The following is a 144,179-nucleotide window of genomic DNA, read 5'->3' as shown; positions in this document are numbered from 1 at the left end:
TGAATTCAGCCATACTTACAATACTAAGCATGGAATCCTTCCTATGGAGCAGCTCTGAAATCCAGTTAAGAGAATGATTAATTACCACCATAAACACTCTCAACACTAGTGTAACTGTGGACATTTTGCTTGGCAAGATCCATTGCTTTAAAATCTCATTGACATTTTGGCTTCCCCAAAGTCTATATAGCACTATGAAAGCTAGACAACAGTAAAAATTTCCTGCTCAGTTCAAGGTAGATTTCTTTATGTCATACAACCAAAGTGTCTGGAGTCTTCTGCAATAGGTCTTACCACTTACTTATGGCGGGCAACCAAGAATAATACTAATATCCTGTCTTATTTGTGGCACTTCTAGGAAGTTTTTATTCAATAACCATTCAATAGGTAACTTCTGTCTACATGAGATTTTAATTTAATAACTCATGTCTTCCAGAATTACCATTGTTTTGGAATGTGTGATTCATTGGGACAAACTTCTGCTTTATGGGAAAATATATTTTTTATAAGCTTACAGTTTTTTAAGGTTTCTTTATACATCTTAAGCATTATTTAGCCCATGTCTTACTTCTCCTTTCCCCCAGCCTCTTTTACATATACATCTTTAGTTCCCAGTATTCTACTCCTGTTCTTTCATCCATGAAATATGACTGTCTAAACAAGACCATCACAATGATAACACCAGCTGACATGTCATAACAAATGAGAAATAGCTTATAAGACCCAATATCCAGATATAGGATTACAGGTATTAATGGTTGCTTGAAGTATCATTCTTCTACAGGATTACCAATTTTATGTGGTTAACCCTAAGCACATATATATGTTCCAACACACACACACACACACACACACACTGAATTTCTGGAGCCAAAATTTTGGTGTACATATAATGCTTTAATGTTTCATATTCCCTTTGCTAATATAATATTGACCTTTTCATTGTCTTATTTCTACTCTAAGAAGCTTACTTTTTGAACATCTTTACCTCGTGGGATTTTATTATTGGCTTTATATTGCTGTGTCACTGAATGGACAGGAGAAATATGGAGTCATGTGAAAGTTGAAGACATTGGCTACATATCAAGCTCCACAGAGTTTTATGTCAGTTGTTGGTAGAAGGATTATTCCTAGGTCAGGGAAAGGACATTTTATTGTTCCAATACACGAATACAGCAATACCCTTACAATCCTCTGTTCTTCACACTCAGGAATGGTAATAGCTTTCCATTGATACTGATCTGTGAACACTTCAATGCCTTTTGATGGTAACCATTTAAGAAAAGATTTCTCAAACCTTGAGTATAATATAATTTTTATTTTCTGTAATACAAATTTACAGAGCTTTACATAGGCATTTTTGTTTAAAAAATGAACATCTGATATTGAGACCCTTCATCAATTGTACAATGTATTTAAATGTAGTAGGAGCTAACATTGAATGGTCACATTCACTTAGAAGGAACTCGCCTCCTGCCCATTCCAGATGGCCATCCAGAATTTTTCTCCTGTACCTCTTAAAGCCGTTGACTTCAGCTGGGATTTTAGGTAACTGCTGGGAAGTATGAAAACTCATTATTTGTTTGACCAGAATAGTTGCCCTCTGTCATTTTCCAATAATGCTCCCTGAACAGTTCCCTTAATACTTTTTAAAGATGTGTGGTACTGCTGTAGAGTATAATGTAAGACAGGAATTATAGTTATCGTCTCAGATGAGGTGTGTTGAAAGAGGTCATGATGACGCAGTTGGCAGCTTTTAGAACTTGCCTCCTCATTATTACCATCTGTGTCAACTTGGAACCTCCATTACTTAGAGGAGAAAAAAAATGAGCCTGTGCCTGTGTTGGGGGAGCTCACCTTCATTATGACTGACCCTGGTATGAACACTAACTAGATGAATAAAACTGAAAGATTGGTCCAACGTTTTATTAGATAAACACTTTTGATAGCTAAGTTTTAAATTAGTATTTAAATCCCCATTCTTGTGATAATTGTCTTATATAGGTCTTTGAGAGAAGCTGTAATGATAAGGTTCTTAACAGAACATGGTAAAATTTGTAATATTACCTTTATATTCAGCATATTCTTACCAGCCAAAGAAAATCTGCGGTTCATTTTTTATGACAAAGTGCATTGGCAGTAGTCAGGGATATGAACACGTCCTCCTCAGCAGCCTATATGGAGTGCCGAGGATGTCAAACTATCTGGAAAGAACCTGACTTATTTCAGGGAAATTATGTAGGTCACAGTCAACCACAAAATGAAGAAAGTAAAAATACTCATAGTCAAATTTTAGGTTCCTCTTATTAGATTTATAAGAAAATGACATCATATAAAGACTTTATAAAACATCATGAAAAACATGAAATAGTCATGTATATCATAGGGAAACTACAATTAATTGAGTAGTTTCTTCTTAAAAAATATACACTTTCACTAACCCAAATTGGAAGATTTTGTTCAAGCACTAGACTATAGGAATGCAAACATCACATGTGAGAAAGGTTTGGAATTTAATACTAGATACCCAACATGGTATCTGAATGTTGCTTAGTGGTACCTATGTATCTCATATCAGGGAGAACTTTTTTTCCAACAATGGCACTTTTGAGGTGAGCTCACCACATGATAGCTGAACGTGTTATTAGTGGGTGAATGGCAAAGAAGAAGGAGGTTGGTAAAGATAATGCCTTTGTTAAGCTTATCTAGCCTCAAGAGCAATTCTATTCTTCTCTCTCTTTTCAGGCTATGGTGAGGAGGGCAGCTTCTACAACATGCTTTAGATTAAACAATAAGATGTCTTGCTTGTGGCTAGTAGCTGCAATAAACCTTTCTTCCTCCTCTCCTTTGTCAGATGGGAAGAAGTTACTAACCATGAAAAACTATCAAGACTAGGAATATCATTGTGACCTAACATAACTTGGGACACCAGTGAATCATATGAAGGTCACTTGTCTGATTACTTCCTTTATCTTGTGGCTCGATGGGCATGTTTGGCCATGGGCATGTTCAAGTTAGTTGTCTTATTTCAGTTTGCAAAAATTCCTTTGGCATAAAGATATTGTGCTGGTTAAATTTTTTTCATTTAAGTCCCAAGTTATGTTAGGTCACAGTGATGATATTAAAAACTCTTTATTAAAATGTTTGCAAATTTCACATCATGCACCTCCACCCAACTCATCTTCCCATCCCTTTATAGCCACCCTCTGCCCTTTTAACCTCCCCTACAAAAGAAAATAAAAAATAGCCGTTCGTGGTGGTGCACGCCTTTAATCCCAGCACTCGGAAGGCAGAGGCAGGCGGATTTCTGAGTTCGAGGCCAGCCTGGTCTACAAAGTGAGTTCCAGGACAGCCAGAGCTATACAGAGAAACCCTGTCTCAAAAAAACCAAAAAAAAAAAAAAAAAAAGAAAATAAAAAATAAAAATAGAAAAAAAAGACAGACAGACACACACACACACATACACACACACCACCTCACAAATCTCACCATAGAATCTCTGGGGCACCCCACAGTATACCCCTTGGCTCAAACAGCTTTACTGGAAAATTTTCATTACAGTGAAATTTCGTTGGACTGGTTCGAGGCCTCTGGTTTCTGATACACTATCAGTACTGGATCCTCACCAGAGCTTCACTCTAATATATTGTTGTTGCCCTCTGTTATGGTGGTCCTGCAGGTTCCAAGCTGCCTCTTCATGAACTGCAGCAGTTCATAGATGGGGTGAATATTGACATGGTTCAACTCAGAGCCCTGGATCTGGGCCTGGGTGGAAGCTGAGTTGGTCAGCCTATTAGCGCTTCTGGCCCATGCCACCAGGGCCAGAACAACTGTGCTGTCCAGGCAAAGTATAGGGCAGTTCTACAGAGTGCTTTAGTCAGAGGCGGGTGGAACCAGTTCTCCAGCTCTTAGGATCTCAGGACTGGTTCATGTGCCTGCCCTGCTGGGGGAAGGGGTACATCTCTCACCACAGCAGAACAGACAGTGGTAAATATAGCTCTACCAAGTTCATGCCCTTGGGGCTGGCTCACCTGTGCCCCTGCCAAAAAGGCCAGCTCTACTGTGCTGCCCAGGGGAAGTAGGATCAGGTTTTCCTAATACAACAGCCAGTGAGGGTTGGGGCCAGGTCTCCCACACTCACTCAACTCGGGCCAGCTCTCCTTCACCAACTCCACCAGAGTTATCTCTTCGTTGCTGCTCAGGCAAGATACATGACCAGCTTTTCTGAGTATGGTAGCTGGTGAGAGGCAGGGGCAGCTTAGAAATCTGCTTGAACAGTAACAGAACCTCAGGCTCCATCCCAGAGCAGGGACATCCACATGTTCTTCAGAGGCAATACCAACCACAGACATTAGCACAGACCCCAGTTATGGTAGGGCTAGGGACCCAGGCATGGGTCTTGGCAGCATCCTTGGCCAAGAGCTAGCCATGGTTGCATAGGATCCTCACGTCTACTTTTTCCTTGCCACCACTGAGTTTCCAGTTCTATCTCTCTCCATTGTGCATGAATTTCTCAGCTTCACTTTCTCCCTCATCTCTCCACCAAGTAATTTCTCTTTTGCATTTCTCCATCACATTATGTGCTTATTGTATGGCACCTGCCACAGAGCCCAAAGCTTGGGTTTGGATGTCTCTCTTTGGAATGGCTGTCCAGGGCCACAAGGACCCCTTATGTGACATTTCTGATTAAACTTTTGTGGAGTGGTCGTCTGGAGCTAAAACACCATCTCTCATTAACAAGAGACAGGCAATAAAACCTGTCTCTCCATTATCTCCATTTCAGTTCCTGCCTTAAGGTTTCTTCTTGAGTTCCAGCATCAATTTCTCTTAATAATGGACTGTGAGACATGTAAGCCATGCTTCTGGTCATGACATTTATCACAACAATCTAAGACAGCTATGAGTAATCTCTGTATGCTCTCTAGATAAATGCCAAGTAGCAAATGAAAACAGCAAATGCACAATGGTCATTCCTCTTTCCCTCCCACTCAGCTCACAGAATTCCTAAAAAAAAATTTACTTTAGCATACACCAATATTTAGAAGGTCCTTTCTTTATGAAGCCTACTCATGGACCTTATATACTAAATAATTATGAAGAAATAAAATTGGAGCAACAGTTTAGAGAGACACTCAGTTGATCGTTCATCAGTCATGTATTTAATCTTAGTACTGTGAGAAATAGAGGTAGCCTAGTTACAGGCTCTGATGAAGGAAGAATATGGCATGAACTCACAGTTTACAGGAAGTAAATTTAAATGCTTATATACACATACATGCATTAAGACAATACGTATGTGCATATGCAGGCAAATATACAAATGAAAATATGTCTTTTTGAGAGTCAAGCCTGAGTATCTAGCTTTGAAAAATGAGGAATGCTTTGTTTTTACCTCAAGGTAATTCTCTTTTGCCCACCTGGTTCTGGGATCAGGTGCTGAGAGTGCAGGAAATCAGTTGCCTATTTCTGGCTTTAGACACTCTTCTGGTGACCTGAACACCTGCATTCATGCTGAGACAAGAGAATTCGAATGTGCATGTTTGAATAATCGCCAGAGATAATAACTAAACACTATCTGGATAAATATGAAGTATATTGAAAATTTCTCCACAGTGTCAGAGTTTGCCTCTTTGACTTTATTTTAACTGATTTTCATTTACTGAATTCTCATTTTTACACATAGCTACTCTCTGTATTGGATGTCATCATCTCTGTAACTTTTATCTCTGCTTCATTTCCTCTGACTTACGCTGGATTTTTACATCCTAGGCTCTTTCAATTATTGTGTTTTTGGTTTAAATCTCTATTTATTGCTTTATTTCTTAGAGCTCTGGATAAAATCCATTTCTATCATTTTGTTGGATACAATTTGATTTGCTGTTATTGTATGACCACAGTGTAACTCCTTTCTCATCTTTTAGTACAGAAATAGAAATATTAATTAACTTGCCTGTACATATGACCCCTAAGTCATGTGAGGCTTCATAAATCTTAATAAATGCATTGCATTGCAAATTTAATAAATTGAAAACAAATATAGCATGCCTATGTTGGGAAATGCTTTTGTGCATGGTGTATTCAAGTACTGTTATCTCTTTCCAGAGCTCTGGTGCAGCCTTGATATTGTTATTGTCATTATTATGAAACAATTCTTGACTCCAAATATTTTGTAAAACATTGCTCTCCACCAGCTTCTAATTGGTAAATAAATAACTGATCAGTCCACTAGCTGGGCAGGAGAGATAAAACAGGACTTCCACGCCTTGGAAGAGAAAGAGAGGAACTCAAGGGGAAGAGGAATTGCCATGATGACAGAGATGAAGAAGAAGGTGCCAGAGCGAGACCAAGATGGTAAGTAATGCCACACAGCTAGGAAGTAGCTGGGAAATAGTCCATGCCAGCTTTGTAAGGTTAGAATAGCCCAGAATCTGTCCAGCTTAGGAACAAAAGCTTGTAAGAAATATACCAGCTCTTCATGTCATTTATGAGGGAAATAAAAGGGGCAATAGAAAAGCACCTGAATTATATACCTAATCAATAGAGAGGTCAGATCTGTTTTACTTTAGATGTGCTCTGGATACTTAGGTTAACTTCCTGTTTTGAGAGACTTCTTTCTTTTCTTATTGCTTCCAAGAAGCCTATAGGAATATATATATATATATATATATATATATATATATATATATCTTTAATTACTAGAACTTGGAAAAATGTTTTTATATAAATTGCCTAGCTAACACTCTTTTTTTCCACAGCAAATACTGTTGTCTACAGCTAATGAGAGATGGTTTTTACTTCTTATCAAGACATTTTGTTTAGCTGAGTACAATGCAGATGTACCCAAACTTGCTAGGGAAAAGAAAATACCAATCACAAATATATCAAAGAATTGATTAACCCCAGAAGATCAGAGTTAGGGGAACGGAGGCATAAGAAGATAAGATATGGAACATGTTATGAAGGTGGCACATACCTTAGGTATGTACACATGGGGAAGACAGGAAAAGACTAAAAATATTTACCGAAAGTGCTTTTGTGGGCTGTAGAAATAATTTCATCACAGATATTCCATAAAGTCTTTAAAATTATTAATCTTTCCAATAGGGAGTGTCTGGAGCCATGGAAGCATATGTGTATATATGTGTATATACGTATATATGTGTGTATGCCTGAACATATGGATGGGCTATGTGACAAATTTTATAAGATAGTTTATTTATTTATTTATTTATTTATTTTTATTAGATATTTTCTTTATTTACATTTCAAATGCTATCCCGAAAGTTCCCTATACCCTCCCTCCGCCCTGCTTCCCTACCCACCCACTCCCACTTCTTGGCCCTGGCATTCACCTGTACTGGGGCATATAAAGTTTGCAATACCAAGAAGCCTTTCTTCCCTGTGATGGACAACTAGGCCATCTTCTGCTACATATGCAGCTAGAGAAACAAACTCTGGGGGTACTGGTTAGTTTATATTGTTGTTCCACCTATAGGGTTGCAGACACCTTCAGCTCCTTGGGTGCTTTCTCAAGCTTCTCCATTGGGGGCCCTGTGTTCCATCTTACAGCTGATTGTGAGCATCCACATCTGTATTTGCTAGGCACTGGCATAGCCTCATATGAGACAGCTATAACAGGGTCCCTATAGCAAAATCTTTCTGGCATTGTGCAATAGTGTCTAGGTTTGATGGCTGATTATGAGATGGATCTCCATGTGGGGTAGTCTCTGGATAGTCCATCCTTTCATGTTAGCTCCAAACTTTGTCTCTGTAACTCCTTTCATGGGTATTTTGTTCCCTATTCTAAGGGGGAATGAAGTATCCACCCACTGGTCTTCCCTCTTCTTGATTTTCTTGTGTTTTGCAAATTGTAGTTTTAAAGAGAAAAATTAAATAATATTTTGAAGAACTACAGAACATTCAAACATTTCTCAGGAATTATTGACAGTGGGACATATAATAATAAGAGGAAATATTTTATATAATCATGACTAAGTCCCTTCCAAAATTAATAGCAGCAAACACACTGAAGACCAAATTAACCCAGAATACTGTGAAGGGTACACTTTACAAAACAAACATAAATATGCTTTTAGGAATATTATCCTCAGAAGGCAAAAAGTAAATTAAGGCAAAAAGTAAATTACCATAAACAACATGGGAGTTTGCTCAAAGAAGATAGAGAAGGGCTGAATAATAAATGTTATTCTAATATAACATAAAATAAAATTGCGTTGCAATTTTGCCACACACCCCAAATACCCAAGAAAATTAACCGAAAAGGAAAAGGTTTATTTGGACTCAGTTTGCAAACTTTATTGTTTATGAGGCTGTGGTGAGGTAGACTAGTAGTACATTAAATTTACCCAACATGATGGAAGGATTTCAAATCTACCATATATGTCCTGCTTCTATAAGTTTATTTATTTAAGATATTTCGTATTAGTAGGATCACTTAGGTCTGGCTCACATCACTTTGGATAAGGTTTTCACATAGCATGCACATTAGTTTCACCTTTTCATAAGAATAATGGAGATAAATAGTCATATTTATCTCCATTATTCTTAGGGCTAAAATTTAGTGTGCTACCAGAACTTGGCTATTATGAATAATGGAAACAGCGATTCAGGTCTGTACTTGATCCCGCAGTGTTAATTATGCATTAATCTAGGAGAGGGGTTCTAGGACATGAAGAACATGTGGTAATTCTATATTTAACATTTGTGATAATTATAAGCTGCTTGCTATTGTACCTTTACCATTTTACATTTTTACCTCTGTGTCAGGTGTTACATTTTGAACACTTATGGTGCTTTATTCTCACTAACACCATTTCCCTTGTTCACCCCAATTCTTGTCATCATGGAAGGACTGAGGTAGCATATCATTTAGCTTTGATTTGTTTTTTTAATGACTAATTATGAAGAATGTATTTCATACTTAATAATAATTAGTATGTTTTTGAGAAAATCCCACTCAGTTCTGTTATCAGTGTTTTAATGACATTATTTGCGTTGAGCTGTAGATATTGTTCAAATATTTGGATTATAGAAATTCTATCACATATGTGAATATATTATTTATACTTATGTGGGTATTTTATTATCTCAATAATGTATTTGATGGAAAAAGTGTGTCAACACTGATAAACTTCACTTTGACTTTTTTTTAATTTTTAATATTTTTTATTACATATTTTCCTCAATTACATTTCCAATGCTATCCCAAAAGTCCCCCATAGCGCCCCCCACTTCCCTACCCACCCATTCCCATTCTTTTGGCCCTGGCATTCCCCTATATTGGGGCATATAAAGTTTGCAAGTCCAATGGGCCTCTCTTTCCATTGATGGCCGACTAGGCCATCTTTCGATACATATGCAGCTAGAGACAAGAGCTCCGGGGTACTGGTTAGTTCATCATGTTGTTCCAACTATAGGGTTGCAGAACCCTTTAGCTCCTTGGGTACTTTCTCTAGCTTCTCCATTGGGAGCCCTGTGATACATCCAATAGCTGACTGTGAGCATCCACTCCGGTGTTTGCTAGGCCCCGGCATCGTCTCACAAGAGACAGCTATATTTGGGTCCTTTCAGCAAAATCTTGCTAGTGTATGCAATGGTGTCAGCGTTTAGAAGCTGATTATGGGATGGATCCCTGGATACCGCAGTCTCTAAATGGTCCATCCTTTCATCACAGCTCCAAACTTTGTCTCTGTAACTCCTTCCATGGGTGTTTTGTTCCCAATTCTAAGAAGGGGCACAGTGTCCACACTTTGGTCTTCATTCTTCTTGAGTTTCATGCGTTTATCAAATTGTATCTTATATCTTGGGTATCCTAAGTTTTGGGCTAATATCCACTTATCAGTGAATACATATTGTGTGAGTTCTACAAAAAACCTAGGATAGCAAAAACTCTTCTCAAGGATAAAAGAACCTCTGGTGGAATCACCATGCCGGACCTAAAGCTTTACTACAGAGCAATTGTGATAAAAACTGCATGGTACTGGTATAGTGACAGACAAATAGACCAATGGAATAGAATTGAAGACCCAGAAATGAACCCACACACCTACGGTCACTTGATCTTCGACAAGGGAGCTAAAACCATCCAGTGGAAGAAAGACAGCATTTTCAACAAATGGTGCTGGCACAACTGGTTGTTAACATGTAGAAGAATGCGAATCGATCCATTCCTATCTCCTTGTACTAAGGTCAAGTCTAAGTGGATCAAGGAACTTCACATAAAACCAGAGACACTGAAACTTATAGAGGAGAAAGTGGGGAAAAGCTTTGAAGATATGGGCACAGGGGAAAAATTCTTGAATAGAACAGCAATGGCTTGTGATGTAAGATCAAGAATTGACAAGTGGAACCTCATGAAACTGCAAAGCTTCTGCAAGGCAAAAGACACCATCAATAAGACAAAAAAAACCACCAACAGATTGGGAAAGGATCTTCACCTATCCTAAATCAGATAAGGGACTAATATCCAATATATATAAAGAACTCAAGAAGGTGGACTCCAGAAAGTCAAATAACCCCATTAAAAAATGGGGCTCAGAACTGAACAAAGAATTCTCACCTGAGGAATACCGAATGGCAGAGAAACACCTGAAAAAATGTTCAACATACTTAATCATCAGGGAAATGCAAATCAAAACAACCCTGAGATTCCACCTCACACCAGTCAGAATGGCTAAGATCAAAAATTCAGGTGACAGCAGATGCTGACGAGGATGTGGAGAAAGAGGAACACTCCTCCATTGTTGGTGGGATTGCAAGCTTGTACAACCACTCTGGAAATCAGTCTGGCGGTTCCTCAGAAAATTGGACATAGTACTACCGGAGGATCCCGCAATACCTCTCCTGGGCATTCATCCAGAAGATGTCCCAACCGGTAAAAAGGACACATGCTCCACTATGTTCATAGCAGCCCTATTTATAATAGCCAGAAGCTGGAAAGAACCCAGATGTCCCTCAACAGAGGAATGGATACAGAAATTATGGTACATTTACACAATGGAGTACGACTCAGCTATTAAAAAGAATGAATTTATGAAATTCCTAGCCAAATGGATGGACCTGGAGGGCATCATCTTGAGTGAGGTAACACAATGACTTTTTTTTTTTACTGTTATCCTCTGTCATATATCTAAGATACTTATGTCATATTTAAGATGTTTGTATTTAAGGTATTCACTCAGTTTCAGGTAATGTGTTGCACTGCTAAAAGCAATTGCTTGTGGAAATTCACTGTGTTTTCTCCATTGCTGAAGAACTGTTCCTTCTCCCAGACAGACTTCTTGCTGCCTTTGTCCAGTGTGAATTATTAAGGTGTATATCACTCTTTTTCCTAGACTCCCACGTTTATTTCAGTGGTTTGGTTTTCTTTCACTAACATAACTCATTGGTTATTATTATCTTTATTAAGAAGACCAAAATCTTCCTCAATATTCTGTCTTTGTGCCAGAATTAGTTTTGATTGAGTCACTTTGCAAAAATTGAGAAGAGTTCTTTTTTGAGCTTAATTTACCTGTTTTGTGTACTTTTCAATTCTATAGGAATGTAAGTATTACCTTTGTGCTAAAACACTGATGAAATATTTAGTGATTATTTTATTTAACCAGTAAACCTTTGATTATTAATGTAGTCATAACAATTCTGTCTTTCTGATTTATTTACTTAGGTCTTTATTTTCTAATTATTTCAGCAATGCTTTATGGTATTCGGTGATTTTTATTATTTCTTTGGAATAAATTTATTCAGATATAGCATTCTTTTAGATGGTATTCTAAAATAAGTATAGTTTTACCTTTATATACATAAATAATATAGTATAGTTCAGTCATTTTAAATTCTTATTATTGATTATTTTACACATCTATACAATGAGTTTTTATTAAATCAATCCCTGATCCCTCCCTAGCTTGTAGTTCTTTCTCTCCTCTCCCAAAATAATTTATTTTTAGTTTTTTTTTTTTAACTTAATGAATCCACTCAATGCTGTTAATTTGTTCCTAGAAGTATGACTACATATTAAACACATATAGCCTCTTTGGGATCATATTCTTGAAGAAGATTGATTCTAGATCCTCTTGGAGTCACAGGTTACAGACAGAATCTTACCTAAGGGAGGGACTTCATGTGAAGGTCCTTATGCCTCCCATACTGGAATGTTATCTTTTTTGCTTGTGTGCATGTCCTGAACATTTAGAGAAAGCCACTTTGAGTTCATGTCTGCAGCAACACAGAAAATATTGTTTCAGTGCCTAAGTCTAGTAATTATGCCTCTCACGTTCCTTCATCCCACTTCCATGGTGAACCAGGAGTCTTGTGGAAAGGTTGTGATATAGATCCTCCATTTCGAGCAGAGCCCTCTGACTTTTGTTGTTCTCTGTATGTTGACCAGTCATGCTTCACTGTTTTAGTTACCATCTACAGCAAATAGAAAATTTTCTGCATCAGGGTTGAAAGATACCCTAAGAACTTACAATTTTATTCTCTGTGTCTGCATCTAGTTTGGGTGTAAGAAAAACACTGTCCTCACATTTGTATCTGTGATGAATGCTCTCCTATTTTTTTGGAAGCCACTGAAAACAACAAGTACTAATTCTTTTTTGAAATATATAAAAAATTCTATTGTGAAGACATCTATTTCTAAAGTTTTCTTTAGGCAAGGATTTGTTTTACTCATTGAAATAACTGAGATAAAGGATAAATAAGGTGTTTATGACGTCTTCAATCATAGTGTGTCTTTCATATGTTCTTGGAATCTGTACATTGTATCTAGAATATTTAATTGTTCAAAGTAATTCACACTATTTTCTTTAAAAAAAAGGTTAAGCAAATGAAATGTAAACTTTCAACGTTGTATTTTGAATAGAAAATAGTATTCTACTTACTCTTTATCCAGTTTGTTTTAATTGAACATCTTCCTATTTTTATGTCCTAATAGCCAAGTGCCATATGCAATACTGAATTCCATAATGCATGTTTTAGAAATCATTGTAAAAATTATGACCACTTGGAGACATGTGAAAGTTTTATTTCTGGGAAATGAAAAACATAGTCTCACATTTCCTGTTTATATAGTTCACATCCATAAACTGTATACTATCTGGTGCCAATTTCTTGGTGGTCAAAGGGAAATCTACAGCTGAAGGCAGTTTATAACTGTCATATACTATTTACTAAATCACGAAGATTATACTTGATCTGGGATTAACCTATTGAATAAATTCCCCATTTGACTGTATGCTACACCTTCTTTATACACATTAACACAGTAAGGGTTCCAGTGTTGCATCATGTTGCACAACTCTCATTTGGAAGACCTACAATGAATTTCAATAAGTAATACATCAAAACTGTGACTGTAGGTTATGTTATTTAATTGTAGAAAACAAATCATAATGTCTTTTTCATGATGCTAAAACAGCTACTTGTCTGAGAAACGGCAAAGCCACTCAATGTAGCTTTAAAATAGTGGCAAAACTTATAATGAAGTGTGTAGATCTGTGCATGTGCTTCCTCAGAAATCACCTGCCATGAGGGTGTCGGCATTTAGATATTAAACTTTCTGAAATAATGACCCTTGCCCAATTGGAGGTTGTTTTTAAATCCTTAAAGTTGTTACGAGTACAAAACTGTGACTCTCTGGGCTGTTCAAATTCAAGGGCACCGGCAAGTTTTCCACTCACTGACAATCACTGAACTCAAGTGAGGGCTCAGATTTGCTTCCCATCTCATGTTTCTCTTATTTAAAGCAAGTCTAGGTGTCTGGAGTTGGGAGCTCAGATTGTAGTTCTTTGTTACTGGAAATCCCCTCTTCGGAGCCCTTAGAACAAACCATTCAAACCCTGTACCGAGGAGCACACTTCACAGAAAAGTATGACTTCATCCTGGCATGCTTCGTCTTCAAATCAGGTCAGTGGTTTAGCTGTGAATGCCTGGATTGTTCTTGGGCACTGGATCAAATTAGACTTCATTTATTTTAGGAAATTCATTACACCAATTATGATAGCCACAAAGGGATGCCTCATGACCGGGAAGTTAGAATTATAAAGACAGTGATAGTCATTGTTCACTGTTCCATGAAAATTCATGTTCCGGTTGCTCATTAAAATATGATTATTTTTAATAAAAGAATTAGTATAGTGTAGATTGCAGATAAAAATAAGTATACCAAAACATAATCATAGACTATATACCTTCCTTATAGTTTAACATTAGTTATTAACTGAAGTCAAATCAGTGTATAGAAAAGGAAAATTCCTGTGTCCTCTTGCTGTTATGTTTCTGCTTGCAAAGCCATACTCATTGTGCTTCAGTAATGTCAAATAGGGATTACAAATCTTGACTTTTTATTCCAGTTTAGAAAATTCATATTAATACACTGTATATCTGAGTTTGGGAGAAAAGGCATCAGATTTAGATTTTTAAATGCTTATGTCTGACTCTCCTACTTTTAAACTCTGACCAACTTTCTAAGTTCCTGAAAAGATTTACTCATAGACGAGTATGTAATATAGCCACCAATGCAATTATTGTATGCATTCATTCTCCACAGCTAATTTTATGAGTCATCACGGTCAAGAAAAGATGGTGGATAATGTATAAGTAATTATGTCACACTTTTGGTCATGTAGGCAACAAAGGGTGTGGCTTTTTTTAAAGCTTCTTTCCCTTTGTTTTTATTCATTATTTCCTGATCATTTACCAGACTGCATCTGAAAATGACACAGAAAGTTAAACAGTTTTCACTGAATGTTGGCACTAGTGTCCTCCATGTTCATAGCTTCTTATAACTGGAGTGTTACTTTTAGAGAGAAAGTTTAGTTATTTTGGGAAACAAAATCAAACAGAACCCTACCCACTAGTGAATTCACAGCATTGAAGAAGGTAGTTGGTGGCTAAAGATAGTACTTCCTCTTGTTTTAAAAAAGTATTTAATTAGCAATTTGAGGGATTTTGTGCTCAACACATCAGTAACAGATCACAAGGAAGAAGAGTTAGTCTGCTATGACTATTATATAAGATTACAGAGACCTTTGATACTTGACTAGCAAAGTATTTAAGCAAGAGAGATTTATATGGAGATATAGATTTTTCTATTTGATTTCAGTGAAGATGGCTAAGTTGATTTCACTTACAGTAGGAAAACAGTAATTCTATCAGACAAAGATAGGAAAAGTTGTTGTCTTAGAAATATACAATTAAAACTCTGGGATCCCGTTCCTTTCATTGTGAAGCCTATATTAAAATCATCTTATTAAGGTCTATATAAGTCTTTAATAATGTTGCAAATGCAGCCATTAAATATATTAATAGTATGTAAGGACAACCAGCCTTTATTTTCTGAAATAAAAGAAAGTTAGACTTTTACTGAAGACAATAACATTGACAATGACATAATCATCAGACCGTAGACAGTAGGTAAAGGGAAAAGCATTGAATGTTTCTCTTCTGGCTAAAGATGACGTGTAAGCTTCCTCATTTGTAATGTGTAATTATAAGTGAGTCACTTAGAATAGTCACTGAGATTTCCAAGGCTTTTCCTATGACAAAGAATCTGTAGTTTCTATGGATTGCATCTTCAAGTGATACTGGAAATACAGAAATTTGTTAAAACATATGGTATGATTATCCCAGAAAGTAACTGGCAGTCACATTCACATGCCAATATTCTACTAGAGTAACTTTTTTTTTAATTGAAAAGCAGATTCTTCTCTCATACAATACATCTCAACCACAGTCCCCCCTCCCTGCCCCTCCTCTACTCCTCCCAGCTCTGGACTGCTTTTACATTCTCCTGGATTCACTCTGGACTCCATCTCCCTTCAGAGAGGAGTAGACCTCTAAAATACATCAACCCAAACACAATAAAACAAAAAATACCAAGGCAAAGCAACAACCACCACATATAAGTTGGATGAGGCAGCCCTACAGGAGGGAAAGTGTCCGCAGAGCAGGCAAAACTTGTTAAGAGTGTACAAAGAGACTAGTTTCATTTCTTTTTAAAATAGCGAATGAATGTTAACATTATACAAGCAAGTTTAGTGTCTCTATTGTATTTCAGCCCATTTCTCTCTATAGCAAAGAAAGGCAGAGTGGGAAGGGAAAAATGATTATAATCACTCTATATACACAGCACAGGGTGCCTTGCAGTGATGGGCATTTTCTGTTAACCAATGTGTGCCTATGTTTGCAGAGTGTATATTCCAGAGAATCAATCAGGAAATCTTAAGACAGAATTTAAAATAGTCTAAAAAGAGGTAGATTTTGCCTGGAATAAAAAGCCACAGAAAGAAAGTAATCTATTCACAAATGTCAGTTGACTAATGATCTAACCAAGAATGGAAAATGTCTTTGGTAAACGCAGCAGTCACAAAAGACACAGGCTAAAGATAATAAGCTCAGGTCAATGTCACAATTGTGATATCATATATTATATGCTAGGTCTTTGTTGATGAAAAAGATTTAAAACTTCCTACAATTCAAATACATTTGTAAGATATCTAACACAATGGATTGTTTACAAACAAAATGTCAATGTCTGTGATGGTTAATACTTTCAAGTTGGCAAAATATAGAATCACCTGGGAGAAAAATCTCTGGGCATTCCTCTAATGGAGTATCGTTATTAGGGATGAAGATCTACCTTAATTGTGGGCAGCATCATTTTGTAAGTTGGGGTGCTGAACTTAATAAAAAGAAGTAAGCTCAGCAGTATTAATCATTTTCTTTATTTCCTGATTATAAATACAATGTGACCAGCTACCTCCTGCTGCCACCATGCTGTACTCATTATAATTGGCTATGTATCTAAAGCCTACAAGCCAGAACATATAACTTCCTTCCTCATGACAGCAACAAGTAATTAATGTAGAAATGCAGCCATAATACTGTATTTATCAAATCTAGGGAGTATATCAAATTCCACCAATGAACCACCATGTTAAGGTTTTTGATTCAGCTGTTTAGACTAAGTATTACTAGTGTTCTCTATTCTTTTCATGAGTTAGATGAATACTAACTAGGCTATTATGGTCAGCATTATTATACATTGGATTTTGGTCTAGTGAAAATAAGAGTCAGGATTATTAAGATTCCTCATGCTTATTTTGTTCTGTGACCTGACCACCTCCCTTTGTGTCCAGTGTCATTCCCCATGCCAATCTTGTTATTAGAGAGACATAGAAATGAGAAATAACCACAGCCCATGCTCTGGGAAGACTTGGTCCAACATATTTTATCCTTAGCAGGTCTCCATTGAATATTTGTTTAATTTTCTCTGTTTCCTATCAGAGTGACAGGGAACTGATACCACCACTAATGTTCAAGAAGTAACTTTAACATCACATCTGTAGCACAGTTGTGGCAAGACTAAAAATACAAGCAAAATGTCAAGACTACAGAGAAGGCTTTATCTCTCAGAAAAAAAAAAATAATAGCAAGGGACAAGCAGTCACAGCAGTTAGAGACAAGTAAAAATAGAGTTGATGCTGGCCTTGCTTGAATAGTTGTGTAGATAATCCAAAATTATCACAGAAATCCTATATTGGTATTGCTCGCGCTTTTGTTCCCCCTGGTAAGAACACGCTCAGGGCAACTGGAATCTTCTGTGGCACAAGCTTTATTGCTTACCCCTTCAGGAGCCAGTGGAGAAGAGAGCCAGAGAGAGAGAGAGAGATAGAGAGATCCCTAGAATGGCGGAAACCGTCCCTTTTATGGAGGACTGTCCTCTGCCTCGGATGTGTCGCTCCCTGATTGGCTGCAGCCCATCGGCCGGAGTTGTCGTCATGGGGAAGGCAGAGCACATGGGGTGGGAAGCTACCCTGGCACATGCGCAGCTTGCTTGTTTACTACTTAGAACACAGGTGCCAGTGCCATCAGCGCCATCTTGTAATGGCCAATGTGAGGGCGGCTCCTTACATATTGGTATTTCATTTCAATGCTTGTCAGAAGACACACCATAATGAGCATGTCTTGAAATGGCTGTTTGATTCAGTTATCAATCATATTTGTCTAATTTTTTTTCTTCGTGAGTGATTATCAATTGGAGATAACTTTTGGGTTAAGAATGGAGGCTTTGCCTTCCTCTCCTCTTAGTGTTGAGACTTCAATCTGGCTATGAAATTTTCAGGACCTATAGATACTGCCACAGTCTCTGTGCATCCATATATGCCTCAGTCCTGTTGTTTACTGAAGGAATTTATTTTCTTGGTGTTTTCCATCCCCACTGGTTCTTTTTACTTCCTCTTCTGCAGAGTTTCCTGCATAAGATGTCTCCACCACATCTATTCCCTCAGAGAAAAGTTGAATAGTTTGGACCATGATTCAAATGTGCAACAGTTGGCTGAGAAAAGAAACTTGTAAACGCTTTCTCTCTACATTTCCAGCATCTTCTACTCTGCCTGAAAACTCTAATGCAACTTCAAGCAAATAGATTATACTTATAAGATGAAGGATGTGTGATAATGTTTCTCAAATCACTGTACACACTAAATATCATATCTAAAAGCATATGGCATTGTATGATGTTCCAATAATGTAAATGTTAATGCTACAGTTTGCCTCTCACAGAGCTGGCTCAACACTAGCTCTGAAAACTAGCCTTTTTCTGGTGTGAAGTCCGTCATTAGGAAATTTAATATCTAATTGGATTAATCCTTAAGAGAGGCACCAATACCCTGTCTCCACCCCAGGTGTAGATTCCATTCTTTTGCTTAGGTGATTTTTTTTCCATTTTTTTATTAGATATTTTCTTTGTTTACATTTCAAATGTTATCCACTTTCCTAGTTTTCCCTCTGAAAATCCCCTATACCCTCCCCCCTCCACCTGCTTCCCAACCCACCCACTCCCATTCCTGGTCCTAGCATTCCCTTATATTGTGCCATAGAGCTTTCACAGGTCCAAGGGACTCTCCTCCCATTGATGACCAACTAGGCCAGCCTCGGCTACATATATAGCTAGAGCCACAAGTTCCACCATGTGTTTTATTTGATTGGTGGTATAGTTCCAAGGAGCTCTGAGGGTACTGGTTAGTTCATATTGATGTTCCTCCTACAGGGCTTCAGACCCCTTCATCTCCCTGGGTACTTTCTCTGGCTCCTTCAATGGGGACCTTGTACTCCTTCCAAAGGACAACAGTGAACATCCAGTTCTGTATTTCTAGGCACTGACAGAGCCTCACAGGAGACAGCTATATCAGACTCCTATCAGCAGGCTCTTGTTGGCATCTGCTTAGTGTCTGTGTTTGGTGGTTGTTTATGGGATGGATCCCCAAGTGGGGCAGCCTTTTGATGGTCATTCCTTCAGGATCTGCTCCAAACTTTGTCTCTGTAACTCCTTCCATGGGTATTTTGTTCACCATTCTATGAAGGAACGAAGTAGCCACACTTTGGTCTTCCTTCTTCTTGAGTTTCATGTGTTTTGCAAATTGTATCTTGGGTAGTCTAAGTTTCTGGGCTAATATCCACTTATCAGTGAGTGCATACCATGTGTGTTCTTTTGCAATTTGGTTACCTCACTCAGGATGATAACCTCCAGATATATCCATTTGCCTAAGAATTTCATAAAGTCATTGTTTTTAACAGCTGAGTAGTACTCCATGATCAGTATAATCAACCACCTCTCCATAGCTTCACCAACTTAGGCCCAAATATTCAATAAGGAAACCTATTTGAAATTGGCACTTCTAATCCAAACCATAAAAATATAGACTCATGTTATAGAATTACTTTCATCTTGCATACTAAACACGTGACTGTTTTTAATCAGGCCACTACATATTCTTCTGGCCTCTTTTATACTTACTTATAACATGTATCTTTCAGTAAGGAATCCTATTGAGTCAACCTAGCCAAAATCTTTCTTTTTCAGTTGGTCATAATTCTTGATATCTGAGCAGAATTTCTACCATCAATTTTCTCTATCTGATAATCTTGACTTCCTTCAGTAAGTCTCTTGCTAGATACATTTAGATAGAAACCTCATTAATCTAATGTTTCCTTATCTATTTCCTGAATCCAAACTTTTTTTTCTGGGGATAAATCCTAATTGTTTTCATATAATCCAATATCTCCTACTGAAAATCATACTGTATTAAAACCCAGTATTAATACGTTTACATTAAAGGATAGTATCAGAAATTTATGAATGTAAGTGAAAACATACCAGAGAGAATTTTCTTGTATTGCGACTAAATGTCTCTACTTTAGAAATCCTTTTAATATTTAGGGTTAGAGGCATCTTTCCAGAGCAAAAAAAAAAAAAAAAGTTTTTATTTCTTTACAAAACCCAAGAATCTGCATGTGATAAATTGCTTTACTAATCAAACCAGTTTCTACTGCTTTATATGTATTAGGCCAAAGGTTCATATGATTTAATAATATGTATTATTCTCTACAAAAGACTGAAGCTACTAATACATATACAGAGGGGATAATTCTCTTTGTATATATTTTATGAAGTTTTTCTTTATTAACATGAGCTTATATGAAAATATATGTTAATTCACCTTTTATTCCATGGCCTTCATAACTATATTCCTGGAAAGATGTCATAAGTCATTTTATTTTATTTTCAAAATATATTTTAAAGCATGATCATTCTTCAAATCTTTAACCAACAAAAAATTAGAAAAGTAGAGCATAATATTAACACAAGGTCAGTGTGAATTAAGGCACAAAAATAAGAGTAATGTAAATTTTCTTCAGACTTAATTATAAGTCTGCAAGATAATTTTAAATACATCTTTCAAGTTTGTAAAATGATATCATTAATTTATACACCATTTTTTTATGGTTTTGGTCACTATAAGAAAACTGGGAAAGACTACAGAAGCAGCCAGTAATACTTCTGGCAAGCATAGTTAACGAGTAATTATATTTGGCTCTGTTAGAAGTTTACTACTTGTTTGTTTGATCAGAGAAAGTTTAAAAAATATGTACTTGGCAATAACTAGTATTTAGTTGGATTTGTTAGTGTTTCCATGGAAGTAGACTCAGTTATATACAGTCCCATTATATGACAATTCTGTTTTTCTACACATACACACACACACATGAGGGAGAGGGGCATTCAAACATGTAACATGTTCAAGAAAAAGGGGGTCTTATAGATTACCTATGACAGATAGTTTTATAACAACTTTACATGAGTAGACCCTTTACCAAAAAAATTAACCCCATCATATTGATCTGTGTGTTTTATTTTTATTTTTATTAATGATTGATGTTGAGAGTGGACATAGTTCACTGTGGTTAGTGCCACCACTGAGTTTGTGGTCTGGGTGCTATAAAAAAGTAAGCTGAGCAAGCCATGAGGAGAAAACCAGTAAGCAGTATTTCTCCATCCATATTTCTGCCTTGGGTTCCTACCATGATTACCTTTGTTGATGGATTATAAACTGGCATAAATTCTTACCTATTGAAGTGGCTTTTAGTGAGAGTGTTTTATCACAATAGAAATCATAGCAAAGACATTGGCTAATGTGGTTATGGAGGCATTTGCAAGCCAGAAATCCATGAATGATGGTATGGTTCCAGTCCAACTCCATTGTGAAAGAGTCAGGAATCCAGAATTTTAACTCAAAGTCCAAATTTACGTGAATGCTGATGTATGAGGACAGGATGAAATGATGTCATGATTCAACATAGAAATAAAATGTGCCAATGTACTCTCATTACATCTTGTGATGCTCAGACCATTACTTAAAGACAGCTTTATTCAGCCTATTCATTTCATTGCTAATCTCTTGTAGAGACACATTAAAAGTTATACCACCCAGCATAATGTCTGGCCAACTATCTCAGGATCTTTAGCCCAACCAAGTTGACATATAAAATTAACAATCATGGCACAAATGCATATGCCCCAAGTATCAAAGAGACAAGTCTCCTTAACTGATGTCATGTAATGTTAATTTGAGAGCACTGTGTCTTCTACTACTACTTTTATATTAAGGCCCTGTTTGTCTCTATACAGTTTTAGAAGAATATTTAGCAAACAATATGTCAAGAGTAAAAACTGGTTTAAGTAGTCATCTGATGAAGTTTCAGGTAAAACTCTCTTTCCTATCACTCCCACTTGAGCTTTTTAAAAAAACTAGACAGAGACTAGTTAGGAAAGAATCAATTTTCTATTTTGAATTTGAGGATCAGGAGGTGTAGAGGAATTTTAATCCAGCAACATGGCTGCTCTGGCATGGTATCACATCCAAAGAACTTATCGGTCTGTGTGAGAAGGCTGGAATGACACAACTTTAATCCCTCTGGCTGAAATGCAAATATGTCCTTAGTATACATCATTAATAATAAACTGTATAGGTAAAGTTAATTTACAAAAGGAAGCAGTCATGTTTGAAAGTAATGTGTAATTAAGGGATAGACAAAGTGCCAACTTAGTGGAGGATTTGACAGATGAATCAGAGATAGACTCCACCAAACTCTTAGGAGAACAGTCAGGAAAGAGAGGGCTACTTTAAAGAACAGCATAGCGAGAGTTCAGAAAGAACAAGAGAGGAAGAGCAGTTCCATGGCTGCGGTTCAGTGAGTTCAGGCAAGTAGTGGGTTTTCACTGGGTTCAGGGGAGTTCAATTGAATGGAGTTGAGGTTTTGCAGTTTAGTTCACTTATGTTTTATTTGTGCATTCAGATCAGTCAGTGCAGTTCAGTTCAAGGAATTCAGAGGTAGTTTTTCCAAGCAGAGCAATTCAGTGAGAAGCCAAAAGAACTAGTTCAAATCAGTCAGCTTGGAGAAGAGTTTTGAGACAGAACAGCTGAGTTGTAGGAGCGAGCCACACAGCATCTAGAAAGAACTAAAATTGGTGAGCTTATTCAGAAGTAAATTGCTACGACAACAATTACATTTGGTGAATCAAAGTTACTCTTACAAGGAGTTTTTAATATTGTGTAAATAAGCACATATCTTCTGAATCTGCCAAGTTCTCCATCTATTTCTCTCCTCATAACAGAATACTCTAGCCCACTACTTATATTCGTTCTTGCAATAAAGCTATCATCATCCTTCAACATCCTGTGGTATTTTATGTGACAAGACACTCTCATGACCTACTGTTGTCATTTTTCTAAACTAGTTTTATTTGCTCTTTGAGAATTTTGTACAGGTTTGATCTTAATCATTCTTTCTCCCCCAGCTTTTCACATATCCACATTGATTCCCTTTCCACCCAACATTATTTTCTTTTTAATTATTTCAAAGCCAATTTTAACTATCCAATTTTTCTTGGTTGTGTGGCCTTTGATGATACTTTGGTCTGTTTATCAAGGATTACATTCCTAGATTAGTCTGCTTCCAGAAGCTAACATTTTCTAATAGCTTCTTAGTTGGGGCAGACATTCACATCCAAGTCCCTTCTCCAAGCAATTTTTTTGTTTACCTGGGCTTTGATCATGTCTCATATATATGGTCACAACTGGTTGTGAGTTTGTATGTCCCCCTATGTCCATATGATTCTGTGTCTATGTAGTCATCCACTTTCTGTGTCCCTTATATTTTTTATTCTCCTGCTTTCAAATGATCCTTGAGTCTTAGAAGATCAGGTATAAAATGTTGGCATATGTGTTGTATTTAGGGCTGAAAATTCTATATTCTCTTATTTTTCTATACCTTGTCAAGCTATGGGATTTTCTGTTGATCATTACCTGCTGAAATACAAATTTATCTGATGAAAGTTGGGAGGTGAATTCATCTATGAGTATAAGTCATTAGGACTTAATTCAGTTGTATATCTGTTAAGCAAATAAGAGTAGTAGGTTCTTATGTGGATTCTATGATCTGTTTAGCCATAGATTCTTGGTGTAATAAATATTCAAGTTGAACTAATTCCTTCTTTAAGGAAGTATTTAGTATCTATTTTTAATAATATGGAGCACTTTGAATGGATACATTCAAAATAATGGAGTTTTTACATGTAGTATATTATAATGTTTACTATACAGTATGGAGAAGATGATAACATTTATTGAATTGTATATATAAGGACAAGATGTATAATACATGTTTATAATTAGGTCTTATTTATATAGCCAGTATTCTTAGGCAAAGTATATTCATTAATATTCTTAGGATAATAAATTCTTGGTTTTCCTTAATAGTAATATAAATTTTATATAGACAACAGTGCCTCACCATGGGGTTAGTTTTGTGTCAACTTGAGAAAAATTGAAACTATCTGGGATGAGAAAACATAAATTGGGAAAAAATGCCCTCATCAGATTGGCCTATAGATAATTCTGTGAGACATTTTCTTAATTGATGTGGGAGGGCCCAGGCAATAGTGGGTGGTACTAGCATGGGATAAGTAGCCCTAGGTTTGTTTTTTTTTTTTTTTCAAACAATCTTAGGGTCTGGAGAGATGGCTCAGCTGTTAAGAGCACTGATAGCTCTTCCAAAGGTCCGGAGTTCAAATCACAGCAACCACATGGTGGCTCACAACCACCTGTAATGAGATCTGACACCCTCTTCTGGTGTGTCTGAAGAGAGCTACAGTGTACTTACATATAATAATAAATAAATCTTTAAAAAAATATCTTAGCAAACTATAGTATGTAAGCTAGTAAGCATTCCCTGATTCATTCAGGGTCTCTTCTTCAGTTTCTGCATCTAGTTTTCTACCTTGAGTTTTTGCCATGGCTTCCCTGATTACAGACTATAATATATATCAAATTAAACCTTTCTCCTTAAGTTGATTTTGAACATTGTGCTTTATAAGAACAATAAAATGTAACAGAGATACTTGTATATAAAGGAAATTTATCATGGTAGACATGCTATACTGTCTTCTGTGAAGAACTTCATATTACATGTACTATGTACCTCCAGAATAAAGTTCTCAGTTCTCAACTCTCTCTAAAAATTTTTTGAATCATTAATGCTGTCTTGCATAGCTTACTTCTTCTTTTGGGAAGTCCTGCACATAATAAGTTGGGTGATGCCATTCAGACACCCTTGTTTCCAATGGAAGAACTCCAAAAGCCCACTCTATTATCATTAATTTCTGTAGAATTTGTTGGGGATCATGTGTTCTTCACTCTACCCAGTGCTGTTTGCTTGTATCTTTCTTCCTGGAACGGAGATCAGTGAAATTTTCCAAGTAAGTGTTCTAAAAGCAAAGTTTTGTTAGTGTCCATTTTGTCCTGAAAGGTCGATATGAGACAGTGATGATATAATTTATTCTCTAAATTAAGACCTTTTTCTGCAGATGAAAATATTCGCTACCAAGATTGTATACAAGACCCAATGAATGGATTATGTGACCTGCATTTACAACCACTGTGGATCTGTACTGTGAATTTAACATTCCATTCAAACTTTTAAAATATTTTGTTGATTATTAATCATGAGTAATCTCACTCTTCTTATGTATAAACAAAGGTAGTAGTACCTGGTTACTGGAGAATTAAAAGATTAGATTGGAATAGTGTCTGCTAAACATTGGTTACTTCTCTGTGACTTAATACAAGATATATCTTATCATCTGTATTCTCAGTTTACCAGGGATGATATCAAGTTCAATTTATTCAGTCCTCACAGTAATACATCTCATCAAGAGAAAGAGATAGAATTTGACTCTGCCTCCTCATTCTAGGAGTCCCCATGACACAAAGTTTTCTAGGATATATTTTTATACATATTTTTTTCAGACCAATATATTCATTTAAACTTATAAATCTACTCCTGGAGTTGAGAGAAAAGTGCAACCTGTTTCCTACAGTGCACTGGCTGATGCTCACTTTATTACTTAGACAGATCTTTACTCAGTCTATTCATTTCAATGCCAATATCTTCTGGAGACATTTTAATATGGGCATTAGGTACAATTATTATTGAAATTCACAAACATACCTAAGTATACACAATTTGTAAAGTTTAATCAGCAAAACAGTTTACTTACTCATATAAGAGAAAAGTTCAATTTGAGTTGTATTTTTAAGCTGGAATGCTCCTGTGTCCTGGGAAAGAGATATGCAGGAGGAGGTCCTTGTATTAAGGAGGTCGGTATTAAGATGCTGAATTCTGAGCCTTGAGATCTAGTTACTGTCCAGCCACATGCATCATCATGAATATTTAAGAATCTCTTGTATGAATTTGGTGTAAAGAATGCTCCACAATTATCTCTGATTGGTTACTAAAAGGCTGAGAAGCAAATGACTGGTTGGAAGAAATAGAAATGAAGGAACTCTGATCCCAGTCACTGGTTCAAGGGAGAATATCCAGGAGAAGGAGTTGGTCAAGAGGCAGGGAAAGGTACAGGAGAAGAGGGGTAGGTGGAAGAAGAGTGAGGAGAAGGAGGAAGAGGTTGCCATGAGGTCAGGCATTAGGAGATGTTGCTGAGGGAGTTCACCATGAGTACACACATGGAGCACACCAAGCCAATGAGAGACAAAATACAAGTGACTCAGCCATACAGCTGTATAGAAGCTTGGTTGCATAGGAGTTTGGGTAAAGCTGCTCAGTTATTGTGATTAAAAGTTTGTTGAATAAATGTATAGGTCTGTTCCCAATTGTTTGGGTGAATAATGGCTGTAACAACTCAAGTAATATAGAGCATGCAATATAAACATTAAAAATCACACACCCTTTTCTTTTCTATGCTCCAGACATAATTGTTTTCTCTCATTATATGTGGATATGAAAGTTGTTTTTATGTACCATTTCTCCTAGACTTCTAATACCTGTCTTTCCTTTCTCATCTAATAGTCATATTTTTCATTTTATTGACAAAAGCAAATTAACAAAAGCAAAGTTTTCCAATGGCCCCGTGACTAAATGCTCTAGCATTCCTACATCTGGAAGCACATTCATTGCTTTTCCTCTTTGTTCTATCACAGACCAAACTGTATCTCTACTCATGGCTGAAAAGATTTTCCTTAAAATTGAGCTTCTCCTTTGTAATTTATTTGCAAATTGAACCATACCCATTATCAGTAGTCATAAAAAAGAAACCATGATTCAAGTATCTGTTTTAGCAAACATTGGGAGTATAAAGTTTAATTTACCCTTTAATATTGTTACAGAAGTTAAATGGATTTGTACTTCTGTCATCATTGAATTCATTGAAATATCATCTTCAAAATGTTGCATTGTTTTTCATTGTTTAACATTCTTCTTGTCAGGAAACATAACCTTTATGGTACCATATTTTTTTATCCCCTAAGAATGTAGCTTTCAATGTAACTATGATTGAACAGCAATGACAAACAATTGCCTGAAAATGAACATTTGAGGTTTTGCTGCAGCCTTTACTAATTTATGCTTGAGGTTCATCTACTTTAAATTTTTTTAAACGTTTTTATTAGATATTTTCTTTATTTACATTTCATTTGCTATCCCGAAAGTCTCCTCTACCCTCCCCTCGCCCTGCTCCCCAACCAACCCACTCCCACTTTTTGGCCCTGGCGTTCCCCTGAACTGGGGAAAATAAAGTTTGCAAGACCAACGGGCCTCTCTTCCCAATGATGGCCAACTACGTCATCTTCTGCTACATATGAAGCTAGAGACACAAGCTCTGAGGATACTGGTTAGTTCATATTGTTGTTCCATCTCTAGGATTTCAGACCTCTTCAGCTCCTTGGGTACTTTCTCTAGCTCCTCCATTGGGGGCCTTTGTTCTATCCAATAGATGTCTGTGAACATCCACTTCTGTATTAGCCAGGCACTGGCATAGCCTCACACAAGACAGCTATATCAGGGTCCTTTCAGCGAAATCTTGCTGGCATATGCAATAGTGTCTGGGTTTGGTGGCTGATTATGGGATGGATCCCTGGATGGTATAGTCTCTGGATGGTCCATCCTTTAGTCTTCGCTCTAAACTTTGTCTCTGTAACTCCTTCCATGGGTATTTTCTTCCCTATTCTAAGGAGGAATGAAGTATCCACATGTTGGTCTTCGTTCTTCTTGAGTTTCATGTGTTTTGCAAATTTTATCTTGGTATTCTAAGTGTCTGGGCTAATATCCACTTATCAGAGAGTGCATATCAAGCAACTTTTGTGATTGGGTTACCTCACTCAGGATGATATTCTCCAGATACATCCATTTGCCCAAGAGTTTCATAAATTCATTGTTTTTAATATCAGAGTAATACTCCATTGTGCAAATGTACCACAATTTCTGTATCCATTCCTCTGATTGGTGTAAGGTTGATCTCAGTGTCATTTTAATTTGCATTTCCCTGATGAATAAGGATGTTGAACATTTCTTTAGGTGCCTCTAAGCCATTCAAGATTCCTTTGTTGTGCATTCTCAGTTAAGTTCTATACCCTTTTTTGATTGAGTTGTTTGGCTTTTTGGTGATTAACTTCTTGAATTCTTTACATATTTTAGATATTAGCCATCTATTGGATGTGGGGTTAGTAAAGATTTTTTTTTTTTTTTACCAATGAGTAGCTTTTAAATTTGTTTTATTGACTATGTCCTTTGCCTTACTGATGCTTTCCAATTTCATGAGGTCACATTTATCAACTCTTTTTTTAATTAGGTATTTATTTCATTTACATTTTCAATACTATCCCAAAAGTCCCCCAAACCCTCCCCCACCCACTCCCCCACCCACCCACTCCCACTTCTTGGCCCTGGTATTCCCCTATACTGAGGCATATAAAGTTTGCATGACCAATGGGCCTCTCTTTCCACTGATGGCCGACTAGGCCATCTTCTGATACATATGCAGCTAGAGACATGAGCTACAGGGGGTACTGGTTAGTTCATGTTGTTGTTCCACCTATAGGGTTGCAGATCCCCCCAGCTCCTTGGGTACTCTTTCTCTAGCTCCTCCATTGGGGGCCCTGTGATCCATCCAATAGCTGACTGTGAGCATCCACTTCGGTGTTTGTTAGGCCCTGACATAGTCTCACAAGAGACTGCTATATCAGGGCCCTTTCAGCAAAATCTTGCTAGTGTATGCAATGGTGTCAGTGTTTGGAGGCTGATTATGGAATGGATTCCTGGGTATGGCAGTCTCTAGATGGTCTAAAAATTTTGATGTGAAAAGAACCTCAAGGAAAGATTATTGAGAAGATAATTAGTCTCATCTGGACAGTCTTTGAGGCAATGTTGTTCAGGGAAATCTTGTCACCCTAATTTTAACAGACCTGAGTCATATTTATGGAAATAAACTGGGGGGTGATTTCCAGAGTAGGCCATTTTAGAAATAATTTAGATAACTTTCCCTCATGTAACAATGAAACAAAATGTTGATAGAGATAGGATTCTCTTGAGAGATAATCTATCTACCTCTTTCTATACATTTATGCATATGTATGTGAATCAATAAGTATAACAATTTAATTAAATACTCACAAGAAGGACTTAATAGACACAGCCAGTTCATATGAACATAAATCAATGAGATCATATAATCTGAGAAAGATAAAGAGAATGGAGTGAAGAAACATAAACATAGACTAAAAGTTATCATAGGATGTACCAAAATATGAAATATGTATATTGGAAGTTTCTAAAGAAGATGAGAGAAATAAAGGAGGAAGGGAAGGAGCTAGGGATGTAGGGACACAGCAGGGAGAGTGGAAGAGAGAGAGAGAGAGAGAGAGAGAGAGAGAGAGAGAGAGAGAGAGAGAGAGAGAGAGAGAGAGAGAGAGAGAGAGATTATTTGGAGAAACAATAGTTGAAAAACAGCTGAAAGCATCCAAAATTTGATTAAGACTATTAGTGAATATAAACAAGAAGCTAAATATTCAATCAAAAAAGAGATTGTTTACCCTTGTAACTTGTGTTCCACTGTTGCATTCAATGGTTATATCTTACAGATGTCACAGTTCACATTGCTTACAGTTGTGCAGGACTATAGATTTTTGTTTTCCCAATTGCAGTCTATGCAGCATTTCCAAGTACTCTGAAAGTTAGCTGGTGGGAAGCTTACTTATGGGTACCAAGTTGATTTCTCTACTTTTTCTTTTCTTTTCTTTTCTTTTCTTTTCTTTTCTTTTCTTTTCTTTTCTTTTCTTTTCTTTTCTCTTCTCTTCTCTTCTCTTCTCTTCTCTTCTCTTCTTTTCTTTTTTCTTTTCTTTTTTTCTTTCTTTTCTTTTCCTTTTAGAGGCTTTTTAAAAATTTTTATGAGATATTTTATTTACATTTCAAATGTTATCCTATTTCCTGGTTTCCCCCCTGAAAACTCCCTATCCTGTTCCCCTCCCCCTGCTCATCAACTCACCTGCTCCCACTCTGACCCTGGCAATCTCCTACACTGGGGCATAGAGCCTTAATGGGACCAAGGACCTCTCCTCCCACACATAACCAACAAGGCCACCCACTGCTACACATGCAGCTGGAGCCATGAATCCCACCAAGTGCACTCCAATATCTATCTATATTATCTATATCTATATCTATCTATCTATGTATCATATATATCTATATCTATATCTATATCTATATCTATATCTATATCTATATCTATATCTATATCTATATCTATATCTATCTATCTATCTATCTATCTATCTATCTATCTATCTATCTAGTAGGTATGTGATGTCTTTGACAATAGTGACTTGTCATCAGGTGTTAGTGGGCAAGCAAGAGCAACAGAAATGGCCTGCATTGTCTTGAGATCTCTGGAACACTCTGAACAGAAGTATCCCTGGAAGCTCACTTATCATCTCATTTGTCTTAGAAGAAGCTAATAAACATCCTTAATGTTAATTACCCTCCTCACCTCACCCTCCTCCCTACCCTCCCATCCTTATTTCTTCTTAATCCTCATTCTATCACTCATTTACCATTTTTATCATTGTGCTCTATTCACTCTTTTCGTAATATTTCTTCCTTTTTCCATCCATACAAGGGATAATAATACTTTATAGTTTCCTGGAATCTGTAGTCCACATTTGGTTTTCACTCTAATGTATATTTTATGTGATTAGGGTATTGATTGTAGCACAAACCTGAGAATAGACTAAAAATTCATAAAAGCTTATGGTATATAAATTATGTCATAGTAAAATATAAAGCAATGACATAGTAATAATTTGTTCAATGCACAATTTAAAAGGACCATAATTAAGCAAGATGTGACCAACAAGTGATATAGAGATTGTTCAATGATTTTGTTTCCACTAGGTTTTATAAGGATTTATAACTTCATCATTCTGAATTAACATCTGATTTCTCAACATAACTATGGGCATCCTAATGGAATAGTGAAAATAAAAATAAGATGAAGGTGACAGCAACAGAAGGAATTCAGGATTTCATGAGTCAAACAACACTTAGAATTATTCAAAGCTTTAAGAGAAAAGAGAAGATAATTTAAAAAAAAACAACTTGATTTTAGAGATTCTGATCTTTACAATTTTTAGAGAATGTTTGGTTTTAAAATAAAATTATTGATATGTATATATGCACATATATATTCATTGTACATAATTGTGATGCTGATAAAGAGATGTTCTGTAAGTATTACTAGTTATTTAACTATATTTGTCCCACCTCCCTCTTTCTCTCATCATTTCTATTAATTTTTCCAGACAATCTTCAAGTGGACGGAATGGGTCATAGAGGACCCATTGTGAATGAATTCCCTATCTGCTCCACTTTTGCAGACTTAAGAGGAGCCACTCCTACATTTTCAAAGGATGCCAATCCTCCATCTAGGGTATCGCTCCCAGAATGACTCTACTCTTTAAGTATTCATTCATCTTTTTCTACATTAAGCATAAATTGATCTGAATCATGTTTTCCATCATCTACCTGATCTGCTGTATGAAGAATACCACTCCAAATATGAAAAACTGTTTTGTATGCATACATAAATTCCCTCTCATGAAAGATAGCAAGGGTGTTATTACATCTTTCCCTTGTGATGTTGGGAAATTATTTAAAAATCCTAGCCCTACAGTGGTGGCATTTAATCCCAGCACTTGGGAGGCAGAGGCAGGCAGATTTTTGAGTTCCAGGCCAGCCTGGTCTACAGAGTGAGTTCCAGGACAGCCAGGACTACACAGAGAAATGCTGTCTCAATAAAAATCCAAAATAATAATAATAATAATGTCTTGAAGAAACAAAAAACAAAAATCAAGAAAACAAACTAAGAAAGATTTAAAAATCCTATGCTGGGCATTTAGGCCAAAGAATAAAGCCATGTGGATTTGAACATCCTCTGCCAAGGTAGCTATCATGACTTTTATGTATAAGATCTAGAGGAAACTAAAAGGGACAAGACCAATATAGAAAGAAATATACTCAATGAGATCTTCATAAAATCTTCTAAGGAAACTTCTTGAAAGAACAAATAAATATCACTACCTTCAAGAAAGCAATAGAATTTTTTTTTCATGTTTTACTCCTAATAAGAGGGGATATAGGAATTTCTCATAGGTAGCCCCATGGTAAACATTCTAAAGAGAGCAGTACAAAAATTACCCTGTACCAGAAAATTAGCTGCAACTGCTCCAGTGAAGACCACATGAACTGAAGAAGTAGTTCTGAACCTTGCTCATCGTCTGGTTTTCTGCTTTCATGCCAAAGTACACAGCTGTCTTGGTAATCTGCCCTTTGCTACCAAGAGGTCCTGGCACCTGCATGCACTGGACGTCTTTCCCCTTCTTGTATACATAAACCTGCATGAAAGGAGATTCTGTATATTCTGTAGAATGAAAGGCTATGGCCTTACCATTAAATTCCATGATGACAGTCATCATTTGCTTCATAATAACAAACAACATTCAACAATATGGATTAAAAGATAACAGACTCTGGCACAAGGAGAGGTGTGGATTGACATAGCACAGTCATCATGGCCATGTTGCCATGGAAGTTATACAGAAATGAAAGAAAAAAATAAACTAAATATTCGAACTGAGAGGAATGGCCTGAAATTATTTAATTCTGGTAACAGTATCAAAGGGATTTTAAGACAAGAATCTCGAACGTATAAAGATGTGAAAAAGAAGAGTTAAGTTACATGACTGAGTTAGGACTACAAACCCATCATTAAGTGGATTGGCATCTTCCCCAGTCTCCTGATGATATTTCTTGGCACAGAGTTTTGTCTCAAGATCTGGAAACTCACTTGGAATCCTCATGACTAAGCAAATTTCACTGGGTCAGTGGAAGGATGTTTTCTAATGTTTTATAGCAAAGATTTTGCTGAAGCACAGCTTCTAGGGTTTAATCTCTTATCCTAATTAGAATCATACACTACATAATTTTCTGGTATCCACACAAATTCAGTGGGCAGATGTGAACAAAGTTTGGCCAGATGCACTAATAATCAGAATTTTCTCCAAAGCTTAATGAAGGAATGATTGATGGCTCCATCATTTACCAGCAAAAGGAGGCCTGCTATCAACCCTAGTTATGAATTTAATGGATTCCAGAAGGGAAGAGACTAACAGCCATGTGAAAAAACTCCTTTGACTGTGGCATGAACATTAATCAGATTACTGGAGCCATTATCCTGCATAAGACCTCTGAACAGGGGAGAAAAGATCAATAATACCACAGAGAAACTGAGCACCCAACTCAGGCAAAATCTCACATTGTGATATCTGTTAGCTTCTTACCTGCCATGGATTTGTCCCTTTTTTGAGGGTTAGAAGAGTATTAGTTGTCTTAATCTCCATTGTGGGACAATATTTCTTAATCAATAATAACATTAATGTTATTTTAGCTTATCATGTAAATTAAAGTAGTATAAAATTATAATTTTATTGTACTTATTTTTGTGCCATTCTCAAGAATAAACAAGTTGAGTCTTTTAGTTTTGTTAGCTCCCAAGTTCCAGATCATCCAATTATTGTTTTTTTGTTGTGACAAGTTTTCAAAGGTAGTGAGAGAGTTTTTATAACTTTAGAGATAGCAATTAGGTTTGAATTTAAGAGTTACTCTTCATATCTGGAAACATTCATCTTCCTATCTACATGATGATGGACCATCATCAAAATTTTACTCATTATAAATGCAGGTAGTTGAGAACATTTTAAAATTTCAGAACCTCAAACAGGAGCTTTACAGTAGAAACAGTAGGAGGCTGCTTGCCTTGTATAAAAATGGCCCCGGTTTCCATCCCCCCAAAAAACAAACAAACAAAAAACATTAGAAGCTAAAACAGAATGTAAATAAGAGAGTGCACATTTCACAGCTAAGAGAATGGGATTTTATGTAAGTCTGCATCAAACTTTTGAGGAATTCATGGGTGTTTTGAGTTCCTTCTCATCTAGGAATGCTCCAAGATGACCTGTGGTAACAGGGTAGAAAACATAAGAAAGAACAGCTGTCAGATTACAACACCAAGCAAAGTGATGTGGAATGCATAAACTCCCAAGGTGGACCTAAATCTACATTCACTTCCTCTTATTAAAACAATGTATTTCAATGTTGCTTATTCTGTAACTTAGAAGTGATACAGAAGGTATGTATGTGGTTAGTGTGTTGAAGCTTCTAGAAATTTCCTATAAAATTTAGAAATCCTTTTTTCCATTTCAACATGTACAATGACAAATGAGTTACTTAGTAATTGACATTCCAATGTCTCTCTATCATTACTGCAATGATTTCATTTATACAATTCACTGTAAATATTGTTTAATAATTAATTAATTAATGTCCCAGTTTACTTTAGTGTACAACTTTGGGGAAATCTATGTATGTATGCATCCACCTTTATTTATTTATTTATTTATTTATTTATTTATTTATTTATCTGTCTATGTATATCTTTTTATAATTAAATGCATCAAAAATACTTGCATATACATTGGTCCTTTGCTTCTGGCTTCCTTATATGTACTCATTGCAATAACACTAAGAACAGAAACATATCTGTCATAAAATTATATACATGCATGATATTTGGAACATTTGTTCATGTGAAAAGAAACTATGCCAAAATTTACTCTCTGTTTCATCTCAGAATACCCTTGTGTATACTACCATTTATTAAAATGACATTCTGCTAATTTCAGTGTAAGTGAATTGATGGGATTGTTTTAGTATATAAAGGGCCACATACAGAGTTCACTGTTTCTGTAAAAATAAGTCTTTTAAGATTATTTAATGAGTGGGGTCAGTTCCTCAGTTAAAGAATCCTTACATAATAATTGTCATAACATTAGCTGGTATGACAAAGGGTATGAAAGTTGATGATGACAAAGATGATGATGATTGATGATGAATAGTAGTTAGATACATAATAGATAGATCAATAGAAATATAGATAGATAGTAGTTATATATATGACATATGATAGAATATAATAGATAGGTTATATTGCTTACTCTTCAATATAAGAAATTAGAAGTTCTTAGTAACATTAGTCTAGGCTCTGAAAAACCTAATGCTCAACTAGTGACTGAACTGTTTCTGTTCTGGTTTGGATAGAGGCCTTCTACCACAAAATAATAATAATAATAAAATACAAAGAAAAAACACAAAGTTGTAGAGTCCATATTAAGGCTTTGAAATGTAAATAATTTTAAATTTTGAGTCCTTTCATTGAGTTTAATATCCTCTAATAAAAAGTAGATTTAACAAAATTCAAAGTAACGATGCTCAAATCATCATACGATGGCAGGGAACTCTATTCTCAGAAAAGACCGACTTTTAGAACTCAATCAGGCCATGCAAAACATCTAAGCACCACGTTGATTTTTACTCACCAAAGTAGGCAACATTCATAAGAAACAAAATGGATGTACTGAACATGAAATTTTGATGAAGTGTTACTGAAGTTGTAGTGTATCAAATCCCATGTTAAAACAGAAGGAGCTCATGAAAACCACCGGATACTTACCACAGAAAGATAATGCTGCATTTGATGTTCTGCCATCAATTGCAGGGTAGACTATTTGCTGGATTAATTTTTTTTGTAATATGTCATTAATATTACTCAACGTTTAGGTCTACATCCTCACCCTGAAACTTCCTGAGACTCAGAATTACCACAAAAGCTTCTTTGTTGTACCATAGCCTCAGAACAGCAAATTTACAACTAATACCAAGTATGCAGTCATCTTACGGAAATCAGTCCTTCCTCTCTGCCCCTTCATCCTTCCTTCTTTCATTCCTTTTTCCCCCTTCTTTCTCTGATTGGCTTCCTTTCTCTTTCTTTCTTTCTTTCTTTCTTTCTTTCTTTCTTTCTTTCTTTCTTTCTTTCTTTCTTTCTTTCTTTTTTTCTTTCTTTCTTTCTTTCTTTCCTTCTTTCCTTCACTATGCTTATATGCTCCAGGGATCAAAACTAGGATTTGATGCATGCAGGGTAAGAACTTAACCACTAAATACATCCTCTGTCAAAAGTTTCCTGTTTTTCTCCTTTTATCTCATCCTGTTTATAAAAACTTAAGCCAGAGTCATATCTCCACCACCTCACTGTTTATGGTACTGATATCATGAGATTATCAGAAGTTCTTATCAAGACTTTATAGAGCCTTCATTAACTGTGTTATTAAGAACACAAAGCCAATGCATGATTATAAGGACTATGAATTTAAACATTCACTTTCTTGTTATATAATTTTGGTATTTATCTTCTTTATTCTGACTCCCATGACAACTGGACTTCATTGGGGGTGAGGCATATCTTTTAACTTGTTAATCCTTTTAAAATTTTACTTAAGATCTTTGTGTAGGTTACACAGGCAAAGGTTTAAATAATAGATGGAATCATGTTTTGCGTATCAGGTATGTGGCTTTAAATTATTGATGGGTAGGAATCTCCCCCCTTTTTTTTAATTTGCTTTTTTGTTAAGAGTGTGTTTTTATGTGTTGGTTCTGGGTGCAGGGTTTCTAACATGTTGATGGAGGACAATAAGACCCCAGAATCTGCTTTACTAAAGGACATCCAAGGTGTAGTACTCAGCTGAGTCAAATGTGAATGTTGTTCTTTTCATTACTTTGGAAGACCATTTGAGGAACTTACCATTTCATAAAAGTGGTCCTGTTCTTGCTTATCATTTACAGGTGATTTGTGAATAAAATGTGTCCCGTTTATCTCCAGGCATCATTTCTGTCTTTTTTTCCCTTTTTTGCTCCCTCCTTTGTCTAGCTTTGTTAACCTGTGCTTTTTCTCATAACTTCGAAAGCACCAACCATTATCATCAATAATTGAAATATGTACTTTGCAAGATGTTTTACAAATGCTGTCTTTTGATATTCATGGCTGGGGTAATGAGCCTGGTACCATTCTGACACATCTTATTTTAGAACACTCATGCTCTTTGGATTATGGTTCTTGAAAGAGTTACTTATTTCATCTTCTCTTTCTAGCTATTACAGTATCTTGTCTCCATAAAATCACATATTGCAATCTAGAACTGAGTGGGACAGTATTAAGAGTTTATACAAAGAGATTAGTGTTCAGCTTTCAATGAGGACAGGACTCCAATGTAGTCCCAGAGAGCTTGTCTGCTCTTTCTTCTGCATGAGTTTGTAAATGAAAGTGCATGTACAGAGGGGATTCTCCTGGAAACTGAGACAGCTAGAAGGCTGATCTCCAGAACTGAGCCTCCACAGTGTGAAAAACATAGTTTTGTTATTTGTAAACAACAAACAATGCAGTGTTTTACTACACCAATCCAAGAAGAGACAACTCTTCTAGATAAAGCAATAAAAAGAAATATGGATGCATGTACACAAAAGGTATAAGGTTTCAGCATGAGTTTTGAAATAATTTTTAATTTAAAACTATATATATTAATAAGTATAGTATAGAGTCAAACCACCAAATTTCAAACAGAGGAGGAAATACTATTGGAAAAATGCTCATTTACTTTGCCAAATTTAAAACTAAACTTTTAGTGTTAAGCAAATTGGAAACCTCAGATTTAAAAAACATTAGTTATCCTAGAAAAGGGGTTTTATGGCACTTATTTAAAAATTTCATTCTGACTGATTTATTTCCATGACTTTAGGCCTTGAGCTGGAGTTTGATTGGAAGATAGAAAAATAGGAATAGAAACATCGCCAAATGACTTTTAAATTGTATTTGTACAGAACATTTGTATTACACTGTCCTATAGTCATAGAACAAGGACTGAGAGTGAGTCACATGCACTAAGAATTACCTCTTCCACTTAAAAACATCTTAGTGGGATTTTTTTTCCTCATCTGTTAGCTTTCACTGATGAGAAAAAAAAAGAAAGTAAGGAAGCTTATAAAGTTTGCAAGACCAATGGGCCTCTCTTTCCAATGATGGCCTACTGGGCCATCTTCTAATACATATACATCTAGAGACATGAGGTACCATGTACTCCGGGGGGTACTGGTTAGTTCATATTATTGTTCCACCTATAGGGTTGCAGATCCCTTTAGCTCCTTAGGTACTTTCCCTAGCTCCTCCATTGGGGGCCCTGTGATCCATCCAATAGCTGACTGTGAGCATCCACTTCTGTGTTTGCTAGGCCCCAGCTTAGCCTCACAAGATACAGCTATATCTGGGTCCTTTCAGCAAAACCTTGCTAGTATATGCAATGATGTCAGCGTTTGGAGGCTGATTATGGGATGGATCCCCGGGTATGGCAGTCTCTAGGTGGCCCATCCTTCAGGGGAATGCCAGGGCCAAGAAGTGGGAGTGGATGGGTAGGGGAGTGGGGGGGAGGCTATGGGGGACTTTTGGGATAGCATTGAAAATGTAAATGAAGAAAATACCTAATTAAAAAAATAAAACATTTTCATGCAAAAATAAATAAATAAATAAGAAAAAAGAAAGAAAGTAAGGAAGATAGAGAAGATAAACATTGTTACAGAAACAAGCAGGACCTTAATCTAAAAACCATCAAGCAAAGTCCCAAGTCTTGTGACATCTGAACTAAAACATGAGGGCCAACATCTTCTTACATATACTGACCATGTTCATAAAGGTCATTCTGGGAAGCAATATGGTCTATGTTTGAAGAAATATACATTGAAAATCTTTTCTCTTAAAAGTATAGATACTTATGACATAAGCTATCTATGGATAAGGAGGAAATAGTTACTCAAGGTTGTCTCACCATTAAATGCAAGGAATTTAATGTTCAAAGCTAACTCAAGCTGTTGTGTCCTATTTATCTCTCATGCTCTGGTATCCAAGCAATAGGAACTGCACAGTTGAGGACCAATAATGGGCTGAGGAGTTCATAGCAGAGCCTATAGCTCTAGAAACAAAATCCTGAGTCACATCACCTCTAGACACCTCAATGCTAACAGAAGGCCACATAGACATGATAATTACAGGAATAGGAAAGTCAGTGAGCAGTGTTCCCTGAGGCCTACCTAAAACAAGAACACAAAATGCACACCAAAGCAACACTTCTCTGCTCAGCCTTTAGTTGAAATAAATCTATCATTATCCTGAAAGGAATGCTGAGAAGAACTTTGCATAGAATTCATGTATGTGTCCTAGTTTCTAAATGTGAGAAAAGAAAGAAAACAGACCAACTACACTTGCTATAACTAATTAGAAGTAGAAAAACAAAGGGACTGGTAATATTACTCTGTGTTTGAGTATTGATTATCATGGGCAAAGATATGAATTCATCACCCATCCCAACCCAAAGTAGAATTTTTAAGGCAATCAGAGAATATACTGAAGAAAATAAAACAACGTAATGGAATTTTTGGGTGAAAAAAAACCTTAGCGAATAATTTAAAATAGTTATAAAAATAAAGTCATAGAAAATATACCACTAGAAAAGAATAGATCTGCGAAGATATGAATCAAATAGGAATAAGAACTCACTTGTTCAAATGACACATATCAAAAAATAAGAGTCCTTCCTGTAATGTGGGTACAAAATGAAGCTTGATAAGAAATACTTAACATCTGCTTAGCTGATAATTTGCAGAATAGAAATAAACATTTATAAATGGAAGCATAGGCAAATATATCTTCACTTAAGTGTAGGTATTAGATGACATTTACAGTATTAGGTCTTATGTAGGGTCCAGAAAGTTTAATTTGGGAAGTGTTGGTTAACTCTGTAATGGTAGAAACTGTGTATTTTAAAGTGACACTAAAAATGTCATCTAGAAACACGTCAGTGAAAATTGCTCTAATGATGGCATGCATCCTACCAGAGGAGAATGATGATCATTGCTAATAACCAGTTGTGAGTCCTGTGAGTTACAATAAAGACTGGCCTCACAAACCAGGCCTGCTTTTACAATAGTGCCACAAAGACTATGGGAATAAGCAACCACTTTTTTTTTTTATTGGAGTTTAATATTCCTCCACAAGATGGAATCCATATATAACACTGTTATCAGGTCCTAGAGTGATCATAGTTGCCAGGGGAAAGCCATATATTACACTACTAAAATAGACAGTCCTAAGCTGACTCCTAATGATTTATTCTTGTATCTATAGACTAATGCCTCTCTCAACCTAATCAGAGAAGCTTTTATTTGCAGTATGTTTACAATTGTCACAAAGACTCACAATTATTCAAATGTCTTCCTCTCAAGGTTTAGGGATTATTGTGGGAGATAGAACCCCAGAAGTCCTGAGTTAAGAAAGGACCATTATATGACATCATCCTCTTACCGACAATGGCCATGTGTAAAGACTTGCCCAACAGCCAAGCAAGTGGATGATGAGAGCCAAGGTTTTTACTGGGATCTACCCTTTTTGGGTCCCCATTGTTCTGCCTCATCTACTCCATATTTATCCTTGCTGGGGTCTAACAGAGGACAAATTATTACAGCATGCCACACACCTATGCCTAGATATTGGTGTCATAGCAAACATGTGTGAGCATTATAGATCTGTGTGATCTACACTAAAATTTCATACATACTAAGACCTTGAAAGTCAGAATAGCTCTAGAAGCTATAGGTTATCACCCCCAGAAACTGATCAAAATCTAATTCTGAAGATCCTCTAGGCCTACAGAATCAGCTCTTCATTGAATAGCCTCTAGGAGTAAACAGCTGATTATGGATAATTGTTTTTTCTCATCATGGTTTGGGCTTTCAACAGCTGTGGGTTTTAGCTCACTGGTCGCATTCAGAAATACTTGATGTAAAAAGCCCAGTTTTATTTATTTGTCTGTAGTAATTTAGTGATATAAAAACATAAATTAGGCATGTCAATCTTATTTAGGTAATGTTTAAATGCCCCATACAGTTTTGAATTTTCATTTAATATTGTATATATATCAGCATATATGCTATAGATATGCATACATGTGTTATATAAACATCTGCATACATGTGCACACAAACTCACATATATGCATTAAACATGAGTTGATGTAAATTTAACATTTAGAGAATGTGGAGGAACAAAATTATAATTCCATCTAGTATGATGCTGACGAAGAAGCTTGGCAGAATTTCAAGCCAGCTTCAGCTACATAAATGAGCTTCAGGCCAACATGAGCTACAAAGCATGACTTTGTCTAAGCAACAATAAAAACCACAACAGTAACAGCAACAACTCCCTCAAAACTAAACAACACCAAAAAATTGAATTAAATATCAACTTCCAATTGGTAATGTGAGTCACAAATGAATAAAAATCAAGTATACGGGTATAAAGAAACAGTCAAACTAAAAATTATAGCTATCTTGACTAAGAAAATAATCTCACAAAATACCCTAAGCATATTTATAATTGAGTAATATATATTCATGAAAGAGAGAAAGTTTTTCTTGAAAACTTAGAGAATTACCCAAAGCAAAGCCATTCAATATTAGTGTTTTTAAGTGCAGAAATTTTAATAGTGTTTATTCTCTTGTTATTTTTTATTGCAAAAATGTTTACATAAATTAACATTTATAAAAGTTGAATTAGAAACTTGGGTTTGGTTTGACAGAAAAATAGGTTAAATCACTAATATAGTATGTTTGCTTATTATAACACATAGCCTGAAGTGGGCAGAGACTGACCCCACAAAAGCCAATATTCTGCCTGCATTGGCTTGGAAGTTTATTGTAAAATATTTTTGAGCCAAGGACATTTAGAGGAGCTTATCCAAGTAACTATGAAGGTGCCAGTGTGGCATAATCTTTAAAAGATGGATGCTCCATTGCTGAATTAACTGTCAGTACAATTCATGTCATGTCAAATTAACTGAAGACATTTGCTTCCAGGACATAGAAGCAGATCTGTCTATTAATTTCTAAGTAGAACTATTCAGCATGCACTCACTCTATTAGTTTTAATAAATATGCTATAAAAGCTGCTTTCTCTGCTGCTTTTTATGAAGCCAAGTTTCAGTCTGTGCCATTTTTGGTCATTACATCAGCTTTGAAGTACAGGTAGAGAAGAAGAAAGGTACAGAGAGAAAATCCTAACCACTATTGGGATTAGATCATCTCTCAAAAGACTTCCTTCTATACTGTAGCATCTACCTGGAACTGTTCTACTAGCCAAGAGCTACGAATAGTCTTTACTATTCTGTTTCAATAGCTGAGTGCTTCTGAAGGGCTTGGTACTATAGGATTTTAATAAATGCTTATTTAACATCTATCAGTCAAATTTCAATTTCAAGACTTTTATGAAAGTAAATATAATGTCTTAAGTGGTAATGACAATTTCTTAAATCAACAACCCATTAAGTAAAATAAATAAATAAATAAAAGTTTATTTATATAGAAAGGATGGCTTGTCAAAAGAAACAAATTTATTGTCAGAAGGTAGATAAATAGTAGAGATGTGCCACCTAATATAATATCTAGATGCAGAGTACAAAGAACTTCTAGTTAAACTAGCCAACCAATACCCAATAGACAGCCCTGAAAACACAAATACAAAACTGAGAAGGTTATATTTATACACACAGAGACACAGACACAGACACAGACACACACACACACACACACACACACACACTCAAAACAATTAATGAAAAAAAGAGACCAATAATTTGCAAGATAGAAAGGAGGAAAGTGAGAAGAAATGTCACAATTATAATCTCAGAAAATAAGTCAAGTTTTCAAAGCATGCTCACAGTGCTGGTTTCTTTGACTAGTTGTTTATCATTAAATCTGATCCACTCTGAGACAGACTCTTTCATTTCATGCTCATATTTCAGTGGGTTCTCAAACCTGAGGAGTAAGTAGTGATGAGGAGACATAATGTCCCACCCTGAAAACAAATTACAGCACTTACCTAGGAACTTCTGAGTATCCCCCAGGGCTCATATAAATTCTGATTTTAATGAGCCATAGGGAAAGTCTATAGTAATTCTTTTGACCATAAAGCCAATGCTTACAATATACTCAATACTATAAGCTCACAACTTATCTTACTGAACTTTGTGTCTGGTATCAGTTTAACTTTCAAATCGTTTCAAATTCGGTGTATGTGTGGCATCCATGTATGTCTAATTTCTTTGGTGTATGCCAATCTTACTTCTGAGAGCATTGTTGGTCCTCCATGGATCCACATTCAAAGAGATGATTTTCAAGTTTATGCTAAGTATAGAAGTATAAAAGTAGTGTGGACCATTCTTTTCCTCTACATAGGGCTTTTAGAATCCAATATTTTAGTTAAATAGAGTCATTATAATGTCTCAAGAATTAAGTGATCATAATCTATTTATTGACTATTTGGATTTTACTTATTTGTCAGTAATATAGTATTTTTCCAAGTAGATCTACAATAGAGCATGAAATAACTCTGAAAACTCCAAATTTTCTTAAGCAAAGGTTTGCTGGACATTGATTGAATGATCTTAAATACAAAATTATTTTTATTTTTCTAGCTCTAAATTATGTGTAGGAAAATTGTTCCAAAAGTTAATATTTAGTGTTAGGTGACTGGGAACTCTCCTGTATATTTACGCATCAACAGTTAAATACTGGTTTGTGCATTAAATTTAGTTTGTTGAATTGAAGAGTGACCTCAGATTTTGAAAAAAAAAAATTGAGAGAGAGAACCCTTCCAAATGCTTGTGCAAACTTTTGCTATGAGGCCAAAGACAACTAACTGGACAAAGCATGATTTCTACATTCAATAACTTTCACCAATTTCTAAGCCAAAATAAGCTTTTATAGTCAATGCATACTTGAGTTTTAAGCTTAAAATTGAACTGAAGTATTTAAATTAATTTCAGTCACCTATTTCCAATATTATTTATTAATTGAAATTTTTCATAAAGATTTTGAATTTTTTTTCAACACTGAAAATACCTGCTTACTTATAGCAAGGAAGCACCTTTCTAATATTTCCTCATGGTCCCTCCAACATCCTTGAGAAAGAACACAATTAAATAATTTTAGTAGTATATGGTGTCACATGAAAAAACTTCAGGAAAATAAAACAACCTTAAGAGTAAAAATACTCTTGAGTTTAGGTCTACTTTGTTACTGATGAGTCATTAATTTTAATGTGAAAATATTTAGAAAACAGAGTTTTATTTTCAACCTGTGACCATAATTGTTCAATAATCTCCCCAAGTCTCTCAGCAGGCAACCCACATCTCCAGGACAGGAACAAGAAGGGACACCTTTAAAACAAGCTGTTACTGCATGAGTGTCAGAAAAACAATACAGGGGCCAAGGTAACATGAATTACTTAGCACAGAGGCTCTCCACCTGTGGTTGTGACTCCCACAGACTTTTGGAAAACACAGATGTTTATATTACTATTTGTGACAGTCGCAAAATTACAGCTATGAAGTGGCAACAAAAATAATTTTATGGTTGGAGGTTACCACAACATGAGAAACTTTATTAAAGGGTTACAGCCGTAAGAAGGTTGAGAAGCACTGGCTTAGCAGTAATGGCGTTAGCCACCAGGTCTAATAACCAGAGTTATATTCCCAAGAACACTGCAGTGGAAACAGTTAAGTTATTCTCTGGCCTCCACACATTAGCCATGATACATGTGTGCATATGTATATACAGCATATTCACATACACATATCACAGAATAAATAAATGTAGTTAGAAATTTTAAGCAAAAATCAAAAAATAAATATTGAATGCTTCTTTCTGATGTTATTTTCTCAGTAGCAGAAATTTATTTAGTATTTATATTCATTAGAACAATCTACAGAAACAAATGAAAATAATTTTGAGTTTCTTCTCCATGGAAAATGAAAATTATTGTACTGCATCATTAAATATGCTATGGCATCTGCAGATATAGGTATGAAAATACATGAGTCTACTGATATATTATATAAATATATTTTGAGTTTTAAAATAAGTTGCAAATTATGACAGTTGTTGCTAACATTTTATTAGATTTAAAACTTTTTTGCTAATACTATACTCAAAATATTAAAATCAGTCTTCTAAACTAGAAAGAAAAATATACCTTTGGAGAATTTAACAAATAAAATGAAAACACTTAAAATTTCTTAAAACATTGACTATCTAGGGATCCACATATTTTTATATTTTATTTATGAGATTACAATTTAGTTACATTTATTCCTTCATTTTTCCCTAAACCCTCCCATATATCCCTCCCTGCTCTTCTTGAAATTGTGAGTATATATATATATATATATATATATATATATATATATATATATAAATGTAACTTTTTTAGTCCATTCCATATAATGTTACCTTTATATATGTTTTCAGGTCTGATACTTGGGCACTGAAGTTCTAAGTCATGTGCTTCTCCCTGGGGAAAGCCATATCTCATGTTTACTATTCCCAGCTTTCTACACATTTATTTTTCCACGTACTTATTCTGAGAAAAAAAAATGTTTGGGACAGCCTGGAAAGAAATCTATCTTATTTCTATATAATAAAATATTCTATGCTTGGAGAATAACATATAATAGTTGGTCACTGTCCGTTGGAATAAACTTTCATTCAAACAAAGTGTTTTACTTCAGCTGAAGGTCAGCCTTGGATTAAGAAGAGTAAATTCTGGTATCATTTCTTGTGAAAACACCCACTAAATAATCCATGTATATCTTTCTTTAATTCACAAAACTCATTGGCTCAGGGCCTGAGTGAAGACCAATGTCAAGGTTTTACTGCTCCAAATTGTTTTCATTAAATGACCAGTGTCATCATTTTTTTCTGTAATTTTTAATACATTGTTGCACACTGAAACAACTACAAAATCCTGAAATTGTATTACTGACAAATTATATCAATTTGTTTATCTAACCTATAAATATTATTTGGCCTTCCTTTAATAACTTTTGTATTTGGTAATGGAAGATGAGAAGTTTGGGTATGTTGTTTTGATGTTTTCTTCACAGCATAGTGATTATTATTTTATTACATTATATGACCAAGTATCCAATTTACCCAAACTTATTTCCTTTGATGTTAGAGTTTTTATGAGTCTGTATAAATGTACAAGCTAAAACAAAAAGCATTCTGATTCATTTTACTTATATTCATGAGTAGAAATAATACAGCAAATATCATTAATTTACATGATTAAAATGTTTTAAAAAATAATATGCTTCAAACACTATGCACTAAGTCCTTTGCTTCAGTCAGGAACCAGTTCTTCCTCCAGGGTCCCTTCTGTAGGAACCGGCGACTCTATAAATAAATGTAATTTCTAAGCTAGATTATAGTTCATAGCTTAGGACAAGTTCTCTTAGCCCACTAGAGTCTATGATGTTTCACTGGCAATCTGTATGTAATGTTATAAGTTCTTCCCCTATATAAAATCATGCTGATGTTAAGGTGTTTTTGCCTCCAACTGTTCTGTTGGTGTTGTCTGAAGTATCAGAAACTGAATCTACAACTGCTTAAGTAAAGGGTTTTACAACTGAGCAATAGATCTAGGTCTGTTGATGCTTCTCTTTCTGTTTTTTTTTTATTCCATAACTAATGAAATTAAATACCTGAGCCATTCCTTCTACCGATTCTAGAGATTTCAAATTAAGATAATGGGTCCCATGTCCTTTGTAACTATATGACTAGAAAATGTACCTCAGAGTGACACATATGTGATAATTGAAAACTCACTGTTCTGCAACTAAATTTAGAGAAGCTTTGATTAGTATCTCCTGTGCCAGTTGTCACCAGTATTATGAAATGCTAACCATTGGCTTAATTTCTGTAAATCTCTATATGTGTCTAAAAATAACATGTTATTTATACAAAGTTCACCTCCACAAAAGTTCTTCATGTTCCATAGATGCCGTACACATTCGGGATGTAGTAATCATCTGTGAAATGGTTTCAGCAAGATGGCATTGTTAAGGTAAACTGTCCTTGTGTGGACAACAATAATTAGGAAAGCTATCAGAGAACCTACAGGCAATGAAAGCAGGATGATGATCTTAAAGACATAGAAAACCAAAGGAGGTATGTGGGGAATTGGAAGGAGTGGACAGAAAGGAAGATGGGGCTGGGATATATTGGAATCTTTAGGCAAAATGGTCAACCAGTTGTTTTCTGTATCACCACACAGCTTTGTTCTAACATTGTATTTCAGGTGTGTTGAGAAAAGGGTTTAGAGTAGCACAGGTTGGACTCTGATTCTGTCTTGTATGCATCAACTTGTACTCATGATCCTCCTCTATTCACCAAGTCCTGGGACTATAGCTGAATACATTATTTAAATCTCTCCATTAATATGTTTTCAAAACAGGAAGATATTTAAAATACCTGTCCCACATGATTGTAACTCCCTTTCTGATCAAATACTAGTGTTAACTGGTAACACATTTTGATTTTCCACAACCTAGGAACTATACTTCTTCACGTGTTCTGAAAAGAATGCATGGAATTCTGTTCAAATTCCTAAATCTTATAAGTAATCAATCAAATTAACAGTTTTAATTTATAAATGTTTTTCTTTCACATATATTTGAGGCAGTTTATCACTAAAATAAGACTTGCATAAAATGAAAATATAAATAAGATACTAAAACAAAAATATACATTTTTGTCATCATAAATTACTCATATGCAGCTGAATAAAAGCAGTCAACATCTTACTATAAATTGGCTTTTCAGCATCGTCTGTCAGGAATTCAGTCGTGAGATAGACACTAGACCCACAGCATCAACTTGACCTAATTACTCTGAGTAAGAAGACAGTGTGACATTCAAGAAACTGGAACATTTATGTTTATTCCCAAAGTGGCTCAGATCATGTGACCATGTAAACATCTTTCATGACCCACTTTTTTGCTTCACTTTACTTTTTCTTGCCACATCAATGATGCATACTTTGTGAAAACATTTCAGTTAATGTGCTAGTTTTATGAAAACTGCTGCTATTAATGCTGTGAATAAATGCTAATTTGTTAACCATTCTTTCATTATCATGACAAACAACTAAGGAAAACAACAAAGGGAAAGATTTATTTTTGCCACCTGGTTTAAGACTGTTGTCTATTGGCTATGATATTTTTGGATCTGTAGTGAAACCAAACATCATGGTCGGGTGTATACAGAAGAATAATACTGTGCAACATGTTGTATCTAGAAATTGAAAATCACAAAGGGCTAAGATCCTTTGTAAGGGTACAATTCTACGGACTCCACTTCATTCTATTAGGTATCACCTTCCAAAGATGCTACCAGCTTTCAGTTGTACCATGAACTAGCACCCAGTCCTTGAGGATAGGACCTTTCTGAGAATCTAAGACCTGAGCCATAATTGTGTTACATATGTTTTAGTATTGAATGCATTAAACCATCTAAATGTTGTATTTTAACAATATCTTTCTAATGTACAAAATATGCGAAGATAAAATTAAAATCATTGATCTAGTATATTGTTTCATTTCAGTTTTTAAATTACTGCTGCTTTTTACATACAAGGAAATAGACATGGGCATTGTGATGGAAGAATAAACAGAAATGCAATGATGATTCATTACTGACTAATCTAGAAACGTCAATATTTGTCATGAGGCAGTAGAAATACTTACATATAAAGAACTGCAAGATACAGGACTCAGCTAGGTTTCTTGGTGTTTTCTATAATCCCAGCATTTTGGGATCTCAGGAAAAAAGAGCATGAGCTCAAGATCAGCCTGGGCTACAGAGTAAATTCAAGTCAAGTCTGAGAAGCATTAGTGAAACTAATTTTATAATAAGAAAGAAAAAAGCTAGAATTTGTAGTACAGCACTAGGTACGTATTTTTAATTCTCAGCACACATAACAAAACAAAACTGAAGTTACTTCAAGAATTATTGCCAATATACATTGTAAGCCTCTAATGTCAGTAGTACTTGGCTTAAATATTGAGTGCTTGCCATCTGAGGCTCCAGGAACACTTGGCAGGTGGAAGATCAAATAAGAGTTAGGACTTGGAAGAATTAAGGTAAAGGCAAGAAGTTGTTTTTTCTTGCAATTTGGCAGTGACTGAAGAAGATGGAAGAGTTGGGGTGTTGGTATCGGTTAATGAAGTGTATTTAATTTCAGGTTCAGAGTTAGTAGAATATGTTGACATAAAGGAGTATAAAAACCAGTGAAGATAAAATAGTCTGCACATGGTAGAATCAGAGAGAGTAGAGTTTAACCAACAGCAGAGGACGCAATGCTTACCTAGTCCTAGAGATGGGGTATTGGTCAGGTGTCCCTAGAGAAACAGAACTTATTGAATGAATGAAAAGGGGATTTACTAGTGTGCCTCATGGGTCTGGCTCATCCAACAATTTATATCTCTTGATGAATAGTCAAAATTTTAAGAGTTCTTCAGTCCATAAGTCTGAATATCTCAGCTGGTCTCCAGTTGAAGTCCTAACAACGTAGATTCTAGATAGTAAAGGACTGCCTTAGCAAAACCATAAAAGGACTTACCAGGAGAGTGAGGGCAACAAACCAAAAGTAGATGCTTCCCTTTCACATGTCCCTTTATGGAGGCTTCCAGCTAAGGGTGTTGGCCAGAATTAGGCTGTTTCTTCCAACTTCAAATGATCCAACCAAGAAATCCCTCCCAGAACTACCCAGATGCTTGGGTTTAGTTGAGTCCAGATGTAGTTAAGTTGACAACCATCACTAGTGACCAGGAGACAAAGGTGTTGACATTGTAAATAATAAACTTAGGAAGGAAATTGTTGGAAAAAAGCAGCATTTATCCTTTAGCAGTTCAATGTTGAAATTTTGTGACAGGGAAGAAAGGTGAATTTTCATTTTAAATGTTAAGGGATTGATTTTCAATAGAGATAAAAATCAAAATACCTTTTAATATATTATTTTACTAGTTATTAAATAGAACAAATTTCTGCTCATTCCAATATTCACTCTTTGTATGTACCACCATTCTGGATGCTTATTTTATCTAACTATTGAGTTAGAACACTGGCAGAAGGGCAGATGAAGAAAACAACTACTAAGTCTTTAACCTGTAGCTGGATAGCTGGTTTTGTGGTTATCAGAACTAGCTGCTCTTGTAGAGGTCTCAGATATGGTTTCTAGCATCTACAAAGACTGGCTCACAATTATGTGTAACACATGCTCATGGATCACACACTCTTAACTGGGTTCTATAGTTACCCCAATATATATGGTGCACATATAGACAGACAACAGGCATACACTTTCATAATCTGAAATAAATGACAATTTAAAAAGCATTTTAAAAAAAAATGGGTCTTTGCCTGTGAGTTAGAAAATTGGTCTCCATCATTTCAGTTAAGCCTTTTTAACTCTGTGATAAATTGATATCTACTGAAGTTTCTGAAGTCAACATCTTCCTGTCTGCCAAATTGGAATGATCTATGACTACTACTGACCCCAACAATGATTCCAGTAAACAATTCCCAACTCCTGTCCTGCCAGAGATGCAGCTGTAATAGCCCATTCCTTCCTTACATGTGGACTTTCTAGAAAGTGTCTCTAAGTGGACAATTTAATCATTATTTACAGGGCAATATACAAAACATAGTTTTCAAGCTTTCAACTCTTTGTGATACTGAGAAAACAGGAAGGCTATATTGTGACTTTGACTTTATGACAATGGATTTGAAGGAGAAGAGCTGAAATTGTAAAAGCATGTATGGGCAATTTCAGCTATATAAAACCTACTAGGAGAAAATAGAGAAAACTGGCTACCTGCTGCCTGTGTTGTAAGATACAAATGTTTATTTCCCCATTGTTTATCTTTCTTTTTCTTTTCATGTATTGAGCATGTGGACATTGTGTGTGTGTGTGTGTGCCTGCAGAATTTTAATCCAGCAACATGGCTGCTCTGATCACATTTAAAGACCTTCTGATCTCTGATCTGAAAGGAAGGCAGACACTGCCAAACAATGACATCTAATTGACAAAGTTACAATCAGAGAAAGATTTGACAGAGTGAGTCACAGTTATCATAGGCCCAACCCCCAGAACAGGCATTTAAGAACAGATCAGGAAGAGCGAGAAGTCATAAGTTGGAAGTTGAGTCAGTTGGGGGTCAGTGCAGTGAGTGCAGTGCAGTGGAGTTGAGTTTGTTCCTGAGTTCCTGCAGCTCAGCACAGGTCAGCAGAGGCCGTTGTAGCCAGGGCATAAGAAGGAGTCAAAAGATTAGGACACATTGCCAGAGGTTAGTTTGTGGCCAAGCAGAGCAATTCAGTGAGAAGCTAAGAAAAGCCAGATTGAACCAGTTAGCTTTGAGAGGAGTTTGAGGTAGTACAGCTGAGTAGAACCAGCCAGCCATAGTTTAAAAGGAAATAGAACAAGGGAGCTTATTCAATATAAGCCTCCTAGATGATAATTATAACAGGCAAATAAAAGATACTTTTACATGTGTGTGTGTGTGTGTGTGTGTGTGTGTGTGTGTGTGTATGTGTGTGTGCATATAAATGCCTGATGTTGCTTCTCTGGATCTCTTTTATTTATTTTTTTGCACTCCAGATTTTACTCCCCCCTCCTAGTCCCACCTCCTTCCCGCCCCCCTTTCTCCACGAAGATGTCCCCACTCCCCAACCACCACCCATTCAGACCTCTAAACTCCCTGAGGCCTCTAGTCCCTTGAGGCATCTTCTCTGACTGAACCCAGACCCAGCAGTCCTCTGCTATATATGTGTTGGGTGCCTCATATCAGCTGGTGTATGTTGCCTGGTTGGCGGTTCAGTGTTTGAGAGATCTCTGGGGTCCAGGTTAATTGAGATTGCTGGTCTGCCTACAGGGTCTCCCTCCTCTTCAGGTTCTTCCAGCCTTTCCCTAATTCAACCACTGGGGTCAGCAGCTTCTGTCCATCAATTGGGTGCAAAAATCTGCATCTGACTCTTTCAGCTGCTTGTTGAGTATTACAGAGTGCTGCCATTGTTATGACAGGTCCCTTTTTGTGAGCATTTCATAGCATCAGTAATAGTGTCAGGCCTTGGAATCTCCCTTCGAGATGGATCTGACTCAGGGCCTGTCACTGGATCTTCTTTTCCGCAGGCTCTTCTCCATTTACGTCCATGCAGTTCTTTCAGACAGGAACAACTATGGGTCAGAAATGTGACTATGGAATGGTCACTCTGCCCCTCACTGGATGCTCTGTCTTCCTGCTGGACATGGGATCTATAAGTTCCCTCTCCCTACTGTCAGGTATTTCACCTAAGGTCCCTAACTTTGAGTCCTGAGATTCTCTCACCTCCCAGGTCTCTGGTACATTCTGGAAGGTCCCCTCAATCTCCTACCTCCTGAAGTTGCCTGTTTGCATTCTTTTTTGCTGGCCACTAGGGGTTCAGTCCTTTTCCCTCACCCAACACCACCAGGTTCCCCTGTCCTTGACCCACCTATCCAGCTCCCTCTCTTCCCCCCCCCACACTTGTGATTGCTTTCTTCTCTCTCCCAAGTGGGACTGAGGCTTCCTCACATGGAGACTTCAGGTTGTTGACCTTTTTTAGTTCTATGGACTGTATCTTGTGTATTCTCTACTTTTCTTTCTTTCTTTTTCTTTTTTCTTTCTTTCTTTTTCTTTTTTTTCTAATATATACTTATTAGTGAGTACATATCATGCATGTCCTTTGGGGTCTGAGTTACCTCTCTCAGGATGATATTTTCTAGTTCCATCCATTGGCCTGCCAAACTCAGGATGTCCTCAACCTTAATAGCTGAGTAGTATCCCATTGTGTAAATGAACCACAGTTTCTGTATCTATTCTTCTGTCATGGGACATCTGGGTTCTTTCCAGCTTCTGCCTATCACAAATAAGGCCGCTGTGAACTTAGTGGAACACGTGTCTCTGTAGCATGGTAAGGCATCTTTTGGGTATATTACCAAGAGTGGTTTTGCTGGGTCTTCAAAGAGATCTATTTCCCTGTGGAATTGGAACCCATCACACAATAAAACCCCACCCCCTGAATACCAGTCTCATTCCACCCTGTCTGCCCAGTCCTTTCTGCTGAGGCAGACTCCTAGTTGATCTGCTCCTATGAACACAACATATCCTGACCCATCGTAGAGGATCTGCTGCACTCAGAGTAGTGAATCTTCCTTAGTTGTTCAGTTACCTCATTCTTTTGAGGAAAGATCATACAATCAAGTCCACAGTTAGCCAGCTTCTGAGAGAGAAAAGGACAGAAAGAGGGAGGGGGAGGGGGAGGGGGCGGGGAGAGGGGGAGGGGGAGGGGGAGGGGGAGAGGGGGGAGGGAGAGGGAGGGGGAGAGGGAGAGGGGGAGGAGGAGGGGGAGGGGGAGGGAGAGGGAGAGGGAGAGGGAGAGGGAGAGAGAGAATGGGTATGGAGCCAGGAGGGAAAGGCATTTGGAATGTAATACATGGGAGAAGAATAAATAAAATAAAAATGTACATTCTTCATAGGGTTATAGTTTAAATATGGCAACTCATAGAATAGTTCCAGAAAAAACTACAAGTCACTTATTATGTGACAAGATCTTATGAATGACAAATCAATTTTAATATCAGCCTACCTTTGCTGGGGAACTGATTTTACCATTGCAGCAGTTCTAAGGAATTTATGTGTAGCATTTTACAGTGGGCTTTTTGGTAATTGCAGAGCAGTTCTTTTGGTCTCTGTGTGACCCAGGAAATAATAAAGAATTAAATGACAGCAGAAAACAAGAGTATATTTCTAAGCAACTTCCTCAATGACGTAATTCATAAGTGCTACATTAATCAAGATAATAATATGTTCATAGTATTCTAAGGAAAATATTTGTCAAATGCTTTCATAGCTTTTCTATAGTAAGAATTTCATGGGTTGAACTGAGACAAGCCTTACCTAGAATTAACATTCCTTCAACCCACGTGAAAATAAATTTCAGTTGTTCTCAAATGAATATCACCTTCTACTTAAATATACTTATGCTTGTGTTAAAGCACATATAATATGGAAATGTGTGTAGGTGTCAAAAGACAAATAATTGACTGGGCAGATTTTCTGGCGTGCTCAGGAGTGGTTGGAAACATTCAAAATGCTTTTAGGAGGGTAATGATGTCATGTTTCATAGCAAACCAATATAGATTTTCTAAACTTAGAAAAATAAATGTTTTTTGTGTACATTAGGCTGTGCTGAAGTCATGACATCATGCTTCCCAGAGAACCACCAGAGTAAATCATACCCCAGCTCCCCTTCAGAAGTCATGCCATCCTCTGTACGTTCTCCCTTTTGACCTTTGGATGCAAACCAGATCCTTTATGGCAATATCAAGTTGCATCTAGTTGGTTGATTTAATATTTCCTGGCAATTTAGGCAATCATCAAGTTAGGTTCCCTGAGATAATTCAACCAAATAGTGGTCATCACTTATATTTTTTTCAGGTTATAATGTTGAGGCAATTGGATCAGTCCCAATTTCTAATGTGTCAGGTTTTGCTTGCCTATTATTATTATTATTTTTAATAACAACTCTCCATGTCATCCACATTTCACAGGAAAATTTTGTGGATCTTTGTTTCTTTTTTTTTTTAAGATAAGAAACTTAAATTAACATATTCTCTTTATGCCATGACAAAGAAAGTGACTGAAGTCTACAAAGTATATAAAATGAAAAGTTGAGGGAAGTATTATCATTCATTAATGCAGTACAGATTTATATAGTTAGCTAAATATTTTGTGTTTCTTAGAAAATAACATAACATAGTCACAGATATAAGAAAAATGTATTAAATGCCAACCAAACATTTTCTAAATCTGAAAAAAAAATCTACTCTGATTTTAGATATCATGGAAATGAAATTCTTTTTTTTATTACGTATTTTCCTCAATTACATTTCCAATGCTATCCCAAAAGTCCCCCATAACCCCCCCCACTTCCCTCTTTGTTTCTTATGATGTGGGAATAATAAAAACAAAAGCTAAAGCCACTACTTGAACTTAGGAGACGGGCAATGCCAATGAAAGTTGGTTAAGAATGAAGATGATAGCTTCGTTAGTAGAAGTTGGCAGAAGAGAATAGTTAAGCTTGAGAAGCAATGTTCAATGCAGATCTTTCAAGATGAAGAAGAATATAGGGTGGGAACTGTGGATGTGGGCATTAAGAGAACGCTCTGGGAAACATTCCAGCATGCCTGTGTGTGAGAGAGGATTTAAAATTAGTGAGCTTGGAACTATTAAATATCAAATTTCTCCTTCTGTTGGTAAAATGTAGCTGGTGTTTGGTTTTTCTGTTATAGGAGAGAGAAGGTGACATGTTAGATGTAAAACCTTAGAATGAGTCATTTTGTTGGAGAGTTTTAGACTTTGGAGAAAGAACTTCTTCCTTCCAAGGCAGGTCTGAGGGGTTTTTCATCCATCCAAAGGCCAAGACATATTAGCATTAATATCTGCACTATTTTAGGTATTACCCTAGGGAAGCTCACATCTGCTTTTCCTCTTTTATCTGCATGATGACTCTGAGTTAGGAAAGATAAAGATTACACTCCTTATAGATGAATATTTGGAATGCTATCAAGTCAAGTGAGATGACAAAAGAGAAACAAGATTAAAACCCAGAGCTCATAAAGACTCATCTAGAATTCACCTCACCCACACTGCTACCCCACACTTAAAAATTTAGCAGCAAATTTGAATGCAAGTACAAGCTGGATTTTCCTCCTTCGGATAACTTGTCTTTATTCACTTGATTTTTCTGACCTGGAACCTCTGTGAGGACTCAAACCTTAGTGTATGCACAAGTGATTTTTCCTATGAGGTAACCACTGTCCTTTACTTCACCCACCAAGCAGCTGGGAAAAGTCACTTTGGAGGAATGCTTCATGCCAAAGACTCGGGCAAAAGAAGCTTGGGTGAAGAAAAATCAATTTATTATAACAAATCCAGGCTTTTCCTCATCATTTGTACTTTTAAGAGTCCCTTGGTTAAACATTAAGGTGTTCCTAGAACAGAAATAAATAATAATTTTATGTGTTTGGATATATAGTGTAAAAGTAAAAGATATTATGCTCTCTGAAAAATGGGACTGTTTACAAAGCAGTAGAATGTGTACTTTCAAAAAGCTTAGAAACCAAACACACGAAGCACAAACAACAGGGTTTTGACATACTAAAGTACTAGACTTCAACAGAGCAAGTTATTGGGGCTATTACATAACCACACAGTACTTTTTCCACTTAATGACTAATTTGGTTGGGAATCTCTGTAAAATAATTCATGGAGATGGATTTATTTATTCCATATGTTCATTTAAAAGAGAGATCGTTAGAGAAAGAAAGATAAATACTCATCAAGCAAAGATTAAGGTCTAGCATTGTTTGCCTCTGGCCTAGAACTTGGCTCACTTTGCTTCATATGAGATGAGACTCATGTGACATTCACCCCCTGCAATAGAATCTGTCAGCATTCACAGTAGTGGGTTCTGAAAGATCTGTTACTTTCAACTGTCTGCTCCCTTTTTAGGCTCACCATGAAATGACAGTGGCGCTTGTGTTTCACTCTGGGCAGATAAACATCAACATCTGAATTGATAAACTAGGTTTTCTTAGATGTTTCCCCAAGGAGGTTTCAATACAGGGAGAACTGAAACCTTCCAAGGGTAGGATTATGCTGATGCTACAAAGGAGGTCTGAGAAAACAACACCAGTTCCTTAATTTATCAGAGGCTGGCGGGAGCTTGTAACAATTTTACAAATATAACACGACTCCAGCCCCAGACTGCCTATTAGACTATTCTAGAGTAAGCTTTTGGAAAGCTAGGTTAGCATCGTGCATAAACCAACTTGCCTAAAGTAAAGATGGCCCATGAGAGGAGACTGTAGGCAGTAATCTAGATGGTGGTCAGTGCTGTGTTGACTTATGTGTTTAGTTTGTCTTACTTGACAAATACTTGCTTTAAAAAATGTATACACTTCTCTCATATATTACATCCCAACCATAGTTTCCTCTCCCTTCTCTCCTCCCCGTCCCTCCTCCACCATCTTCCTTCCTCGTCCACTTCATCTCCCTTTCTCTTTAGAAAAGGACAGGCCTCTCATAGATACCAACCTAACATTGTACAGAAAGTTACAGGAAAACGAAGCTTTCTCCCCACCTCTGAATATTATAACTGGAAGAGACAAATGAGTAAGAGGAACGGGGTTCTGAAAACTTTTTTCTTATTTATTGGAAATAAATATGAAAATGAATTGAAACACAGTTATCTTGCTCGTTTTTAATAGAGAAAAGTTAATGGTGACTTAAAAAAAAATCTATACATAAAAGTGTGACTGGAGACACGTGCCACCAAGACAGGCAAATCAAAACAGCCTGCTCAATGTGTTGAGCATAAGTTTCTATTAAACAAAAGACTGCTGAGTGATCATAAGCACTTCCTGATCTTCTAGGTTTCCTGAGTTCAGTTCTCAGAACCCATGTTAGTCAGTTCACAAACAATTGCAACTTTGGATTCAGGTTTCCATCATCTTCTTCAGGCCTCTGTAGGCATCCATATACATTACACACAGGCACATGATAGATAGATAGATAGATAGATAGATAGATAGATAGATAGATAGATAGATAGATAGATAGATAGATGCAAATATTGAAAAAAATACCTGTGTAGGGGAATGACTCAATGGATAAAGTGCTAGTTACAGGAAGTCCAGGTTTTGGATTTCCACCACCTATGTAAAAATTGTACCACTGTGGTGACCACAGCCTTCAGGATGCAGAGAGCAGGGAGTACTTGGCAAGCTTGGTAGGTAGACTAACAGGACCTATGTTGCTATGGGTTCAGTAAGAGACCATGCTCAATGAGTAAGATGGAGTGATATAGAAAGACAGCCAATATCAGTGTTAGGCCTACATATCCATGTGCATGCACACATACATACACATGCATGTGCCCCTCTATATACATGTGTGTCCACATACATTAAAAAAAAAAACCCATACTCTCAATGATGCAGAAAAAAATGCTGAGTACAGAATACTCAGAATTCACAATGAATAAATACCTATGTTTTCACGGCAAATGCACATTCAATATTTTGTTTTATATATTATTAGTAATTATACTTATATCAAATTATATTTTCTTGTTATGTAATAAGAAAAGTAAATTATTATATTAAAATTCATTTAAATAATTGTGTTCCTTCCCAGGCTTCCCAGGAGCTCCACCTTGGCACTGTCAAACATCTCCATAGGTTAAGGCCACCTTTCCCAGTGATTGCTCATCTTTAATTTTCAGGCATTTATTTTGTCTCTTTTATGTTGTAGTGAGATGGCAGATTTAGGGTACTGAGGGACGCAAACACCAGTCTGAACATCCTATTGAGATGACAGACCACAGAGGCACAGCAAGTCTCCCATGTCAGGTTCTGTCGGATGCTTTAGAGATACTAACACTAACACTTTACCGTGGTTGTGTTTACACAAGACAGTCTTGACAGAGGAAAATGTATCTACCTAGCAGATGGCAGCATTGCTGTCCATTCCCTAATACCCCAGATCTATAAAGTGTGTTTGCATTCCATCTTGCATCCCTAGATAACATGGGCCAGTATGGCCTGTGGAGTTTACTGCCTCAAGCTTATGCCATCCTATGTCCACTGCCTCTCAAACCCTGTCTTCCCAATTGGGACTTTTAATACCAACCAACTCTCCCATCTACTTGAAATCTCTTGACACTCTATTTTGTGAAGTAGTCGCCATATGTCAGGCTTTTCTTCTCTACAAATACAAAACAAAAGAGAAAGCTTTACCTTCAGTAAATGAGACTCTGGATGCAGGAGAGAAAGGGCTGGAATAAATACTCTCACCTAGAATGAGTAACGTCAGGAACAAATGTGTATCTGAATCATCAAAGTGAGTGAGAGATGCTTATACAGCTTTAATGGAGGACAAGCCATGTAAAATTTCAGATATATTATTTTATTAAAATACCTTAAATGGATTAGAAAGTATCATATTTTTATTAGATATTTTCTTCATTTACATTTCAAATGCTATCCCCTTTCCTAATTTCCTCTCTGAAAGTCCCCTATAACCTCCCTCCACCCTGCTCCCTAACCCACCCACTCATGCTTCCTGGCCCTGACATTCCCCTGTACTGGGGCACATAATCTTTGCAAGACCAAGGGCCTCTCCACTTATTGATGGCCTACTAGGCTATCCTCTGCAACTAGAGTCACAAGCTCTGGGGGGGGGGGGTGAGGCCCTGGTTAGTTCATATTGTTGTTCCTCCTATAGGGTTGCAGACCCCTCTAGCTCCTTGGGTACTTTCTCTAGGTCCTTTATTGGGGGCCCTGTGTTCCATCCAATAGATGACAGTGAGCATCCACTTCTGTATTTGCCAGGCACTAGCAGAGCCTCACAAGAGATAGAATGAATCATATTTAATAGTGGTTTTCAGGGTAAAAGGAATCAGCTTAATTTCATTCAAACTACTAATGAAGGGTGATGATGGATGTTGGTGATATAAACGAAAACACATTTATTCAGAATCATCTGAACAAAATAGAATGCTGTGTTTCCCATGCTTAGGGTGCAGCTATGAAATCCATCATGTTAGATACAATGGTGGATTTTATGAGATCTCTTTTAAAAGCTGGAAAGCCCTGTGTTCATGGGAAAGAAAGACCCTCTCGAAATGCCTGTAACAAAGGCACTATTTGCTCGAGTGTCTCTCTTGATCTGCAATAAGTAAGTAAATAACAAAATAAATATGCCTCCAGTCACATTGGCATAAAGGGTCAAATGTATTCAGAGGTTTTTTTTTCAAAAAAGAAACAAGGAATATTTCATGATATTTTTGACAACTCTACTTTTAAGTTAATATTTAGATTTTCAGGTTAAAAAGACTACATATTTGCGTTTGGGTGTATATAGTCATGTAGTGCTTTCCTCATAGCCCTTTTCTGATCCACAGTTTCTACACCTGTGAAATTCAGAAATGCAAGAAACACAGAGATTTCTGTCTAACACACACACACACACACACACACACACACACACACACACACACACACACTTGTATCCACCCTGCATACATACTCCTAACCACTCTCACCCCCCACACATATGTAGACACACACACATACACACACACACACTTATACCCTCATACTACACCCACGCATACATCAACCCCAAATACCAAAACTGCTGATAAACATCTATATTTATAGATTTTCAGCATTCAAATTATATTATTCTGCAGAATCTGCACTAACAATACAGGTTCATAATGGTTCACTGTTTTAAATTGTTAAATGACTAGACAGAAAGTAAACTGCATTTATTGAAATTGAAATATTAATGTATTTTGAATACTAGTACTCAGGAATCTGGATGAATGGAATTTTCATGCATTTCATTTCTTTCTTTTCTTTCTTTTCTTTTCTTTTTTCTTTTCTTTTCTTAGATATTTTCTTTATTTATATTTCAAATGTTATCCCAAAAGTTCCCTATACCCTGACGCCGCCCTACTCCCCTACCCACTCACTCCCACTTCTTGGCCCTGGCATTCCCCTGTACTGGGGCATATAAAGTTTGCAAGACCTAAAGGCCTCTCTTCCCAGTGATGGCTGACTAGGCCATCTTCTGCTACATATGCAGCTAGAGACACGAGCTCTGGGGGTACTGGTTAGTTCATATTGTTGTTCCACCTGTAGGGTTGCACACCCCTTCAGCTCCTTGGGTGCTTTCTCTAGCTTCTCCATTGGGGGCCCTGTGTTCCATCTTATAGATGACTGTGAGCATCCACTTCTGTATTTGCCAGACACTGGCATAGCCTCATATGAGACAGCTATATCAGGGTCCATTCAGCAAAATCTTGCTGGCATATGCAATAGTGTCTGGGTTTGGTGGCTGATTATGGGATGGATCCCTGGGTAGGGTAGTCTCTGGATAGTCCATCCTTTCATCTTAGCTCCAAACTTTGTCTCTGTAACGCCTTTCATGGGTATTTTGTTCCCTATTCTAAGGAGAAATGAAGTATTCACACATTGGTCTTCCATCTTCTTGATTTTCTTGTGTTTTGCAAGTTGTATCTTGGGTATTCTAAGTTTCTGGGCTAATATCCACTTTTCAGTGAGTACATATCTAGTGACTTCTTTTGTGATTTTAGTTTCTGCTCCAGAGTCAATCTAGGATAGAGGGCATTTTGTCTTGCCTTATTCTGAGGGTAGTAGGTTGTAGTTTAGTATTCAGGTTCTGTTCCCTCCCAGTTGTGCTTTCCTCTAATGATTGTTTTAACAGTCTCAAGGAACATGGTAGACTTTGCCTCAAGTGCACATAAGTTGATATGAAATATAAATGAGAAGATATTCATACCATCTGCTCATGTTCATCCTGCTGAACCTGTAAGGATTCAACAGTACAAGGTCAATGGAATTATTGTAATTTGTGAATATTTTTAGACTTTGTTTTATACAGTCTTCCCTCTCCCTCCCTCTCCCTCTCCCTTTCTCTCTCTCTGTCTCTGTCTCTCTCTCTCTCTCTCTCTCTGTCTCTCTCTCTCTGTCTCTGTCTCTCTCTCTCTCTCCCTCTCTCCCTGTGTATTCCTCATGGTCTCTCATTTGCTTTTGAGGTAAGGTCCTCATGAGATTCATCTCATTATGCTAAGCTGACTGGCCAGAGAGGCCAAGGTGGGCAAGGCAGTCATTTGCCTTATCCTTTCTAGTGCTAAAGTTTTAAACATGCCTCCTCTGGCTCAGAGTTCTTACAAGTATTCAGGTGATGGGACTCAGTTCCTCAGGTTAGTTATAAGCACTCCGCCGAAGGAACACATCCCCCAATCCTGCCATTGCCAGTTTCTTTGAACATTTGCTTCCTGAATTTTCATGAACATATTTCTTCAGGAGTCATTATCGTCTTTTTGGGATAACTGTTGTCTATGAAAATGTTTGAGGGATTTTTTTAAACCCTTGAATGAAGAAACACATCAAGAATCTACTTTCTTAAATCTTATTCAATGTTGAGGAAATATTCACCCTAAAAAGTGAGGAAAAAAATCTGTGATTCTTTTTTTTTTTTTTTTTTTAAATCTGTTTTCTCAACCAAATCGAGCATGTGGTAAAATGCTTGTGGCACACACACAGGTCTTTTCTTTCTGTGGAAAAAGGCTCTGCTGTTTTACCATGGCCTGGAGGCCACTGGGTGCTGGCTGCCAGGGACAGCTGCTGAGATGATGTCAGTGGTCAGGAGGAGCCTGCAAGAAAGGGGCGGATCTTTCTCTTCCATCTGTGCTCTCAATGATTAGAAGCTGAAGCTGAGGCTGCAGGCTGCCCTCTTTTATTTTTTTCTCCAAATTTTTATTGGTATTTTCTTCATTTACATTTCAAATGCTATTCCGAAAGTCCCCTATACCCTCCAGCCCACCCCTGCTCCCCTACCCACCCAACCCCACTTCTTGGCCCTGTTGTTCCCCGGTACTGGGGCATATAAAGTTTGCAAGATCAAGGGGCCTCTCTTCTCAATGATGGCCAACTAGGCCATCTTCTGCTACATATGCAGCTAGAGACATGAGCCCCCAGGCTGCCATCATAATGCCTTCTTTAACTGTCATCCCTCTGATATCCTGCAGTGCCCTTTAGTAGGAATTGATCCAAGTTGATGGTGGTTTTCCCACTGTAGATTTCTTGTGCTATCAGAAGAGTTGAAATAAATGGGGGAGGTGTGATTCATAGTTCATGCTTTATTGGATTCCAAAGTGCAGGTTCTTAGGATGTGTACAGAACCCCTACTACCCGCTATCACTGTATAATTTCCTATCAAATATCAGTGAAATGAGGTAGTGAAAAACTCCTTGGTCTCTGAAACCCATTCTGGCTCTCTTACACAAAGTTTCTAGGGGTTGGAGATTTAGCTCAGTGGTAGAGCACTTGTTTAGCAAGCACAAGGCCCTGGGTTTGGTCCCCAGCTCTGGAGAAAAAAAAAGTTTGACAAGTACTACCAGAGACATATGAATGGTCTATTGACAGCCAAATCATCCATTAGTGCTTCAAGTGCCTCAATATGCAGAGAAATGCTTGCTTGACACTTGGTGTGTTCAAGTATAGTTGACAAATTGCCCATCTACATATGTAGTCTTGTGTATTTTGCTAAAGCATGCATAAATACTGTTAAGGAAATTATTGAATTGAACGTTTTGTTAATAAGATTTTGACATCAGATACTAGCAATTACTCACAGGATGCTGTTCAAAATAATGGCCTGGAAACACACTTTGAATATCAAATAAATGTTCTAATCAGCAATAGATTCTAATTTCTGAGATTGAAAATAAACAAGCAGAGTTGAAATGCTATGAAAAATTACGGATACGTTTTTTGGAGATTTAAGAATCTTATTTCTTACCAAATATTAATAAATAATACCTTTGATTATTTTACCTCTAAATTCAAGCTGACTTAAAATATCCATTAGCCCTCCAAACATTAGAAAAGTCCTTAGTATTTTTCCATGGTGAAATGAAGTTATTTAACAAGGGTATTTATTTTATGTATAAGTTAATATTATAAATTAGTCACAAGATATTTTAATTTGTATCATGAGTATTTTTCAATTGCTCTCATAATCTAAAAAATGGTAGAAATATGTTGAGTGCCCATGTAACCTGCCTCCCTTCTGAATTCTTATTTTCTGTGTACCAGAGCCTGAAAATTTCAGGTGTAGAAACCGTGGTATAGAAACTTTTTTTTTCCCCAGAGCTGGGGACCAAACCCAGGGCCCTGTGCTTGCTAAGCAAGTGCTCTACCACTGAGCTAAATCTCCAACCCCTAGAAACTTTTTGTAAGAGTGAAGGATGAACGTGCACATGCTTTGATACTGTTTTTGGATTCAGTTGTGGCATCTTTTCATTTATAAGTGGAAGAGTCATGATGATTTCCCAAAAGATATCAGCAAAGCATTTTAAAAGAAAAAGTATAAAAAAGGCTTATCTCTACTAAATCTTTGATTTACGTATACGATAAGAACAGTGTTCTAAATTAGGTAAACTCATTGATTGCTTATTTTTACAAATGAAGCCTTATGCAAACACAACCATATTTGTTTTAGTCAGGGTTTCTATTCCTGCACAAACATCATGACCAAGAAGCAAGTTGGGGAGGAAAGAATGTATTCAGCTTACACTTCCACATTGCTGCTCATCACCAAAGGAAGTCAGGACTGGAACTCAAGCAGGTCAGAAAGCAGGAGCTGATGCAGAAGCCATGGAGGGATGTTCTTTACTGGCTTGCTTCCCCTGGCTTTCTCAGCTTGCTCTCTTATAGATCTCAAGACTACCAGCCCCAGTATGGCACCACCCAAAATGCCTTCCCGCTTCATCACTAATTGAGAAAATGCCTTACAGCTGGATCTCATGGAGGCATTTCCTCAACTGAAGCTCCTTTCTCTGTGATAACTCCAGCTTGACACACAAAACCAGCCAGTACAATGTGCTCTTGCTTACATTCTCCCTGGTCAGTTTCCTGTGATATGGAAAAGTTGAGTAGTTTCAACACAGAGAGCATGACCCAACAGTGTAGTAAAGGTTTTCTCTATATATCTTCACATAAATGAGAGGCACTGCTGAGCCCTAGTCACAAAGAAGCATTGGTATTTATCCCATGACAAATATTTATAAAACCTCATATTACGCTTAGGAGCTGAAATGGAAGTTAGGAATTGTTTGTCTATTATCTGAGGCAGGCATTTTAAAAGAGACACTCCTATAGTAATGTGTTAAATTATCTATTGCAAAGTGATTATGCCAAGATTTACTGTATCAACAAAATTTTATCATATATCCTGTACTCAGGTTCTTAGAGTCAGGACTATAGAAGACACAAGTTTGATACCTGGGTATCTTTCTTCTTTGGCTCTGGTTTCATCAATGAAAAATTTAAACATGTCTTTTTGGATATACATCATCATCATCATCATTATTATTATTATTAATTTGGATTTTTATTGAGACAGCATTTCTCTGTGTAGTCCTGGCTGTCCTGGAACTCACTCTGTAGACCAGGCTGGCCTTGAACTCAGAAATCTGCCTGATTCTGCCTCCCGAGTGCGGGAATTAAAGGCATGTACCACCACTGCCAGGCTGTATACATTCTTTTTAAACCATGCTGTTTTACTGATTTTTTTTCTTAGATATTTTCACACTTGGACTCAACAAGTACTGGTCACACACACTGCCACCCTTGTAGCCCCCCTCACACACACACACACACACACACACACACAAATCTCTTTCAAGCTGTTACATAAATGAAAACAGAGAATATTCCACATTAGAGGGCATGTTACTGAGGATCAAACGTAGGATATCTTGAGTATGCTAAGCATGAGCAAGTCACAGAATTTTATCGCATACCTGAATGTAACTTTTTACATGTGACTGATCATTTAGGGTAATTGCCTCAATAATTACTGCATTCTGAGTAGCTTGGGTTTGGAAACATGACTGGAGCAGTAAGGGAATGCAGGAAAGATAAACCCACAGACAAGCATACAGCAAAACTAGGGTTATGGGGGAGGTATACACTTTGCTGGAGTGGTACCAACCATACAAAACAAAGGAACCCAGCATGCTTGCTATATCCAGTACAGGAAAGGATTTGCTGATCTTGCTAGGAGGTACATGTAGGTGGTCATTCTCAGCTGACAACATCCTGGAGGAAGAAGATGCAGCTGCAAGTTATTGCACACACTGTTCAGTCCTTAGTGAATATATGTATGCTTTCCCATCCTGATCACAGCCCTGTGGAAAAGTTTTTCCAGTCTCTCATGGACTTGAGGCATTGGAGTCTTGACATAACTGTTCTCATATCAATGACATATATGTACTCAGGAATTCTTGTAATATTTACACATTCATTCAATTATTCCTCCACTCCCCTCAGATAACTACATATATTACTATATGAATGGTTTATTTTTTTTGTTACTGATCAATGTCAGTAATTGTATACAAACTCCATCTTATTTATAATGGCAGAACATTAATTGCAATGCAGGTGTCAATACTTGCAAGGAGTCACTGAGCCTACCTCATTTTCTGGTTTTCTTTTCTGTCTTTACTCTGTAAGATATATCTTTACATATCTTCGTCCCTCTGTTCGGCTTCAGGATACTGAACCTAGGCTAACGTGATCCTCCTTCCAGTCTTAATATGCTCACTGTTCAGGTTTCCCATTAGTGAGTCACAAGGTAGAACTAGAGAGCAAAGATCTGAGAAGCATAGTTTTATTTTTTTTCCCCTTTTTGTTGTCTGTACATCCTTTTACTTCCCCTTTCTACTAGAATAGGATATGCTTACTCAGTGCTCAAAGACACCATTTTTTTTTTCTTCAAGGAAACATGCAAAAGCCAACTGTAGTCCTTTCTTCAGAGAGCTATGTTCCATCTCTCTAGAGCTGCTTCCTGATGTTCTGTGGTTTAAAATTTTCTTTTTTTTTAAAATTGTGTATTTATTTCATTTGCATTTCCAATGCTATCCCAAAAGTCCCTCACACACTTTTCAAGGGCTTCTCTGTGGCTCCTCAGCCCTAGAAGTCAACTTTGTTCTCCAAATGCCGTCTATTTAATGCATTTAAGCTCTCTGCTGCCCAAGTTATATAATATCTATTGAGTAATCTATATTTATTTATTTATTTATTATTTATTTATGGAATAGAGAATTTAGTTTAGCTAACAGTTTAAGAAGTAGTAGCTTATTTTATGGTTGGGAGAGCATAGCAGTAGGACCACTAGGTAACAAGTCACATTGTGTCTGTAGGCAGGAAGCAGAAAGTCATGAATGCTTAAATGTATTCCCACTGTGTATATGTATATTTAATATGGTAAACATGATTTATTGGCATGCATATGCACATTTTAGAGATGATTATAGTCAATGAAATTAATATGGTCATTACTTTCTAATATTCTCCAATATGTAGATATGTGGTAAGGGCAAGCTAAATTACACTCTTAGCCCTTTATAGTAACATTGCTGTGTTTAAATAACTGATTAATGGATGCATATTTTCTCAAAGAGTACACATTGACTCCTAGATTTGGTTATGCTTCTTTATTGTTTAAAATTTTATACTCCTATTGCTCAGTATTTTGTGTGGTTTCCCCAGCTTCATGGTTAGTTTTATTTTCAATTTGATCCACTTGGGAAAAGGGACCTTATTTGAGGAATTGTCTAGATCACTTTGTCGTTTTGAACATGTCTGAGGATTCTTTTGATTGCTAGCTGATGTTTGACAGCTGGCCCACTGTGTCTATACTACTTCTGGGTAGTTGGCCCTTGGGTATGTAAGAAAACCACCTTTGCAGGAGTCCAGAGAGAGAATAAGCAATCAAGATGGCAAGCATCATTCCTTTATGGCGTTTGCTTCAAGTTTCTGCCTTGAGCTACTCTCTTGGATTCCCTGGATAATAGGGGATAACCTAAAGTCAAATAACTCCTTCCTTTGCTAAGTTTTTTTGGCCACAGTGTTTATAACCACAAAAGAAGGCAAACTGGATCATTACAAAGGATATATTCTGGCACTCTTGTGGAAAATCAGAAAATGTTGGATTCTGAGAAATATCAGATTATAGTGAACCTTAACTGAAGCTGAGTAAATCCATCTTTATATTACTTCTTAGAATGATCTTATTTGAAGCTTCATGGGGTATAAACCAGGAAATGTTGCATTTTGAGACAATATAGCTCCATGTTGAAAGTTTCAGAAAAATATTCACTGAAGAGGAAAAGTAAACACATTTGTTAGTTTGCACACAAAGACAGGTAACATTGAGTAATTATGGTTAAGTATATATCAGAGTTTAAGTTGGTATTATTGACGCAATATTTTTCTTTACTCTGGACATTTCTGAATTGGTTTTGATTTTAATTGTCCATCTGGGTAACACATTTTATATAACACCGGATCACACAGCTTGCTAATTCCCTTCTGGAACCTGATACTTCAATTGCACTTCTGCCTTATGATGGATTGCTGCTAAGGCATGAAGCCTTCTGAGGTATTTATATTGATAAGGCACAGCTCTTAAAGGAAACACTGATTGTCTAGCACCGTATAATCCATAGCCATTTGATCTATATAGATCCCAGTATAGCAGCAAAAAATAGTCTTCAAATACTGCACATATTTCTACTGCACAGGGACTTCTTAAATACACTCTAGAATGATATACACAGCTAAGTCCTATGGCAAATGACAGATCATCAGAGATGCTTTTTCAAGACTCAAATTTTTGCATTTTCTATTTTAATCCATTCATTCTTACTGGTCTGGCATTACTTTCTATAAAATGTTTAATTGATTTTAATTAATTTTCTCATGAGCATCTATCCTGCTATACCTCTATAGCATAGTGGTGCAAATTCTATGATTTCACTTTTCTTTACAATTGAATTGAAATCCATTGTGAATATATTTTCAATATCCATTAGTTAATTGGTCTCCATCTAGGTTGATGTCAATCCTCAGCCATTGTGAGTAAAGCAATCAATCAATAATAGGGAATATACAAGTATCTCTGCAGTAAGAGATCACATCCTTGGGTTATATGCCTAGGAGTGGTATAGCTGAGTGATATGTTTAATTCTGTTTCTTGTCCCTTGAGAAACATTCAAACTGATTTCCAACATGTTTGCACTCCTATCCATAGTGTATAAACATTCTTTTCACCAATTTCAACCACTTTTTCACTTCCCAAACATAGAGTGATTATCAGCCTATTATATCCAGCCATGATAAACAAAAAAAAGGTTTTTTTGAACAATCAGTTTCTTTAACCACATCTTTGAAATATGCAAGAATTAGTTAAATAAAGAATAATGCTTTTAGAGTGTTTGTGTTTGCCACTAATGAGTTAGTGATCTAGGTTTATGTATGTTTAGGTGTGTATATTGAGTCTATATATGTGTGGTGGAGGCATATGTATATGTTTAGATGCACAAACATCACTCTGAATGCATAGATAACAATAGAAGGTGGTCAGTGTTTTATACCACCTTCCACATTATCCCCTTGAGAAAACATCTGTCACTAAACATGGCTCTAGGCTGGCAGACATCAAGACCCAGCAACTCTAGTCTCTGCCATTCATACCACCTGGGGACAGAGGCATATGAACTATCTTGTGCTGGGTTTTGGAGGTTACAGGAATGTGATAACAAATATTCTTATATACTTAGCCATCTTCAAATTCCTGTTAATTTGTTATTATTACCATATGAGTCTTAGATGGAATTCAGATATAAAAGCCTCCCATCCAAAAATATTTCTCTTGAGAGTATACAGTGGTAATGTTTAGAATCTATGAATAAATACAGTGGCATTTAAAAATGAATAACTGACTATGAACAGATGTCTTGAATGGAGATTTAATAGTGTTCACTGATAGCATGCATGTATGTGTTTCCCCCTTGTATTTTATGCTGCCGAATTCTACATGTCTGGTCTCTATAAATACATATGAATTAGCATGAATGGATGACTGAAAAAACAAGACTAGGGATAAAAAATGGACCAATGGATGAATGTCACTGGCTCTCTGGAAAATCACCTCTGATTCAAGGGTAAGGCCCTCAAATGTGGCTTCACTTCAGAACCACTCTGGATGTCCAGGCAGGAGCATACTCTCTGCTGAATCATTGGTTTATTTTTCACTGTTAATAAAATAAACGAAGCGAGAGCTTGCCCACAGCCTGTAGCTGCATTACCTAGGCAAGAGGCTCCTGAAAAGAATTCAGTGACTTAATTTTTCTCCTTAACAATAAAAGGAGGGTAATATCCATAGTCTGGGATTCTAATCTGCTGAACTCGTTTTGAACTTTAAATTAAAATAACCACAAAATGAAAACCCTCACCAAGTTTCCCTACCTTAGTGGCCTCCCCATTCTTGGAGCTAAATTATTTTTTCACACATATGACTAAATTCCACAGTAATTGAATTACTAGGGGGAGTATTAGTTTTATAATATTTTTTTCAGGTTCACACATGCAGTTTTGACAAGAACTGATAATATAGCTTACAAAAAGGCATCTGTTAAGCAAAAAAATTCAAGAGTGGTAATTTGGATAGGATTTGAAACAGAATTAAATCACAGCAGGTTTAGGGGAAGTGAGCCAAATAATATGAGATTTACTGGAATTTGGCTGGGGAGTTGCTTAGAAGCATGTCTGATGTATTTCCAGTTATAAAAAAGGATTTTTTTTTTTTGTGCATTGCTCTTTCATGGAGACTTAACTTCAAAGAGATTATTAGCAACTAGCACTGGGAAGGTGTGGGCAAGACCTTTGTTCACACCCTGGGATTCAAGAACATGAACCCTCTCGCCATTTTGTAACAATCAATTAGACGGTTGGAACAGGAACTTGGCCTCTGTTAGAGTATTTTAAACATAAAACATTCTTCAGCCCTGCAGTTATACCTCCAAGATGCACAGGGCAGGAGGGAATAAAGTCAAAGCTGGTGGCCGACTGTTGGGCTCTTCACTGGGTTAACAGTTTTCAAGATAAGGGCCTGGACATTGGGATTTTTGAGTTATTTTTTAATGTGAGAATTCATAATTTTAATTGTTTACTTTTAAGATTTTTAAGGTCATTGGAGTTTAAAGAACCTCCAGGGACTAAAAATACTCCCTGTATCGGAGCTGTGATTTCATTCCTGAGTGAAATTCTTGAAACATTCTGATTGTAAAAACCAACTGTGGGAACTGCACCTTGGTTGAATGTGGTAGAAGAAACCCATGATTCTACTCTAAAAGACCCACAACCCCTTGTTTCTAGAACACAAGCTAATTTCGTTCTATAAACATAGACGGATTTTTTTTTTAATTTTTAGCTCTTTTTGTGTAATTTCCCCCTTATATCATTAGAAAACGGTATGAAGAGAAAACTAAACAGGTGTATACCACGTACCTGCCCTCCTTGAATCTGAGAGGTTGAGGCAGGAAGTTACTGTATAAATAAGGCCAGCCTGACCTATGTAATGGTACCTTGCTTTAGAAGATCAGAAAATCCAAACAAAGGGTAAAGGAAAGAAAAGGGAGAACAGAAGGGATTGAGGGAAGTTTGGAGGGGGAATGATCCGGTGGAGGGAGATTAGAAAAGAGGAAGTCACAAGAAGAAGATGAGCGGGTAGCTAAAGTGAGTAGCTCTGGTGCGGTGTGCAGCACAGCTGTGTGGTTTGTGGCCATTCATATTCCCTTAGCCCTGGGATCATTCTCTTTACCAGAAGAGCTATTTGAGCCTCGTCCTAGAATCTATCACAATCGATCAGGACTAGGAATCATAAAAAGCAAGTTGAGATCATGGCAAAGAAAATCAACCCTTCCTGGTTAGCTAGCAAAGCTCCTTTTCATCAGCCGTGCCAACTGTAACAGAAGACACATGCGAGCAAACGTGGGCATTCTTGGTTGGTATCAGTTACATCTACTTGAATACGTAACTCTCTTGACTCCGTCCTGCTAAAACAACCTCATCCTTCTTATTAAAGTTCACGTCATGAATGTGCTACTCAAGCCAAATTCCCTTTGTCAGTGGAAAAATTCCTTTGAATAAAAGCCCTTAACACCTTTTCATGACGTAAAATGCTATTTTGGAAGCTTCTTAATCCTACATATCCCCCAAATTTCACAATTCCTAAATGCTAGACCTAAACGATATGGTTAACGGAGGTTCAGGGGGCAATTTACACCTCTATTATTGGCCTCTGTATTTATATCTCACTTTTCTCTTTAAAGGTTGTGAATCCACTTTCTACCTCTACTTCAGTCTCTCTCTCTCTCTCTCTCTCTCTCTCTCTCTCTCTCTCTCTCTCTCTCTCTCTCTCTCTCTCTCTCTCTCTCCCCCCAACCCCAATGAGACTTGGTTGAAATAATTATTTTTGTCTTCTGTAAAAAAAGAAAAAAGAAAAAAAAAAGATTTGGTAGCCACCGCAAAAACCATTATTTGATTGGGAATTTATCCAGCCCTCTGGAACTTCTGACTTCCTTTCAATGAAGTGTCATGGCATTTTTTTTTTTCCTAACCATAAATCATAGGAGGCTGCAGTGCATAAATATGGCGTACTCTCACAAAACGATAGAGAACCAGGACATGGCAAACATGAGTAGGAATCTTTTAGGACCATACGTAGACGTGTAAGTCATGTTCTTAAGCCTCTGGATTTATCCATGACAACTAAATGTTTGTAAGAGAGTTCTTTCCAATCATGTGCACTAGCATCCTGGACAGACACTAACACTAAAGTAATTTAGTTTATTTTCTTGTTGTTGATTGTTTTTAAACTAATTCATTTTGTACTTGTAGTATTAAAAAATCTGCTTTTTTTCCCCCTAGAGTTTTGATCAAATAGGTAACGTTACCCAGAGGAACATTGATATTTTTAGCTGAATTTGAGCAATACCATTATAACCCCTTAAACATATATACTATCCCTATGCCTTCTTAATTTTAACTGCCCCCAAACAAATAAAAAAAAAATAAAATAAGCACGATTATACTGAGCATAATTTAAAATTTTATGTAATAACTGTTTGCTTCCTATTGTTATAGTAAACACCATGACCAAAGCAATTTTGAAAGGAAAGGATTCATTTGGCTTTCACATCCTGCTCACATTTGATCACTAAGGGAGGTCAAGCCTGAGATTCCACTAAGGCAGGTGCCTCCAGGCAGGATGTGCAGTGGAGACCATGGAGGACACAGCTTACTGACTTGCTCTTTGTGGCTCAGATTATTCTCTTTTTGCAACCCAGAACCACTTACCCGAGCTTGACACCACCCCCAATGATATGTATCATTTTTGTCAAGAAAATTCCTCATAGACAAGTCTACAGCCCAATCTTAAGGAGGCATTTCCCTAACCAAGTCTCTCTTCCCACTATGAGTGCCAAGTTGATAAGAATCTAACCAGCACAGTGATATTCATTTTGTCCATACTTTGCTTTTTGATGTTCACTAACTTATTAGTTATCAATATCAATAAAGTAACTTTATTAATTTATTTAATAAGGTTCACTGGGCACCTCATATTCTATGCATTGTTAAAGATCCTGAGATTTATGTTACAGATAATACAGGTAAACCTTTTTTCTCTTGTGATGAATGCACCTTTGCTAAAATATGTTGTCTGAAGGGCAATCTGACCAAGGTGGGAGATTTTATAAATGCTAACCTATACTACTACAGTACACTGCTGTAAGCTCTTTAAGAATAATTTGAACTTTACTTTTCTTGCAATGTAAATTCTTCATTAAATACTTAATACCAGTGTTCATGAGAATTTTTTATTAATTATAGATGAGTATAGATAACATCCTATTTCCAATACAAGATGAAAATAAACAAATAGAATGCACAAAGGTTTTAGAATTTATTACATTTTTACCAAAACCTCTTATCATTCAAGAGATATTCTCACCATCTGACAAAGAATCTACAATTATTTGTTTAAAGAACAAAAGCCTTCATCTCAACTATCAGCAAATTAATAAACTCCCTGCACATAATTGAATTAATGAAGATAATAGCGTATTCTGAAAAGCTTGTTCAGTCATTTCTCTGTGAGCCACCACTTCTTTTTCTATTACAATAGGAAACCTCCCAGGTCTTCTTTCTATAAACATATTTTAAATTGCGCTACTGTCAATTACTGAGTTACTAATTGTACAGATAATATTCATCCAAATTCAATAATTTTATTCTTAGTTCTGTATGGTAGATCGATAGTGGTGGGATTTGACTAAATGTTTGATGGTTTCTTATATGTGCTCTCTCCATTTCTGCTCTGCCCCTGTATCCTAAATGAATAACATACATCAATATCCTATACCATTCCCTCTTTTTAAATTTGCTTCTCCCCAAGTCAGTAAAATTAGAAGCCTTCCTTTATACTTAAGTTAAAGACTGTTACTCACAGTTAACACCAGTCATCTGACCTTTATGCCTGCATTTAATATACCTTGGTATTAATCAATAACAATATACTGTTATTAAGCAATAGCACATTATATCACATTATGTCATCTTTACAAAGATGAAAAATTGATAAAATTCTAAAGAAAGGAAAAGGATTCTTCATTAACTTGTCTACTCTACATTATCCCATCTCATCAAGAAAACTGGCCATTTCCTTTTCCATCACTTCAACCTGATCCTCCCTCATTTTCGTACTAAGTTGAAAATAACTGCTGTGGTCTGCTATAAACTGCCATAAGTGGAATTTTTATTAACTAGCAAAGACAGAATCAAAGATGGCTAACAGATAATTCAAACTAAAGGGTCAAGAAAGGCTTTAGAAACAGAAGATGCAGACATATGGTGGAAAATACACAGTTGAACCCATTGACGAGATAGGCAGAAAGTGAAGTTGCTAAGGAATGTCTAAACTGGAGGTCTGACGGGGGAGGGGCAGCCCAGCATGTGCACAGCGTGTTCTCAGGTTAGATTAGAGTGAGCAGGTAGCAGTAAGTAATTGCCTAGCTTTGGAGAGTTGTTCCTAGACCTGCGAGTCAGGAAGGAACATGGAGCGCTTCTTATGAAGGGAAAAACATGCATCTAATGCATGCTCATTTACTCAGTCATTGCTCCTTTCCCCATATGCTCCTCTCTCTGCCTTGAAGGTGGGTTTCTTCCTCTGCCTGTCAAGAAGTTGCATGCCTCTCTGCACCGAGAACAGTAGTTGCATAATGTATTTCCCTTCTCCTTCGAAACCTATCTGGAATGAACTGGAAAGTGAATAGACTGAAAAATGTGTCATAGAACACGAATTCATTTCACTGCACTGGAAAGCTCACAGGGGAGTGCAAATCAGTGCTACAGTGGTGTACAAGCACATTATGTTGTCTTTGTCACACCCTGGAAGGAAATGGGCAGTGCAAGCAGCTTTTGATGGCTAATAAATCATTAGTTGAGGGATGAATGGACACAGAATCCAGGCAGTAGTTTTTAAATGGTTCTTTTTTAGGAGCATACAGGGGACTGTTAAGAGTCTGTGACAAAATCTGTCTGGGCATCCTGAAAGTCTGCAAGCCTCTACTCCGACATAGTGAAATCTCATGGAGAAGAGGGACGTAACTACCTTTACTCCTGATGGGCTAATGTTCCAGCAGACGGAGGGAGGGCTACCAGGGCAAGGCATCTTCCAGCATGTATTCTTCCCCAGAGCTTGACTCAGTGATCATTATGTGATGATACTACACTTTACAAAGACAGTCTAATGTCCTTCATGCCAAAAAACAAAAAACAAAACAAAAAACAAAACAAAACAAAACAAAAAAACAGTTTTTAAAAACCCTCCCTTGGTATTGCCTTCTTTTCATAATGACTTTTTATTTTTTCAGAGTATCTCCTATTATTTATTTATTTTGCTAAATACATTCTCCCTTCCCCTCTGACTTTGTTTTCCATCTATCATATCACAGCACTAAAATACAAGAGTGGCCTCTCCTCAACCTGGTAGTCTTAAAACTGCTTCAAGATCAATAGATGCTGTTGAATGGTTCTTCCTTATGGATGTCACTGGGTTATTTCTTTATTCGCAAGCTTTCTTTCTTTCTTTCTTTCTTTCTTTCTTTCTTTCTTTCTTTCTTTCTTTCTTTCTTTCTCTCTTTCTCTCATTCTTTCTTTCTCTCTGATTTGTTTGTTCTTTCTTTCTTTCTTTCTTTCTTTCTTTCTTTCTTTCTTTCTTTCTTTCTTTCTTTCTTTTTTCCTTCCTTCCTTCCTTCCTTCCTTCCTTTCTTCCTTCCTCCCTCCCTCCCTCCCTCCCTCCCTCCCTCCCTCCCTCTCTCTCTCTCTCTCTCTCTCTCTCTCTCTCTCTCTCTCTTTCTTTCTTTCTTTCTTTTTTTCTTCCTGCTCTACAATATGTCATGGGTTCATTCCTGATCTGTCAAAGCTTTGACTACTCCTACACTCATCTCTTTGACTAGTCCTACACTCATGCCAACAGGCACACACAGAGAGATGTACTTCATCTGTTTTCAAGAGTTTATGTATGCTTCTTGGCATTCAATCTCAAAGAATTCTGAATTTATGTTTCTAACAACCTATGTGATATTTCAATAAAATTCTCTCTATTATCTTGAGTTTAATAAAGTAAAATTAGACAAGTTTTATTTTAGCGTCAAATAACTCTCCTTTACAGACTTAACCATTTCTGATGATTATCACCACTCTTATTTTCACATTTTGTTGACTTCTCTTCTACCAATTACATGCCTGTAGTCCATATTTCAAAGTTATGTCTTTTCATAATGTGCCGGGGAAACACAGTTAAACATTGAGTCACAAATTATAATTAATATGCTATTTGTTTTACTGTTTTTTCATTGATATAACTAAATAATTCCTTACTACCTAAAATGAAGACAAGATGAGCTTTTTCTGAAATGCTTCTGTTCTCACATTTAACATTCTCTCAATTTCAGGCCATGCTTACTGGGTATTTGGATTCACTTAAAGTATCCCAATATGTTCTTTCTTACACACATACTAAGCTTATCTTCAGAGAGAAAGCTAGTAAGAAATATGCTGCAATTCTCTCTATGAGAAAGGTCACGATGAAAACTTAGAGCCAGAAGAAAGCATGAAGCATCACAGGTAACTGATTTAATTTTAGCTGAATGAAACTATAAATAACTTTTGAATTTTGTTCTAATTTGGGAAAGGAAATGAGCTAGACTACAAAGATAAAGATGAATTCACGAAAATTCAGGAAATGACACAGAGCTAAGCTTCCATTCTTATTGTTGTTTGGAACAGTGTGTCCTTTCCTACTTTGAGCCTGTATCATTTTCCAAGGAGTAAAATGAATTGACAATGGAGCATAGTCTATATGAAGAATTTCATGAACATCTGTTCACTCTCAGTTTTAAATCAGGTTTTAAATGTGAGTTATTATTGTCAAATTATTCCATTACAATTAGAAGCACTATCTGCTCATTCTAGTTGTGCCAAGTACCTTTTGTGAGGTCTCACCTGCAGACTACTTTAAAAACTACGCACCCACCTGGAACTTGATTGCCTTGTGCTTAGAAAGTCCTTAGGGATGCACAGCTCTAATTACTTAGAGTATTATTTATAATTAACAGGGGTATACATTCCTTTCTAATTATTTCTCTCAATAGAACAATTATGCTTTAAATGCAGATGCTTAACTTTTAATATTTATTTTTGTAGCTGTACAGCTGAAAATATTTCTATGAAATAACTTTACCACATGGCAGAATCTTTTCTGTATCATATTCTTTAATTCAACATGATCTAATTTTCAAGAATAACAATCTGGTCCTTAAAATAGCATGGTGCCAGAGAGACAATTTTGCAGGAATTAACTCAAAAAATATCCTCTGTGTCTTTTCTTCCTGGCCTTCCTTTTGAACCTTGTCCTGTCCTGAATTTTTCCTGTAGGAAATTATAAAAATAACTCTGATCCTAATGAGAACACAAGTATCCAGAGCAGTTTTCAGAAATTATCAGCCCCTGAGTCATACTTATGTGACAGAGCTCTATTGTGTGTGCCATCTCACATTCTGCAAGTGTTTGACCAGTTTCCAAGAAAGGCCAAGTCAAAGGAAAATTTTAAACTGGAGGCAGCCTTTGCTTTCTTAAAGAAGATGGCTTGGTAGCTGGTAGTATGTGCATCATATATTATACAGTTGCTTGTTAAAACTATAAATAATGCTAAACATTCACAATAATGAATTCAGAACGGTGAGATTATGATAAAGTGTAGTCGTGAGACAGTTTAACACTGTAAAGCAAACAAGAGAAGTTAAGTTTTCGGTTGATTCCATGTTATATCAAAAGTCTTAAATGTATTTCCATTTAAAAGGAAATGAAAAACTCTTGAGAAATATATTTTATTATTATATTTTACGTGTATGTTTTAGTAAATGTGATACAGAAATAAGTCCACAATGCAGAAAATAACAATTCTATTTTACATTTATGATGGAGAAATAAGGGAGAACTATAAAGTGTTTATAAGGACATAAACTATAACCACATAACTATAATTATAGATTGGATTGGTAACACATGCTTTAATCTCAGCAGTTAGGAAGCAGATGGAAGAGAATGTGCAAGTTCAAGGCCATCTCCATATAAGTAGCACGTTCCAGGACAACCAGTGCTACAAAAAGAAGACACTGTCTCAAAATAATTTAAAAGAGAAGAAGGAATAAAAGGAGAAAAAGAAAAGGAGAAAGGAACAGTAAAATATATGGAAAAGAAAGAAGAAAGAAAAATAGAAAGAAACTTTATACAAGGACAATTGCTATAATAATAGTCTAGATTATTGGTGCAACTTCAGAATATATGAATTCCAGAATGGCAAAATCACTGCAATGGGGCTGGTTGTCATCTACCTTTGTAAAGTTACTTTAATGTGGGAATTTTAATGAGTGAATTTAAATAGTACTTTGCTTTTTAATGTTTTTGCAACTTTTATATATGTTTTGATATTTTTTTCAAGATTGAGACTTATTACTTTTTATTATGTGTATGCCTCTCTGTGTGGGCACGTGCTCCTGAGTTCTTATACTCACAGAGGACAGATGGCTAGGTACTCCCTGGTGTTGAAGTTATAGCAGTTGTGAGCTGTCTGATGTGGGCACTGTAGTTGGAACTTATGTCTTCTCCAAGAGCAATAGCTGATGAGCCTTCTCTACATTTCTCTTATCCGTATTTCTTACCATGGACTGGCATTTATTGTAGAAATCAATTTTAACTATATACACAGATTTAGGATAAAGGATAAGGAAAGTATATTGCTTATTCATTTATACACAAAGTGTCAACATATTATCATCATGCCTGTCCTCAGTTCTACCTTGATAAACTCTTTAATGGATTTTGATGTTCAATATTCTTTTAAAGCCGTGCCTTGGAGCTCACCCCTCTCTTTATGTGGTCTACTCTGTGAACTCCTCTTTAACACCTATGTAAAACGTGACACTCGGTGCAGATTTCTATTTCTACCACTGATGTGTTGGCATGTAATTCATAGGATATTGTTGAGATTTAATTTGATGGCCAGGAAGTGGGAGTGGGTGGGTTGGTGAGCAGGGGGAGGGGAGAGGGGTTTTTCGGAGGGGAAACTAGGAAAGGAAATAACATTTGAAATGTAAATAAAGAAAATATCTAATAAAAAAACAAAAAAGGGATAATCAATCAAATTGAGATCACTAATATTGGACTCTCGATAAAACAAAATAGGGGTTGTATAATCTGCTTGTTGACTTGGTTTATCAAGGGACATGTGTTGATCATGCCTGTGATGATTGCACTTTTTATTACACTAGTGTGGGGCTGTTTTGCTTTACCCCTTGGTCTTTGTTGAAGTTGAGTTCCCGTCACTTCTGTTGGCACATTTTAGAAAAATTTTATATGTTTTTTAGACCACATACATAATAGTAGGTGTGTTTGCATTCCTTTCTTTGTGCTTTAATTCTGTAAATCTTGACCTCGGCTTCACAAAGAGGAATGGCTTCTATGTCATCTCTCTGTCTGGTTTTGCCCTGATTACCATGGTCTCGTGTCCCATCTACGAATCCATTGTCATGTTCCCTGTCAAAGGTTGTCTTCTATTGTTTGTTTCCAAAAATATTTATCTGTGTTTCAGATGTAAAACTTGCATATGCAATAGTGTCTTGGGTTGGTGGCTGATTATGGGATGGATCCCTGGGTTGGGTATTCTCTGGATAGTCCATCCTTTCGTCTTAGCTCCAAATTTTGTCTCTGTAACTCCTTCCATGGGTATTTGTTCCCTACTCTAAGGAGGAATGAAGTATCCTCCCATTGGTCTTCCCTCTTCTTGATTTTCTTGTGTTTTGCAAATTGTATCTTGAGTGTTCTATGTTTCTGGGCTAATATCCACTTATCAGTGAGTGCATATCTAATGACTTCTTTTGTGATTGGGTTACTTCACTAAGGATGATATCCTCCAGATACATCCATTTGTTCAAGAATTTCATAAATCCATTGTTTTTAATAGCTGAGTGGTACTCCATTGTGTAAATGTACCACATTTTCTCGTATCTCTAGCTGCATATGTATCAGAAGGTGGCCTAGTCGGCCATCAATGGGAAGAGAGGGCCCTTGGTCTTGCAAACTTTATATGCCCCAGTACAGGGGAATGCCAGGGCCAAGAAGTGGGAGTGGGTGGGTAGGGGAGCAGGGCAGCAGGAGGTTATAGGGAACTTTCGGGATAGCATTTGAAATATATACAAAGACAATATCTAATAAAAAATCCAAAAAAAAAAGAGAGAGATTAAAAGCTGGCTTTGGGCTTGGAGCATGGCTCTCTCCTTCTCTAAACCTGCACGTGCTTGTTAAGGGAAAACCCAAAATTTCTTTCTCATATCAGAAGAGCTACCTGATATGAGACAAGAAAAACAAAAAATAGAGGACTATTCTATTGCCACACACACAAAAAAAAAGATGTAAAACTTGATTTTTTTTTTGCAACCATAAATCACTAATTTAGTGAGATCTACCAAGTTAAAGAAAAGTGTCATTTGACAGTTTTTAAAATATTTATCTCTTTGTTTATGACTGAAACAAATAAACCAATTGTGCTGCACCTACTATGACACTATGTGGAAAGGTTGATATTCTATTTCAAAAATATAAAATGCATCAATTAATAGATGAATTAATAGAATACATTCTATTCATTGTAGTAACATGTGATCATTACTCTTTCATAGATTTCACATACATATATGTATATATATATATCCTCATATATATACATATATATATATATATATATATATATATATATATCCTCAAATAGCTTTATGAAATTTCATTAGGCCATGAGGCATCATTATTGGAGGAAACATATTTTCAGTGGAGACTTTAGCTGCAATAGATAATTTGTACCACTATAATATTGTACTATTTTGGGTAGAAAGGAACGTTTGCAATGATAGGTGCATCAATAAAGGCAAGAACAGAAAGAATGTCACAAAGACAGGGGGTAATCATCCCATAATGACAGCATTAATTATTTCTTAATTGTGAGTCTCTACATGATTAGTAATATGTTTATAAGGGTCCTTAATTATCATGGTTTTACTATACTCTAGGAAAGAATTTTCATTGAATGGTACAGTGAGAATTCTCATGCTCTCATGTGTGTTCGCTAGAGTCTACGGAATGCCACTGGCCTAGAGAGATTTGTAAAATGTTGGTGATTATTGAGGAGTAGGTAACAATTTGATTGCCTTCATGGCGTTTCTCTCATCTTTGTTCGAGCTTACTTTGTATGGAAAGACTACAATGTCAGAAGTCCCTTAACTTGTACTACAATTTTGCAACATATGAAAACTGAGGTGAAGTAGAAGATTAGTAGTGCAGGGGTGAAGTGTTGTCTCCACACCCCAGAACTGAAAGATCAGGATGCAGACCAAACTTCATTTAGAGAAGTGCCGTCCATATCATAAGATGGTGCTTTGAGCTATATGGGTAGAAATTGCTGAGTATCTTTCTCCTGTCCCAGCAGGCATTTAAAAAAAAATACCATTACTACAAGGGTTTTTAAAATGTGAATTATAAGAGTAAGAGAGAGGAGCAGGACTTTGAGTTCCTTCCAGATTCTTGGCCTGGCAGGGAAAAAAGTATATTTTAAATTAGATGTTGTAAGAAGGCATCACTGAAGTCTATTAGAGATGGGGATTAAATGAGGGATAGGCAGACTGGCTGAAAGAGGGAGACAAAAAGGCAAGGAACTGCAAAATTATGCTTTTCAAAGAGAAAGAACTTCATGAACACAGAGTGTATCTGTTAGTAACTGTCCCTAGAGCTTTGGGTTTTCTGATTTCATGGCTTATGAAGGTCCCAGCTATTTCTCCCATTTTCTGACCATTTCTTTGTCTGAGCCATTATTACCCCATCTTTTCCCCATTAATATATTTATTTATTCATCTTTAATCTGGATTGCAGCACCTCTCCTCCTAGTCATCCCCTCACACAGCCCTTTTCCCTCCCCCCCTCCACCTCCTTGCCTCTGAGAAGGAGGAGGCCTCTCTGGGTACCAACCCACCTTGGCACATCAAATCACTGTAGGACTAGGCTCTTCCTCTCCCACTGAGGCCAGACAAAGCAGCCCAGTTAGGGGAATGGGGTCAAAAAGCAGGCATACCCCCATAGCTAGAAGTCTCAGCTAGAGTCATCTTCATAGACTCCTTGAAACCTCCCACATCCGTGTGTCTGGCACATCCTAGAGCTGTGCCCCACCCTGATCCCACTTCTGATTTATCTCTCTCAGCCTTCTCTCACTGGCTCTGCCTTCCCCCTTTGTGTTGTTTCCTGGAGGGTCCAAGGGAGGATGCTTGAATCTCACTCAAAATGGGAACTACCCCACACACCTCTGGGCTTAGCCTTGTTATCTCTCAGCTGAGAACAAAGGTTCCTTTAGACCTCAGAGGTCCCCAAACAACTAGAGTTGCTGTAATGGGACTTTTGTTATAGAATAAAACTATATAATGTAGTTTAAGGCAGTAATGAAGTTAATCGCAAATCATGGTGTATTTTGAGGAAAATTAGATTCTTGGAAAAAATGAACACCCAAAGCATACGATTAAGGGCAATAGAGGGTCTGTGATTAGAATGTAGAAGGCCCTTCGATAATTACTTAGCAACAGCAAAGTAAAACAGACAAACCAAAAAAACAAAGCCAAAACAAAAGTACCATACCCACTTCAGCACTAAGCTTACTAAGGCAAGGTGGTTTCTGTAAATTTTAAGCCATCATGATTCCAGAAGAAAATCCTTCTCCCAAAACTGAAAAACAAACAAAAATAACCTAAAACACATGGGTAAGGTTTAAGAAGGGAGGTACAGGGATGTTCCTTAGGAAGTCTCATTTATTCTTGTATCAGTAAAGTAAGTGACATTGGTGGATAAAATGGGGTGAACAGATGTATTCCATAGAGAAAGTAAGGAAACAGCAGGGCTACAGAGAGAGAAAAGTCATGTGATTTATTTGATGAGTTACAACTGATGGAATATAGAAAAGTTAAGACACATGACAATTGGATATATAAGCATGGAATTTTTACAAAAAGAGAATGCAGAGAGATCAAGCAATAAATATTGTATTGAGCACTGGATTGTGAACAAGCACACACACACACACACACACACACACATATATATATATATATATGTTTTAGTAACTACCTTTGAGATAACTGTCTTAAACTTTCAGGAATAGAAGGCTCATTCTTTCCCCTTACTGAGAATGAAATCTTAGGCAGAAGCACAGAGACACTGTATTCTTTAAACAGTTCAACCACCTAAAGCAGTGGGAGCCACATTGCAAAGCATTGGTTCTATAATTAGAAATGGGCTATAACACATCTTGTAGATTCCTTTGATCTACCATGCTAACCCCACAGGATGCTAGATGCTACGCAGTCCTTTAATCTTGAATCAGAATAGTTTGGCTCCACTTTTTACAGTAGCAAAGTAATATATTTGAAGAAATAAACAATTGCATGGGTGGTCAAATCTGCATAATTAACTCCAATTAATATCCCCAGATCTCTTTGAAGGCTGACATTAATAATGTAAACAAACAGAGAAAGATACCATGGTTGAAACCAATAAAATATAATTTAATTTAACATTACAGAAGAAACTTAAGTTATTTCAAGTGCAGATGCAATGAAAATAAATTCATGGAGCTAAAACAACTTAAGCAGAAAACTTAATCCCTCTTGGATGGGTTCTTTAAAAATTATTAAGCTTGTACACATAGTCACAGGTAGACATATGTGCATACACACAACCACATACCTACATCAGATTACCTGATACATTGCATATTCTGCAAAACACCATGATAAAATGAAGAGGAATGAGCTCAATTGAATGGACAGTGGAAGAATGTAGAATTTGCCTGGTCCTGGGTCCTGCTAGGGGGCTGGTGCCTGATATAGAATGTTAGTTGTGAGATAATAAGAAGGATGCATCTCAGAAAAGCTGGATTTAGGGTGTATCAGTAAGTCTAATTGGAGGAAATTCATCTCTAATGAAGTGTCACATGTTAAATTTAGGTTTCCAAATAGGCAGAACACACCAAGAATGATGATAAAGATGGACACAAAACAAAACACAGGAAGATGTTTATAATAAAGTGAAGAATCAGGAGGAACTGAAACTGAGAAAATAAAGGAGACTAGTGAGTAGGAGTAGGATTTGAAGAACAAACTGTACTTGTAGGAAACTGTATAAGTACAACATTGGAATCTGGTAGAAATTTCAAGCCACACTATCACAAAACACCAGGGATTAATTTTGGATTTTTTTTTGTTTCTTCCAAATGACTAAAGTATCAGCTATTACGATGATAGGAGAGCTGGGCTCTACTTAGGATAAAGAAATCTCTAGAAATTTGGAATCCGAATGAGACTAGCAGATAGTTTATATTTACAATACCAGAGACTAAAAGGACATAGTAATTTTATCTATTGGTGGTGTTATAGGTTTTGCCTTTCCACAGATTAGCTTAAATCTGATGAGAATCACTCAGGGTGTGTATGTAATTTTGAACCAGTTATAAGAAGTGGAGGAAAAATAATTTTACTGTAGCTGACTGAGTTTATTCCTTAGACTGATTGCTATGGGATCAACCAAATAAACAAGTCCCACGGTGCATAGTGTGCACTGTTGGAATGAACACAGGGCAGTCAACAGACAATGCCTAAGAGAGTCTCCAGATGAAGCAGTAAACATACTATAGCACAATTTCTTCTGCATGGAAACATTTTCTCCCAGAAAGAGGCTCATGGAATGCTGTGTGTAAACACAGGGGACATATCTGAGAAAGTTGAAACTTGGAAGATTCTTGGCTGCACCTCACCAGTGATACACAAAAGTTGTAACCAACTGCTAGGGAAGAGACTCAGACTGGAGAAAGGCTGTCTCTAGGAACCACTGAATTGCTATTCAGTCCTGCAGAGGGGTCTAGGGAGTCGGCTTTCCAGGTGTCCATTGGGTTGGGGGTACTTTTCAGGGATACATCTTTCTTTCTAGATGCATCCCTAGTCCTGTAACCTCTCACCCATACTCCTGTTAGTAACAAAACAAAGACTCATTGGCTCCCCAAATTTGACTCTGGGGTAATTTTTACTTTGCTTTGTTGAGTTCCCTTACTGGGGTGAACATGTTGAGTGTCCCCTGGAAAAGTTTTACAAAGAACAAAACTGCATAAGAAACGTAGGAAACAACAATCAGACTAAAGATAAAATTCTTCCAAAGAGATACAGGAAATAGTCCACGATTTTGGGTATCTATCTTCCATCCATTATCAGTCAATCAATCATCATGTCTGTCTGTCTGTCTGTCTATCTATCTATCTATCTATCTATCTATCTATCTATCTATCTAAGTACATCAGTATACCTTAGAAATAATAAATATATTTCATCAATATTATGAAAATAAATATTCCTAAATATAACAAATATATGAACTTTCTTCAACATGAAAAGAAATGACACATAGATGTTCAGTTTTCCCATGTATTTAATGACTTTAATCATTATTATTACTTATTCATGATACTCAACAGGAAAGTTGATAATTTGGCCATTCCTTTATTTTAACCAAGATCTATTCCAAAACAAATTCAGCATGCCTTTAATGGGGCATTTAAGAATGTTCAATGAAAGGACAGCTTACTGGAAGTTTGAATAAAAGTAGAATTTGGGTTTAACAGTTTATTACTGTGGATATGAACTCATAATTGCCATGGAAACTAAGTCTTCATTATGCAGATTAAAAAATAAGAAAATACCTGTTCTACTGTTCTCCTTGCTCCTGTAGCTGCCTATATGCAGTATGAGCTGAACTTAACTTGTGCTTTCATTACCTAACTCATTCTCAGCAAATGTGCAGCACCCTGAAGTAAAGACATGTCTTCCTTGTGTTTCCTATAATGGATAGACCTACTAGATGAGTACCTGCTGGCTGCTCCTGAGATAACAAAGGATGTCAAAACAAGTCAGAGCATGGTAGTAGAAAGATGCTTCGGCAGTGATACTTCTAAATGGTTTAAACTTGCCAAACCACTAACTTCCTTTAATTTCGTCTTTCTCTTGTTAACCCACAACACTCTTCACAGCTGGAAAGTCTTCAAAGAGCAAAACCAAAGAGAAACAAAAAGAAATTATATCTTAGGGCCAGAGAATATGAATAATATACAATAAGCCAAATACACAAATAGGCTTTAAAACAAAAGATGGTGAAACTTCCTTCATTCCAATGAAAATTCATCAGAGTCCATTTTGTTGGGGTCTGGGTGGGGGGGCTACAGAAGAGATGGAGACCTTAGTATGGGATGCAAATCTGAGTTTGTACATTGTGAGGTTATAGGTCCTTATACTAACATAGAATGACTTAATTTTCCTGAGTTGCCAGATTATGATTTAGTAAATATTCAATGCAATAAATTATCCATTAAAGTATATACTATAAACGTACATATAATATCCAAATAAACACACATAATTCATTATAGGTTCACTATATTTATCTATCAAATGTTAAAATACTAACATCATAGTATGAGTTTATTGGGAGATAGAGTAGGCTTGTTATCCAATATGAAGGGTGTCCGTGTAAGACAGAGAGATCTGGGCACTGACACTTTTGTAAAATATTATGTGGGGTGATAAAACATTGGCAGAGTACCAAACATAAAGAAGAAACTCCAGAATACATGTAAGGTTTATGCTTATAATAAAAATGTCCTCACAGCCCTCAGAACATCATAGAACCTAGCTAGAAGAGAGTCATACTAGAGATGTACCCTCAGATCCTGCACTAACCACTAAAACCTTTATAGAGGAGACACTTCCTCAATGGCCTTCAGGGAGATCCGATCTTGACAATATCTAGAGCCATACAACAGTTTATTTCTCAGTCTACTGTGTTTTGTCAGAGCAGTCATGGAGAGCTACTACATCATTTGTGAGGGAAGCAATATAAAATTAATATTTTAAAGCAATTTTTGATGAAAAACTGTCTAAACCTAACAGAGCACTTAAAAGTGACCCAAGATATTTTAGTTCCTTAGCTTTGTATTCTTTGACCATTTGTTAATGCTGACATTTTTATTAAATTAAATCATTTGATGTGGAGAAAGTTTTTCTTGTCTCTTTGGGTTTTATGTGTAAAACATTTTCTTTGCTCTAAATAATGATGATTGTATATATTTTCAATTTTGGCCTTGTCGAAAATTTGGCTTGGCTCTCGATTTGTAACAGCTCTTTCTTTTGGCAGAAGCTAGAAAAAGGGAGAACTGCTTCCAGGACATCCTGGACACTTCAGTATCATTGCTCTGTTCATGACCAGAGAATAAGAGAGTTGCTACCGTCCTGAGAATAAAGAAATGAGGTTATTGCCCATGAGCCCTCCTTTATGAAATAGACATTAGGAACCCGATTTTAGGTTTCTGTTGTGAGACTTTTCCTTGGGGGACACGGAAAAAAATCTCTATTGATCCCAAACAGCAGAAAATGACCGAGAAAATTAATATGTCTACTCCAGTCTAGGTTGATGAAGTCGAGTTACTTACGGGAACATGAAAGACCCCGTGGAAAGTTTACCCCAGCAAAGATTACTCAGAAACACTGAATAATAGCATTCTAGGTTCAGTTTATATGTTCTCCCACAAGAGTCTTCTCTACTAAGTATTTCTTTACTACTTATAAAACTTCAGGGAAGGGCTCCATGAACCTTATAAGTTTCACGTGCATTAGGAATTCTGAAACTGATAATTCTCCCAACTCCCTTCAGGAGAGGGTGGTTCAGTTTAAATAAAAAGCTGCTGTCCAACAAAGAATGGTATTGAACTTAACTTTTACTATGCTGATTTTCATCTGTTGCTAGTTACAATGTTACTGCATTCATGTCAGTAAGTGACTCCACCTATATTTAATACCCATTTTCCTTGGAGTAGCCAGTCCATCCTTTTATCCTTAATAGAGACTCTAAGTTCTAACTTATGATATTTTAATGAAACTATGTCAGCATTTATTAATAAGTAAATGAATTGATGATCTATTTCGAATGACTAAACACTAAAGGATGGAAGAGAGAAATGGATGCTTGTTTTTTTGTTTTGTTTTGTTTTGTTTTGTTTTGTTTTGTTTTATTTTGTTTTATGTTTCAGTGCCTGTGCTATGGATCAATGATAGCCAAGATGGATTTAGTACAAGTTTCACCTTCGTTCCAGCTCTGCATAAATCTACATCATCTTCTGTACAACTGTAATGTATGATATTCAGAATGATGACTCAAGCAGTTTAGTAATATGCAACATATCAAAACATCTATTGCTGGCCGTTAGCTGTAAACATCACTGCACACATGACGCATATCTAAGAACAAACATGGCAATAGTATAAGCCGCTTGTTCAAGCCTGAGATCTATTTGTATTCAAAGATGAAAATACAAACTTGATCTATTTCTGTTGATTTTTATGAGATGCATTTTCTTTGTAGGATCAGTAGACTTAGGGATCTTTCAGATATGCATACTACAGTAAATGTTAGCAACACTCAGAAGTGTTAACATCACAGTACTTTGCTTTCTTTTCAGTAAATGCTTGACTGAGACTAAGACCACACACACAATGCTTTTTGCTGAGTTACAATAAATATAATCAACCAATGCACAGTCTAAATTCATATTTAGAGAAGAAATGTTGTCATGTGGGATCCTAATTTGCAGCTGTAATGAAGAGCTCTTTATATCTTTTGGTAGCATAATTTGGGACCTTGGAGCCAGGGTGTCTGAAAAATCAGTATCCTAGAATAAGAACTTGTGTACATATTGCTTCACCCAAATCCAGCTGAAGTGCTTATCAACAAACAATAAAGAGGTCTGCTCTGAAGGAAGAGTCAAACAGTGACTCAAAATTCATAGAGCCAATTTTTATCTCTTGAATGTTCTCTTTCTGTTTCCCAATAAGCACTTTGAAAAACCCAAATTGTCCAGAATCAGCTATTCCATAGGTAAATAGTAAATGAAACAATTAAGGGACCATCCAACTGAAGGGGAAGGGCTAAACTCAAGACTGGGACAGAGGAAATAAAGCATTCCTTTTTATAAGGTGTAGGTAACTTTTCCTGTAAACTTTTAGGACTATGCAGTGAATTCTATTCATTTTATGCTCTTATCTTAGAAACTCTGATCAGTGCTAATCTGCAAGGACAATGTTGCTTTTGTACATATTTGTCTATATAGAGTGAGGCATAATTCAGTCAAGTCATAGCATGAAGATTCCATTCAAATTTTGCTAAAACAGAAGCATATTGTGGTCATATGTTATTTTCCTTTGCTTTATACAAAGAAATGACATTTATCTAAATAACAGGTGAAATAAGAGATGAGAAGAATTAAACTATTGCTATCTCTTAAATGGCAGTCAGTCAGGTACTCTGGCTCAGAGCTCAGTCATCCATGGTCAGGACATTAAAAGACCATAGGAAGATCATGTAAAAGAACTGAGAACATACAAGTAATAGAAATATATGACAAAGGATATGTTTCAATAGCTGGAGATGAGAAGAAGTTTCTAAAAGAATATAGGTATATAGCAGAGCTACAAGTGAAGGTGGTTATATTGAAGGCAGAAGTTTATCATGTGTAAGAACAGTCAAACTGATGCTATATAATTTCATTTCTTTTGATAATAGTTTAATAAATAGTAACATTAAAAGAAGAATTTGATTTTGAGACATGCCAGAACTTCTAAATCAAAGCTTTCAAGATAACATGGGAGACTTAAGGATAAGCCAGTTATTGAGGAGTTCGATTTTATTTTGCTGTATTTAGTCTTTTGGTGACACCTAAAATCAAGACAAACAAATATGGAAATAACTTAAATTTCTTTTAGTTCTATGTTCACACTTGTCATTTCTTTGCTTCATCTGATTTAATGAAAAAGAACACAAATTTGATTTATTATAACTTGTCAAAAGTAGAATTAGTGCCAGAAAGAAATTTATAATGTTATTAAATGTGAAATTCTTGAGTGCATGTTCTGACAAGTTTCATTAAATCTGAGGATACTGGCTTAACAGAAGATAAGGCAGTTATGTTGATTTCAAAGAAGTACATAAAACTGGCTTTTATAAAATAAATATTTGAAACATGTTTCTTATTCATACACATAAATAATAAGGTGAAAGGGGGTACCATTGAATTTTTAAATCCAGAATAAAGTTACTGTTAAAAATAATAAAATAACAAAATAATAAGAATAAGAATAGATGAAAAATAGTATTTTTATTAGTTATGTTTTGTTTACATGTCAAATTGTATCCCCCTTACTAGTCCCCTCAATGAACCCCCCACCCCATACCCCTCTCCTTTGCCTCAAAGAAGGTGCTCTCCCACCTACCTACCCACTCTTGCCTCACCCCTGTAGCATCCCCTTTTCCTGGGGTATCAATCCTCAACAGGACCAAGCACCTCCCCTCCCACTGATGCCAGATAAGGCAATTATCTGCTACATATTTAGTTGGAGTCATGGACTGGCCCGTTTATATGCTTTCATTGATGGTTTAGTCCCTGGGAGCTGAGATGTCTGCTTAGTTGACACTATTGTTCTTCCTAGGGGTTTGCAGTCCCCTCAGCTCCTTTATTCCTTCCCCTAACTCTTCCATTGAGGTCCCTTGGCTTAGTCCAATGGTTGGCTGTATCTGCATCTATCTTAGTCAGGTGCTGGCAGAGCCCCTCCGAGGACAGCCATGCCAGGCTCCTGTCTGCAAGCTCATCTTGGCATCAGCAATAGTGTCTGGGTTTGGTGTCTTCTGATGGAATGAATCACACAGTGGGGCAGTCTCTGGATGGCCTATCCTTCAATCTCTGCTCCATTTTTCTCCCTGTATTTCCTTTAATCTGGGACAATTCTGGGTTAAAAATTTTTAGATAGGTAGGTGGCTCCATCTCTCTACTGGGGGCCCTGTCTATCTACTGTAGGTAGTCTCTCCAGGAAATATTTCCTTGCTGTTGGGTATTTCGACTAATGACATCCCCGTTGGATCCTGGGAGCCTCTCACATCCCAGGTCTCTGGAGCTTTCTAGAGGTTCCCTATGCTCCAACACCCCAAAGCTGCATATTTTTATCGATTCTGCATATTTCCCTGGCTTCTGGGACTTCCTAGTGGTTCTTTCCCCTGTTCCTCACCCCCCCACACACTGCTACTTATTTCAATTCATGCTCCTGGCCCTCTGAAATGTTCTCCTGCCTCTTCCCATACCTGCACCTGCCCTTCTTTTTTCACCCCTCCCCTCGCCCACCCAGGTTCCTCCCTCCCTCTGCATCCCATGATTATTTTATTCCCCCTTCTAAGTGGGTTTGAAAGATTCACACTTTGGCTTTCCTTCTTGCTAAGCTTCATATGGTCTGTGAGTTGAACTACAAGTCACTGAAGAAAGAAAGAAAGAAAGAAAGAAAGAAAGAAAGAAAGAAAGAAAGAAAGAAAAGAAAAAGAAAGGAAGAAAGAAAGAAAGAAAGAAAAGGAAGGAAGGAAAAAAGGAAGGAAGGAAGGAAGGAAGGAAGGAAGGAAGGAAGGAAGGAAGGAAGGAAGGAAGGAAGAAAAAAAGAACTAAAGAACTTCTGGGTGTGATTCACTAACCTCAAGCTGTACTACAGAGTAACAGTGATAAAATCTGTATGGTATAGATACAGAAACAGACAGATTGATCAATGGAATAGAATTGAAGACCTGAAAATAAAAAGCAATTACACAACTATATTACTTGGTCTTTGCCAAAGAAGCCGAAGTCATAGAGTGGAATAAAGAAAACATTTTTTTTCAACAAATGGTTCTGGTCTAACTGGCAGTATTCATGTAGAAGAATGAAAATTGAACCGTTTTTATCTCATTGTACAAAGCTCAAGTCCAAGTGGATCAGGGACCTCCACACAAAGCAAGATACATTGAAACCAATAAAAGAGAAAGTTGGGAACAGCCTTGAACACATGGGCACAGGGGGAATTTTCCTGAACAGAACATGGCTTATGCTCTTAGATAACAATAAACAAGTGGGACCTCATGAAACTGAAAAGTTTCTGTAAGGCAAAGGACACTGTCAGTAGGACAAAACAGCAACCTGCAGATTGGGAAAAGATATATACCTGGTAAAGGGTTAATATCCAAAATATACAACGAATTTAAGATATTAGACTAAAGAAAACCAAATAACTCAATTTAGAAATGGAGTTCAGAGATAAAGAAAGATTTATCAACAGAGAAATCTTGAATGCCCAAGAAGCACCTACAGAAATGCTCAACATCCTTAGTCATCAGGTAAATGCAAATCACAATGACCGAGAGTCCACCTTACAACAATCAGAACAATTAAGATAAAAAACTCAGGTGACAGCAGATGCTGGCAAGGATGTAGAGAAAGAGGAACACTCCTCCATTGCTGGTGGGATTGCATGATGGTACAACTACTTTGGAAATCAATCTGTTTGTTCCTCAGAAAGTTGGAAATAGTTCTACCTGAAGACTCAGCTATACCACTACTGAGTTTATACCCAAAAGATGCTCCAACATATAATAAGGATATATTTATAGTACCCTTATGTATAATAGCTGGAAGCGGGAAACAATCCAGATTTCCCTCAGCAGAAGAATGGAGACAGAAAATTTGATACATTGACAGAATGGAATACTATTTAGCTACTATAAACAATGATTTCATGAACTTTGTAGGCAAATGGATGGAACTAGAAACAGCCTTAAAAATTGTTTGTGATGTCTGGGAGAAAAAAAAATCCCAGCAATCTCCATAAAGGGAAAATATTTGCCAGCTATGCATCTTATGGAAGGTTAGTTTATAGAAATGTACACAGAATTAAAATACTGAGCATCAAGAAAACTAACAACCTAATTAAGAACTGGAGTCTAGAGTGAGTATATAGTTTACAAAAGATGTCATAAAAATGAGAAAATGGGAGAAGGGGGCTCGAGGGGTGTTGGGAGGAAAAGAGGGAGGGGGTGCATTAGGGATGTAAAATAATTAAATACATAGATAGATAGATAGATAGATAGATAGATAGATAGATAGATAGATAGATAGATAGATAGATAGATAAAATGGCATAGAAACCATATTAAAATATTCAAAACTCTTAAGTCACTAGGGAAATGCAAATTAAGAAAACTACTTTGACATTTCATCTTATTCCAGTCATAATGGCCAAGATCAATGACATAAATAACAAACAGCACATGTTGATGAGGATGCAGAAAAATGGGAAAACTTACTTCTTGGGATTGTGAGTGTCAACTGGTACAGTCCCCGTGGAAATCAGTTTGGAAGTTCCTGTGCCAGAAGGTCCAGCTATACTATTCTTGGGATTCGGCACCAAGATTCTACATCTTAGGCAAAGACCTTTGCTTAAACAAGTTCATTGCTGCTCTATTTGTAACAACCAGAAGTTAGAGAGAGCATAGGTGTTCATTAATTGGTGAATGAATAATTGAAATCTTGTATATATGCACACTGGAAAATTATTCAGCTGTTAAAAAAAACTTGGAAGGTTGAAGATATATGGGTGGAGCTCTCATGTGTGGATTTAGATCTCAAGCTTTTTATATGTGCTTTTCAGTCAGAAAACCAACAGATATTGAGCTAGTAAATGGCTAAGGAGGTGATATTCCAAGGAAGGGACAAAGAGCATGATAATATAAAGAGATTAATGGTAAACAACAATATGAGTACTTGTCTGGGAGGGAGTTGGGAGGGTAATGTTAAAGAGGGAAATTGTGAGGGCAAACTAACTCTAACAGCCATTTTAAAGGTTATAATGGAATGTACTACTATAGGCTATGCTGGGGCCTAGCAAACACCGAAGTGGATGCCCACAGTCAGCTATTGGATGGATCACAGGGCCCCAATGGAGGAGCTAGAGAAAGTACCCAAGGAGCTAAAGGGGTCTGCAACCCTATAGGTGGAACAACACTATGAACTAACCAGTACCCCCTGGAGCTCGTGTCTCTAGCTGCATATGTATCAGAAGATGGCCTAGTCGGCCATCACTGGGAAGACAGGCCCATTGGACTTGCAAACTTTATATGCTTCAGTACAGGGGAACGACAGGGCCAAGAAGTGGGAGTGGGTGGGGGAGCAGGTGAGGAACTTTTGGGATAGCATTGGAAATGTAAATGAAATAAATACCTAATAAAAAAGGGATTCTTATGTGCAGCCTACACTACAGGAATGTTTGCAGTCAGCAATTACACTCTTTATTTTTAGTTATTCTGTACAAATTTGGCATTTCTTTCTCTCATGTACTACTTTAGTCCCTCACTTCATCTGTTTACATCACCATGAGCTGAACATGAAATTTTGTATTTTATTTGAATTAGGTTCAAATATTACTTTGTTTTGTCTCATAGAACTGTCAGCTTTGAGAACTGCATACATTGTGTTATCTTCTCTCTCAGAAAGATTTTGTTTTTCATGGAGATTACCAGCCTGCTCAGTAATTATGAATATTGATTTTCTGTGTTATCATATAATAATGTAACATTTACTTCAAATTGCTTAATAACTTAACCAACATTTTTGCATCATTTCTGAATCTATTGATATTGATCCATGCATTAAGCATGCAGTATTTCTGAAGACCTAAAATTCAGAGCCAACCATCATTTGTGGATAATTTTGATTCTGCTGTTTATTTATAAACTATTAATATTCTGTACATTGACTATATTTAATTCTTCCTGATAAGCTTTATTTTTTTATTTATATCCTGCTGTACACTTTGCTATAACATCACTTTTAAGGTTACCTCAATAATATTAAACTGAAACATCATTTGCTATCACATCACATCAGGAATCTTAGTTGTTTTAACAAGATCTTAGCTAGAGGGCTGGTGAGATGGCTCAGTGGGTAAGAGCACCCGACTGCTCTTCTGAAGGTCCAGAGTTCAAATCCCAGCAACCACATGGTGGCTCACAACCACCCGCAACGAGATCTGGCGACCTCTTCTGGAGTGTCTGAAGACAGCTACAGTGTACTTACATATAATAAATAAATCTTTAAAAAAAAAAAAAAGATCTTAGCTAGACTCAAAATTTAGCAACAAATGCAAATTTATTTTGGATAAGAATAAACTTCTATGGGTCAAACTTTTCAGGCATGAGTTATGACAGGATATGAGAAAAGATGAACATAAAATCACATTTGCTACTTGAGCTTGTTGTGCCTTTGATTATGAATACTGCTCTATTTTATAAAATACTCCCAAATTTGCTACTTTTGTCTGATATCAGAATTTCATTTGTTACAAGTGCAAAAAGATAACTTGATGCATTTTAAGGAAGTTGATTTTGACCAAACACTTAGAGATTGAATAAAGAATTTGTTAATCTGTTGCCAACCCTAAGCATAAAAAACCACATTAATCCTCTTTAACTTTTCCATAATGTCCTTTGCACAATTTTCAGTTTGACATGAAGCACAGCATCTGCCTCTCATTGCAAGTGCTTCGTTGCTGGTTATGCCTATAAAGTGTTCTGAGTTCCTCTCAAGACATTCAAAAGTTTCTGTTGCTGTTGTCATTACAGATTTATTTGAAAAATTCTAAAGGAGTTAGAGAAGCAAGGTTGTATTGCTGTTTGTTTTCCTGAATGCCATCATAAGTCGTTCCCTGCCACGTATCAAAGAAGCAAAAAACAATGTCCAGGTTCTGAATCTGGGGGCCTTTAGTGTTGCATGACACTTGATTTCCATGTTGTTCCTATGCACAATGAAAGTAATAAACACACAAATGGAAACTCATTTGATTTCAAGTAGTAATTTGGATAGGTCCTAAACTTGGGACTATTAAGACAAGGGTAAAAGTATTAAAAATACATTCAACAGCAGAATTTAAATGACATTACCTAAAAATATAATATCAAAGAAGGTCCTAAATCCACATGATTGTTTCTTTGAAAATGAAGCATAATGAATAAACCAAAAAAGGAATGAAAATAAAATGAAGAATAGATTTATTGTTTGACAGATTTACTAGAATCTAAACAGATTTTCCTCTTAACATATCATAAGATTTTATATCCAGTACCCACTGGTTCAAGAGGAATTCAAAGAGCTTCCGTATTTTTTTTGTATGATGCTTTAACCATAGCTGGTACTTTAATATACCAGTATTAAATATGCTATGTATCTGAGGGGAACTTTCTTATTTCCTTAATGTTACATATGTAATAGTTAGGAAAACTTATTATACATTTTAAAATTCTTACTATCATTGGAAGAGAATACCTAATTGAAATGAACTATTACGAGATGTATAGTGGTATGATAACATGATGTAGATAAAATAATTAAGAGATAAAAGAATTAGCAGATATAATTATTTCCACAGTCCTGGAACACACCCTGCTTGAGCAGAGAAAGGCAAATGAGATTACAGTGGAAACCTATTGACTGGGAATATAGCTTAATAGGAAAAGTGCCTTCTACAAAAGCATGCTTATTTGATTTCAGTCCCCCAAACCCATAGTTAAAAGCTTAGTACAACAGTGCAGATTTATAATTCCAGCACTGATGGTGGGGATAGTTTGCTGGCAAGCCTAGTGGAACTGGCATGGCCCCGTAGAGGGAGAGACCCTGATTTTAAAAACAATGTGCCTTCCTTCTTCTTGAGTTTCATGTGTTTTGTGAATCGTATCTTGGGTATTCTGAGCTTCTGGGCTAATATCCACTTATCAGTGAGTGTGTACCCTGTGTGTTCTTTTGTGATTGGGTTACCTCACTCAGGATGATAGCCTCTAGATCCATTCATTTGCCTAAGAATTTCATAAATTCATTGTTTTTAATAGCCAAATAGTACTCCATTGTGCAAATGTTCCACATTTTCTGTATCCATTCCTCTGTTGAGGGATATCTGGGTTCTTTCCAGCTCTGGCTATTATAAATAAGGCTGCTATGAACATAGTGGAGCATGTGTCCTTATTACATGTTGGAGCATCTTCTGGGTATATGCCAAGGAGTGGTATTGCTGGATCCTCAGGAAGTACTATGTCCAATTTTCTGAGGAATCGCCAAGCTGATTTCCAGAGTGGTTGTACCTGTTTGCAATCCCACCAGCAATGGAGTCAGGAACTGATGCAGAGGACCTGGAGGGGTGCTGCTTACTGGATTTCTTCCCCTGACTTGTTCAGCTTGCTTTCTTTTCTTTTTGTTTTTTAAAGATTTATTTATTTGTTTTATGTATGTGAGTACACTGTAGCTATACAGATGGTTGTGAGCCTTCATGTGGTTGCTGGGAATTGAATTTTTAGGACCTCTGCTCCCTCTGACCAACCCAGATCCCTCAGTCCCTGCTTGCTCTGGCCAAAAAATTTATTATTATGTATAAGTACACTGTTGCTGACTTCAGATGCACCAGAAGAGGTCATTAGATTTCATTACGGGTGGTTGTGAGCCACCATGTGGTTTCTGGGATTATGAACTCGTGACCTTAGGCAGAGCAGTCAGTGCTCTTACCCACTGAGCCCTCTCGCCAGCCCTCAGCTTGCTTTCTTAGAAGCCAGGACTACCAGCCCAGTGATGGTACCACTCACAGTGGGCCCTCCTAACCTTGATCTAATTGAACTAATGGCATACAGCTGGATCTCAAGGAGGCATTTACTCAAGGGAGGCTCCTTTCTCTGTGATAACTCCAGCTTTCTCTCTCTCTCTCTCTCTCTCTCTCTCTCTCTCTCTCTCTCTCTCTCTCTCTCTCTCTCTCTCTCTCTCTCTCTCTCCTCTCCCTCCCTCCATCCCCTCTCTCTTGTGTGTGCATGTTTGTTCATCTGTGTGCAAATGTGTGTGTATTGGTGTCAGAAGTAAGCTTTTGGATGCCTGACTTAAGGAATAGCATCCACTGTATTTTGAGATATTTTCTTTCATATTGGCCTGAGATTTGCTCTACAGTCAGCCTGTTTGCTTAGAGAGCCAGGATTCTGCCTGTTTCACATTTCCAGAACTAGGATTACATGTGGGCAACACCACACAGCATTTTTTAACAAATGTTCTGAGACATGAACTCAAGTCCTCCTATTTGTAATGTAAACACTTTACTCAGACCAACCTTCCAGGGACTTAAGATGGATTTTGACTTGTTTAGTAGCAAAGAATGGGAGGAAATATGATTGGGTCAGAGAAGATGTGTTTCTAGTCTTCTGAATTTCTACTATTCACCATGAGCATAGCAGACACACGTTTGCTTCTGGGTCATATTTTCCTTGGAACAAGTTTGATTGTCCTGTAGATGGATGGCCCCAGCTGGCCCAGCAAACCCACAAAAAAAGAAATGTTGTGTTGTTTTGAGTCAATAAGAATATATGATATTCATGTTGCAATTAAACTCCTACTAAGAGCCTGGAACTTCACTGGCAATGCCAAGATGTTGCTGGGGAACCAAATATGTACCAACAGGCAAGTTTTAGTTACTGTCCTTGCCAAGAAGCAAAAGAGGATGAGAAACAGACCTCTTCCATCTCATCACCAGTGGGCTCAAACCAACGAGGATAATGTGTCCTTTCCTTGAGAGGCTAAAGACTTGTGAATCTCTACAATTAGGTCAGGACTGGGGGAGTAGAGGGACAGGCCAACACAAGGACATGAGCCAGGCTGATTTCATCTAAGGATGCTTGGAAAAGAACAGAGGTCCACCATGGGTTCATGTAATGAGTTCACAACCAGCAGGCACAACTCAGATGTTAAATTCAGCCATAGAGATAAAGAAAACACATTACTTTGTTATAATTAAAGAAAATTAAGGTCACTTCCCATGACCATCACCTTCTGGTTGTGGTCAATAGTGAGGTCCTATGGTGAGTATTTTTCTCTGATTATAAAGCTATCCATTTTTTTCCACTGCTATATAAATACAATGCCATTCAAAATGAGCATCCACATACTCACCTTGTCTTGGAGAACCTCAGATCTGCCTAAGGGAAGTCCAAGAGAATTATTGCTGTTGATCTGCTCAAGGTCTTTATTTAATACAGGTAATGATAGCATTAGGAATAAACTACATTGAAAGTTTTGTTTATGAGATCTCATGAAAAAGCACACACACACACACACACATGTACACACACACAAACACACACACACACATATATCCTATCTGTGATTTTTCCCTAAGATATGGAGTCCCTTCTATTAATTAATCTTATCTTTGACTTACAATATGTATTTTCCTTCTTCTCTTTCCTTTTGTCTTGTGGGGAGAAAAAAAATATCTTCACCAGATGAATCATGTCAAACTTTCTGAGCATCCAAGAGCAATATAAATAATAGTCAACTTATCCCAGGAGGCAGAGAAGTTTATTAAGAACATTAAGAACACACATCAAACAATTTCAACACCCACCATATGCTATATTGGCATAATTTAACTAACTTATCATTCTATCAGCAATATAATCTAAAATAGTAAACAGTCTTGCTTTTCATTTTAAAATTTCACAAGCTAAGTAGAAATCAGAACAGACAGTGCTTGTTAGAACATGATTTAGAAACTTTGTTTCCACTTACTTTAAATGTTTCACTGTGAACTAGAATGCTTTGATTATAATATTCATTTACCATATTTCTCTGTCTGAATATGACAATGGCTAATGGCACGCATAATGTAGTAGATTCAGGTGACTCCAGCCACTTCCAGAAAGAGATCCGGCCACACTGCTGGCTGTGAGGATAAGAAAACATAAATACTCATAGTCTGCACTTGAATGCAGCCCTTGATTTGTGAAATCAATATCTACATTAACACACACACAGACACAGACAAGCACACACACACACACACAAACATACAAACAGACACACACACAATTTACCTCTTTCACTTGGAAAAAGCAACCGTCTAAATCCATTCTTTCTTGCTTGGAGTCTTTAAGATTCATATAAGTGAACAGAGAAAAGTTAGGAGTTTTGAGATTCAGACATTCTTTATTATTATTATTAACTATTAACATTATTATTATTTAGGCTTTTTTAACAGTCCAGTCATCATCCCCCTCCCAGTCCACCCTCTGACTGTTCCTCAACCAATACCTCCTCCTCCATCTCCAAGAGTGTGTCCCTACCCCTGACCCCCACCGCACCAGACTTCCCCACTCCCCGGATTCTCAAGTCTCTTGAGGGTTTGGTACATCTTCTTTCACTAGGGTCACACCAGGCAGTCCTCTGCTGTATGTGTTAGGGGCTTCAATCAGCTGGTGTATGCTGCCAGGTTGGTGGCTCAGGGTCAGAGAGATCTCAGGGGTCTGGGTAAGTAGAGACTGCTGGTCTTCCTATGGGTTCATCCTCCTCCACAGCTTCTTCCAGCTTTTTACTAATTCAACCCCAGGGGTCTCCAGCTTCTGTCCATTGGTTGGGTGTAAGTATCTGCATCTGACTCATTTGGCTGCTTATTGGGCCTCTCAGAGGGCAGCCATACTAGACTCCTGTCTTTAAGCACACCATAGCATCTGTAATAGTGTCAAACACTCTTATTCGTAGCATATAGGCCATGACAGTCAAAATAGAAACCTACAAACGTTAGTCACTAAGGATCTAAATATGGCTTCAATATACTAAATCTTTAAAAGGAAATACAATTTTCTCTAGAAAAATATGCTACCATGTTAACTAGGTTGCCTCAAAATACCTTACGAAGTATGGAGTGATTTCAATCATTTTCCTTTCAACTTCCTGTCAAAAGTGTTCAGATGCTTTGAAAGTGTAGTTAATATCTATTTTCAGGTGCATCATATGGTATCTAAAAATAGGACATCAAATCCAATTACATAAGACTGGTTAATTAGAGTTGCAGAACCGGAAAGTCAGCAGGTAGCGCATCCACACTTTCAGTTTGGTTGAACCGGAAAGTCAGCAGGTAGTGCATCCATACTTTCAGTTTGGTTGCATCAGTCTTTAATTTTAATGAATCTTTTAAAAAATTTTTGTTTTTTGATATTGTAATCATGTCATTTCCTTTCATTTTCCTCCCTCCAAATGCTCCCGTATAAGACTTTTTGCTCTGTTTCATATTCATGGGCTCTTTATTCATTCATTGTTGTTACATACATGTGTGTTCCTATGCACAACCTGCTCATCTGTATAACATTACTTCTATGTATATTTCTAGGTATGACCATTTGGTATTGGATAGAGAATTGAGAAAACACTGCCTTTGGGGATATTCTACCAAGCTATGATGTCCATGGACTGTAACATTGGCAAATTTGTCATAACCCTACAGAAGCAGTAATGGTGCATTCAACTTGGATGCAACCAACAATTCTCTAGTCAGACTTAAGGTCTGCTTAACAAAAGCAAAATCTTGCATAGTCCTAGGCACTTAGCCAACACACATGGTGAATGAAGTCCTGGATCTTGAAGAGAACCTACAACTATCACTTTAGTAAAATAGCATAATCTCTTGATACATTCTAAACCTTTGTCCTCATAGCCACAAAGTAGACTGCTTCTCACAATTATAAACATTTTCTTGAGGTAACTTTGATATAATCTGAACTCGATTTGAATTTAGAAAGCTTGGAATGCACAAATAAGTTTAATTTTTAAAAAAAAAATAAATTTCATAATGTCTATGGCCTGTTATTCTAATCTCTCCTTTGTTATTCTCCTTGCGCTTTAAATTCTAAAAGTGTTTTAAAATATTCAGTTAAATTGTCCTTTCACATCATATTAACAACTCTTTAGATTCAGCATATTATGTTTCTGTGTGATATCTGGCAGAGGTCTTCATGAGTGTCCCTGTGACACGCCACTGCTAAATGACTGGCAGGGGGAATTAAACTTGAACTCTTACTCTCTTCCCTGGATAGAGCAACCACCACAGGAAATGGCCAGAAACAGCACTGCTGCATCCATTGAAGAGGGATAAAAACTAAAAGTGGAAGTAATTTGTGAAGTAATTGGAATGTTGCCTGTAGAGGAATACTTGTTGTTTTTCTTGGTTACATTCTAATGGATCTATGAAGACAATTACTCAAAAATCTATCCAATCAATTCTCCTGACTTCAGTACTAACCTTAGGCTTCTCCCCAACCACAACAGAAGGCAAGGACTTCTTTCATCACCTAGTCCACTTTTCAGCAAGTTCTCCTAGTCAGCTACATTAACTAAGATCAAAGCAATGGGTGTGTAGTATTTTTAGTTGATGCAGATATCTTTGGATACAGTTTAAATAGACTCCATGAGTTAGTAAAATACTATTCTTACTACATAATTCCTTAGGAAGGAGAACGCATTTAAAATAGTTATTGATGGAATACGGAAACAATCTCCTCCTCCTTCTGTGCACTCTGCTCAAATGGTGCTCGAATTAAGGATAGAGACAGTGGATAAGGTCTGTTCTGGAGAAAATGGGGTGATATTATCTTTTCAAACAACTTATTATTAGCTGGTTTATCTCATCACACTACAAGTATTTATAGAAACAAAAATATTTAGTAAATACAAATTTAATATTAAAAGATGGCTGAACATTTCATTGACTATTTATAGTGACAGGTTTTGAAACTGACATGAAAGTGGACAGCAGCTACCTGTCAAATCTCTAAGTCCTTCAGTCTTCATGACCATTCTGAGGAGAAGATTGGTACTGAAAAACAACTACAAATAATCTGATATATCAGATTATATATAATATATATAATATATATAATATATATAATATATATAATATATATAATATATATAATATATATAATCTGATATGTATATATATATATATATATTATCCTTATTAGATACCTTTAGTACATTATTATACACTCATAAAATCCATGTGTTGTAAACAGAAATCCTGTTGTTACCACTTAGGTCAAACAAAGTCATTCTGGAAAAGTATAAAGACACAGAGGTGTGTTTTGTACATATTTTTCAAAAAGAAAACAGTGTATACATGTATTGACTACACACCAACCTTGGCAGATGTATTGTGTATGCATATGTATGTATATATATATATATATATATATATATATACTATATATATATACTCTTTATACATATGAAAATGGTTTGCTGAATTTCTATTTACAAAAGATATAAGTTAAACATATAATTGATTTTAAAATTGTGATTGAAATGTATGTCATTTTTATTCTTACTTTATAAGAAATTAGGACATGTATAAAGTTAAGAATCCTTATTTCAAAATCTTTTGTGAATATTTCTAGATTTATATTATTTTTTTTTGTTTCATGTCCTAGGGTCAACTTAATTTTGTGTGAGCATATAATGAAATCCAAATAAATTATTTATATGAGGTATGTAAATTGATCTGGAAGTCATAAATTCAAGAATATTGCTTTGGTGTATGTTCTTTTTATATGTTTCTTTCTGGTATATTTTCTATAGTATAGGTATGTTCAACTTAATATGTTATGAAACAAATTGAGTATTTATTGAGAGATGAATAAAGAAAACAATAATCTACCCACAAAATGACATATTATATTAAGAGTCAAAAAGGAAATTGTGTCGTATGTGTTGGTGTCAATAAACATGGCATATCTGATCCTAAGCATGACAAGACATTATTCCAAAGACACAATCCGTATAACTTGAATAGTCAAAGTTTTGGAGGTAAAAGAAAAAGTAGCCATATAGTTTACCCGTGTAGTTTGTTGGAAAGGAAAAAAAAGGTGTGACGCTATTCCTCACTGGCTATGAGTATCATCTATGTAAGGTGAAAAGTATCATAGTATCATCTATGTAAGGTGAAAAGGAGCTTGCCATTTGCTGTGTGTGCAGCACTGTGCACACAATCAATCAGCAAAAATTAAGCAGAGAATAGGATGTGCCAGAACTGTGCACAGGACAAGTGTTCTCACAGTATTTAAAAAGAGAGGCAAGAAGTACAATTGTGACTATTATAGGCATAAGCTACCCAGAGAAACAGTGTTTTCCTATTGAAGATATTACTGGAGATTGATGATTTCCTTCAAACTCAATCCCTTACTGATGCTTCCAAAGTTTACTTGAATTTAAAAAACTTTTAGGTTAAAAATCTTATTAAAATTTCAGAAATTATAGTTGGTAAATATCAAAAACTTGAACGGTAATACCTAATGATGTTAAAACAGTTCTTTGAAGTATATCCAATTTCAGACTCTATTGATGCTGAGTATTTTTCTATCAGTTCTTAAATCTCTCTAGTCAAGTTCATTGTGGTTGCTAAATACCATAGCAGCATGAAATATTTATTTTGGATTCATCCTTGAGATTACATAATTTTTAGTGGAACAAAACAAAAATAACGATTGTATAACATTATCAAGAGGTAGGCAAGAAGATAATCTTTTCAATCAAGATGATGACTAATTTTCACATGTACAATTATACTAATGCAATGGAGGCCCTGTGTTCTCAAACTAGACCTGAAAGCAAACAAGGACCTCACACAGGAAAGCTGTACTGTCATAGAAAACATTGCATAATTGACATTTAAATAGCAAAGCTGAGGGTAGGTGTAACTACTGGCAACTTCGTTTATTATACTATCACTCCCAGGCTTCAAACTCATAACTTAGTTGCAAAATAACTATAGGTAATATGCATCATTTAAATAACCTGCATTTTAATATTGTCATTTATTTAAATAGAAACTTTCTTATTAGTAAAACATATAGCAATCTATATGGGCTGATAAAACTCATTCAATTTAGATTGGACCTATCATTCAGTGATAGATACAGATAAAGAAGATGCATACATACAAACAGAAGCTTCATATTGATGTAACACTGTATATGAGAGAGTGAGGTGTGGGGTCAGTCATTCCTGGTTTTGGAGTTCTGGATGGATCACGTTAAAACATGAGTGACTCTGTCCTTGGCACTGTATTTTCTGTTTCTACTTCTCTTTTTCTCTGTTTCTCCCTCATTTCCTTTCTCCTTCCATTTTTTCATAACTTCCTTCTTATATGAATAAATGGACAGTGAACCTATTAGGTAGGCCTGAGTGAGAAAGATCTAGTCTTTCAGAAGCTGGGCAACTGAGAGTGGGAGTTAGCACCAATGGCAGAAGCTGGTGGAAGGAACTGGGAATGCAGAGTGACATTCTGTCAGAATCAGGAGCCACAGCAAGCAGAAATAATGGAGCTGTGCCTGGAAGTGGCGTGAAGCCCCCATGAATAATACCAGTATCCATAGTGATTACTACCATGGAAGTGAGGTTTTGACATGGAAAGGGAATGGGGAAAATGCATGCTGTGGTGCTTTGTGGCAATTTGAATAATTAGTATAAACTCTTAACTTTTGATATGTAGAACTTGGCAAGGGAGTACGTGCTGGTAGAGTAGTGCATGCATGTATGTGTGCACACAAGTTTCCTAGGTCAGTTTCATATGGGAACCTAGGCTTTATTTCTCTAGTATGAGCAAATACACTTAGACCTGGTCTTGGTTTCAAAATCATATTAACATCCATTGGAAGGAACCAAGTTTCCTGGAGAAAAATAACTAGTTTTAAGGCTGGGTTAGCAGAAGTACAAGAAGGAATGTTGTGTTTGGCAAGAAAGTGTGGAATATTCAAAAGCAGGTGGGAACATGTCATATGGGCATAGAGGCCAGGCTTTAAAGAGCTCTACTGGCCAGATGTGGGCAAACTGATGGAATCTCAATTATGCTCTATTGAGTAAAATAGAGACTTGAAAGCATATACAGAAATAAAGATAAATGAATAAAATAGAAAACATGCAGTAACTTATTTAGAATAATAAGTTATCCACATTGAAAAAGATGAATGAAAACATCATTATTTGACAATAAAGTGCATTTCTTTTGCCATAATTTGTTCAAGGTTGATCTATTTCTTAAATTAAAAAAGTAATGTATGTTCATGTATGGTTTGCCTACACATATATGTGTATGATTGTTACTTTTGAAGACCAGAATTGGGCATTTTAACTGCTGCAGTTTACCAATTATGAACTGTAATGAGAGCACTGAGCATCAAACTTGGGACTTCTAGAAGAACAGCTGGTGCTCTTAATTGCTAAGCCCTTCTTCCACTCCAGTTTTTCTCTATTTTAACATCGGTGAAAATTTCATTTTTTTTCAGAAATTAATAATATTCTACTATAAACATCATATTGCACTCTGGATCTTCAGATTGCTTTCTCAGTATTGCCACTGCAAATAATGGTATTACCAACATGAATATATGGATATCTCTTATAATTACGGCTCTTAGTAGTTCTGGGTACAACTTATAGAGAATGACTGGACCATAGGATAATGCCATGGGGTGCTGACATCTTCATAATGACTGAGACATCGTCATAATGATTCACACAGTGATTGAACCATTTCCATTGACACTTTGCAAAGATTCTACTTTTCTACATTCTCATTCACATTGTTTCCCTTTTTAGATAGAAAAAAATTGTTTTTCTGACCTTTTCCATCCCTACTATATTCTCCTTAAGAGAATAGCCCTAGTTGCTTTCTTCTTGCAATGATAACATATTCTGACAAAGCCAAACCTCACTGAGTAGGTTTATTCAGACTTAACAGCTCCAGAGAGACACAGTCTACTGTAGTAATATAAATTTAAAAATCCTGGTTCAGGGTTTCTTCCAACCTTTCACAATTTGTGTTCCCTGATAAAAGACACACATACAGCTTTTATTTTTTTAAATATGTCTTAAGCAGCACAATAGCTGGAACACCTGTTTATCTTCCATGGTGTTAAAATCCACTTTCCTATTATAACTCTAAGTTACTACTTACAAATTTCTGTGATCCATATGTTCTGGGTTGCTCCTAACTACAATTGGCCATGTTTTTATGGCTCAGCTACCTCATGACAGTTCTTTTTCTCCCTTCTGCATGCTCTTTCTCTTCCATGGAGGCTCCTTTTGCCTTTCTGTGTGGTCCTAATCACAAGAAATCTAAACCTTGCCTATGTCTCTTATCCCTAGCTATTGGCTGCTAGCAATTTTATTTACCAATCAGAATTAACTGGGGGCAGGATCCCTCAGTGTCTTACATGTGGACCTATCTTTGGGGCAAACAGTTTTCAAGGACCCAAATTAGCATTAGAATCCAAACAGCATTAAGTCAACCCACTACATTTCCCCCTTTTAGTCCAGTAAAAGGCTTTTTCCTCTCAGATATAAATTGACCATAATTATAGCTATTATGCAAATTATATGGTATGATGTAAACTTGTGATTTCCTGCCCATCATATTTGGAAATGTAGATAAAGTATTCTATCATATATCCTAACATAAAGAGTTTAGAATTCTGTATCTTAATCATGTTGGATTTTAACTGTATTACCATCTGAAAAACATCCTTTTAAATCTAGAACATCTTCAGTGTTAAACAACATAAGTTTAACTGTGAGACAGTTAACAGTCTTCAACCCCATCAGAGATATAAGAAGGAATTAAATATTACCTGAGTATGCAGGAAGCACAAAGGCAAAATGTAGGGTTATTGGGGTCCCATGTCTGCTCCACCAAAGTGCTTAGCCAACTGGGAGGCAGAACATGGAAAATGACTGTACTTAACCCCATGCTGTTGCTGGTGAGTGTTGGGCTGTAGGGAAGTCACTCCCATGGTAGGGAAGCACAGTCTGAGGTGCAGGACAGCTGTAGCTGGTTCGGGAGTCCCCAGGCCTGCGATTAGGCTGGGACTGTCTGGTTCTCAGGCTCTTGGACACCCAGACCTGAGAACAGAGTGGGGGCCCACGGGTTGGATCTAGCCCAGAGCCAGGGGGAAAAAGGGAGATCACTGGCTGGTCCTATGAGGAGAATCTTTGGCTTGGTGGCAGTGGGTTTGAACTTGACTTAGTAGTGCCTGTGGCTGGGAGTGCAGAGAGTCTTTCTAAGGGAGAGTGGACAGCAGCTTTATAGGTGAAGGCCTTCTCCATGGCTCCCCATGGTGGATACCTTTGAAAGGAGGCAGTCCATGGTTTTAAGGCATTTATTGTCATGGTGGAAAGTGGATGAGTAAAATCATAACCCACTTCTCAGGGCAGGCCTGAGATTAAATACCTATTGCAGGTGGGGAGGGAGGAGAGTGTCTGTGAAGGAAAGCTTATTGGCTAAGCCCTCTAGGCCTCTATGTACCTCATTTAAATGGAGATCTGTCTTTAGCCTTCATGACTACAGGTCATGTCCTCCACATGTGGAGGGTCTTTCATGACTGATGGCCACAAATCTATGGAAGGCTATAGCTAGTGATTGAGGCGTGGTGCCCAAGAACAGATAAAATGCCTAGTATCCCTTCAGGGTCTCCGGGGTTTCTAGCCTTAACTCAACCAAAAACCAAGCTACATTTCATGGTCCCACAGCACAGCTTCCAAAACTTATACAATTGGCAGAGACAGTGGACTGGAAAGTCTCCAATGTCCCTTATAATATTGGAACATGTGTCTTTAGCCTTCTGGCTCAGAACATCTCACAGAACTGAAGAGAAGCAGGAATTATGAAGGACTAGCTTACCCTGTCTTTGCAACGCTTAGCAATTGACTCTTCTGCATGCTTGTCCTTTGGGGACAGTATTCTGTCTGCAGATGAAATTAGGACATTTCTTGCCCAGTAGCTAGCTTGCCACAATTGAAGCAACTCCAGCTGGAAGTTTTGATGCTCATCTCCTTCCTTGAACTGGAATATGGGTAATTTTAGGAGCAGATATGTCTCATAGTCAAAAGATCCATTATTGATGAAATAACATTAAATGCCATATTCTGTGGCACTCTGACTCTTCTGATGACTCTATCTATCTATCTATCTATCTATCTATCTATCTATCTATCTATCTATCTATGTGTGTATATATATATACATATATATATGTATATATATGTATGTATGTATATATATTATAACTGAATTGTTAAACATTTATTATTTTTAGCTATTGACTATTTGAATGATCTTGAAAACACTTTATTGTAGTGAAATAAATTAAACTTACAATAGTCTATCATAACAGAGAAGACATAGTGGCGGACAGAAAAGTCATAGTGGTGGGAGCCACAGGTTACATGGTGACTTTTCAACCACACTCATGCAGCAGAGACTAAGCAAGAAGTGGGGCTGGTCAGTAAAGCCTCAGTAGCTGCCTTCAGGAACCTTCTTACTCCAGTGCACATCCACTTCCCTCTTCTCAGATGCCTCTAGGTCTTTGTCAAGATAACAACAACAAAACAACAAACACACAGCATAACAAATTCCAGATCAAACCAGGAACTATGCCCTTCCTACTGTTTGTTACAGAAGAGGTAATTGCTTGTTGGCATGATGTTTATAAGATTTTCAATCAAAGTAAATGGTCCTTTTGTGATAACAAGTCTCTAATTGTTATCATATGGTACAATCACTGATGAATGATACAAGTCTTTACTTGTTATCATTGATGTCAATTTCAATGTATATGCTCTTCTGAGCAATACATAATAAAACTGCATTTCATTAATTGATTAAAGTTTTTTGAATATGAGATATAATGTTTGAGGTTGGGCAAATTAATATGGTAAGAAAAAAGTTTGTACCATGATGTTGACAGATTCACTCACATTTAGTTGCCATGGATAACAATTATCTAAGAATTCATAATCTGTTATAAATAAACAAACATACCATTCCTAACTAAGTGACATCAGAACTGAGACTTGAAATTTAACTTAAAGATGAAGAAGGGAAGAAAGAAGAACAGATGACACAGTTGTCATGAATGGAGGGGACAGGGTACCAGAAAGATTGTTTCCTCAGAGGTCTTCAGTGACAACATTCTGCAAGGGCTTAGAGAACATATGAAGATACTCTATCTTTTAATCACAAAAACAATAATCTGTTAAACAGTGTTAAAAACAAGGGTAGCATACATATCAATATGGAGGTGGCAATATGGAGATGATATATGTGATGCCTTGAGCATGACAAGAAGAAAAAATAGAACAAAAATATAAGAAAAAGAAGTGGGCAATTAATTCCCAATCAAAAGAAGCACACACACACACATACACACAAATCCAGGGAAGGACCAAGGTTGTGAAAAGAGCATTTTAGAAAGAAAAAATAAATAGTCTATTAGTGTTGTGTGCAGCTAGTATGTCATGTGAGAGAACAGCTGAAAACTGGCCATTGGATTTAGACATACATAAAAGTCATTGGTACCTTAAGGAAAACCATGGGAACTGACATATTATGGTGGTCTTAGAAGCCCTTGAAAGTTGACCATAGAACCAGTTAAGGGATAACGATTTATATGTGGTTGAAAAAAGGATATATGTAGAGCAGACAGTACTGAAAAGAATGTATGCTCAAGAGGGGGAGATTTAGTTTAGTTTTGTTATAAATATTAGAAATTGGCATATTTTTAAACATTGATGAAAATAGACCTCAGTAAGACAGAATTTAGAAGTTTACAAAAAAAAAAAAAAAAGAGAGAAAGAGAAACAGTGAAGGAACTTGAGACCTGGAGAAGGTTTTATCAATGTAGGCATAGAGGTAAAGCAGACAGAATGGGTGCAGGTATATGAAGGACATATAGGGAAACACACCTCACAAATGTTTCTGCTTTAGTTTACATGGCATAAAATAACCCAGGACTATTTCCTAAGTTGTAAGTTAAAAAAAAAAAGGATAAAGGTAACATAGTACTTATGTTCATCTTTTTCCTAAAATCCATCAAATTGTTTTTGAGTTTTAATTCTGTTATGGCAGAAAACTATTTTTTTTAACAATCATTCCATTTGTTTATCTATCAACTGATATCCCACTTCCTGGATACCCCCTCCACCAACCTCCCATTCCATGATATTCCAGTTTCTGGTTATCCCTCTACCAACCCCTCATCCCACATTTGACCTTCGCCCTCCCCTTTGCCTCTAAATCCAATGGCCAGTTTTCAGCTCTTCTCTCACATGACATACTAGCTGCACAGAACACTAATAGACTATCTATTTTTTTTTTCTTTCTAAAATTCTCTTTCACAACCTTGGTCCTTCCCTGGATTTGTGTGTGTGTGTGTGTATGTGTGTGTGTGTACGTACTCCACCACCAACCCATACTCTTCTGCCCCACTGTTCCAGCATCACCCTACTCTGGGGCATGAAACCTCACCTGGACCAATGGCAACCGCTCTCATTGCTGTCAGGCAAGGCTATCCTCTGCTACAAATATATATGGAGCCATGGATCCCTCCAGGTACACTTATTGATTGGTAGTCTAGTCTCTGGGAGAACTGGGTGATCATGCCAGCCTATGCTGTTCTTCCAATTGGTTTGCAACCCCCCTCCACTCTTCCAGTCCTCTGCCAGCTCCCTTACCAGGTTACCTGAGCTCAGCCTGATGGTTGGTTACAAGCAACCAGATCTGCCTTGGTCAGTTGCTGGCCGGACCTTCCAAGGAACCATTTCCAGTAAATAGACATGACCCCTGGTCCACGGATGGGGCCACCCACCCATCTCAGGTTTTTGTTTGTTTGTTTATTTTTATTTATTTATTTTTGAGACAGGGTTTCTCTGTGCAGCCCTGGCTGTCCTGGAACTCACTCTGTAGACCAGGCTGGCCTCTCACTCCGAAATCTGCCTGCCTCTGCCTCCCCAGTGCTGGGTAAAGGCATGCACCACCATGCCTGCTCCATCTCAAAGATTTTAACCAGGAAATGTTCCCATCCAAAAGAAGAACAGGGACAAAAAAAAATGGAATAGAGACTGGAAGAAGGACCAACCATGGAATGCCCCACCTGGAGATCCATCATGTTTGCAGACACCAAATCCAAGACTGTTGTGGTGGTTAAGAGAAAACATTGTTTTACCTGCTGTTTCCTTTTCTGAGAATGATTGGATCTCAAATTTACTAAAAGAGAGTGAGTATGAAGTTTTTCTATGTAGACAATAGTGAAGAGATAGAGTTTTGTCATACTCTTCTCTGATTATACTACTTGATGTTAGTGGCAGTCATCTGTCATTTTCAAAGGAAGCAAGAGATAATATCCTTGAGCAAATGAATGTGTTTCATTTCGATCATCTTACCAGGGTTTTTAGTCAAGCTCCTAAAAGTTCCAACATCAAAATTCTTTCTTTCAAATGCTTGTTCTGTGACAAGGAAGTTCATAGGAAGTTCATAGCTTATTAAGTGCTTTGGAGCAGACCTTTAAAAACCTTTATCATTGTCAAATGACATCATAACCAAGGCTCTGTTTTAAAATAATTATAGTATTTGTTAATTCATTTTGTCACACAAGTACAGAATTTAAGTTGTGCCATAGACGTTCCCTTGATGTGAAGAGATAATATGACTATGGCAACTCTTTTAAAGAAAAAACATTTAAGTGGTAATGGCTTAAAGTTTCAGAGGTTTAGACCATTATCATCAAAGTCAGAAGGATGGCAACATCGGTCAGACATGGTGCTGGAGAAGGAGTTGAGAGTTCTACATCTTTATCTGCAGGCAGCAGCAGGGGACTCTGCCCCATTGGGCATAGCTTGAGCATAGGAAACCTCGAAGCTTACCCTCACAGTGACATACTTCCTCCAGCAACCGTAGGCCATACTCCTAATAGTGGCACTCCCTATGGGCCAAGCATTTAAACACATGAGTCTCTGAGAGCCGTACCTAGTCTGAACAGCATAAGTATCTCAGCAAACAGTGTAAACATGACTCACATTAATAAGTCAAATTAAAGCACAAAAGACATAGTGTTACTAGGAACCACACATCCTGGTTTAGATTGAGATAGAATGTCAGTTGCCGTATGCATTTTGAAAACATAAAATAAATGCTGAACACCTTGTTGACCATCTGTTTAAGGATTTGATATGAGGCCATGCATTAGTAACTCTGCTTAAGTGAAAAAAAAAAAAGTATAGTAAGTGTGATCATAAAAATAAAAGTTTTTTTAAATTCTAAATTTATGAAAATGGAAGGTCTTTTGATTTTCATAGCAAAGCAGTATATGATATATAATTAATTATGTGAATAAATATATTTACAACAAAAAAAGAAATGTAGTGTTTTCTCTTAAAAAAAAAAATCCCAGTGCTCCAGTTCTGTAGGACAAAACCTCTGTGTTTTCATTTTCTTTTCTTTTTTTTATTAGATATTTTCTTTAGTTTCTTATACCCTCCCTTTATTTCCCTATACCCCCTCCCTGCTCCCCTACCCACCCACTCCCACTTCTTGGCCCTGGCGTTCCCCTCTACTGGGGCATATAAAGTTTGCAAGACCAAGGGGCCTCTCTTCCCAATGATGGCCGACTAAGCCATCTTCTACTACATATGAAGCTAGAGACACGAGCTCTGGGGGGTACTGGTTAGTTCATATTGTTGTTCCACCTATAGGGTTGCGTGAGCAGTGTCAAGAAAGCGCCTTTCCTGTCTTCTGTCCTGGTATGTTGTTGACAAGGTGGCCACCAGGGGGAAACCTTGGACTATAAACGTCCATGAGTCCTTACTTAAAAATCACAGCACAATTTATTACAAATTAAGTATCTAGCACATCATTCCAAACATCGTACAAACATTTGAGATATGATTTGAACAGAGTTTAAATTCTGTATGAAAAATACTTTTTCTTGATTTCACAGTAAGCCCATATTAATACAAATAAACAAATAACTGCACATGTGCGCATTTGTTAGTATGAATGTGCAAAGCTATGTGTGGGTGCATGCAGCTATATAGGAATGGCCATGAGCTTCTGGGCTTTAGGGGGCCATGTGAAAACATTGGGCATCCTTTCAATGGCTCTCTACCGCATTTTTTAGACAGGGCTTCTCACTGAACCTGAGGTTTGTCAATTCAGCTTTACAGATTGGCTAGGAAGCAACAGACATTTGGTTGTCTACACAACCCATGTTCTGTGCTTAAAGGGATATTTTCTGCATTAAATTAATGTTCCTTTTTATACTCAGATGTTATATAGTGGAGAAAGATGATCTATGTTTACAGTAACAGGTTAATTTCAGACCAAATTTCTCCACTATTTCAGAGGTTCTGCAGCAAGGTGAATCACAGGTTGGAACTTATGCCTCACACATTTTCTTGCATTAATCATCTAATTCCTTCCGTGGCTTCAAGTCAAATTGCACTAGGTAACAACTTCCCATAAGAAGACATTTGGGGCATGTCTCCTTGCTATGACTAAGACTATGAAAACTCAACATGTTCCCATGATCTAATACATCCTTATTTGGTACCTTAACAACACTTTAAAGGAATCCTTTTCCATTTTTCTCACAAGGTAAAGGAAACTATGATGCTTAGAATACTTACTTCTGCAGTGGACAGAGGGATGGTACAGAAGATGACTCAGGTGTTGGGAACTGCAGCTGAGCTTTCAAGTGATGCTTGCATTGGTAGGGAGTAGGCATAGTTACAGTGTAAATCAATTCCAATCAAAGCATTCTAACACCAAGATATGTTCTCTTGAGTACAATTAGGCATAACTGCTTATATAAGAAGGGTTTGTCTGTAAAAAAATTTTTTTTCTTTGTTTAATGGTCCCTGTTCTCAGGCATTGAAAGTGAGGTTAGCATAAAATGTAACATTCAAGCAGTTCCAAAAATCTCAAACCAGTTAGCAAGAGACAAGATGGAATTTGACCACTTACCTTTCCCCACAAAGGTCAGGAGTGAACTTGGGCACTGGACCACAGATCACGGTTCTAGTGCATTGCCAACTTCCATGGTCAATAGGGAAGCTACAAGGACTTCTAGGCCCATTGCCCACTGCTAATAACGGTCAGGATGCTGTAACAATCTCTTGGACCACAATATATTAAGGCAGGGCAGTCATACTTAAAAAAACAAAACAAAACAAATGAACAGAAAGCTCAGCATTTCTTCAAAGTAGGAAACATAGAGATTGCATGAGTCCAGAAGACTCATCCCAAGATATATAGCCAAAGTCCATAAGCATACAATCCCACAGGAACTTTATGTGCATGCCTGTAATCTCATGTATGTGAAATGGATAAAATTATTTCTAGGGAAGCTGCTTTTATCCACCAATAAATAATAAAATCCTTTATGTTTATAAGATAGAATATTTTGCAGCATCAAAAGTAAATGAATAGTAGTAATTCCTACTAGATAAGCCTTGAGAAACTTCCACTTCAAAGAATCCATTCAGATTACTTTTAGGGTCTTATACTTCTGTATAAAATCTCCAGAAGAGGGAAATCCTAGAGATGGGGATGGATTAAGGTTGCCTCTGGCTTGAAAGAAGGAAAGGGGAAGGGCAGTGGGGAGTTTCTTTTGGAGGTGAAAAAAATTACTCAGAAACTAGATAATGCTAATGTCTGTAGTCTGCCCACACAAATTTAGTCATGATGAATTATACACATTAAATAGAGGAATGGCTTTGTGCATTACAATACCCCTATACAATTGTTTCTAAAAGAGAAGTCTGAGCCAGTTGTTCCTCACCTTTTCAAGCTCAAAGTTTAACCTAAATACATGAATATTTACTATTAAACTTATTTTCCTCTTTATCACTGAAAATTGGTAGCTTTCTCTCTCCTTGCCCATTCTTATGTCTGTGGGGTTATCTGTTCTTTTCCTTCATATAGGAATATATATGAAGGAAATCTAATCCCTTTCCTTACTATCTTCTGTTCTTTCCTCTTTCTCCCTGCTCCCCCCTTTTTTTTTTTTTTTTTTTTTTGGTTTTTCGAGACAGGGTTTCTCTGTGTAGCTCTGGCTGTCCTGGAACTCACTCTGTAGACCAGGCGGGCCTCGAACTCAGAAATCCACCTGCCTCTGCCTCCCGAGTGCTGGGATTAAAGGCGTGTGCCACCACGCCCGGCTTCCTGCTCCCTTTTGATTTGCTGAAAAATTATTTCTCTGACCACTCAGAACCTGTCCCTAGACCTTTGTCACCTAGCAACCTGGAGTTGATATAGTTTTCCTTTTAGTTCATTACTTCTGCGTTCAAAACTTCTCTTTAATTCCTTGTAGAGAGGCTTCACTGTCACACCATCAGGTGTTGCTAACTCAGTACCCGTGATTCTGTGGCTAAGCACCATGTTTGAGCTTCCCAACAATGTAATTTATGGACTGCTGAAAGTCTTGCTTGTTCTGAATGCTCAGGACTTTCTACAAGAGTAATGACACACTGATCACTGACGACTTTCACAAAGGTCACATGCACACCTCACTATAAGGAATGGTATCCAAAAGCTAGAAGTGCCCATCAGCCACTTGGAACATGGCTCCTCTGAAATGAGCTATGCTGTTTGTGTGAAATTCACATAAGACTCCAACATAAAAGTACTGTAAATTATCATGTTAATTTTATTCTGAGTATATATTGAAATGATTACATTTCAATAAATATACTGACATAAATTATATCAATAAGAATTGATATGGCTTTAATTTTAAAAACATAAATGAGGTGAATATTTGAACCACATCTTCAATTTCTGGCTTTACTGGCACATAATATAAGGCACAGTATAATATTTCAAAATGTGTGTATATTTCTTTTATTTTTTCTTAATTTATTTCATTATTTACTCCAGTAGAATATTTTATTTTATAATAGCACATGTTTGATCATTATTTCTTTGTATATAAATTCTTGTATTAAAAGATATATTTATATATTTTATGTATGTGAGTGCTCTATCTACATGACCACCTACATGCCAGCAGAGGGAATCAGAACTCATTATAGGTGGTTGTGAGTCACCATTTGGCTGCTGATAATTGAACACAGAACCTCTAGAAGAGCGACCAGTGCTCTTAAATACTGAGTCTTTAGCCTAGAGTGTATATTCTTAATTAAACCTGACCCTAAAAGGAGTGTTTTGTTCACATCTGCATTTCAAATTTGAGAATAATGAGTTGAATAGTTTATCATCACACAAATGCTTTTATTAAATAATGAATAATTTATTTTTATATGTAAAACTGACATTTATGTAATAAAATTTCATATATTTTTAAAATCATCTGTGTTTGTTTTAGCAGTTTGTCTATTTTTATTTTGAATATTGTTTATTTATTTTATTGAACCTATGACCATCTGAATGCTAAGAACATGCTCTAATGAGAAACTGTATTCTCCAGACCACAGGATATGAGAGATAGAAAGTTATGAGATTAAGTTACTCTATTCTTAAGTTTCAAAAGGGTGTGTGTGTGTGTGTGTATGTTTGTGTGCAATATTAGGCTAAACTATAATAAAATGGAGTAATGTGTTTGATAACATGTAAATATTATATTGGTTTAAAAGTATATGCCTTTATTACTTTTAATTTTTTATTTTATTATTTTTAATTATTTTTGAGATTATATTTGGGGATGGTTATCTCTCCCTCTCTCAGAATTTCCAGTTGCCTGTATTTCTTTGTGTATGGGTGAGCCATTGTGATCTTACTTTAAATATTTGTCCCTACATACACACATAATTGTTGTCACCATTTATCAAGGACACTTTTCTTTACCACAGATGGATTATATGACAGAAAACTCCAATCAACTAAAATACAGAGTTGTGTAGCCCAGCCCCATTAGATATATGTACAAAATAACTCCCAACCCTAAGATTCATGGAGAAGTGTTTATATGGGTGTCAGGAGGTACAAATGGTTTTCAATTAGAAATAATGAAATATTCACAGCCACACTTGCAATCTTTAGTTAAAAGCAAACAAAACAAAATAATAACAAAATAACAGCCACAAAAATTTGAAATTTTTCAAAAATTTGAAGGAAGGTTTAAAATCTCTCAAAAATACCATTGAAACAGGCTTATTTTCTGTATGTTACAGATATTGTCTCAATGACCTAGAACACTTTAAGGATGTATGTGGTCTTCAGTATCATTTTTTATGTTCTGGATCTTCACAATTTATCAAGTGTTATCATGGGAACTTAAATTGACTCTCCTCTGTTGCACTCTAAATGAGGCCCTCTGCATTGCACCTTTAAGCAACCCAGACGCCCTTAGAAGATATGTTCCCAAAATCCCTAATAAAATAATAATTTCAGTAAAATTCTGAGATGGCTGCCTTCTTCCTCACCTTCATTGACTTGAGACAAAACCTGACTCCTTAAAATAAGGGCCTTGAAAACTTTTATTCTGACCAATAGAGCTTTCCCTGCCCTGCCAGATTTAGCCAAACCAGGATTTAACCAAAACATGTGTATCCATCATCTTCCCTATCTTTGTCCAGACTGATCAGTCCTAAACTTAGGCAAATTTTCTTGGTAGATAACCATTAATGGGGAGACAACATAGACATGAAGCTGCTATTCTATTCTCCAGACTCAGAGAGGATTTACTTAAATCTGCAAAGATTGTAATAGTTATAGTATCTCATGCCTTACTTGGATCTACATTCGATTTTTTGACCATATGACATGAAATCCTGCATTCAAGATCCATTGTAGTCAGTTCAGAGTAGTGCATGCTTGAATAGGAAAAGCTACCAACGGGTGTCAAAATGATTTAGCTTTATTTCCATGCTTTTCAATAAAATTGTTTTAATAAGTCTTTACAAATTATATAGATCTCCAATTTTACCTATGTAAGAAAATTACGTGGTTGGAATGTTATTTTAATTTTTTTCTCATTAAAGATTCTAAAATGCCTACCACATATCACAAAGAAAGTGATAAGTAAAATAATTCTTTCCTACAAAGATATATGAGGGATTTGTGTAATAGTGTAAAATGTTACAAAAAGATGCTAATACATGTCTCTCTGGTTTAAATCAAGGCTTATCTCTGGCAGATGTGATGGTTTCATCGAGTCGTGAAAAGGAACTAATAAAAGGATACCAATATTCTACTATAATTCACTTAATTTTTATGTTTAGCATTAAATTCTTATTAATAACTTCATTTTATACTTTTGAAAATGTATGGACTATTTTACACTGTATAATTATTTTTAATTTCATGTTTCATTAGTTTTAACTATAAATTTTAAATAGCAAGGAAATTGAAATAAAAAATCAAACTTTCTCATCCAGAAATTTCTAAAAAAAAAAAAAAATAGAAATGTTGTTTTCCACGTTTAGCTTTACTACATTTTATGTAGTTAATTAAAATATAATTATTAGCCTATTCTATTGAATATGATGTTATTTATGATTATTTTATATTTCCATTTGAAGCAGAAGATTTGTATCATTTTCCCTAATGCCTCTGTTTTCCCTGGTGCCCACTCTTGCTCACAGTGTTGCCTACTTCCCCACACACTTTGCTGTATCAAGGTGGAGCCTTCATAGGACATGTTCATAGTGAAGCTACAGAATTCTGAGATTTGATAATGATCAGAAAATTCTTTGACCAAAAGACCAAAGCTAGTAGGAGTTGAGTGTGACCTGAAGTTTAAAATGAAGAGATACATGGAACTCACATGGAAGAGTGTATATAGAAATAAGTGTAAATATCAATGAGGGAGTTAAAAATCACACAAATTATGTTTAACACAAGACTTTACTGGAATAACAAAAAACCTAGGGTAGCAAAAACTCTTCTCAAGGATAAAAGAACCTCTGGTGGAATCACCATGCCTGACCTAAAGCTTTACTACAGAGGAATTGTGATAAAAACTCCATGGTACTGGTATAGTGACAGACAAGTAGATCAATGGAATAGAATTGAAGACCCAGAAATGAACCCACACACCTATGGTCACTTGATCTTCGACAAGGGAGCTAAAACCATCCAGTGGAAGAAAGACAGCATTTTCAACAAATGGTGCTGGCACAACTGGTTGTTAACATGTAGAAGAATGCGAATCGATCCATTCCTATCTCCTTGTACTAAGGTCAAATCTAAGTGGATCAAGGAACTTCACATAAAACCAGAGACACTGAAACTTATAGAGGAGAAAGTGGGGAAAAGCCTTGAAGATTTGGGCACAGGGAAAAGATTCCTGAATAGAACAGCAATGGCTTGTGCTATAAGATCAAGAATTGACAAATGGGACCTCATGAAACTGCAAAGCTTCTGCAAGGCAAAAGACACCATCAATAAGACAAAAAGACCACCAACAGATTGGGAAAGGATCTTTACCTATCCTAAATCAGATAAGGGACTAATATCTAATATATATAAAGAACTCAAGAAGTAGACTCCAGAAAATCAAATAACCCCATTAAAAAATGGGGCTCAGAACTGAACAAAGAATTCTCACCTAAGGAATACCGAATGGCAGAGAAGCACCTGAAAAAATGTTCAACATCCTTAATCATCAGGGAAATGCAAATCAAAACAACCCTGAGATTCCACCTCACACCAGTCAGAATGGCTAAGATCAAAAATTCAGGTGACAGCAGATGCTGGCGAGGATGTGGAGAAAGAGGAACACTCCTCCATTGTTGGTGGGATTGCAAGCTTGTACAACCACTCTGGAAATCAGTTTGGCGGTTCCTCAGAAAATTGGACATAGTACTACCGGAGGAGGATCCAGCAATACCTCTCCTGGGCATATATCCAGAAGATGTCCCAACCAGTAAGAAGGACACATGCTCCACTATGTTCATAGCAGCCTTATTTATAATAGCCAGAAGCTGGAAAGAACCCAGATGCCCCTCAACAGAGGAATGGATACAGAAAATGTGGTACATTTACACAATGGAGTACTACTCAGCTATTAAAAAGAATGAATTTATGAAATTCCTAGCCAAATGGATGGACCTGGAGGGCATCATCTTGAGTGAGGTAACACAATCACAAAGGAACTCACACAATATGTATTCACTGATAAGTGGATATTAGCCCAAAACTTAGGATACCCAAGATATAAGATACAATTTGCTAAACGCATGAAACTCAAGAAGAACGAAGACCAAAGTGTGGACACTGTGCCCCTCCTTAGAATTGGGAACAAAACACCCATGGAAGGAGTTACAGAGACAAAGTTTGGAGCTGTGATGAAAGGATGGACCATCTAGAGACTGCCGTATCCAGGGATCCATCCCATAATCAGCTTCCAAATGCTGACACCATTGCATACACTAGCAAGATTTTGCTGAAAGGACCCAGATATAGCTGTCTCTTGTGAGACTATGCCGGGGCCTAGCAAACACAGAAGTGGATGCTCACAGTCAGCTATTGGATGGATCACAGGGCTCCCAATGGAGAAGCTAGAGAAAGTACCCAAGGAGCTAAAGGGATCTGCAACCCTATAGTTGGAACAACATGATGAACTAACCAGTACCCAGGAGCTCTTGTCTCTAGCTGCATATGTATCGAAAGATGGCCTAGTTGGCCATCACTGGAAAGAGAGGCCCATTGGACTGGCAAACTTTATATGCCCCAATACAGGGGAATGCCAAGGCCAAAAGAATGGGAATGGGTGGGTAGGGAAGTGGAGGGGGGTATGGGGGACTTTTGGGATAGCATTGGAAATGTAATTGAGGAAAATACGTAATAAAAAAAAACATGAATACAAAACATCAGTTTACTCAAGAAGAGACTGTTTTATTTACAAGGGCTCGTAATATGTTTTGCTCATTTTTGGTGGTATGTGGCACTCCAAATGAGTCCCTGGTGCCTCCACTGAAGTCAGCATGAAAGAAGGAAGAAAGGAACAAAGGAACAAAGGAAGAGAGTCAGCTTGTAAAATTTGTCAGAATGGTTTTGTCCCTAGACAGTGTCACTGTCAGGCAGTTCTGGGCTGTAAGTGAAACTGGGTCTTGAAAATATACATATTTTCTTTGATTTGAAAATATACATATTTTCTTTTTGACATTCTCTGTTTTTGTGCTTATTTTGTGTACTGTTTTGTTGTTTCTAAGTAACTACAGTAGGAAGAAGAAAACAAGAGGCTTGGGACAAGGGATAAAACAGAATGCACTGTTAGATTTTTCAATACAAATTCTCACCAGTGTGAATGCTGCTTCCATAGTCTGTGAGGATTTCACAGCAAGGAAGACAGCTGTGGGACTCTGCTCCAGGTTCGTTTGAAGGCCAAGCAAATCACACTGATGGATTTTGGCAAGGAACATTAGCAGAGGCAAGGGCTACCAAGGTTATATGAATGGGAGAAACTGACCCAGAGCAACAAAACAATGGAGTATTAGCAAGTAAAATAAAACATCTGTGTGGCCTGAGAGTGAGCTGAATGATATACCTAGTGTATAGTGTTATGATTCCTGGTTTGTACTTAGAAGACAGATATTTTGAAGCTAGAAAAGTACGTGGTTGTGCTGTATGTCAAGACTTTTGAAGGACTTCAGAATGGTCATCTGCATACAGCTAGCCAGGCTAGCTTACCCATGTGAAGTGTTGCTCTCCCTCTAGAATAACTTCCTAGACAAAACATCATCAGTAGATAAGCTACCTTTCAGAGTTCCTATAACCACAGCCCATGCTCCAAGTCACATATTCTCAAATTTCCATACAATTACAGGCAAAGTTCTTCAACATGGTTGAAACAAAAGAACAGAAAGCTACAGTTTCTCTGAAATAATGGAGAGAAGACAGGGAATGTGTACAGAGAAGAAAATAGACAGAGAACTAGCCTAAACTCAGACATTTTCAATCTCCATCCTTAAAGAGAACATCCAGGTGAAGTCCTTGAAGCTGCACCATTCATAAAAGTTATTTAAATATATATTTCCAAAGGAAGATCTTAATCATTCCAAATCAACTCTCAGCATTGTTCTAGAAGTTGGAGTGTATGTAGCACAAAGACTTTACACTTATGGTTTCCTCCTCTCTGGAAGCTTCTATAATATCTCCTGGTGCCATGAGAACTAAATCTCAGGGAAGAGGCATTAGATTAGCCAAAGATCAGAGGCCAGGGAGGGGGGATTCAGATTAGCCTGAGCTTAGGGGACCCTGTGTCCTGTACATGAAGTGCATAGTGTAAGCAGCAACAAGGATTTATCTTCCAGGTTTGAGGGTAACCCAGGCCAGCAGCAATAGCCTGTGTATTTTGGGTAGTCTCAATAGTCCTGCCTAACAACTCAAAGAGTTTTTCATGTTTGATATTGGATTTATTTAGTTGGACTTTGTTATTGGTGGGAGCCAATCTCCCTCAACCCAGATGAAAAAAGTTTATTAAAACCTGTGTGTGTGTGTGTGTGTGTATGTGAGCGTGTTTGTGTAGATATGTACGCGTATAAATGTGTAGATGTGTGTAGATACGTAATATGTACCTTTATGTGCATATGTATATCATATGTATACGTATCTGTGTGTATTTATATGTATAATGTATGCACACAGAGAATTACATATACTATGGTTTTCCTCTTGGGTAAGTAGTTAATAGTATGATTCCTTATGATATTTGTAAACCTTATTTTTGTTAACTTTACCCTCCTCCCTCCTTCTGTTTGCTTCCCTCCCTTCTTCTCTATGCATGCAATGATAATTATTGACTAAAGAAGGCCTGGATTAGAAGGAGTGCATATGGGAGTCTATGGGAAGATTTGAGGGACAAATGTTGTAATTATATTCTAATCTAAAAAAGAAAAAAGAAATTGTAGTACATGATTAAGCCATACTTAATAGTAAATCATTGTCAGGAACATGTGATTGGAGAAAGATATGCTTTCAGATTATCAGACTGAATTATGTCAAATACTACATAGCCAGCTGAACTGTGAATTCATAGTGTTGAATGGGTCACCAGAAATAGTGCTTTCTCTTTGTTACTCCACTGAATGTCAGATACTCCTTCAACAATGCCATTGAGTTCATTTTGTGTTGAATGCCACATATTGCTGAACATAGGTCTGCCCTTAAGAGTGGTTTATAAACCTGTTGACATTTTGTCGGAGAAACGAATTTTCCATTTGTGATCACTTATCAGTAGGGAATAGCCTCTGGCTTACTGAATGGAGAATTTTGTCCACTTCTCTTCTCACTGGGGCCACATCTGGTCCAGCCACATACAGTTCCTTTGCATGCTGACATATTCTCTGTGAGTTCACATGCGAGGTGGAACTACAGTGTTTAGTAGGTCATGTTTTTCTGGTGTCCTCTATTGCCTCTTGCTGTAGTGCAATTGTAGTATAAAGCTGGTGGGAATAACCAACCAATATCTGGTGGATTTAAAGTCTCTCTGAAATGTAATCCAGCTCCAACCCTACTTAGGTGGCCAAGAACCTGAGACTCAGTATATCATATATCCTTTTATTTATTTATTTATTTTAATTTCTAAACATCAAGTATTTATTACATGTAGAACATTTTCAAATATTTCTGATGATTTTAGTTAATTCTTTTTTTCTTTTTCTTTTTTGTTTTTTTTTAATCATTCCATTTGTTTACATCTCAAATGATATCCCACTTCCCAGTTACCCCTCCACAAGCCCCCATCTCACAACATTCCTCTCCTCCCTCCCCTTTGCCTCTGTGAGGGTGCTCCCTCACCCACCCTCTCCTGCCCCACTCCTCCAGCATCCCCCTACTTTGGGGCATCAACCTTCCATAGGACCAACAGCCTCTGCTTCCATTGATGTCAGATGAGGCCATTCTCTGGTACATATGTCTCTTGAGCCATGGATCCCTCACTGTACACTCCTTGGTTGGTAGTCTAGATCCTGGGATCACTGTCATAGATCTTTTAAAAAATACTATTGTTAAACTAAGGGCCCATAGTGACACTGTGTCATGCTTAGTGTAGCAAGATCAATGTCTTGCTCGGGTATCATCAGAGAAGCTTTCTCCTTCAATACATGGGGACAAAGGGACCTATAGCTAGACTATATATAGAGGAGTTAGAGACCTTGGGATGATTAATACTAAATGGGGTATCTCCATCAAAATTATAACTTTTTTCAGTGGAAATAAACTTTATGTCTTCATCAATTTTCAAATGCTACCTCAAACACCTTCAATCATTTGATTCTTTTATTATATAATGTTAGCAGACAGCCTGGTTAAAATATTTTGAAAACTTAAGTCTAATTGTGCTGACTAGATTTTTGTCAATTTGACACATGCTAAAGTCATCTGAGAGGAGAAAAGTTTCATTAAGACAATGCCTCCCTAACACTGGCATGGAGGTAAGTGTGTGGAGCATTTTCCTGATTAATGATTGACCTGGAAGGGTCTAGCTCATTGTGCATGGTGCCATACTTGGGCAGGTGATCCTGGCTTGTATAATACAGCAGGCTAAGCAAGACGTGAAGAGCATGCCAACAAGCATCCTTCCTCTGTGGCCTCTGTATCAGTTCCTGTCTCTAGTCCTGTCTTTCATTCTCTAGGTGATCGAGTATCATCTGAAAATTGTGGCACAAAACAAGCACCTTCTTCCCTAAGGTCTTTTGGACATGGTGTTTATCATAGCAATAGAAATTCTGAGGCACTAGTTATAAGAATGTTTGTTCTGAAGTCATTTAAAATTGTGTGTTTTGATAGTGTAACCTGGTTCTCTTAAATATAGTTTTGTTTGTATTAGGAGTTATTAGAATAAAATAAAACCCAGGACGTGTTTCGAAGGTAGCACCCATTGCTATTCCCTTTACCAACCATGAGCACATCACTAAGATGCTGGTGGACATGTGTGTAGCTTCTTGTCCAACCCTCTCTTGAATGTACTGATCGTGATGATGTGTGCTAATATTACTTTTTATATGAAAATGCAAACCAGGGGAATCTTTGAGAACACTGACTTTTTGTGTAATTTTCCTAATAATTATCATGTAATGTGAGTTTCCTTAAATAAGGCTCCAAGGGTAGTCATCCATGACAGAGGTTTTTATTTGAGGTAATCTGGTGGTAAGTAAAAAGGAAACCATAAACCAGGCAGAGTGGCATGCTGTGACTGGCAACAGGATGTATCAAGTGACTGGAGTTGGCACTTTTGTTCAAGGAGACATCCTGAGGCCACATGTGTCATTCTAATACTGACTCTCCTATGAAGAGCAGGAACTGACTTTACACTAGCTTCTCTGTACAATTTCCAACAAACTGTTCTGAAGTAATCAAACTCAGCTTTAAACCACAGTGAGAAACCAACTGTGCTTTTCTTTAGGCATTTAAGAGTCCAGTAGACCTTAAGATTAATGAAATCATTCATGATAGCAGTACTTATCATGCTGTACTATATTAGTTTTTATGAGAAGTTTAATTTTTACTCATTGTGAATAGCAATAAAACAACAAAGAAAATATATCCAATTCCTCTTAGTAGTCTTTAATTTTAAAGCATTCAAATATTTTATAAATGAATAGTATATTTATATTTTTCCATCGCCTTTCTTTTTTTTTTTCTCATTTCAACTCTTCCCATGATCCCTACTTCCTCTCAAATTCATGACCTCTTCTTTAATTCTTACAGTAGGTGTTTGGTTATTTGTATATATAATCTACAGGATGTATTTACAGTTGTTTTTATGTAGGGCAGACCTATCAGGGGACTTGTCCCTGAAGAAACCTGATATTCCCTCAGTTGTCTGCAGCCATTTGTGTTCTGTAGCTCTTTGTCTAGGATGGGTCCTCACAAAAGTTTACTCTCTCTCCAAGTCAGCAGAACAACTTGCCATTGAGCATCTCTTGTTTGAGAACCATATTGTTGAGGGAAAATGGACTCAGTTTCCCTGTCCTGTCTAGAATGTATTATCTCCAACAGGCATTGCAGTCCTGTGGTTCTTACAATCGTCTGCCCTGTCTTCTGAGACTTTTCTTGGACCTTAAATTAAAAGTAGGCACCTATTATAAATGTTGAGGAGAGAAGTTGAACAGTCCTCATGATTAAATTTCACACACGGTAGCAAGTGCCTGTTTAGAAGTAGCGGTTGTATTGTAGATGTGTTCGTCAGAGTTGCACATCACACATCCACTCGTGTTTCAAGCATTTTGATGAATTTTAGATCTCCCTAATCATCAGTATGTTTTGCAAAAGATGTTTCTTTGTTGAGAGATGAGTTCTACACTTACATGGAGGCGTAAAGGTAAATGTGAAACAGTTAGAACATGCATTGTTATAGTAAAATATCAGTAGTATGTTGGCCTCTGGAGTTTACGACCTCTCCAGCACAGAACGCTGTCTAGGTTTGCAGTGAAATGTATGGATTCCTTCCTTGGGACTATCTCTCTGTGACGATCAGTGTTGTGGTCCACAGGCATGTAGATGGGTACAGCTATTTAATGTTTTGATCCTTGGAGCTCATCACTGAGAAATGAGTAAGTGTTTAAGAGTCTTGACTGGATTGGTGCCCATAGTCAGAGGAAGATTCCCCAAAGGCAGGGAAGTGGGCTCCGTCCCCTGAAGGTCTCCTCTGTGGTTGTCCTAAGGTAACAAGTCAGTCACAGAAGGAAAAGAACCAAAGGCAAAATAATGTAGATTCAGAGTGGATGTGAGTAATCCAGTTAACAGAGTAAGACAGCTTAAACGTACTCTACTATGATAAGCTAACTTGACTGACCGAGGTCCCCTTCAAGAATGAAGTTTAATATTCCTCTGTATATTTTCCCTATATATTACATAAGGCCCTTTATCAAAATGTTAAAATCTAAAATCTAAGAACTTAATATTAACTGATACAATCCATAAGCACAAGAAAAGAAGCATAATGTATCAATCAAGTGAAAAATAAGGAAGGCCAGTGTATAATAATGCATGGTTGTATTTCACTGCTTTTTATGGCTAGATAAGTAATTGATATTGATATGAAGTAATTGGAATCAGTGCCTAAGATTTAGCTATCATTTGAATAATCACTATTACTAGAAATGATGGTTTTTATGTTTCAAGCTACCTTCGTGTGAAGTGAGTCTGTGCAAGAAAGGTTGTTACAAAAACCATACTGAAAAGGAAACTCAATCACCTTATCCAAAACTTCCATTGCTCCAGGGAGAAGCCTGTGTTTCTCTCCAGCCTCATTCATGAGCAACGCTGCTGTTAGCCTCTGCTTGAGCATAGAGTGTTAAAAATGTATATAAATGCCATAAGTTCAGCTATAAATGCCAAAAGAAGTGAGACAATAAAAGAGAAAGGAAAGGAGGAATGCGGCTCTTCCCATGTATAACCACCTATGGTGCCTTTGCCAAGTTTATAGTAATAAATTATGCCAGCGTCATGGTACTGTGTGGTCTGACTGCTAGGATCCAATCAGATCTCCTCATGAATATGTGAACATTTTTGCTGGAATGAGGTGTACAGCATTGTTTTTCAAAGTGAGCATAGTTGTGGCTTGAGGGCTGGCATGTATCCTGAATATAAAATTCTATTTCGAAGTATTAGATTCTTAAGGAAAATATTCATGCAATGCATGAGGTATAGTCTTAGCCCAAAGCCTGAAATAGTAAAGCCAATTACGTGGTCAGCTAGCTAATGTTAAAACCATAACTTTATGTGTAACTACTTTTGGGAACTTCTATTTCTTTTATGATATACAGTTCAAAATTATATAAAAAATTTTCATTTTCAGGTATATGTTATGCACTATAAAGTTAATAAACTCACTAACATATCTAATGGCACTTTAAACAATGATAACACTGTTCAGTGCCATCCACAGCATACATAAAAATGTAGATGGTTATAAAACCAGTTTCCTTTTGATTTTCACAGATCTGTGATAGGCAATAAATAATCATAGATGAAAAGTTGTTTAATTATTTCTAAGACTATATCATTAGTTTATAGTATACTCATATTATTGTAATTTCTTCAATGGATCCTGCAAGCTGTCCTCATAGTTTCCCTACTATTTATATTCCCATACAGTATAAAAGACGTGAGTTTTTGCCCCACTTTTGCCAGCATGTTTTAAATTTTTACTAGCAGATTGGCTTAGCCTTTAACCTCTAAGACAAAATTAATATTTGATATATGGTTACCCAAATGTCTATTTCATTTTGAATTTCATCTTTCAATATCACAAAGTGGTAACAATGCTGGAAGTAGAAATCCAAGCTCTATCATTTTATTGCTTCTTGGCAAGTATTTTAAAAGCCTTCACATCCACTTTAGATCTTCTTGCCAATCCAAGACAGGGTGATAAAATCTGATAAAATAAAACTGGAAGATTTTTTGGGGTACTTACAGCAGAATGTTTAGGGTTGTTCAGGGGTATGGCGCATAGTAAGTTGTCCACACTCTAGTGGATGTCCCTACACTCATCTTTGTGTTAGTAATGCTAGCTAAACTCATTACTAAAGTCATTTAAAACAGAGAGAAGTGCTTAAGAAGAAGGGAATATGGAGTTGTGAGAGGGATGTTTTAGAGGGGTTAGGACAAACATTGGGTATAGATATGATTTAAACACACACCAATTTATCACACTTATCAACTTATTAAAGAATAACAATGAACATCAAACAAAGGTTTATTTTGAAAGAATGAGGATATAAGCCTAAAAACTAACTTTTTGTGTCAGTTAACATCACACCCTAAAGGCCTTGAAACAACAGTTCATAATGCACCCACAATCATAGTTTATAAAATGAATGTTATTCAGGAATTTAAGTTCCCACATTTCTGTATCTTAATGTAATTATTAGTAATATTCAGAATGATCATTTCTGTGAATCATTCATAACATAAATCATTTGGATGTCTTTCGTAATGAGGGAAAGTCCAATTAATGCCACAAAGGGATACCACTTAACACTCACCAGATTGGCAAAACATGTAACAAGTTCCTAAACATAAAATTTTGGCAAGGATGAAGTATAGTAAGAGCTCAAACAGCTAGACCATTCACTGATGTCATTTTCAAAGGGAATTTGGCATCATTCAGGAAACTGTGGAGGAGAAGACCCAAGTGCACACAATTCCACTCTTGGAAAATATCCTAAAGAAACATTGTCTCAGCTTTGTCAGGAGCTGCAGAAATCAGTGCTGAGACCTCACAGTAGTGCTGGTGTTTTTTCTAGAAAATCAAAGTCAAAAAATAAAATAAAACAAAAACCCAATGAATTAGGAATAAATTCATACAACATGTTATATTCCTTGTTAAAAATGATGAATCATTGCTTCATGAACAAATACAACTGCATCTAATGCTCACATTAGTTAATAAATCGTACGCTGTAACTGAAGGAATAAAAAAAAAAACAGTTTACAAATACTGAATTAAAAGAGAATAAGTCTACTTGGAAATGGACGGCTAATTATTCTCCGCCTCCTGTCAATGATTTCTCTTGATGAAGTGTTCAATCATTTACTAGGAAGATACTAGGGAGATCATGCCATAAAGAGGGACAAGAGGGTCCAGTTAGTCACAGTCATGAGCAGGAAGCCACACGTACACCTCTGCTATTGCTCCTTGTCAAAATGTACTGGCTTGTACTCAGTCTTAAAAGTCTAGAGATTGGAAAATCTTGTTAAAATTAGCCTCATGGCACTTACACTGGAGGGAAGGATGGGAAAGAGAGCCGTTACAAGGATTATATACCCCCACTGTGACAAGATCAGTTGCTGTTAGGCAGGGTGAAAATTTCCACAGAAACCAGTCAGAATCATCCAAGAAGACAAACAGTTCATTCTGTGGTCACACTCAAGTCAGAAGTCGGGCGCAGAGTATTTGATATTAAATCTTCAAGGTTCTATTTCATGTAAGAACGTCTCTTACTTTTCCTCTTAATCCATTTTGGATTGTTATACAACTGTATTTACACAAATTAAACTCACTTGTTTCCAAGGGTGATGCTGAGGATTTGAGTAGAAATGGATTCTTGTGCTTCTCGGTGACTTCTGAGTAGGAAGTGGTTGTCTTAAGTCCTTCCTTCTCCTTATCAGACTACCAGACTCTTATGTTTGGGGTTCAACAACTCAGAATATTGGGGCTTCTTTGTTATGTTTGTTTTTCCACAGAATTGTACACATGGATATTATCTTGGTCATATTCAACCAAGTCTTTTTATAAAATTGACAATCTTTCCAGCAAATATATAAACTCCAGCTGTTAAGAAATCTGAATGTCTATATGGAGAATTGACCTTGGAGACTCAGTATTCACTGACAAAGTGGCAATGCCCCTATCACTCTGATACTGTACATCATTCTTCAGGAAGCAAGAACCTCTCTAGCTGTGAGTTTAAACAAATGTTCTAAATATCCCAACCTGAAGGCAGATGCATAGACTGATGCATCAGTCTGTAGAATGTCTACCTTAAAACCAAAACTGACTCTCCAAGGGTGACATTATATGAGATTGTAAAATATCAGTGAATTATTAAAGTCCTTTTCTATGTATGAAGTATAAACTCTGTTAACAAATTAATGTGTTCTGCTTTCCAAAGAAAACCTTTTAGGTAGGTTTAGTGAATAACAGTTTTTTAAATTCTATTTTAAACATATTGTTTACCTGTTTTTTATATACAAATAACAGCTAAATTAAGATCTCATAACTTTTAAAAAAACAGGATTTTATCCATTGCTGCATAATGGTACACCCAGCATCTCCAGGAGAGAGAGACTACATTTTTGTGACTTTTCTCTACATTTCTGGAGAAATGCTGTTAGACAGTCTTTCCAGCCAGAAAAGATTCTCAATGCAAGGAAATATTTGTTTAACACTAATTAAACTCCCCAAGTAAAGCATCTGTTTAAACCCACAAGTTTTTCCCAGACCCAGAAACCTCTGCTTTTCATAGTCCTTGTAAATTAACGCCCACCTTCATTATCTTGGCAGACATACACGGAACCCACTTCTCATGAGTCTTTCCTTGGATGGAATTTTTCTTGTTGCTCACTGGACTGTTTGACCTCTATGATCTGTGCTCCAACCTGAAAACCTTGACCATACTCTGTCCTTCCTCCTCAGTCTCTCTAAGTGCAAATTCCCTAAACTCTGAGGCTCAACATTCCTTTGCCTATTGCTTGGTCTGCCATTAGCCAGGCCTGACCTTCAGGCCTAAAATTTTTGGTTTGGCTCTGTTAGTGGTTGTATTAAATCTGTTATGAATACATCAGAGTGTAGAATTGTGGTACCTCTTTTTTTTTTTTTTTTTTGGACGTCAATCACATAATACCGGTATGTTACTTTTTATAGTACTCTATACACTGTGTTCTCTTCGGGACAAACACTGTTGGCAAGTTCTAGGACCCATAAAAATAAACTAGAGTTTGCTGTTTCAACTTCTAAACTTGTCTGGATTTATAGCTGCGTTGTCTTGGCACATGCAAGATGCTTCATCTGTCTATATAGCTGTGTTTCCACATTGGAAATGTAAAATGGTAGAAATTTGCTCTGCAGATACTTTTTATGTAAAACATTTAACTCTTCTTGGGAAAAGGTCAAGTATGATTGATTTCTATTCTATTGTGCCTACACCTCATCTTACATGCTTCATCTATGACAGAAATTTCTGTAAGCATAGTTATATTCACTCTGATACATGAAAAGGACAACCAAATCCCTCTCTTGTGAATGTATCCTTTCTTTAAAAAAATTATAGTAAATTCTTTTTTTTCACCTTTTTAAAATTTTTTTTTAATTAGGTATTTTCCTCGTTTACATTTTCAATGCTATCCCAAAGGTCCCCCATACCCACCCCCCCTAATCCCCTACCCACCCACTCCCCCTTTTTGGCCTTGGGGTTCCCCTGTACTGGGGCATATAAAATTTGCAAGTCCAATGGGCCTCTCTTTGCAGTGATGGCCAACTAGGCCATCTTTTGACACATATGCAGCTAGAGAAAAGAGCTCCGGGGTACTGGTTAGTTCATATTGTTGTTCCACCTATAGGGTTGCAGTTCCTTTTAGCTCCTTGGATAATTTCTCTAGCTCCTCCATTGGGGGCCGTGTGATCCATCCAATAGCTGACTGTGATCATCCACTTCTGTGTTTGCTAGGCCCCGGCATAGTCTCACAAGAGACAGCTATATCTGGGTCCTTTCAGCAAAATCTTGCTAGTGTATGCAATGGTGTCAGCATTTGGAAGCTGATTATGGGATGTATCCCTGCATATGGCAATCACTAGATGGTCCATCCTTTCATCACAGCTCCAAATTTTGTCTCTGTAACTCCTTCCATGGGTGTTTTGTTCCCATTTCTAGGAAGGGGCAAAGTGTCCACACTTTGGTCTTTGTTCTTCTTGAATTTCATGCGTTTAGCAAATTGTATTTTATATCTTGGGTATCCTAAGTTTCTGGGCTAATATCCACTTATCAGTGAGTACATATTGTGCAAGTTCCTTTGTGATTGGGTTACCTCACTCAGGATGATGCCCTCCAGGTCCATCCATTTGCCTATGAATTTCATAAATTCATTTTTTTAATAGCTGAGTAGTACTCCATTGTGTAAATGTACCACATTTTCTGTATCCATTCCTCTGTTGAGGGGCATCTGGGTTCTTTCCAGCTTCTGGCTGTTATAAATAGGCTGCTATGAACATAGTGGAGCATGTGTCCTTCTTACCGGTTGGGACATCTTCTGGATATATGCCCAGGAGAGGTATTGCTGGATCCTCCGGTAGTACTATGTCCAATTTTCTGAGGAACCGCCAGACTGATTTCCAGAGTGGTTGTACAAGCTTGCAATCCCACCAACAATGGAGGAGTGTTCCTCTTTCTCCACATCCTCGCCAGCATCTGCTGTCACCTGAATTTTTGATCTTAGCCATTCTGACTGGAGTGAAGTAGAATCTCAGGGTTGTTTTGATTTGCATTTCCCTGATGATTAAGGATGTTGAACATTTTTTCAGGTGCTTCTCAGCCACTAGGTATTCCTCAGGTGAGAATTTTTTGTTCAGTTCTGAGCCCCATTTTTTAATGGGGTTATTTGATTTTTTGGAGTCCACCTTCTTGAGTTCTTTATATATATATATATTGGATATTAGTCCTCTATCCGATTTGGGATAGGTAAAGATCCTTTCCCAATCTGTTGGTGGCCTTTTTGTCTTATTGACAGTTTCTTTTGCCTTGCAGAAGCTTTGCAATTTTATGAGGTCCCATTTATCGATTCTTGATCTTACAGCACAAGCCATTGCTGTTCTATTCAGGAATTTTTCCCCTGTACCCATATCTTCGAGGCTTTTCCCTACTTTCTCCTCTATAAGTTTCAGTGTCTCTGGTTTTATGTGGAGTTCCTTAATCCACTTAGATATGACCTTAGTACAAGGAGATATAAATGGATCAATTCGCATTTTTCTACATGATAACCGCCAGTTGTGCCAGCACCATTTGTTGAAAATGCTGTCATTTTCCACTGGATGGATTTCTTTAAAAAAATTATAGTAAATTCTAAAAGACATTAAGTTCTCCATCTGGGGGATTACAGAAAAAAAACACATTACTTCATCGACTTAACATGTGTGATGCATAAAGAGATAACCTAGGCTAGGACTTTTCCTTAGGCAGCAATGAAAGAATGACAATACCTGAGTTTTCATGCAGAGAAGTGGCAGAGATCTGGGAATCTCGCATCCTATTCTATTTGATCATTATGTCTTAGAAATGGTCAGATGAATAGTTACTACATGTCTTGGTCCTGTCACACAAAAGGATGAATTCTTCTGCTGTGCAAACCTTTTACATGCTGAAGATAGGTAGAGTTTCTGAGTTCAGAGAAAATTTAATTTATATAATTCAAACTTAAAATCGTGAAAGATGAAGAGGGATCACAAACCTCCATTTGGAGTCTATAGACACAGTGACAGATGGAGAAAGAAGAAGCTGAGATTAGATTTCTCAAGAGAACTAATGGGTAGAATTGCCTTTCATTATAATTAGGACTGAGAACTCTTTTTAAATTATCTTTAATATTTTTAAACAGTCTAGCCATTATACTCCAGGATCCATCTCAAGGGGAGGCCGCACTTTCTGACACTTTTACTGTTGCTACAGTGTGCTTACTTACAGGACACTAGCATGGCTGTCCTTCAAGAGACTCAACAAGCAGCTGACTGAGACAAACACAGATACTTACACCCAAACAATGGACAAAAGCTGGGAACCCCTCTATTTGAATTAGAGAAAATGGTTTTTAATGCAAAGTAGTTGATTGTAGATTTAGATATATAATGTAAAGGGTAGTTGGGATATAGCATTTTAAGGACAATCTAGCTTGTAACATCAACTATTCTTGCCCTGGATGGATAATATCATAGCAAGGAGAGCTGGATTCTCTTACAGCAGAGTTGCTAAGCAATATTGAACTGCTGGCCTAAGGAGACCATGGTTAAAATGCATTCTGCATTCCAACAGAGTTCTGAGGATCACACAGACGAAATGGTTGTCTGTATTTAATCACAGAGAACTCAAAGACAAGTTAGTAAGATGCATAGATAAAGAGGATTTGTGTGAGACAGTCATTGTGTTAAAATGTCAGGTGAGAAGCAAAAGTGAAAGATAGCTGGAAATTTATTCTGGAAATGTAAAGACAGAGAATAGCCACTTAGACAAGACTAAAAGGAGGATGTGATGGAAGGAAGAATGGATCAAGGAGAGTAAATAGTTCAACGAAAAAGAATTATTAAAATATTCAGATTTGTGCCTAAAGAGCTATTGGTAATTGATAGATACTGAGAGAATCACCCCTGATATGCTGACCACATTATGTGGAAGATTACATACCCAAGAGTATATGTATAGTACAAAGTAGGCTTAATGGATTTAATGAAATGAAGAACAGATGCAAAGTTAGGTGATATAGGGAAGATATGGTTCACATTTAAAGATGTTGAAAGAGTCCGTTGAAGATGTAGAATGTTTCTATAATCTGCAAAATGTTGACTTAATAATTTGACCGTAGGCCTTTTCAGATGAGTACAAAACTGTTTTCTGCTTTGTAGGTTATATTTGCCTCCAGACAAGTAGATTATTTTTAATACCTACAATCATTAACAAAAACAATAATTTGGTGTATGGAAGTAAGTGAATTTTAAAGAACTTAGAAGAATCACTTTGCAGAATGTTATCAATGAAAATGAAGCTGTCTAGTCATGAAAAGAGGCTAGTGAACCTCACATTAGATTGGAAATGGTTCTATTATTCTGTTGCTCTTGTTGTAATAGGTACACATTTTGTTACGAACTAGTCAGGAATGAAAGCTTCAGAATATTAATGGAAGACAAAAAGGGTAGATAAAGAAATAGGAATGTAAGCACTAAAATCCAATTCAAGGCTATACAGAGTGAGAAGAAAAAGTAAAAGAGGCAGTTGGTTTAAATGAAAAAATGTAAATTGAATTACTGATTTTCACTGGGACTGTGTCAGTCTGTAATTGCTAGGGAGTCAGCCAGATGCATGTTAAAATTAATTCTAGGAGAGTGCATTTCACAAATTTCTAGTGCTTTTTCTTCTAATATTCCTTTGTCATCTGTCATAGCCACTTTAGGAAATAAAAACATTTTAGCTTGTTGAGTAGAAAAAATATCAGAGAAGAGCTCTCTCTACAATGTTTCAATGGCTGTATTTAGATAGATTTTTTTTTTTTTTGCATCTCATCATTCTGGATTCCAAATTTGGTTGAATTTAATGGACCTTTGATTAACACCACTACTAACTTTGTGCTTATAAAAAAACTTAACTTCAAACTTTGTCTCTGTAACTCCTTTCATGGGTGTTTTGTTCCTGTCTTAGTCAGGGTTTCTATTCCTGCACAAACATCATGACCAAGAAGCAAGTTGGGGAGGAAAGGGTTTATTCGGCTTACACTTCCATGCTGCTGTTCATCACCAAAGGAAATCAGGACTGGAACTCAAACAGGTCAGAAAGCAGGAACTGATGCAGAGGCCATGGAGGGATGTTCTTTACAGGCTTGCCTCTTCTGGCTTGCTCAGCCTACTCTCTTATAGAACCCAAGACTACCAGCCCAGGGATGATCCCACCCACAAGGGGCCTTTCCCCCTTGATCACTAACTGAGAAAATGCCTTACAGTTGGATCTCATGGAGGCATTTCCTCAACTGAAGCTCCTTTCTCTGTGATAACTCCAGCTGTGTCAAGTTGACACAAAAATAGCCAGTACAGTTCCCAATTCTAAGAAGGGGCAAAGTGTCCACACTTTGGTCTTTGTTCTTCTTTAGTTTCATGAGTTTCACAAATTGTATCTTATATCTTGGGTATTCTAAGTATCTGGGCTAATATCCACTTATCAGTGAGTACATATCATGTGAGTTCTTCTGTCAGTATAAGGGAATGCCAGGGCCAAGAAGTGGGAGTGGGTGGGGGAGGGTATAGGGGACTTTTGTGATAGCACTGGAAATGTAAATGAAGAAAATACCTAATGATAATAATAATAATAAAACAAAAACTTAAGACAGCAAGCACCCTTGTGGATCCAAAATATCAGTCTTTTCTCAGTTTAGAACTGAGGCACCAGATTTTTTTTTATGAGCTCAAAGAGGTCATGGGTCTGAACGATGACTCTCTTGTTTTGACACTGGCCCTGCTTTAGGGTTGCAGAAGCCCTTCCTTCACACAGAGCCTATCTCTCTCTCTCTCTCTCTCTCTCTCTCTCTCTCTCTCTCTCTCTCTCTCTCTCTTTCTCTCTCTGCCTCCCCCAATTTCACTTCCCTACCCATAAAATTCTTCCTTCTTCCCTTGCTTCATATCTCTCTATGGTAATAAGCACATCTTGCATTCTTTAAATGTCTTAATGAAGCTTGAGCATCAGACTAAGTTTCTAACCGCAGAGATGTATTTATTATTTCCTGTTTCCTTTGGTAATAGTTGTGTGAGATTGAAGGTTTCAATGTAAAAACTAAGTATGTCATTTATTAATGTTTGTAAATTCCATTGTGGTATTTCTGGCTCAGCTTGATCTAACTTAAATTGTTCTAGGAATGGGGGAGGATTGGAGTAACATCAAAAGGAGATAAACTTGCCCCAGTTTTCTGTCTCTACTTCTGCAGTGGTAGAAGTGTCTTCCACTTATATTTTTTAGGACCCCTCAACTCTAAGACATAACACCTTTAAGCAATCAAGAGAAATTCCCCTCTGGCAGTGTCCAGATATAAGCTGGAACTCTAATCTTCTGATGGATGCTGGTGTAACTTAAGTTGCTGCTGTAATGTGACAGTCCACTGTTGTTTTTATTCTGTTGTTTATATTCAGTTCCTTCATAAAGATATAGAGTACCGTAAAACAGAGATTGTGAGGCAGACGGTGAGCAACATATTTAATTCCATGCAGTTTCCAGCAGCACTGCATCATGTTATGATCATCACAACCAATACATTAGTTGTAAGTGAAAGCGACAGGAAAATAGTGTAACAGCTACTCTCAGTGGCTCTCTTCTCTGACATGAAAGGGAAATGATGTTCTATTGTATTCTATAATACATATAAAGAAGTTTTATTCCATTTATAACAGCATAACACCTTATAAATCTAGCAGATCATTGTGAAGCATAGAAAACAGGAAAAAAAAAAGAAATGAAGGAATGAAGTGAGGGAGGGGGAGGAGAGAGTTTGTAGACTAATATATGAGCTTTGGAATTCATTTGTTATTCTACCTTGACTTGTCTAATGATCTTTTAAAATCTAATCTAACAAAACTTTAATATTAAAAATCCGAACATTATTCAGGGATTTTTTTCTTTCTTTTTTTTATTGGGTATTTATTTCATTTACATTTCCAATGCTTGGGTGTGGGTCTCTGCATTTGCTCCCAGATGATAATGTTTTAAAATGTAGTAGAAATATATCAGTTTCCCTCCTCCCTTCCTTCCCCAATTCCTTCCCAGTTATATTCCCTTAAGCCTCTCACATGTTGCCCTCTCATTAGTTGACTGTAGTTGTTTCCCTGAGGAAAGACCCAGCGTATTTCCCCTCCTCTCATGCTAAAATATGAATGGATATTACCACTGTTTCAGTATCATGTGTGCAGCCATTTCTAGGTGAGGATATTTTGTAGAATCCTTCATGACTTTATGCCTCTTGTATTCTTCCCACTGTCTCTTCAGTGATGTTCTCTGAGCTATAGATGCAGGAGCTGTAATGTACATGGTTTTTTGTGGATTAGCTCCCTATAATCTCTTCTTCTCTGCATTGTGTCCAGTTATGTTTTTCTCTTATGTCCTTCATTTTCTATAGAGAGATGCTATGCTAAATAAAGGCATACTTCATAAAGTCTATTTTTGTAGCCATTTGTACCTCTCAGGGGTTCAGGGTAAGCTCATATTTCATCACACACTTAGAACAGGACCTGGATGATTTGAACTAGACCTAACTCCTTTGTTTCAACATAGCTTATGTGATTCCAAAAATACTATGCATGGTATCAAAGGGAAAAGGTTTTTCCCAGCTGTAATACCAATGGTCCATGACAATACCCAACATATCAAGATATAGTGGCTGGTTTTGTCTGTCTACTTGACACAAGATGGAGTGATCACAGAGAAAGGAGCTTCCCTTGAGGAAATGCCTCCATGAGATCCAGCTGTAAGGCATTTTTCTCAATTGGTGATCAAGGGTGGGAGGGCTCATTTTAGGTGGTGCAATCCTTGGGCGGGTAGTCCTGGGTTCTATAAGAAAGCAAGCTAAGCAAGCCAGGGGCAAGCAAGCCAGAAAAGAACATCCCTTCATGGCCTCTGCATCAGCTCCTGCCTCCAGGTTCCTGCCCTTTGTGAGTTCCTGTCCTGGCTTCCTTTGTTGATGAACAGCAATGTGGAAGTGTAAGATGAATAAACCCTTTTCTCTCCAACTTGCTTCTTGGTCATGATATTTTGTGCAGGAATAGAAAACTCTAAGTCACAAGATACTCTTAAATGTGCAATAAATGGCTCTCATATGTTGGTGGGAACAAACAGCTGTCTAATTAGATTTAAAGCTCAGTCAACCGGAGGGCAATCATGTATGTTAGTGTAAACCTAATCAGTGTCATAGGTGATTGGCCCTAGAAAAGAATCATTTTCTACCACTTTGTTAAACCAAAAAAATTCCTTTCTACATTCCAAATCTTATGCTTACACTCAATATTGTCCTCAGAAATGAGAACCTATTTTATTTTTTCAATTATAGAAGCTTGAAAGTCTCACAGTGTTTCAGAAAATAGCCCTTCAGTAAAACATCTTCTGTCTAATAGTACATATACCTAAGCTCATGTATCCATCCATAGCACAGGATTGGAAAGGCAGGATGAACCTTGTAGACACTCATCGCTTAAGTGACTAGTTAAACCAGAATTGTTTTAAGGTGATATGATATAGGTGGACAGTTTTATTAATAGAAAAAAAAAAAGAATAGTGAATATATTTCTTAATGTTATCAGCATTGTTTGAAAATAACAGACTTAGTTGCTCCAACTTAAGGCTTATTTTATTTAGACCCAGGAATTTGGATTGGAGCCACTCAACATAGCTTTCATTGAAGAAGGACAAATTTTATCAGACCATGGTAAATCTCCCCTTGATTCACAGACAAAATTTCTTAGAATTGGAGTACTAGTTGAGACAAACTTTAGCATTTTGCTATACAAGATCCTTGGCTCTAAAGAATTAGTCCACATTTTCATTGAAACTAATGGGAAAAAATAGGAGCATTATTTATTGTGATGTAGGTCAGAGAACAGAAAAGAAAGTAGAATATCTGTGACATTTGGGGGAAAATAAAGAAACTTGAAGTAAAGGTAACTAAATCTTTAATGTAAAATATTCAGGAACTTGCTTTATCAAAAGCCCTTTCCTCTGTATAAGGGTTTTATTCCATTGTTTTACTGTATTCTGTTTTGTTTGCTATTTTTGTTGTTGTTTATGTGCGTGATTATTATGGCTGAATGTATGTTTGTGCTCCATGTGCATGTCTTGGGCATAACAAGGCCAGAAGATGTCATCAGATAGCCTGGAACTGGAGTTATAACAACTCGTGCACCTTCAGTTAAGTGATCGACTGTGAGTCCAAGCCCTCTGGAAAAACAGCCAGTGCTCTTATCTGCTGTGTCATCTCTCCACCCCTTAGTTTTCTGTTTTATTGATATTTGATTGTGCCAGAGCATGCATGCTTAAAGTATGAAATTTTGAATTGTCTTTATTTGAAATAGTGAACAAATTCACATTATAATACTGTTTCATCTAAATTCTCTGAATTTTGCAGACTCTTTAATCAGACCCTGGATTCCCATTTAAAATATTCCTCTTGTTCAGCACATTGCAAAGAGACTTTAGCCCATGGACTTTGAAATACTCCATGAGGCAGCAAAGAGAGATGGCTCACTTCCAGGCTGAGGAATGTGAGATTATCAGATAGGACACACACTGTTTATTTGCATATTTCTACATAGTCCAAAGTCCAAGGTTGTTAGTATGAATTAATATGCATTATTAACATTACCAGCACATCTACCATGTAGTCAACATTGTTTCTGTATTAAACTATGCTGAGGTTTTATTTATCTTATTAAGCATTTCAATAGTTAGAATTCCTCGAGCAACTCAAAATATATGTCCACCTAATATCAACATTCACACTTTCCCAAGGAGTAGCTAGAATATGCTTTCTCAACAGCTTTAAATTTTTTCTTTTATTATTGAATATTTTAATTACTTATATTTCAAATGTTATCCCTTTTCCTGGTTTCCCCTCTACAAACCTCCTATCTCATCCCCACCCACTTCTTCTATGAGGGTGCTCCCCCACCTATCTACTCCCACCTCACCACCCTAACATTCTCCTACACTGGGGCATCGAGACAAAGGGCCTCTTTTCACATTGATGCCACATAAGGCCGTGGTCTGCTACATATGCAGCTGGAGCCTTGGGTCCCTCCATGTGTACTTGTTGGTTGGTGATTTACTCCCTGGGAGCTCTGGAATTGGATGATATAGTTGTTCTTCTTATGGGGTTGCAAACCCCTTCAGCTACTTCAGTCCTTTTGGAATGAAATCTCACTTAGAAAATATTATAATGTTAGAAATATTAGAAATATTAGAAAATATTTTCTAAGTGAGATTTCATTCCACGAACATCAGTTAGCCTTTATGTAACCATTTGCCCACTTCTGATGGTTATATTTCTGAAGTTTTTCTTAATGTTATGATAGCAATAAATTTATTTCAACAACTCATGATGACATTAACTATATCTATGTAACACTCCCCAAAGTTCATTTTTAATTAAGATTCTTCAGGAATTAGATAATTGAGCATGAGCTCATACTATGGACAACTTCCAAGAAGTAACAATAGTTATGTTAGTGAAGTCTGTTACCTAGTAACAAGAGCACCATAGCATGTCCATAATATTTTACTAACAAATCTAAATTGTCCCAAAGTTCTCACAGGCAAGAACATGATAAAAAAAATTCAGAAAGTGGTAACTTCCTCATGGTTAATGGTTTTTTAATTTGTCTCCTTGTTTCTCTTGCAAATACTACGTTGTTTTTTGTTTTTTTTTTTTTTTGTTTTTTTGTTTTGGTTTTTTTTTATATTTTTATTACATATTTTCCTCAATTACATTTCCAATACTATCCCAAAAGTCCCCCATAGCGCTCCCCACTTCCCTACCCACCCATTCCCATTCTTTTGGCCCTGGCATTCCCCTATATTGGGGCATATAAAGTTTGCAAGTCCAATGGGCCTCTCTTTCCATTGATGGCCGACTAGGCCATCTTTCGATACATATGCAGCTAGAGACAAGAGCTCCAGGGTTCTGGTTAGTACATCATGTTGTTCCAACAATAGGGTTGCAGATCCCTTTAGCTCCTTGGGTACTTTCTCTAGCTTCTCCATTGGGAGCCCTGTGATACATCCAATAGCTGACTGTGAACATCCACTCCTGTGTTTGCTAGGCCCCGGCATCGTCTCACAAGAGACAGCTATATTTGGGTCCTTTCAGCAAAATCTTGCTAGTGTATGCAATGGTGTCAGCGTTTAGAAGCTGATTATGGGACGGATCCCTGGATACAGCAGTCTCTAAATGGTCCATCCTTTCATCACAGCTACGAACTTTGTCTCTTTTTTTTTTTTTTTCTACTTCATCCTGGAAACTGCTTTGATAAGAAAATGTAAGCCAAATAGATGGAAGCAATACCACTGAACTAATCTGTGATTGTACAACTGGAGTCTACAAGAGGAGTGTGAGGTTTCTGAAACAAGAAGGTGCTAGATAAGTATAAGAAAATAACTCTAAGTCAATAAAATCATCTATGATACAGTAATAAACAAGTTTGAGAAAGGGAAACAGAGACTTGTGAACACGTCACAGGATCTGAAGGGGTCCAACATATGTGTAACTGGGAAAAGGAAAGAAGTGAGAACAATGTGTTTGCTAATGTAAAATGATAAGCTGTGGCTTGAGGCTTCAGGGTCTTCCATTGGCTCCCCTGTTAATGGTTCAGTCCCCAGTTAGTGACTAATCTAGGAGACCGGGGTAACTGTGAATATGTTTGGGAAGTTTTATCTCTTTGTTTGTCTCATCTCTGTTTTTAATTCCTATTTTCTATGAGGTGAATAACTCACCTTCACCATAGGCTTTCACAGCAATGCCCAGCCTCACCAGTGGTCTAAACCAAAGGATTCAACTGAAAAGGTGCTGAAAACTCTCATACCTTGATGCAAAATAGTTATTTACTCCTTTGCTTTTGTGAGATATTTGTCACAGAGATGAAAATTTAACTAACATAATAAATCAGATTTAAAACATCTGAAATTGATTGGTAAAAATGCATATTTTCAGATCTGTAGCTATCTACATTGAATCTGGTAATCCAAAGATGACTTCTTCAAAGCAAGCTGAGTTATGAAAAGTTGTTTATTTCTAGATTTTTAGATTTGTCTTTGTCCGGCAAATATTTCTTGTTTGTTAAATGCAGAAATTCCACTGCATAAAAGACAAGTCATTCCTTTGAGCTGTTTGATGTTGCTTTGGCCCAATTTGAGACCAGGCCCACCACTGTCTAAACAGTATGTTCTGTTGGTAGGGTTGCAAGTGGCTGTGACTCATTATGTCTAGAGTTTGGCTGGCTACAGTATTATGGAAACTTGGGAGTTGGGATTCAGTGATGTCCCATATGTCTGTTGATCAGCTAGGTTTCCTGCGGTCTAGACAGTGGTGGCCTGGGACATTTTTGTCAATATGTGTTTCATAAAGCATAGTATGTGAATACTATTTATCAACATTACTTTTTAATACCATCTTGAAAATTTTCTGTATGATTTCTTATAACATCTTAAGAGATGACAACTCAG

The sequence above is a fragment of the Mus caroli genome, unplaced genomic scaffold, assembly GCF_978045245.1.
Source record: "Mus caroli unplaced genomic scaffold, Mus_caroli_1 scaffold_17, whole genome shotgun sequence".
NCBI classification, from domain to species: domain Eukaryota; kingdom Metazoa; phylum Chordata; class Mammalia; order Rodentia; family Muridae; genus Mus; species Mus caroli.
The sequence above is the reverse complement of the archived record's forward strand: the minus strand, read 5'-3'. Positions refer to the sequence as shown.